Here is a 142,813-nt window from a genome sequence, read left to right as displayed (position 1 = left end):
TGTACAATACAGGTGTTTTACCTTAATATACAACAATAATATATTTATATTTTTATATATGGAAATATAAATGACAGAATATAAAAGGAAAAATAATAATTGAGTACACAGAAAATGAAGTAGAGTTGAGCCCATGGTATAATTGCCCATGGCATATCCGAAATGTCACCCAGCTGTGTATTTCGATACAGCCTGTAACCACCTCCAAGCTTTCTTTCTCTCACTACAATTACACACAAATACAGCTCTTACTATCTCTCTCTTCAAATCCCTCTTCTCTACAAAACCACACTAAAAGTCTTACACCAAACAAAAATAATCTCACAACACTTTCATTCTCTTTCTCTCTCTCTCTCTCTCACCCTTCGAACCTGGAAAACTCACCGCCATGGATCCTTGTCCGTTCGTCCGGATTCTCGTCGGAGACTTGGTCCTGAAATCCGCCGCCGAGCCAAGGCTCTCTTCTCCGCCGTCTTCGCCTTCATCTTCAACATCGTCTTCGTGTTTCTGCAAGATAAAGCTCAAAGGCTTCCCCGAGCAATTTTCCGCCATCGGAGACGGCGACAACGGCAATCGCTCCGTCGCGGCGTGCTTCAGCCTCAATCGCGCTCAGATCGATGGTTTCGCCGACAAACAGCCACGCCTAAAAATCTCGGTTTACGCCGGCAGAAGTCCCGTCGCCGCGTGCGGACTGGCCGGAGGCAAGCTCGTCGGAAAAATTTCTGTGCCGTTGGATCTGAGGATCGCCGAGACCAGGCCTTGCGTATTTCAACAAGGCTGGATTTCTATCGGCGATCGGAGGAGGACGAACAGAGTGTCGTCGTCGACGGAGCCTCCGTCGCCGCAGCTTCACTTGATCGTTCGCGCCGAGCCGGACCCGAGGTTCGTGTTCCTTTTCGACGGCGAGCCGGAGTGTAGTCCTCAGGTATTTCAAGTCCAAGGGAACGTCAAACAGCCGGTTTTCACTTGCAAGTTCGGGTTCAGAAGCAACAGTGATCTCAAAAACAGGTTCGTCAAATTCAAAAGAAAAGATAAAGATTTGTTTTCTTGCATTCAAACCCTCTGAATTCAAAATTCCCGCTAAGCATTATTCACGAAACGAATTCTAGAGTATAATACCCGTTTATTCCGCGTAATCGTTCTTGATTATCTAATTAGTCTCGGTTAATAAATAATAATAATTGCGCGAGTTAATTATCAAGTGGAAGTTGAAATGATAGTCTGCATTCAAGTAACCAATGTTTTCGATGTTAATATTAGGCTAATTAAGCAGGTCAGACTTAAAAGAACACACACTTGTTTAATTAACAAGTCAAACAAAACTAACGAATTTTTTTTCTTTCTTTGTTTGGATAGCAGTTCAATGTCCGAAACGAGTGGGTCAAGAAATTGGATGATGTTGAGGAAGAAGACGAAAGACAGCACGTCGAAAGAGCGAAAAGGATGGTCCATCACAATCCACGACCTCTCGGGCTCGCCGGTGGCCGTGGCTTCGATGGTGACCCCGTTCGTGGCCTCTCCGGGGTCGGACAGAGTGAGCCGAGGCAACCCGGGAGCGTGGCTGATCCTCCGCCCGGGGGAGGGCACGTGGAAGCCCTGGGGCCGCCTCGAAGCCTGGCGCGAGAAGAGCGACTCCGTCGGATACAAGTTCGACCTCTTGTCCGAATTCTCGTCCGCCGCCGCAGCCACTCTGGCCAGCGACGCAGTGAGCGCCGCCGCGGGAGGCAAATTCACGATCGACTCGACGTCGTCGCCTTCGTCGTCGTCCTCGCCGACGCACAGTCCTCACAGCAGCCTGGATTTCGGGTCGGGGTCGAGGCCGGGGTCGGGGTCGGGGTCGGATTTCGGGTTCGGGCCGGTGGCGCCGCGGGGGTTCGTGATGTCGGCGACGGTGGAGGGGGCCGGGAAGAGCAGTCGGCCGGAGGTGGAGGTGGGGGTTCAGCACGTCACCTGCTCGGAGGACGCGGCGGCTTTCGTTGCCGTCGCCGCCGCCATGAACTTGAGCATGGACGCTTGCAGGTTGTTCTCCCAGAAGCTGCCCAAACAGCTTAGGAATTGATTTCTCGTTTTTTGAGTGCTCTGTTGTCGTTTCTTTGGAATTTGGATTCATTCTTTCGTTTTTGGCGAGATTAATCACTAACAGCAGTTTTTTAGCTGGAATTGTTTTTTTTTTTTTTTTTTTTTTAAATTCATTTTGAGAGAGAGGAAAATCGTTTGTACAGTGAGGAATCAGTTAGGAAGGGAAATTAAAAAAGAAAATTAATAATAATGATTATGAATGTGATTATTATTATCTTGTGTTCTTCGGAGCTGTGTATTATTTTGTGTATAAATATAATGTAGCATTATGGTCTGTTTATAATGTAATGACTATTTTTTGTGTCTTGTTATTTGTGTACGGTGTTTAAGGCGTTGAGTCACTTGAGTGTAATTGGATTCTTGCATTTTGGCGAGATGGTAACTATGATAAAAGCAGTGTTTTTAGCTGGATTCTTTATTTTATTTTAAGATAAATTACGCTAATGCCTTAGAAAACAATTTTTAGTTATAGTACTTAGAAAACAAATTTAGAATCATATTTATTTTTCTTTAAATTTTGTTTAGAAAACAAAAAACAATGAAAATGTGTTTTCTATTTTCTCTCTCTTATATTTTAAATTAAACTCCAAAACAATTGAATGTAAAACATAACCAAACAATATTTTAAAATATTCTGAAAAATAATTCTAAATCTGTTTTTTAAATTTAAATTAGAATTAGAAAACAAAATTTAAAAACAAAAAAATAAATTTAAAATACTAAACCAAACGGCCCGTTAGTTTTTTCGTCCAAATTTTCACGATTTTATTAGTTTTTGACCCATGTGAAAGCTACATGTCCCATGAAATAAGTGAAATTATTAAATTACCTTTCAATCTCATCCCATTTTTATATTACTCTCTCTCTCTCTCTCTCTCTCTCTCTCTCTCTCTCTCTCTGCGTCTTAGATGACACATATGATCATCAATTGGGAACCCCAACTCCTATGCAAATTCTACCTGAGGTCCGAAGCCCTCGAGTCTCCCCTGTTACGCGTGGAAGATCATTGACGAATCCGAGAGAGAGAGAGATGGGCGTATTTGGGACACTTCAACTCCAACCATGTCGCTCGAACCCCAACCATGTCGAGAGTAAAAATTGAAACAAAAACAAACATGTTTTGGGAACAAAAAAAAACTGGTGATGAAGGTTTTTTTTTTTTGTTAATTTAACATTTTACTCCTGTTTAAACAATCACATGTCATTCACATGAGTAAAAATAGAAAGAATGTAGAGAAATTTTGACAAAAAGACTAAATTTGTAAGAAAATGAAAGTTTAAAACCACTGCTGTTAGGAAGAAAAAAAAAGAACCATATTGTTAAGAGATCAATAATACAAGAGAAATTTCATTAATTGGGCTTAATAAGCCATTAAATATCAAGATTAGACCCTAATGTTTAAAAATATCTGAATATGGACTTTTGGCCCAAAATCGGACAAAAATACCCTTGATTCAAAAAACCCATATTTTTCTCTCATTTTCAAATGATTTTTATCACAATTCTTTTTCATGTTCGAATTGGTTGCGCTAGGATTAGAATTTTCGGTGGTCGATTTTTTTTTTTTTTTAGGAATTTGGGTATGTGTTCAGTTTCGATTTTGAGGGTTTCACTTGTATTTCATCGTACAACATCGTATCACATCGTACAGCATCGTACGACATCGTACGATATCGTATGTGTTCAGTTTCGATTTTGAGGTTTCACACTGTATTTCATCGTACGGCATCGTATCGCATCGTACAGCATCGTACGACATCGTACATCATCGTATGTGTTTAGTTTCGATTTTGAGGGTTTCACATTGTATCTCATCGTACGGCATCGTATCGCATCGTACGACATCGTACAACATCGTACGACATCGTACGATATCGTACATTATAATGTACGATAAAATTCATACACATTATAATGTACGATGTCGTACGGTGCTGTACGATGCGATACGATGCCGTACGATGAAATACAAGTGAAACCCTCAAAATCGAAACTGAACACATACGATATCGTACGATGCCGTACGATGCGATACGATGCAGTACGATGAAATACAAGTGAAACCCTCAAAATCGAAACTGAACACATATTCAAATTCCTAAAAAAAAAAAAAAAGAATTGTGATGAAAATCATTTGAAAATGAGAGAAAAATATGGGTTTTTTTAATCAAGGGTATTTTTGTCCGATTTTGGGTCAAAAGTCCATATTTAGATATTTTTAAACATTATGGTCTAATCTTAATATTTAATGATTTATTAAGCCCAATTAATGAAATTTGGGGGCTATCTCATTTTTGGATTCCTAACGTCTCACAAAATAATAATTATGGATGTGTATTATTTCGTGTATAGGATCGAGTTCTTATATTTAATTAATGTAATGACTATCTTTTGTTTCTGCGTGAAATTGGCTGGCTTGATGGGATTTGGTGGTATGTGACGATAAAGCTTATGGGAATCCTAAGTTGGTAAGAAGGGAATGATAAAATACTTTAATGCGGAGATGGCATTTTGTGGGTCACACAGACTTTCCAGTTGGGTCTGAGTTGGATGGTCAGGAATTTTTAAATACAAGTACAACCATTTCTTTTTCCTCCAATTTTATTTTTATTTTTATTTTTTTTGCTCTGAATTTTGCTCCAACTTGTCAATTAAACTAAATACAACGTGTACATACGTGGACTAATCAAAATTTGTCGGATCATTAATATTTTCGACTCTGAAAAAAAGTGGACAAATGAAAAATCTGGGTATTAAACCAGCGGTGTATATTGATTAGTCATATTTTTATTTTTATATTAATCTTGATTTTCCTCACAAAAACCCTTAATTGGAGCACAGGCTGATATAGTTGAATATGATTTTTTTTATTGTTCGTTTCTAATCAGATCTTGTTTGGATTTTTTTAAAGAAAATCACAGGAATAACGGTTTTTAGATAAAACCTAAGAAAAAAGTATTTTTTTTAAGTGAAATTTGTTGTCACTGGTGCATTTTACACTTCTTATTAGGGGAATAACCCAAGTTTCATTTAATTGAAGAAATAGCCTATTTTTTCTTAGCAGACAATTATACCATTCGCGAATCAGTTATTTAATTAACAGATTGAATTGAGTTATGTTAATTAATTAACTAAATGTTTGGATTGAAAATTCACAACAAATTTACAAAAATCAGAACTTAAGTCAATTCATATTCAAAGCATTCAATCAATTAACATAATTCCTAATTCAGTCAGTTAGTAAATTAACTTTACTCACAAACAAATCAGAACTTAAACTAATTCTTAATTCAACCAATCAGTTAATTAATTAACCTAACTCAATTCAGTCAGTTAATTAATTAACCGATTCGCGAATTAGCACGGAATAAACAAACAAAGGAAAAATCCACCGAATCAACAAACAAAAAGAAATTGTAGAACGAATCAAAAACTTGAACAAGCAGAGGTATGTATAAGTTGATCGAAACTGCAAAGAGCGAGAAGAAGAACGCGAATGTGTCCAACACCACAAATCCCTCGAACGCACGCTTATTCCACAGCACCATCGTCCTCGTCTACTCCGCCGCCAATCCATCGTCGGAGACCCCGATCCGCACCGCCGCGAACCTCGTCTACTCCGAGAACCCCTCCGACACCGTCGCCGAGAAGCTCGAAGCCTCGCTCCTCAACGCCGTCGTGTTCGTCGTCCTCGTCGCCGCCATGAACTTTCTGATCCTCTTAGTGTTTTGGGTTATTAGGGTAATTTTGGAATGAAATTTCATTTGGGCTATTCTCTTAATTAATTCAAACTTGGGCTATTCCCTTAACAAAGATGGGTTGATTGGGTTAGTAGGCTAATTCAACATTTTTTTAAACCTTATGAAACTATCGGATTTGGTATATCTAAGACAAAAATACCATTCGACGAGAACAAACAGATCTACACTGACTTTCGCGCCGCCACGTCGAAGCTCGAACGATTGTAACCCTAATTTTCTCATTGTCCAGCCACTGGATCGGCGATGCGACCACCTGACAGCGGTGATGAACGACGAAGACGATTACAAATGCAACAGAGGGATTGGAATGGTGACGATTAGAAGCATCAATCGGGACGGAGCTTCCAATGCTGAATGCGAGGAGGTTGAAGGAGTTGAGATCAAAGGCTCCAAAGTTGTTCTGGTTCGGAGGGAGCGCGGTGATGAGGAGCTGCATTGATCAGGAATCTACAACGGCGACAGAGCTTTCGACGCCAAATGCGATGAGGCAAGAAGAGTTGAGATTAGTGCTCGCCGGACTTGAAAGATCATGTAGAAGTTTCACCTGCGGTGATTGACGCGACGAAGAAGAAAAATGACGATGAATGAATGAGATTTAAGACTGAGGGTATGGATGTCAATACACATGTAAAACCCGTTGTTTTCGATATCTTACATTTACAGTCGTTGTTTTGTGCGAGAAAAAAAAAGACGAATTCACACTAGTGGACGTAATTTCCATTTTTTTTTTAATATATGATTTAGTTCATTTAAATTTTAAAAATGGAAGCCGCAATTTGGATTGGACCAAATAAGTTCTAATTTTGTTTGGAAAAATAGCATATTATTATACATACCATGTTTTTTTTTTAATTGTACTAAGCTTTCAATTAAATTTTGGGTAAAATACCCAAATTACAGGAGAATAAAATCTTCGGTACAAAGCACATCACATACTCCGGTCGAAGTAAATCTAACATTGAGTAATGGTGATCGCTCATCTTGTGTAGGCATCCCACGAAGGAGATACATAAAGAACTTTAAAAATCGAGCATTGATATGGCTCCCCATAATGATTGATGGATAAATCCAAACAGCCGTGGTCCGATCACCACGATGAAGATGATTCTTCATCATATATAGATAAAAATCTAACATAAAACTATAAACAGGATGGTGGAAGACGGTAAATCTATCTCCAATCCTAAAGAAAACACGCAATGATAAAATAAATTGTTCACAATCATAAAAGTACTAGAAAGAAAAAAAAAAGATCTCGTTATTGTTGGGGAATCGAGCTCGTATCAGACACGAACTATCGCTCTGATGCGACTCGTTTGAGATGATTCCACCATATAACCATATTAATGCGGAAAAATAATTAATTACGCTGATCATAAGCTAATTAAATTATGGTTATAATTAACAAGATCTAGTTATGCTTAATTAATTTAATTCACGAGAACATATTTATCAAGCAACCGATTTGAGCGAAAAACGAATACTTACATTGATTTTCGGTTCAGCTACAGAACGCTCCCAAACCAATCGCGTACTTCTTGCGTCGTCTTGATGAAGAACTCGAGGATGACACTTTAGTCTTCCGAAACGTAATCTCCGAGACGAATAAGAAAGATGAGTGGGCACAGTCTTTATCTCACTAGATCACGAAACTAGGTGTTTCGAGAGATCTCTCTCTTATTTTACTAAGAATGGAAACGAATTTCCGAGGGGAAGAGGCAGAAAATTTCGCACACCCAAGAGGGAGAGCCACGAAATTTTCCACAAATTAATTGCTTCTTTTTGCCTTCTCATGAACCCCTATTTATAGTAGTAAAAGGAGATATTCATTGAATCTTCCAGAATATTTTATTTCCTTTTATTGTGTTCACACTGGTGGATTAAATCTAGGCCCTTGGATCTCAACAAGTGAATCCTACTTTTTCTCTCATCCATCAGATCAATATCTATGTGATATTATTCTCTATTTAAATAGAGAATATTTTATTTAGTGAGATAATAAAGGAGAATATATTATTTCCCTTTAAATATATTCTCATATATTCTTCTAAATACTTTCCTTTAAATAAGGAGAAAATATAGGACAATATCTTATATTTTTCTCTCTCCTTTATTTAAACAACTAAAGAGAAAATATTGGTAAATACCAATTATGTAAAAATCGGTTTTTAGGCACACGGCCAAGGGGGATTTGCGCAACTCCCATGCCAAAATTCTCAAATCCGATTTTCATATTTTGTGCAAGGCCCAATTGCTTAAAACCCAATTAATTATTTATTTACTTGGTCCAACAATAAACAAATAATTAATAATTGTTTATTTACTTGATCAAACAATAAATAAACAATTCTACCATAAATATTTATTTAATTATGTGAATACCCGTTTTTCAGAATTAATACTGTCAATCACAATTACAGCAAGTGAGATTAATAATGATAAACATTATTATACGAAATTTCTTATCCGCCTTTATCAGAGCCGAATCGGGGACTATGGACCTAGTAATAGAAGCTTAACAAATCCGATGAAAAAGACGAAATAGTCTTTTCTCTTTTTCCATCTATTCGTCTAATCTTGGTCAAATACTCCACCTTGTAAGCCAAGACTGAACTCTCTTTTATACTAGAATTATATTTACTCATCGTGACGAGTGTCCACTGATATAGTCAGTTCGTGATCAAGATCCTCCAGGTTCAACCCGTGTCAAGAGAAGTCAATTTTTCCGTTATACTTCTCTTGATACATATCAGCCCTAAGCATTGTTGCTTCCCCAGCGAAAGATTCTTTCGAACGTTACTTACTTCGAAAGTGCTAGCAATCTATCGGTTCTGAAATCAACCCTTAGGTGAGAGAACATTAACCTTCTTTCAGGAAGGCTGGATTCCGTATCTGTAAATCATTTCCCACTCGAATTATGCTCTGAGAAAACTCCCAAGACATAAGCTGTGATTAGCATGAATAGCCTTTTAGCGAATGAGTCAAAGAGCTCAGTAACATAACCCAGTGTCCATGATCACTTCAGGATTTAGATCAAGTCTCACTGTGACCATCATAGTGGCCTCGGTTAGTGTGTCGTAACGGTCCTTAAACGACACATCTACACCAAGACCTGTCCAAGTCGTACACTTACCACAAGTGTAGAATGCTCCCACATAGTGATCAGCCTTCACCTATGATGAGGACATGCCCCAAAAGGAGCCGCAAGCAAAATACCAAGTGCCGGAAGGACCCGTGACGAGAGCTCGAGCGAGGAGATTCAAGGAGGAGCTTAAAAATCTGATCATCAAGCTCCAAGATGAGGAAGGGGACGAGCTCGCAAAGGAGAGAATTCAAGGAAGCCAAGAAACACCAATGAAGAACGTTATTTGGGCTGAATTGAATTAGTCGGACTATTACTATTTTTCTATTTTCAGTTTATGATATTTGGGCCAAGACATGTTATTTAAAAGCCCGTATGGTTTGTATTGGGCTGGTCCTTTGTTTTTATGTTTTTGCTTAAATAAGGCTAAATGGGCTGATTAGGTTATGGGGCCCATGGAGCTACGAATTTGACCTATGTAAACTCTATAAATTAAGCCTTTAGGCTGAATGGAAAAAGACACAATTTGAATTTCGAGTTAAACACTTCCTGTGAGGATTTCATTCTCTCTTTGGTTCGTTTAGAACTATTCGAGTCTCTTACAAAGCGGTGCGTGTAGGAGTTCGAGCCCGACTCATCAGACGGACATTCACATCCGTCCGTGGCGTCATTCGATCCACCATCGTTCCTAAATTGTAGACGATCCGTCGCTGTGCTATTGGGGTATCGGGTCTCGGAGCTTAGTCGACCGAGGTTCGTATCAAGTGGTATCAGAGCTAGTCTCTACTTTTAGGTCTGCTTATCCTTTGTTTCGTTTTCTTTGTTTTCTTTTCTTCGTTTGTGTTGTTTTCATTCCGCGCGTACGTAGTTGTTGTGTTGAGTCTGTGTTTGTTATCTTCATATTAGGGTTGTATTCTTTTCGTGCTAAGTCTGTGTTCTTGAGCGTCAAAAAAAAAAAAAAAACAAGAAAAGAGAATCCGTGGAGTTCAATTCTTATTCAGTGGAAATCCATTCTAATTTTCGCAGCCTATTTTAGGGGATCGATTTTATTCAGTTTCCAGATTTTATCATTTAATTTCGGAAATCTCATTGATTCCTAGTTTCCTGAAATCGGTTGTCATTTATTTGCTTTTATTTCCCGAATCCTTTCTCTTGCATTTCCTGTTTTGTGTGTTCACAATCAATTTCGACATTTCAGTTTCACTTAATTCAGGATTTCATTTAGTTTCCTTATTTCCAGAGTCATTTGCCATTTAATTACCCATTTATTCGTTTCCTGTTTGTGTGTGTTCATAATTAATTTCGACTTTTCACATTTAATTTCGAATTAGCATTACCTCCCGGATATCAAAAAAAAAAAAAAAAAAGAGAAAAAAAAGAAAGAAAGAGGATCTGAAAAAAAAAAAAGAGTATTTTTGAGCTCAAGAAATTTTATTTTCCTGATAGATTCCTTGTGTGTTTTGGAGCGTTTTTAGGTATCCTACATCCTATCGAAAAAAAAATTTTGTCGCCATTTGTCATTTTGGGCTGATTGTCGCACCTTGGGGGGGATTGTTTTTGGGACTTATATAAGACCTGGTCATAACTTTCCGTGGTGTCGTTTTATTGTCCGTGTCGTTTGTGTCGTTTTGGTGTATCGTTTTCGAATTCCTTTCATCACCTTCCTGGTCTCTGAGTAGTTCGGTACGAGCCTATAGAGAGTTTGAGTGAGTGGTAAAAGGCAGAGAGAGTATAACTATCACCATTATCAAACACGAGCGCTGAGTGATATTATTTGAGTGTAAACACATGAGGGAGAGTTTTGTGAGGTTTTTCTTTTGTTACTAACAATATCTTGCAGCAACCATGTCTAACAACGGCGACGCAGATGAGGGAATTCCAGACCGGAGGCTGATGATGCAAGCAATGATAGGAGAGATGAGAAGGATGATGAGGGAAGAGTTGGAGCCACTACGAGAACGTGTTGAGAGAGTGGAGGAAGGCCAACAAGCTCCCAACAGAGGAAGACGAAGACAGCCAAGGGAGGAGACAGAAGATGAGATGGAGAATGATTTTGAAGATGAGGACTATAGGAGAGGAGGACGAAACGAGAGAAGGTTCGAAAGAAGACAAGGAGGAAGGGACAGAGAAGACGGAGGAATTGGTGGCATCAAGCAGAAGATTCCAACATTCCAAGGGAAAAGTGACCCGGACGCCTACTTTGAATGGGAGACCAAAGCCCAGTTTGTGTTCAATTGCTACAACTACACCGAACGCAAGAAGGTAATACTTGCTGCCGCTGAATTCACTGATTATGCTATTGTTTGGTGGGATCAGCTGGTGACGAGTAGGCAACGGGATGGAGAGGAGCCGATAGAGACTTGGGATGAGATGAAGGCCATCATGAGGAAGAGATTCGTGCCTCGCCACTATTACCGAGAGCTCTACCAGAAGCTTCAGCGCCTACGGCAAGGCACTCGCAGTGTTGAGGAGTACTACCGGGAAATGGAGGTTGCCATGATCCGAGCAAACATCGAGGAAGATCGCGAGTCTACCATGGCCAGATTTATCAACGGGCTGAACCCTGACATAGCGGACAAGGTGGAGTTGCAGCATTATGTCGAGATGGAGGATTTGGTTCACTTGGCCGTCAAGATTGAGAAGCAACTCAAGACGAGGGGTAGCATGCGGGGAAACCGATTCTCAGACCAACCTGCATGGAAGAAGACCTTCAACCGAGACGAGAAGAGCAGTTTCAAACCACGAGGGGACGTAGCCAAGCCAAGCACTTCCACGGCCCCAACCACATCTTGTCCTGGTCCTAGTGCTCAAAAGAAACCGGAGACGTCATTTCAGCGAAATCGTGATATCAAGTGCTTCAAGTGCCAGGGAGTTGGTCACTTCGCAAATCAATGCCCGAATAAGAGGAGCATGACGATTCTTCCGACCGGAGAGATGGTTACCGACGATGAAGAGGAAGATCAAGAGTGTACCGGAGAAGAGTCAGACGAGGAAATTGAGGCACCAGCAGAGCTCGTGTTGGTCTCTCGACGAACTATGAACGCACAGGTCGTACGAGATGATGAGGAGCAGCGTGAAAACATCTTTCACACCAGATGCCATATTGGTGAGAAGGTGTTCAGCGTTATCGTCGATGGAGGGAGTTGTACGAACATAGCCAGCGTTGCTGTAGTGAAGAAGCTTGGACTTCCCACGACAAACCACCCTCGTCCTTACAAGCTTCAGTGGTTTAATGATGGTGAAGAGGTACGTGTCTACAAACAAGTCCTTATCAGTTTCCGGATTGGGAGCTATGAGGACTCGGTGCTCTGTGACGTGGCACCGATGGACGCGGGGCATATACTTTTGGGGCGGCCGTGGCAGTTCGATCGGAGGGTGACTCATGACGGCTACACCAACAAGTACTCCCTCAGGCACAAGAATCGTACCATCACCCTCGCCCCCCTGACTCCAAAGCAAGTTCATGAAGATCAACTGAGGATGCAACAAGAGAGGGAAAGGTTTAGGGCCCTAGAGAAGGGAAAAGAACCAAGGGATGAGGTAAAAACAGAGAGAAAAAAAGAGAGAGTCCCAGAGAGAAAACCCGAGAGAGAAGTGGGGAGTGAAAGAAAGGATGGGGTCATGAAAAACAAAATCGGTGAGAGAAAACAAAACAACTTCTTTGCGGGAAAGAGTGATGTGAGGAAAGCCTTCTTTGCCAAACAGCCGATGATTTTACTTGTGTACAAGGAGGCTGCCTTATTCACTAACCAACATGGCGAGGTTCTACCTACTGCCATTGTTTCTCTTTTGCAGGAGTTCAAGGACGTTGTTGTTCGAGACATGCCAACAGGACTACCACCGATTCGGGGGATTGAGCACCAGATTGACCTTGTACCCGGGGCCTCGCTTCCAAACAGACCGGCCTACCGAACCAACCCTGAGGAAACGAAGGAGTTGCAACGGCAAGTCGAGGAACTTTTGTCAAAGGGGTACATTAGAGAGAGCATGAGCCCTTGCGCCGTACCAGTTCTATTGGTTCCAAAGAAGGATGGCTCTCAGAGGATGTGTGTGGATTGCCGATCCATCAACAACATCACGGTCAGGTATCGATTTCCCATTCCTAGATTGGATGATATGCTAGATGAATTACATGGTGCGTGTGTTTTCTCTAAAATTGATTTAAAGAGTGGGTACCACCAGATTAGAATGAAAGAGGGGGATGAATGGAAAATCGCTTTTAAAACTAAACTTGGGTTGTATGAATGGTTAGTGGTGCCTTTTGGTTTGACTAATGCACCTAGCACATTTATGCGACTTATGAATCATGTTTTGCGTTCATTCATTGGTAAATTTGTGGTGGTATACTTTGATGATATTTTGATTTATAGCAAGACCTTGGATGATCATGTCTTACACTTGCGTGAGGTTTTTATTGTACTCAAACGTGAACAGTTATTTGCTAACCTTGACAAGTGCACCTTTTGCACCGATCACGTTGTTTTCTTGGGTTTTGTTGTAAGTTCAAAAGGAGTGCAGGTAGATGAGGAAAAAGTGAAGGCTATTCAGGAGTGGCCGACACCGACAAATGCAGCTCAAGTACGGAGTTTTCATGGCTTAGCGAGCTTCTATAGGCGCTTTGTCAGAGATTTTAGCACGATCGCTGCCCCGCTCACGGAGGTGATGAAGAAACATGTGGCGTTCGCATGGGGGCAAGCACAAGAGGAGGCGTTCACCGCAATCAAAGAGAAATTAGTCAACCCTCCTTGTCTCGCATTACCTAACTTCGATAAACCATTCGAGGTGGAGTGTGATGCGTCCGGCGTGGGAATCGGAGCAGTTCTCATGCAAGACCGACGGCCGATTACGTATTTCAGCGAAAAACTGAGTGGGGCCACCCTTAACTACCCCACTTACGACAAGGAGATGTACGCATTGATTCGAGCTTTAGAGACTTGGCAGCACTATCTTTTGCCAAGAGAGTTCGTGGTCCACACCGACCATGAGTCACTCAAGTACTTAAAGGGACAACAAAAGCTCAACAAACGGCATGCGCAATGGATGGAGTTCATCGAGCCGTTTCCATATGTCATCAAGTACAAACAAGGTAAGGAGAATGTGGTAGCCGATGTCCTTTCTCGGAGGTACGTTTTACTTGCCACTTTAGATACTAAACTGCTTGGTTTTGAACATATCAAAGAGTTGTACCCAGAAGACCGAGAGTTTAGTGAGATATTTGCGAAGTGTGAAAAGATAGCATCGGGAGATTACTTTAGGCATGATGGATTTTTGTTTAGATTGGGTAGACTTTGTGTGCCTAGTTGTTCTCTTCGGGAGTTGCTAGTTAGGGAAGCTCATGGTGGGGGCCTGATGGGACATTTTGGGATAGCTAAAACTCTAGGAGTGATCCAAGAGCACTTTTATTGGCCTCGCATGAAGCGTGATGTAGAGAGGATTTGTGGTAATTGTGTCACCTGTAGGAAAGCTAAGTCGAAAGTTCAATCACACGGTATGTATACACCTTTGCCTATTCCTAGCTCACCTTGGGTAGATATATCTATGGATTTTGTGTTAGGCTTGCCTAGGACTAAGCGAGGTCGTGATTCTGTTTTTGTAGTGGTTGATAGGTTCTCAAAGATGGCACATTTTATCCCTTGTCACAAAACCGATAATGCTTCTAATGTTGCAGATTTGTTCTTTCGGGAGATTGTTAGGTTGCATGGCATGCCTAGGACGATTGTCTCGGATAGGGATACCAAGTTCTTAAGCTACTTTTGGAAGACCTTATGGGCTAAGTTGGGTACTAGGTTGTTGTTTTCGACTACTTGTCACCCCCAAACTGATGGTCAGACCGAAGTAGTTAATAGGACCTTGTCGACCTTGTTGAGAGCAATAATTAAGAAGAATATCAAAACTTGGGAAGATTGTTTACCACATGTTGAGTTTGCTTATAACCGTGCTATTCATTCATCTACTAAATTCTCACCCTTTGAGATTGTCTATGGTTTTAACCCACTAACGCCATTGGATTTATCTCATATTCCTATGTCTGAGCATGTGAATTTAGATGGTGAACAGAAAGCAAAGCTTGTTAAGCAGCTTCACGAGAGGGCACGACTCAACATTGAGCGCAGGACGGAGCAGTATGCGCAGCAAGCCAACAAGGGCCGCAAGAGAGTGATTTTCGAACCTGGTGATTGGGTCTGGTTACATATGCGCAAGGAGCGTTTTCCAGAGCAACGCAAGTCCAAACTACAGCCACGTGGCGATGGACCTTTTCAAGTTATTCGCAGGATCAACAATAATGCCTACAAATTGGATCTTCCAGGTGAGTATAATGTTAGTGCTACATTCAATGTGACTGACTTGTCTCCTTTTGATGCAGATCATGATTTGAGGGCAAATCCTTTTCAAGACGAGGGGAATGATGAGGACATGCCCCAAAAGGAGCCGCAAGCAAAATACCAAGTGCCGGAAGGACCCGTGACGAGAGCTCGAGCGAGGAGATTCAAGGAGGAGCTTAACAATCTGATCATCAAGCTCCAAGATGAGGAAGGGGACGAGCTCGCAAAGGAGAGAATTCAAGGAAGCCAAGAAACACCAATGAAGAACGTTATTTGGGCTGAATTGAATTAGTCGGACTATTACTATTTTTCTATTTTCAGTTTATGATATTTGGGCCAAGACATGTTATTTAAAAGCCCGTATGGTTTGTATTGGGCTGGTCCTTTGTTTTTATGTTTATTATTGCTTAAATAAGGCTAAATGGGCTGATTAGGTTATGGGGCCCATGGAGCTACGAATTTGACCTATGTAAACTCTATAAATTAAGCCTTTAGGCTGAATGGAAAAAGACACAATTTGAATTTCGAGTTAAACACTTCCTGTGAGGATTTCATTCTCTCTTTGGTTCGTTTAGAACTATTCGAGTCTCTTACAAAGCGGTGTGTGTAGGAGTTCGAGCCCGACTCATCAGACGGCCATTCACATCCGTCCGTGGCGTCATTCGATCCACCATCGTTCCTAAATTGTAGACGATCCGTCGCTGTGCTATTGGGGTATCGGGTCTCGGAGCTTAGTCGGCCGAGGTTCGTATCAACCTATGTGTTCCACATATATGACTTTAGATATAGCTTTCCAGGCGTATATCAGTCATCGACCTCGTTTTAGCTCACCGTCCGAACTCAGGTGCCCAGCACGTGACTCAGTTTAATACGGAGGCTATGGAAGATAGTTGTTATTGATTCTAATTGTTTAGAACTCAACCCACTGATCATATAATGCTAATAAAGTAATCTTATTATCGAATTTAGTAATCATTTATTCATTATCTTCAAGTGGGCAATATTATTCCTAACCGTTATTACTATAACAACTTTGTGTGAAAAGTGTGGAAGACCATGACAACATTCACCACAAATGCGAGGGCACATCGACCACGAGATTTCGGCAGCCTCGAAAGAATCGCATATGCGGTACACCAACAAGTCCCAAACCCATAGATCCGAGACTGCCGGCAATGAAGAGGACGACACAACACATCCCACCACGACCCCCATCACCATGACGAAGACCTCAACACTACCTCTCTGGGACGAGCACGTCTCACCAACGCAATTGTCAACTCGCCAATGGAAACCTACTCACAACACTCCCATAAAAAGGAGTGTCGCCAATGGAAACCCACCGACGGCTAGCCTTCGCGACACCACCACTAATGGAAACCCGTGACGGCAAAAAGTCTCTCCGTAACACCGTCGAGTGCCGACCTCCATCCTCCGTGACCGGCGCATGTTGCCACCACCACCACCAAACCTTTAACCACACGAAAACTATTAAAAATGATAATAGATCCATTGTATTCCACTCCCCCTAGAAATTGAAAGAAGGGTAGAAACCGTTCGGAACCTCTGCCACACCAGCTTCATAGGAGATGAATGGAGGCAGGCAGCAGCGCTGTTTTTTTTTTTAATTTTTTTTTTTTTTTTAAGAAAACCCTAATCGATGGAAAGAATAGAGCGATGAGAGAGAAAGTATATATATTTTGGGTTTAAGTAAAAATGTGATTGAACTTTTAGTTTTAGAATGTTGTTTTTGTATCTTAGGTTTATGAAAATTATGTAATATAAAATAATTTTGTTGACTTTTTCCTTCATTTTGACTTGATATTTTTTATGAAAATCTCATTTCACTCTTAACATTAGAACTATTTGTGATATTTAAAAAATCGAAACGGAAAACAAAATAAAAATGTAATGTTTTAACAATTTTGGTCTTGGTTATTTAATATATTAATGAAAAGAAGAAAATAGGAAAATTTAAAAGAATATTATTTCTTTAGACTTGGGACTTGATTTTCTTACAAGGAGATTCTAGTGAAATAAATGCTAGTGACCGGACAAAAATCAAGTTGCAAACAGGAAAGATGTCACATTTTGTCAAATAAATGTGTGTGAGAAATATATATCCAACAACTTGAAGAATTAATTTCAGATGGAACAAAAGGAAAATATCACGCGCGGTCCCGTGGACGAGTACATTGCACTACAAGTCTACAATAAATTCTTTAGAATTTGTATATATGCTCACAAAAGTTGGCGAAGTCTCAATTTAGCCCCCATGAGTTTTAAAAGTTGACAAGTGTTTCTATAATAATGGGTTAACAGCCCCCCAAAATACATAACGTTATTTATATATTCTTTTTAGCGTCGGTAATAATATTTAATGCTACGTTTTAGTTGCGCTGTAGATATTTCTTACATTAACTTTGATAGAAAAAACCGTGTCAACCTCAGATTTAATGAAAAATTAATATATTTTTTTTAAAAAATTAGTTAAACATTAAATGTATCATTTTATAATACAAAAAATTTTAAAAAAATCGTTCTTCTCATTAAAATACAAAGTTATTAATTTTTTAAAAACAAAATAAACATTTACTACATTATTTTATAATGCAAAAATATTTAAAAGAAAAAAATATCTCTCATGACTTTAATTAAAAAAAATGATATTTAATGTTATATTATTGTAAAAAAAATATTGTAAAAAATGTTATATCTAAAATGGTGGAGAAAACGCCGAAGCTTCCGTTTTGAAATAAAGGAGAGCGAAGGAAGACCTTTCCTTTGTATGGATAGCTCAAACAAATTTATGATATTTAATGTTTTATTACTGTAATTTTTTTAATAATTATTTTTATATTATAGAAGAATATAATTACTTTTTAGTAGTGTTAAGAAAAAATAATATTTTAATGTTTTGTATTAAAAACCGAAATAATTATTTAATGTTTTGTATTCCTTTGTATGGATAGTCAATTTTTTTTTAATGATATTTAATATTTTTTTACTGTAATTTTTTAATAATTATTTTATATTTTAGAATAATATAATTACTCAGTGTTAAAAAAAAGGGTAGTTAAGTTAAATGGCCTCCCGAAAATAAGCAATTTTTTTAGCTCACCTTTCGTTAATATGCTGTAAATAGCCAGTGTCATTTATTAACAGCCAAATTTGGACGGGATTGCCTTTTGTTATTCCCGCCCATTATTTTCAGCGTAATAATTTAAATGGAAAAAAAAAATTCGACCATAACTACCTTGCATAAATCAAGGGAGCATTTAAAACTCCATAAATGCATTAACAAACGAATTTAAACATCATGCACCACAAAATCGTCTCTTTCATCTCCTTCTCCTATCTTCTTTTTTCATTCCTGCGCGCCATCAATGGCCGAGACCGAGCACCACCTGCACGTGTTCCAGCCGAGAAAACGAGGACAGCCACGAGCCGCCGAGGATGCCGGAGGACCGAGATGAGACACCGGGAAACGACGCAGAGAGCACCGGAGAGTTGATTTCAGCCATAAATGGTTCTGGCCGTGCGTGCGTGTGAAATGGTTCTCCCCCAAGCTCTGCGAGAGGCAGCACCTCCTTCAGGCCACCGCAACCACTAATAATCACGACCACCACCACGTCACCACCACCGTCAAAGCGTCACTTCCTCCTCTTCTCCGCGATCTGCGTCCAAGGTCCCGACCTGCGACACCGCGAAGAACAATTTTTTTTTGGTTGTTGCTCATAGAAAACATATTTACAGTATATTCGTGTAAATAAGAAGCATATTTACAGTATATTCATTGTAAATACAAAACATATTTACAGTATATTCATTGTAAATACAAAGCATATTTACAGTATATTCGTGTAAATAAACTGGAATGAATTCTGGAAATTTTTGGACGTTCTAAAATTATGAATATATGGAAAACAAAATAATATCAATAAATGAAGAATATTTTCCAAATCCACACGTCCAAAATTCAAAAAACCAGGTTAACTATTTTCCTAATCGGTTTGATTCCAAATTAAAAAAAAAAAAAAAAAAAACTGCCTAAATGAAACAAATTAGTTAAGTCAACGCTGGAATTTCTCTATATCCACACGTCCAAAAATTCAAATACTTGCCGAATTCATTTTCAAATTTTAAACAAAAAAAACTGCCTAAAATAAGAAGTTACTAATCCGAGTATACAAGGGCAAATCTGTAAAAAAAATCCTTCATAAATGTGCAGCCACGTAAGAAACTAGGCTATTTACGGATTATGAACAAAACGTTGGCCAAAAATAAATTGCTACACATTCCGTGGCTTAAGCAGCCAATTATTTGTAAAAAAAATTATCTAATGTTTTTTTTAATTATAAATCGATATAATTAAATTTTTAATTAATTTGAAGAAAAATATAGTAAATTTTGTGTAAACATTAGGTATAAAAATATTTTAAATATATTTTTTTTATATTATAAAATGATATAATGAATGTTGAACTAATTTTATGAAACACATTGATATTTCATTAAGTATGTTGCTGACACGTGGTTTTCCATCCAAGTTAATAGAGGAAGTACTTACGGTACAAATAAACGTAATATTAGGTATTATTGTTAGCGCAAAAAATATTAAGTATATAAATATTACTTTAGATAAACATTAGAAATTGTTGTCACCATTAACCCTATAATAATAAAGTTTAAACTTGAATAATAGTCAAAATAAAGATTTTTTTTTTTTAAATCAATCACAAATATACTCGAGAAAAATGTAATAGTAAGCTCCATGAATAATGTCTACAAATTCATAACTTATTGATATATATGACTAGCACATTCATAGCTTAATAAAGTTTATGTCAACATATTCGATTGAAAAAGTGTATTCACTATTTTCATGATGTCTCTTCGAGATGTTTTACCTAGTTAAGTAACACTAGATTGTTGGAATTGATCTAGGGTTTAAGAAAAAGTTTAACGCTTCGGTAAGCGCGGAATTAAATTTTTTTTTTAACTAGTAAAACGATTTTACTAACCTAGACAAAGAGCAAGCACATGTAAATAGAAACTAATATGAGCATAAAAGATTACTAACCTTTTAGAAGCTTGAACGTTGAGAAGCTTTTGGAAAGTTGCAACGTTCGTCTCCCCCTTCACAGCACGTCTCTCTTCCTTCCTCGGCAACTCGAGCAACCACGAAAGTTTCTATCACTAAATCACTCGAGAGAAAAAGAAATTAGTGTGTGGGCACTTTTAAACACGATGACTCTAGAACAAGTCTAAGAGTCAAAGAGCTAAAACCACTAGGTCAAATGAGGACCTAGGTGCAAAAAAAAAAACGAAAAATAACTAGAGAGAGAGAGGGGAGTTCGGCCACAAGGTCTAGAGAGAGAGAGTCTCTCAATCTCTAACTTATGTGTAATGAAATGTGAAGAATGTGGCTCCTATTTATAGAATAAGGTAGTTTTCTCTTCTATAGAATATCACATATTCATGAGAAAATATTGCCCGTTTCCCCTTTGATTCACACGGCCAACAAGGCTTCTAGAAGCCCTTGGATTTGTTTCCTATTTTGTTCCTTCTCTAGGTTTGCCGAAATTCCTCTTTTCATGTAAGGGAAATTTGTTTCCTCTTTTTCTTTTGGCAAGTATCTAAATACATTTATGCACAAAATAATCTCCCTTTCTCTCTTTATGTTGGGCGGCCATATCATCAGCTAGTCAGGATTTACAAAATTACCATTTTACCATTCTAGCTGTTATTTCCTCAACTCCTTTGTCGCTTGTGAATAAGTTAGAAACAATGTATTGACGATGAGCTAACAAGTCACATTGTTTCATCCAAAAGAGTCAAGACTCAATTTGGACACTGGCCAGTTCATTTATTCACACTCCAAGGAACAAAGCATGAGGTGATATACATTGCATTTCAGCAATCTTGTACATGAATTCCATATCTATGAGAACTTCACAAAGTTACTCATGACATTCTCACAACTTAGTATTTCACCAATAGGCCTTGTTCGGAATCACATAGTGAGTCCGAACTCTGACTTTCTCAAATGAGAATAGGTAAGTTGTGAAATGGCATGTCTCATTTCAAGATTAAGGTAAGCACGATGCAATTCATACGTAGTGACTTCGAGACATAAGAGGTTAAATGGTTTGTTCTTATTTTGTCTATAGAAGTGCACTGGTCAATTCAGTACCTTCGGAAGATACCTAGAAGAACTATAGAGTCTCCAACTCTCAATGCCCCATAACCAGACATCATAGATTCTCCTAACAATCGTACTGAGGTCAATAGTCCTTTGACCCTTAGATTGCGAATATATCGTTTTAAGCAAACTACGAAGAGTTTGTTCATGCAAATCTACATTTGTCTCTTCGTAAGTTGTTAAGTTTGTTTATGGACTAAAGACTAATGTTTTATCATAAAGCTTTAATCAGACAAGGAGGAATGAATGAACGTTTCAACTTTTTATTAATGAATAAGCAATTACAAACAAGAGTATTCATGAGACTTTATTACATCAAATGTACAAAATAAAGACTACAACTCTTCTTGTGGGCACCATTGACAACATAGACAATTTACCAGATGATACGATAATTAAAACAGTAAATAAAGAGACAATGAATTGATAACTCAGTTCGGCCAATCGTGCATACTTCTGGAGGAATGATACTCTTGGTGGAAAGAGAACTTCACTAATTGATAGAATAAGTACAATGGTGGACAACTCTGAATGATCACCTTTCAGATTTCCTATAATTCAAAACTAACCAGTAAATTATAACCCAGGCTCCCATTGTGTTTGAGCTCCTCTCACTTTCCACTACTCACCAAGTGATCGATCAATGCTTATAACATGCAGTTAGGGGTGGCAATTCGGGTTACGTGTCATGTTCGTGCCGTGTCTTATTCGTTTTCATGTATTTTTTTACTGACCCAGACCTGACCCATTTATTAATCGTGTCTAGGAGCAAAACCCAAACCCGACCCACTATTTTTTTGCCAAACCCAGACCCAACCCACTAAGACCCATTTATTAATCGTGTCTTAATGGACCATGTAACCCACGAACCCACTTAGACCCACAAATCCATTTAGACTACTAAACCCATTTGAACACGCAAATCGGTTTAGGTCCTTAAACATGTTTACTTCAAAATATTGAAATTCTCTAAATCAAATTAAATAACAAATTAGTTAGAATAAGTAATTAATACAAATACTTCATATAATCAACTAAGTCACCAGCATAATATTTTTAATACAAAAGAGAAGTTCAAACACAATCCATTTGAGTCATTATGGGTCTTGATCGTGTTTACCCATTAACAACCCATTTAATATTCATGTCTAATGTGGTCCCAATGAGTTGTCGTGTTCGTGTCGTGTTTACCCATTATTTAATCGTGTTAATCGTGTTCGACACGGATGGACCCAGATCCATTTAAGGTCGACCCAAACCCATTTACACCGTGTCGTAACTCGTGTACGGTCCAAATTGCCACCCCTACATGCAGTGCATGATTTAGAACGTCACCACGATTACAAAACTAAACTTTGTCTATTGCACGAACAACAACAATAAGGAATAAGAACAAAGTAACATCACACAAAGGTCACAATATTTTCGCTCATACAAGTCTCACAAAAATTTTGTGTGTAACCATATTCTTTAGGAAAAATATTCCTTTCATATGAGACAATAACCAGTGAGAATACCCTGCTAGGATTTACCAATACAATTGATGAAGACTGATTGGTCGATCAATAAAGCAAAAACAGGTCAAGCAAAAAAAAAACTATGCAGAAAATCCACGTTATTGATCCTTACACGGAACTTTGCCAAGCAGCACAAATGTTCCAACAAGGTAGAGAACATCGGTTTTGTCAAATAATAAAAACAACCAATCCATAGTAACAACATAGATTAAATGATATTTATTAATATTTGAATTCATTCTCCTTTGTAATAATTTTGTTTTTTTCCTTTATTTAAATAATTAAACGATTAGCTTCTAATGGTAATGAATTTTCCGATCAAACAATTTTTTTTTCCTTTAGATCGTCTTATTTTCCCATAAAATAGTCATGATATTTTTGTTCATAAAGAAAATAAATCTAAAAAATGGAAGAAAAATAAATATGAATTTGTAATATGTAAAAAACTTTAGAACTGGAATTAAAGAGTATTCAATAAATTTGTTTTGAAGAAAAACCGAACACAAATATTTCATTCCAAACTTAAAAAAATTATAAAATTATTTTGTTCTACATAAAAAAATGAAAAATATGTTAAATAAATAAGAGGTAATTAGGCTAGTGGTTCAACATTTTATCATCTTTTTTAAAAGTAACTTATTCTTTAGTTGATTAATTTATTGCGAGCCTGTTAGATATTTTTTAAATAAAAAGACCCTTCAATTAAAATTTTAAAAGAGATTAGGAGAATGACTTGTGAGAACAAATTCTTGAATAAATAATTTGATGATAAAATAATTATCATTTACCACCAAATTTAATGATAAAAAAACGATGATAAACTACGATGTATTATCCTCAAACGACAATCCCTTAAGTTGACACACTCTCTCACCGTCAAATTATCTACAGTCAAGCATCACCGAATAAATAATCGAATAATAAAAAATAATAATAAACGACAATCCCTTTTAGCACACTCTCTCAACTTCACTAATCCTCGAAAGCTGAAATCCCGATCTCAGTCTCACCGTATATACCAAGTTTCACTCAAGAGATTGGAAGTCGACCCAGTCAAACCCTAGAAACGAAGATGAAAGCTCTCAGTATATGGCTAATGGTGGTTGGTTCTCTCCGACTCGCCTCCGTTTGGTTCGGATTCTTCGACATTTGGGCTCTTCGTCTTGCCGTCTTCTCTAAATCTCATAGTACTCTATTTCTTCCTTTTTCAGATTCTTCTCGAAATTAGGAGATTCGGTGATTTTGAACTAGATGTAGGTCTGTTTGATTTTGGATTCCAAATTAGTAATTCCTTGATCCATGAATCGGTTTCACAGTGAGTGAAGTCCATGGAAGAACATTCGGGATTTGGACTTTCCTGACTTGTACGCTCTGCTTTCTCTGCGCGTTCAACCTCGAGAACAAGCCGCTTTACTTAGCCACGTTCTTGTCGTTCGTCTACGCTCTCGCTCATTTCCTGAGCGAGTACTTTATCTATCAAACAATGGCGATCGCCAATCTCTCCACCGTCTCGTTCTTCGCCGGTACGGAGTCGCATTTCATCGTCTTGGCTCTTGATCCTGTGTTTTGTGCTTAGGTTAGCGTGTTTTCTTTTTTGCTTATCGTTGATTCTGTGTGATTTGATCAGGGACGTCGATCGTGTGGATGCTGGTGCAGTGGAATTCGCATGAGTCTCCGGTTGGATTGAAAGCGGAATGAACGAACGAGATTCAAATTGGATGAAGAAAATTCTTCTGCTTTGGGGTATCAATAACCATTACTAAAACTTGAATTCTGATGCAATTTTTTCAATGTTTGGTTTGTTTTAGGCACCATTTTATCTATGTGCCATTAATTACTGTTCGAAGTTATCTAAAATGAATTTAATCAGATAGTTTTTCGGGTTCTCTTTTATATTTTTACTTAAAATAAGAAAATAATTTATCTTTTGAATTTTTAATGAGGGCATTTATTTTATTTAAGGGAAACTTGAATAAATACATTTTGACAATTCATGAAATTAAGACTATAAGCTTAATATGTTATATGTTTGAAAGGTTATGTGTATCTTTGTTGTTTCTTCATATAGAGATACAATTCAAGATAATTTGAGAAGTGTGTGCCTTTTTATCTCCTCTACCGAGATTATCTAAGAGAAGTTCTTTATCAAGTAAAAATTTGGATTTAAAACGTGAATTTTTTGGGCATGTTTCAAATTCATCTATACCTCCGTAGTTTAGATTGTAGTTGTATTTATTGTGCTATAAAATTTCCCATTTTTGACGTCGTTCGTTGTCACGGTAATGTAGCAACCAGACCGCCGTGTGCTGGGATTTTTTTGGCCTTCATTTGTATTTTTAATCAGAAAGTGAAAAATTCATAAATCATACACTTATAACCCAATTTAATGCTTGATCCCACGACCCACGTTTTAAATCAAAGAATTTTCTCTTTCGCTCTTTCTGTATTGTTTATTGGGGTGGGGCTAGTAGTGTTCTAATGAAACCAGCTATAGTTCATTCAGGGTTTGTGAATAGACTGTTTTGCCCCTTCCATGTATTATAGACGTTACACCATCATTTTTGGTACGTGAGTCCGTGACAGTGACACACACCCAGCTCAAAGACCCATTGTTGTCTAACTATTACCTTCTTGTTTTTGATTGATTTGAAGTTTCAGGGGTGCTCAGTTTTATGCAACATAGATATCTTATCTTATAATAATTTGGACTCTATTTCACTATTATGTCATCAAAGTGTGTTCTTCCAATTACGTTTCTGTTTCATTCATTTCTTTTTTTTTTTTGAGAAAAGGGGCTCGGGGCATTCTATTAAAATATGGGTAAAACCAGAGATACAGCATTAGATTTTCTTGATCCAAGGAACAAGAGGAACCTCGATCGGGAGAGGTCAACCGCTAACGTTAACGTCAATGCCAAATACAAATAAAAGCCCATTTTGTGCACATAAAACACAATGCGAAAAGAGCAAATATCAAACTCTTTCAAATATCCCTGAATGGATGGTGGATAGATCCAACCAAACATGGTCCATTGACCAGGAAGAAGACAAATCTTCAGACTGCATAGACAAAAGTTTAACAAAGTTCCCCGAGCGGGAAGTTGGACGATGGCTAACCCAACTCCAAACCAAAAAGTAATACAACCTAACACAAGGTATGAACAAAAACTAAAAACCAACACCCAGAGCCGCAACGCGCACCTCCGAAAGACTAGCCTCAACACCACGACGAGACAGCCCCAGCCGGAAGCCCGAAACCAGCGACGGGGCGGAGCTTCCGTCCCCGGAGAACGATGAACGGCCACCCAAAACCCACATCCCGGGAAGAGCAGCGGAGGGGGACTGCGAAACAGCGAGGAGCAGGCCCAAACGATGAAGAACGGCGGAGATGCGCACCACGGAGAGGCTGCTGGACGTCATTGGCTAGATCTGAAGGATTGACCAGATCTGGGAAAATTCAAAGACAAGGAGAAAAGAAACAAAAGCTTGCAAGAAAAGAGGGCTCGAAAGGCTCCCCCCCAGGTCGGATCTTGCCGCAGCAGCGGCGTCCGGGCCCCGGAGGGGACGGCGGCGGCTCAAACTAGCCTGAGAGTTTTCTGAGAGAGAGGGTTTCTCGGGACTTTTTTTTTATTTCTGTTTCATTCATATGATCCCATCAACGGGCTATCTATTTCGTCATCAAATTCAAACAGCGGTTTCGTCTGTGCGCAGAATAGAATACAGTTTAGGGACACCAACTAGTAGAATTTTCACTTGAAGGCAGTAAGAACCTTTTTTTTTTTTTTTTTTTTTTTTTTACCTTTTTTCTCCACCTTATTAACACTCCATTTAGAAAGAGAAATTTGATAAACTATGAGAGATAGAAGGGTTGCATAAATTACCAAAAAATTGAGACTTATATTTTCATCGAACGAGACGTCACAAAATTTCACGAATTATAGATCTTGGTTCTTAAATGTTATAAAACTTGAGTTATAGCTTATGACACTTCAATGGTTGGAGTAAGAAATGCTTGTGATACATGACAAATTAGAGAACTATAATAATAATAATAATAATAATAATAATAATAATAATAATAAAAGAGAGAGAGAGAACCGTTCTCTTTTGGTTAAAGGATACATATACAATTTCAAGTTTTACCATACAATAGTGATGCTAAATATCAATTTCTTTTTTTAAAATTTCATGAAATACAAATATTTATACCAGTGTTTGCAACTTCCCTTTCGTACAAACATTACAACAAAAATTGATAAAATTGATATAGAGAAAATGGGAAAACAAAGACAAACAAATAGTTGAAACTGGAGATTAGGTATAAATACTTGTACAGTTCACCTAAGTTTACACTTGCAACAATTTGATCTACTCGCTTAATCCAGGAAACCATAACAAAAAAGAAAAAAGAAGGAAAAAAAAAAGAAAAAAGAAAAAGTGAGGTTCTCAAGTGAAAGTCATTCAGCTGCAACTTCTTCTTCAGTGTCGTCGCCGTGTGATTTCAGGTCGGGTAACGTGTCGAGGTCAGTCCGAGCCTCGCTCATCTCTTGCCCGACCATCACTTCGTTGGTGTCCATCGAATCTATCGGGTCGTGCTCTTCGTGGGTCCCGCTCTCCTCTCCCGACCCCTCGTCGCCTTTATCAGAAGAATTCGAACCCTCTTCTTCTTCTTCTTTGTCGGACCCTACATTCTCGTCCACAGAGTCTTTTTTAGAGCTCTCGTCCGTGTACTCCGTCTCAGTGGAATCAAGATCGTTGACTTTCTCGGACTCGGGGTTATTCGTCTGTTCCACCAACAAAGGTTGCTCCTTTACACTCTCCTCGACTGTCATATTCGTAGAATCTTCTCGGAGCCGATTTTGCAGCAAAGATTCCAATGCCTCGGTCGAGTTATCGCGCGCTTCAACGGCCGAGCTATTCCTAGAATCCGTAACCACTATCGGGAGTTCATCATTCGCCTCTGAATCTTTTCCATCGTCGACCTTTTCCACGACGAGCGAAGAAGCCAAATTCGATGAAGTAGTAGAGTTCTCCGCGACCCCGTTATCGCCTGCCTTTGTGCCGTTGAGGGAAGTCGCTTCTCGGGGCTCTTCTTCTCCGTGGGCCACCTCACTGGAAGCATCGTCCCCTCTGTAGTGTTCCTCCCGAGCCTCGTGGTCGTCGCTGTCCCGATCCTCCGTCCGATCGCCCTCGCTGTTCTCTATCGCTTGATCTTCCTCGTTGTTCTCTATCGCTTGATCTTCCTCGTTGTTCTCTATCGCCCGATCCTCGTCCGCTTCTCCGTTCTCTTCGGGGTCTCTCTTGTCGTCCAACTCATCGTCGCCGTTGCCGGGGTCCTCTTCTCTCGACTCTTCTTCCTCTTCTTCGCTCGGGGTCTCTCTCTCCTCTTCGTGCTTATCGTCCTCTTCTTCCTCTTCTACGGGTATTATCTTCTTCTCGGGCTCCTCGCGAGGAAGGTCTTTCCTGCCGAGCTTGAGAGTGTCTTCGCTCTCCTTTTGGACGGAGACCTCGGACCCGACCTTCTTCTCGTCGTCGAACTCCTTCTTCTTGTCGTGGGAGTGCTTGACTTGGTACACAAGCCAAAAGCAGATCCCCAAAAGGAGACAAATCTGAAGTGCGTGTTTCCCTCTGAACCCTTTCGATCTCTGCGTTTTGCTTGGCAACCGTTTCATTGTTTGTCGATTCAAACTTGGAATTTAATTGATTTCCTAAAACAAACAAAAAATTCATCAATCAATGCATTCTTGAAAACAATCATACATACACCAGCAAAACTAAAAGAAAAACAGGAAATTGATATCTCAGGTTCAATTATGTTTCTTAAAAAGAATACATAAATACCATTTCAGGACTAATCAAGCTCTGTTATTAGAAATTCGCAAATTTTTTCACAAATCGAAAGCTAATCGACCGAGATTCACAACGAAACCCTAAAACCAATTGAACAGACTCACTCAACTCCTCAAAAATATCAGGGACAGACCCAAAAAGCGCTCATCTCCCAAATCACCGACTCAAATTCCATTGTTCTTCTAATTAGTAATCGGTTACCGAGAATCTTTCGCAAACTAACCATCAGAAAGACAATAAATTCATACGAATCGTAATCTTCTTGCTGGCTTGCCCTATTCGAAGAATCGGAATGGGTCTACGAAAAAATGATGAGAGAGAATTTGGGGAAAGACGAGAGAGTGTACCTGAAAATGCAAGCTCGAGAGTAAAGATTCGGTCTTTTGACAATGGAGAGACTCGAAAACACCGAAACTGAAGAGAGAAATCAATTAATTTTGTAGTTGTCAGAGTTTTTCTTTTGAGAGAGAGAGAGTGACACACATGAACTACTTTTCTTCCTTGTTTTTTTTTTCTATTGTAGTAAAAGTTTATTTTTATTTTTTGAAGGACTATATATATAGTGTATATATATATTATATATATTTATATACCCATAATAGAAAGCTTAATAGATTTTGGGAATAGCTTGGGATGTACTACCAATATTTCATTTTGAGAATGTATTAACACGGTTGGGTTTGGTTGCTATAAATGCTTTTCTTGATCTTGAATTGATCCAGCATAAATATATTAAATGTACATAAAATTACCATTGGGTTTATTAAAGAAAGTTAAAAAATATATATAAAGAAATAGATTGCAATGGAACGTTTTTCATATTATTTATGAAAAGCGAAAAGAACGTGGATTCGGTATCAATTTACTGAAATTGAGAGGGCATTTAATGAGATTTAAAATGATACGCTGTTCTTTTCTCTTCATAATCACTCGACTTGTACGCATTGATGCGGAATTGTCAATTACAGGCTTAAATTTTTTTTTTGATAACCGTGGTATCCGGGTGAGACCCGACTAATATCCACGAGGCCCTGACATTATCGATCGGGAGACTAACCCAGTGACCCCAATTGTTGAGTCCAGGGGGAATCGAACCGGGGATGTGCAAGATTCCAAGAATCGCCCTTACCACTAGACCAACCCCTTGGAGTTATTACAGGCTTAAATAAAACCCTTACCTTCCGTTATTTAATGAAAAATATTACATATAAATAACATGTAGGTATTCTAAAACACGTTTTGTTGCTAAAATGCTAATGAAAATTGCTAATCATTCTATTAAGTATTTAAGTGTCATTGTTAATTTTATATTTATGATCTATTTGGGTGTGTAAAACTGTAATTATATATAATTATTTTTTTTTATCTATAATTATTTTAAGCTTCGTGTATAGACACAATTGAATTCAATAGGTAAACTTAAGATTATTTTCCCAATTCTTTAGTAATTTTTTTTATTGGATATAATATTGTATTTAATAAAGTTTTAAGAAAACAGATTATGTTTTACAACGATTTATATTTTCTTGGAAGAGAAGGTATTAATAATAGCATAAGAAACAGACGGTTGAAATTTGGACTTTTAAAATGTAGCTAGATGGATTTATTATAAAGCCACTTTCACGTACGTATTTTATATAATGTTTTTGATAATTTAAGGTTGTAATTATATAATGCAATAGGATTAATAGTCAAATACGAATTAAACTTTGAACATTTGATATAAGTTAACACGCAACTTATATGAATTGAACAACCGATAATCCTTAATGCTTGTAATGTTACTAGAAAGATTATTACTTAATTTTAAATACGCGAGCACTTGTTTGGATCAAGTCATTATGGGAAACACGTAGTACTGAGAAGAGAATGAGAACATTAAACTCTGATATAAATTAAGAATAAATGGTTAATTCAAGAATTGCCACTCTTAACTTAAGTCGTTTCTAAAATCTAAACCTTTGTAATAATGATTAACAGCTATATAATATTTTAATGTGGCGTGATAGTTTAAACTTTAAACATGGATCTTAATTGTTTTCTATACATACAAGATCAAGTCATTAAGGAAACTCCTAAGATTGAGAGTGTTAGACATTAGTATTATATTTAGCTCAGGGATTTTAAATTAAATAGTCACAAGTCATAACTCTTCGCAAAACCTAATCAGACCAATTAGAACTCCACTACTTTAGCCACATTAAAAAAGGAAAAAAAAAAAAAGAAGGTGCACACACGTAAGCGATCTATTTTTTAAGACAATCTTTTAGCTGACGGACTAACTGAAAATATCATAATCTTTTTGTCCGCAATCTAAACTAAAGGATAGAAGAGATAAAGAAAGACTATGTTTGAAGAGTTAGAAAATGGCTCTTTAAACTCCAAACTAGGGCTGTACAAAACCGAACCGAAAATCGGATAAAACCGATATCCAAACCGAACCGAAACCGAAATTCGGAGCCACGTCAGCTAACCGAAATTCGGATTCGGATAACCGATCCGGTTTACAAAACTGGACCGGATATCGGATTTGATTTTGGAAAAATCTGGATATCGGTTATTTAACCGATTTTTTTTAATTAAAAATAAATATATATTAAAAAAAAAGACTTGACCTAATTTTGAGAGAGACCTAGCGTTTTTATTTTTTTCCCAAATCAGATTTTACTGAAGTGGAAGCACTAAATGATTCTAAGCAAGTTGTTTTGGGTAAGATAATTAATTTGATAAGTTATTTGACATATTCATTTGTTGTTTGTTTATTAAAACAAATTTATTTTAAATTTATGTCATTATTATTAACAGATGATGATCAAGTTGTCATAGAAGAACAAACTTCTCATATATCAACTCCTACTGCTACTACAACTTGATTATGTGATCTATAAAAGTAACACACAAATTCAATCGTTGTATGGTTTATTATGATCATTAGGGTTGTAATTTTAATTTTATATTATGATATTTACATGTTCATGTAGTTGGAGACGAGTATCCTTTTGAATTTTATTTTTTTTACTCAGTTTTAGATTATGTATTGTCATTTTGGAGCTTTATAAGAGTGGTTTGTACTCGTTTTTTGAATTTTTACAAACCGGATTTGGATTTTAGAAAATGAATATCCATTTTATAAAATTGGATATTAAACTGGATCTGAAATTTTACAAACTAGATAACCGAATTTTAAAAACTGGATACTGGACTGGATATTGGATTTAAGAAACCGGATAACCGAATATTCGGATAACCGAATTTCGGTTTTAGACTAAATCGGACCGGATACTGGACCGAGTTTTTAAAAACCGAAAATTCGGATTCGGATACTAAAAATGTCAAAAACCGAACCGAACCGATCCAGTTTCACCCCTACTCCAAACAAAGCTTTACACTAACAAGAGTTAATGTTCGTTAAACCCAAATGTGGATATGCAGGTTTAGGTGAAATTTTTGGAATGATCAAGGTCATCAAAATTTGATCCAACGGTCAAAAGAGCACAAAAAATGCAAAGATTTTAAGTGTATCCGGAATGTCCAGCACTTGTCTTTGCTTCATTAAGCTCAAACTACTAGAAACTCGCTAACATCTTGAAAAACGAATAAAAATTACAAAACAAAAAAATATTGAAAAACCCAATGACTCATTTCAATTTGAGCTTAAAAGCACATGATAAGTGTGTATAAAACACCTTGATAGCATTGATCAAATGGTGGATCACTCTTTTATGCGGCCTAATGATAACACTAGTCATTTAGTCTTGATCAATCACCTATTTTTAGTCGGCCTTCTTTGAACTCTAAATACAAAAAAATTTCATTTTTATTTTTTATTTTCTCTAAGCGGTTTTATTTTGAGTTATATCGATCCAATCGGACTTCTCTCTCTCTCCCTTGAAATATTTTCGGATCTAGTTTCCTTCTCTTTCATGTGGCCAAATCCGACGGGGACTACTCCGGTCATCGATTGGGTTCCCTTCGACCCTGAAGAGATGCAACCGGCGACGCGATAGTGGTTGGATGGCGTTCAAACCCACCAGATATGTATATGCATAATAAAAAAATAAATGCATATACATATATAACCTATTTATTCCTCGTTTTATTTTCCTAGGATTAATAAAAAGAAATTGGCACTTGCCAACCTACTCGCATGGACTCTTTCTTATATATAATAAGATCCTAAATCCTAATAATTTGAAGCGTTCAATAATTTTCTCTGATAAGTATTGATGATGGCATCAATAACTTTGACCAACTATTTCTAGTACTATTCTTTTACCAAATTAATTTTTTATAGTTATTATTAATATTATCTAATTCTTTTACCAAATGAAATGTAATATATATTCGGAACAATTAAGTCAACAGCGTAAACAGGCCATCCTCATTTTAAAACAAATTGTCATGTACGTCTAGCTCCTTTGCAATAGGGAAAATTTCACAAAATGATTTTGAAGATGGCAAATCTCCCAAGTCTCAAATTTCAAATATTCTATAAAGATTTTAGTTTTCTAATTTTCAAATAATTTTGTCAGAGTTTCCAATAGTACTATAAAAACAAAAACAAAAAGTTAAACATAACTATTACCAATGAAAAATAATCAAATAAAACTGTAAAAAAACAATAAATTTTTTAAAAAAAAAAAGATATTCTTGAAATAGTAATACGAAGAAATAATGTATTCTCATTTAAAAAAAAAAAATAACACGATGCTCCCATAATACTTTTTCGCTTCAATAAAAACTTGAATCGCATTTAATACTTTTTCGAGTATGCGAGTTGCTTGTTTTCTCCATGAAGAAGACACGACATTCTTCACCACCAGTATCCTTGAGAGATTACATTATAAGATCTTGAAATCCCTAATTTAATCCCAATTCATTTCAAGAGAAATAACACCAAAGATTTAAATAGCCATTTCAAGAGAAATAACACCAAAGATTTAAATAGAGAAAGCGTACTCGAATACATTTGATTTAATGCACAAGAAGATGATGGTCTTCTGATTGCAGTTTGCCCGAGTCTGAAGTATTCTTCTTGATGGGGATACAAGAAATGATATGTACTGCAATCAGAGATCATACCAGTTATAAATAACTGCTAGGCAATTGATAATAACTATTGTCTATTTCTAATATGGTCTCTCATCGAATTAGAATTAGCACTTATGGTATCCACATAATAACATAATGGTAAAAATGCCTTAAGTCACAAACTTTATTATTAATTAGACCACATCAATTTATACTTATTTAATAATGTACCAACACATTTAGTTATCACATTAGCAGTCCCAAAATGTATAAAATAAATGTGACAACCATAGCACGCCAATTTTTTTTTCATTATTATGATGTGACATATAACAATCTCGTCCATCAGTTACATTAACATATTAAACAAATAATATTGTTAATTGGTATGGAGCTTCTATTAGAACAAGTACATTCAATCACTCATGTATTGCAAAAAAATCACACACGCAAGTACATGTGTCACTCAAGTCATATTATATACGTGAATTACGAGTATCGATCTCACATAAACTAGTAATTTTAATGGTTAAATTAACCATAGACGGATTGCAATGACTATCCCTATTTTATCTAATGTAGCCTCATTTCCTATGTTACCAATCTCATTCTCTCTAACATATTCGCTATCCTCTCTCTCGAGTGCTCTATGAAACGTACGCAATTGACGGACTATTATCTCCTCGACTTCTAATTCTATTAAAACAATCATACTCATAAAGAACAAGAATTCAAATAATTGCACTATCGCTTAGAGTTTTCTATTAATATAGGTCAATAATAATGATTATAACAAAAACACGATTGCTTACTATCTCTCGAAAAGCAAACAATTCTAGGTAACAAATCAAAGGTAGCTAATCAATGAACATGACAAATTACAAGGCTAATAATCAAGCAAACACGAATGGAAACGAGGCAATAGATAAATATTAGAGAATCATCAAAGTATTAACATCGGTCCGGGCTACATTGTAGCCCCATAAAAATCGAGCCTCTAATCAAATTCATAATCAAAGACAAACACAAAATAATAATCAAAAGCAATAAGATAAACAAGAAACTAAAAATGAATTCATATTAATTACAAAACGATGTTCAACAATAATTTAAACCATCAAAGTACGTAATATAAAAATGAGAAGAAAGAAGAACGATTAAATTCGGAGAAGAAGAACTCGTCGGATTTGTCAATTCCGTCAAATGAAAGTTTTTCCTCTTCCAAAATCTCTTCAAAGTAGCCAAACACAATAACAAAAACTAAAACAAAGATATTTATATGTTTGTTGGAGGCTAAACTCATTTATATAGGGTCTAGTGTGATTTTCGGAGATATATGGGCCCTAGAGTATGACCTCTTAAAGAAACAGGGTTAGAAATTAAAGAAAATGAGAAATTGTCATTTTTGTACTAGTCCATGTGGAACAGCGAGCCATGCTATGTTGCAAAATTCCGGGTGCGACGAGATGCACATTGGTTTTGAATTGGTCGTAACTTTGTGCTCATGTCCAATTTTCGCAAATTAATATGCGTTGGAAAATTAAGAGAAAAATATATCCAATTTTGAAACTAGATCATCCAAAATATTTAATTCTAAATCTCAAATCATGTAGAAGAAGGCGTTATTTGTCTTAGTTTTGCTCTAATCGGTGCAAAAATTCTTCAAATTATCCCAAAATTGCTCCATTGCACTCAAAACATTTTTACTTCATAAAATACATATAATAAGAAAATTACAAAATGATATAAAAAAAACCTAAATAATCGCTTCGATTCAAGTGTAAAAGAACAAGATAAAGTGGGTATAAAATGCACTTACCACCATACATTGCTTATTTCTTACATGGAAAAAAAAGAGTTTATACACTTACCATCATACATTGCTTATTTCTTACATGGGACAAAAAAGAGGCACACTAAGGATTCGAGCACTAATTTGAATCTTTCTAAATATCATAGTAGTTGATGAAAAAAATTCAAACAATCGTGATCTATTTATCATGAAGAATGAAGATAGTTCTTCAATATGTAAAAACTAATCTAACAAAACTCCTCACCAAAATAGTGGAAGGTGGCTAAATCGCTTCCAATCTAAAACATATTTACATATCTAACACAAGAACAAAACAAGAAACTGATTAAGACACTAAATATGAAGGAAACTAAATATATAACAAAAAAAAAATCGACCTACATATGACAAAGTTATGCAGAAAATATGAGGTACGAAAATCGACAAGTTTGGCGTGGGAATTCCACCCACGCCAAACCCACCCCAAACAAACAAATCCAAAACCGTTCACAACAAGGGAGACGTCAAACCATGACGAATTGCATACTCTGACACTGTCACCCCATTAAATCGCGTCTTGTTCTGCATCATCATCGACAACAACCTTCACTGGACCACCACATTGGCAACCCATATTGAAGCACCACTAATGATGGGTGCCGAACCATCGCTAACAGGTGCTTCTATCAGACTACCATCAAATGCGAGCCTTGGAAAACAACCTTCGAAGAACCTTGCTGCAGTGATTGTCTCGATTCAGCCCTATGCAAAACCACTATTGTCGATAGATCTTGCCACACCGACCGTCTCGACTCAGCCCTCCGGTTATTCATATCCTTGGCTTCGTCGCGGAATGCCACCATCAAACCTAATCCCAGGTAAACAAATTTGAAGAAAACAGTAATTTCGTTCATTCCGACATTGTTTACGAAACTGGAAATTATGTTCCACCGTTCAAGAAACTGGAATTTTAGGTACCATCCGGTATTGTTCATCAGATTAATTTTTTGATACTAAGACATATATTATGTTTAAATTTTTATTTAATTTTGTAATTATGCGAGTAGTGCCGGAACTAAGAACAATTCAAACTGACTATTTGAATTGTTTGTTCGAAAAGTAACCTTAAACTATACTTCAAATGAAAAATAGATAAATTAACTGTGGTTGTAACCGTCATCTAAATTGTATATAATGAAATATTGTATATATTAATATAATACTCAAAAAATTTATTAATACTGATATTATTCAAACATAATAAATTATAATTTTTTTTTACACTTATAAGAATAAAAAATAAAATTCATTTAATAAATATGAACAATATTTTATTTTTTCAAATGTGATTTACGTTTTATTTATCAATCTAGCTAATGGAAGAAAATAATTGGTGTTAGCAACTCGAAACTTATTAATATTTTCTATTTTTTTTCTAAAGAATGTTTTCTATTTATTTCTAGCATTTCATATATCAATGTATACTATACTTGATTTTAAACGAGAATAAATCCATGGTTCCTAGCTTGTCTAGTAGTAATCCCACCCTTACCTCCATCACGAAGTCTTGAGTTTGATTTCCGTGAGATGCAGAAATGCATTTTCTCTTATATATGTGAAAAATTATCCTTAATCAGCTTAATGTCTTTGCAATATTACGTAATCATGATTGATATGTCTCATACTCTTGCACTAAAAATATATATCATGTAACTTTGGTTGATAGTGTCACTTTTCAAAAAAAAAAAAATTAAATCCATTCATTATGAAAATAAACTGTTTAAATTGTTATATTTGTTTTAGTAATTAGTAATGCTAATTATTTATCATATTAAAAAAATTAATGCTTCATAATAGTATAGTATATGATAAGTATCAAGTGAGTTTTTTTTTAAAAGAGCAAATTACCGTTAAATATAATTTAAAATTACTGGAAAAACAAAAGTCAACTTATTAAATAGATAATTCTAACTATGACAATTAAAAAAAAAAAAAATCTATCAAAATCCATTAAGTGCTTATAGTTCTAAAAACTATAACTATTTATTGATATATATGTTAATAAACAAGTGTGTTTATAGAAAAATTTAATATAATCCTTCTTACTAAAAGAAAATTAATTCAAGAAACTAAGCTCATAGGTTAATATTCATATCGAATTTCCCTAGTTTTTTTTTTTAATATTCAGGCCAAAATTTTATTTTATTAAGAAAACAGGTCACTATGCCCGCAATAAATTAGTTAACTAAAGAGTAAATTTTAATAATTTAATTTACTCTTTAGTTAATTAATTTAATGCACGTCTGGTGGGCTACGTTCTTAATAAAATGAAATTTTCGACTATTTTTAAAAGTGTAAATAATTTAAAGTAACCGTTTTTCGTAACTTTTTTCAATATTAGTTCCTGAACTTTTTAATTTTCACAAAAAACTGTTTTCGATACTAGTTAATCAGATTTCAATAGTTGTTGACCAAATTTTAATAACAGTTAATCAAAATTCAATAGTTGTTGACCAGATTTCAATTAACTATTTACCAGATTTCAATAACTTATATTTCAATAATAGTTAACCACATTTCAATAACAGTTAATCAGAAGATTTCAGTAATTGTTGACTAAATTTTTTAAACATGAGAGTATTTTTGTCGAAACAATTACTGGTGAAATATTTTGAAAATATGAGTGAAATATGAAAAATGACGTATGTTTTATGTTAATTATAAAAATGAGGGTACTATTAGGTTATTAGCTTAATTGTCCCCGTATATATCATCATCACACTTATATAAGACACGAATATTCTAGATATTCCCCATTCTTTCTTAATTGAACCGAAAGAAGTGCCTACACGCGGCTAATATGAACGAATAAACTTGAACTTGGAAAAATGTTTAAGACCAGCGTGAATGACTACTTGAAAAGAAAAGCACAATAGTTTTAGGAATAAAGAATATTATAATACCATGAAGATAAAAATAAAGAAGGGGAAGCAATATCAAAGTTTTCCACAATATTCCCCAACTTTCTGCTATCAGAAAGACTAGGTGTGTGTTCAAAGAGTGGAATATATAATAATAATCATAATATTTAAATATATGAAAGGGTTCGTTGAATGATTTCGATGCTATTAATTTTTAAGGGAATTTTTTCCCCTACCATACATTAATTAATAAGCCAACTGTTTCAGCTAACTGGCGTGATTATTACTGAGTACATTGCAATTTACATAACAAAATAGACACTAAAGAAAGCCACGTACGTCCATATTATGTATTTACTAAAGATCATGTAATGCTAAGCTAACTAATATCTTGCTTCATCATAAAGATATTCCTTCTTAAACTAAACCCTCCCTTATATTTCACATTTATCTTCCTTTGTGGACAAAGCAAATGTTAGGTTCACAATTTCATACACCTATAAAGCTCATTCAACATCTCCTCTTAGCATTTAAAAAAACTTGAGCACACGTCTAAATTATACATACATAAATAAAATAAAAATCTGAACCAATGAATAGCTTTTACAAGTTTATCATCGTCTTCGCGGCTGGTCTTATTTCATTCATTGAAACATCTCAATGCTCTCTTGTTTCGAGCGGCGATTACAACAAAGATTTCTTCGTGACATGGTCTCCTAGCCACGTCAACACTTCCTCCGACGGCCATGAAAGAAGCTTGAAGCTCGACCAAAACTCCGGTACATACTAAAACATTAAACTATGTTTTTATTAGAAATTAGTGTAGTTAGTTTATTTGTCCCATTAAATTTTGAATATTCAATTTACCGAATACATATTTGTAGGATCTGGATTTGCTTCGAATCAGATGTTTTTATTTGGATGGATTGACATGCAAATAAAGCTAATACCAGGCCGTTCAGCAGGAACAGTTGTTGCCTACTATGTACGTAAGATTAGTTAAAGCTTTACATGCATGCACGTATATTCATTTGGACATATATTTCAAAGCAGCAATTTTGTTTTAATTTGAACAGGTAATTTATTTTTAATATTAGGATATGAAATATAATTATTGTACAGTTGACATCTGATCAACCAAAGCGCGACGAGATAGACTTTGAGTTCCTTGGGAATGTGGAAGGTGAACCATACATTCTTCAGACCAATGTTTTTGTTGATGGCTTTGGAAATAGAGAGGAAAGGATTCATCTTTGGTTTGATCCAACAAAAGGCTTCCATACATATTCCATATTTTGGAACCTTCACCAACTTGTGTAAGTCGTTTACTAGTTTATTTTGATTCTCTTTTACCGCCACAAGTAAAACAATATATATATATATATATATATATATATATATATATATTTCTCATTCCGTATTCTTTGAAGTAAAAGAGCTAGTATTTATTATTACTATATCATAGTTTTGTAGGTATTGTATTTGGAGATTGTTTTTCTTTTCCCTTTATGTAATGACACACAATTTGCTTCATACATCATATAATATTGAAACTATGTTATGATGTATATATATGCCACTTTGGTTATGGAATAAAAATTTGCAATAAATTTCACATTTTTAGAAAATGAGAAAAGTTAAGGTGTTAAAAAGCTCAACAATATATAAACCAGAGATATGTATATGTATCAACAATTTATCAATTATTCATTGATGGTGACAAGTTTTTTTTTGGCTGTTCATAGATTTATGGTGGATTGGGTTCCCATAAGGGTGTATAGAAACCACGCGGACAAAGGCGTCCCATATCCACGGTGGCAACCAATGGGCCTCAAAGTCAGCCTATGGGATGGCGACACGTGGGCCACACACGGAGGTCGCGAGAAAATCGATTGGTCGAAAGGGCCGTTCCTAGCGTCGTTCAATAGTTACAAGATCGACGCTTGCGTTTGGAAGGGAAACGCAAGGTTTTGTAGGGCAGAGAGTCCAACAAATTGGTGGCACAAAGACAAGTATAGCACATTGACACCCCAACAAAGAAAGCTTTTCAAATGGGTTAGAATGTACCACGTTATATATGACTATTGCCGAGACAATGAGAGGTTTCAAAACAGTCTTCCAAAAGAGTGCTCTTTGCCGAAGTATTGAACTACAAGCTTATTGCCCTAGACATCACTATTGATGAATTACTTTTTCTACCCTTGGACGCGTAAAGTAATTATATTGCCTCTGATTTGCACACTTCATAAAGGCTTCTTTGCTGTAATGTGTATTTTCCGGATATTTACTTATTATATTTTGCGTGAAAAGGGTCTCAAAATACGAGTCTGTCCAGCACTTTCATCACAAACTTCACATCCACCACCATATACAAAGAAACTCAAATAATATAGGGAGCGATTCACCCTATAAAAGTATGGTACCGTTATTTCTCTTCCAAAAGTAATGTTTTGCTTGTGACTAAGGATATCGAGAACAGAAAACAAGCGGAAAAGGTTGCCAAAAAAAAAAAAAGAGTTCAAATTTGATAGCAAGGGAGAGGTAATCAAGGATCCAATTTGTAAAGAGAAATCTCAATAACTAGAACTTCTAAGGGGTCTTTATTCTTGAAGATGGGCTTTGAAATTAATCATTATTAGACTTTTGCCGCATTTAGACACAAAAAAAAAAAAAACCACAAAAGATAATTCTGTCATCATCTGGGCGTTTTCTATCGTAATTATGTCGTGCATTTCTGCAGTAAGTCTCTACTTTTTGAGGTGGGTTTGGGGTTTCGTACATTTCTGTTGTAAGTCTCTAGGGCCCAAACTTACACAGGAGCTCTATAATACTAATAAAAATTTAAATTTTCAGGGTAAAAAATATAAATTTGTTAGAAAATGGACAAAAATTGTAAATTTTTAGGGTAAAAAAAATATAAATTTTCTTAAAAATAGACAAAAAAGTGTAAATTTTTTGGGACCCATTCACATATGGGGCCTTAGGCCTAGCTCGCCTTAGCCCAAGGCCGGCAGTGTAAGTCTCTACTCTTTGAGGTGGATTTGAGGTTCCGGTGCCGGGCACCAAACGAAGGGCTTGAGATGGTACTGTATATATTAGTTTAAGGGTAAAATTGTCCTTAAGTCTGTTTTGGTAATACATAAATATTCTCTTTGTAAATGTTGACCAGCTATATGGATACCGAAATTCTTGTGGCATAATTATTAAATATGACCAAGCACAAAAATTGGTCCTTAGAGCTGCCTTAAACTCGGCTCGTCTTCGTATCATGGTAAAAACCCAAAATCAAGAGTCGAAACAATCCGGCTCGACTTTGCATATTTAACTTGTTGCTAATAAGATTACAACCTATTTCTTTGATAATGATCTCAGACACTCAACAATCTAACTTCATACAAAAACGAAAAAATAATTATCGCAATTATCCTCAGTACAGTAGCTATCAGGTTTTCTTCTATAGCTTAGGGAGTGAAGAAAAGAAAACACCAAAGGCTCGATTTGTGTTTCTCGAACCTTTCAACGTTTCAATTCTTTTTTTTTTCCAGAGAATTAATGGTGCAATGTTATTTTAGTTCCCGCACAAGTTCTTGAGCGGGACCGGTGATTTCAAAGTGTTGAGTTTTGAAGCCCAACCGGTTGTGTAGACCGGGTGAAGCACGTGACCTCCCACAGGCTCGACGTGGATCCACCTGCGTTTGGTCCGCTTGTTTCTCTCAAACTTAACATGTCCTTCTTTCAGAGCAAAAATGGTGTGGTCTTTCCCGATTCCCACATAGTTCCCCGGGTGAAATCGCGTACCTCTCTGCCGAACGATGATGTTTCCCGGTATCACTTTCTGCAGAAAAAAAAAAAAACCCCTAATCATGAGTATCGAAACAGATTTTGACTATGCTTGGAACCTAGAAAATGGAAGGGAAAAAACAAAAACAAATCTCTAGCATATATACCTTGCTTTATTTGGATCATGCAAAATTTGAGGGAGAATCTACAACTAATATATGTATTTTATTTTCTCGTTAAATGGTGTAAAATCAGTCAAATGAAATTCACAAGCTTTTTCTTCTCCCTGCCTATAACATGTGTATCTCTCCCTGAATTTTCAATTTTTCGTTTTTTTCCCTTCGAATTCGCAATCCAAGATCCGAACGAGGACATACTATATATCATTAGTTATTTAACAGCCTAAGATTCCCCACACCAACATTTCCCCATGTTCAGTATTCTTTTCCAAAGCATAAATCACTAACCTCTCCGCCGAATTTCTTAACTCCGAGATACTTGGGGTTCGAGTCCCGCCCGTTCTTCGTTGACCCTGCAGCTTTCTTGCTAGCCCAGCGCCTGAAGATCAAACTCAGGCCGGCTCCACAAACACCTTATGAAGGACGACAGATTCATCACAAGACAAACATCAATAAATCAGAGATTTAAGAATGATTTTTTCATGTCAACACACTCAAGGAGATTGTAATTTCCAAATTCCGGATAAGATTGAAGTCTTACTTCCGGCACCGGTGGAGCAAAGAGGGTTTGACACAATCTGGTTTAGATTTAATCTACTGCATATTGATGCTGAGAAGTTAAAACCTGAAAACAGAATAAATGGCCCCAGAAGATCAAATTACGATAAAGTCATATGACTTATTGAGTGGTTAAAACCTGAAAACAAAATTAATTGTCCCAGAAGATCAAATTATGAAAAAGTCTTTACATAATTTGAACACTTTTTTATGGTGTGTTTGGTACAAGGTAATAGAACGTAATCAGATTCATGTGAATCCTATTAAAGCAATCAGATTTTAATAATATTAGATTATAGTCCTTGGTTGTAAAATATATTCTTTCGAATAGATTTATGGGAATGTCATACTACTGAATACTGATAATAGGAGGTGAGGAGAATGTCTAAAACCAACAAGTGTATATAACTATGTTTAAAAAAAATAGGGATCAATATAAAACTTATGATGTTACTATTCTCTAATCAGTTGTAAGAACAACAACATGGGTGTACTGTGGTAGCTAGTTGGTCAAACTCATGGGTGATAAACAAACATTTACGAAAGTAGCTTTTGCTACAGATAGAAGCAACTCTAGTTCTATGGTGTTCATAGAAATACAATGCATTTTCCAAAGGTTGTACCGGGTAGCTAATTTATTTTATGGAAGTATATACACACGACAGAGCTTGTTCAGCAACTTTCAGTGGTTGTCCCTTCTATTACGCGCCTAATAATCAAACCACACAAGGTTTAATTTTCTCTATAGTTGGGTGTTTTGTTGTACAACCTTAAACGAAGTTATCTTTATAAGAAGTTATAAAGGCGTCACAGAACCTTTTTGGGTTGAGTAAGAGTGTGCTCTGAATCCCAGACCATGATTATGCAGTGCTTGTGCTGGAGCAGCCTGAAAATCCAAAAAGGGACTATTAAAATAAGCATCACCAAAAAAGAAAAAAAAAAAATTGAGATATAGTCATCGCTGCATCAGTGTGAAAATTTTAGCATCACTCCTGTTATCTTCATCTTAACACCATATCGAATTGAGAACACAGTTTCGTTTACATGTACTGTAATCAAAATCAGCAAAATCGATATGTAAACGAGACTTCGAAAGAACCTCGAGGTCTAAGAAACCAACATCACCGTTTTGAAAAAAAGCTATTTCCTTTCTCCCTATAATTTGTCACTCAATATCCCGACTCCACATAATTTGATGCTGATTACTAAAACCTATTTCATGCGTCGTAATCTCCTTCTAAGCAAGCTTAATGTACCTTTATTTTTCATGTCGACATTAGCATATAAAGAATCCTATTTTGGCATGAAGCTCTGAGTTCTAACTATTAACCATTCCCAGTAGAGAGAGGAAATAACATACATTAACGTTACAGAGCCATGGATGGATGCTAAAAGAATAACAAGATTAATTCCAAGCTATACTATTCTTCAGGCCAATAAGGTTTTTCATTCAGCAATAAATCAGCTGTCATTCCACTGTCAATTTTATGCCTTTTTTTTCTATATCAAACAAATGTAAAATGCGAAACTTTACACGGGAAGGAGATCATAGAGCTTCACACATGAAAACCCTACACATCTTTATCAAATATCATGAACAAAATTACAGCTCCGAGACAGAAACTTCCAATCCTTGATATCTGATCGTCACGAAGCAATCACGATTACTAACAAAAACCATATAATTCAGTCCAGGTTATAATAAACCAAAAATCGGAAGCCTCTTCGAATTTCTCAGCAACCACGGAAAAAAAATAGAGAAAAAACCCTTACGAGCTGAAGAGAACGAAGAGCGAGCAGAGATTTGCGAGCTAAGATCGCAGCCATTATCTTCGGGTGAAATGGCAAGAGTCGAAACTAGGTTTTTTTGTTTTGTTTTTGTTTTCCCTCGAATCTCCTCTGTAACTCGGAAAAATTGAAGAAGCGGCCGAGTTGGGAAAACAACCGACTCAGTGGAGAGCGAGGAAATCGTTATTTCGCTTTGTCGTTTTAATTTTGGTGGACTTTGTCGTTTATTTGAAAAAGAAAATTTGTTGCAATTAAGTCGGTCTTTTAGGCCTGTTTGGTAGTTCACTCAAACTGTTTTTGTTTTCTGTTTTTATTTTCATATAGTTGTAGTTTAAAATTTTTTTGCAGTTTTCAAATAACTGTTTGGTAAGAATTTCAGTTTTTTTTTTTTTTTTTTTTTTTTTTTTTTCAGTTTTTTGTAATTGTAGTGTAATAATTCACATAAGAATTAGGCGTCGAGATATATACTAATCGAAAGTCTTTGCTGCGAATATAATGGTCGTACCTTTAATAATAATGATTGTTCACAAGTTCATCGGAAAACACCGTTTGTCTTTGTAGTCAATACAACAAATATCAAATTTTGATACTTAATGTTGACTAAAAATAGTGAAAACTCATGTGTTCGACGAGAGGATCACGACCAATTAATAGTTTGTAAAATAGAGTTCCGATTGTTTAAAGTTTGCCATAATTGTAAAACTCGAGTTTTTCAGGGAACGAAAACAAATTCGATAATAAAAAATGAGGAAAATAAAATGATGTTGATAGGAGAGAAAGAAATGTCAAGATGATATATTAAAAAAAAATTTAAAAAATTTGAGTGAAAAAATTAGAAAACACCTAAAAACAGTTTTTTTATTTTCTTCATTAAAACAGAAAACAGTTTGAAAACTTTTTGAGTTGTATTCTGAGAATCATCAAACAAACAGTCAATTCAGTTTTTTCAAAAAATTGTTCAAGTTAGAAAAGTCAAAAACAATTTTCAAATGAATAAACAAACAGGCCCTTACATTTTTTTAAGATTTTAGCAAAGTTTTATTTTATTAGGAACATGCCTAACAGATCAAAGTAAATTAAATTAAGTAAATCAGTAAATTTAATTTACTTCTACTTTGTGAGTTATTTTCTTAATAAAATAAAATTTTGACTATTTAAAAAAAATAATAAGTTGTTGAGTTATTGACTTAATTATCACATTGAAAAATATCACATAAAATAACTATAATAGTGATTAAAAAATCACTTATTAACACTGATATTGAAGTCATATTAATTTGATGATCAATTGAGTAACCACATGAGTTTATCTTATAGGAAAATTGTAACCATTTATTAATTTGTTTTAAAAAAAAAAAAAATTGGTCAGGACCAGACTTCATTCGACATTAGTGCAAAAAAAAGGTTTGTCTGCAATAATTGCAGAGATTACATAAGGTGGGACATTGTTGTCCCAAGTAGCAATATTATTAAAATTTAAAGCAAATTGAGAAAGAATGTGAGCTGGGACATTCGTTGAACGAGGGGAGAAAAGAAAGTTGCAAGCTGCAAAGGTAGCTGAGAGATCCAGAATGTCGTCGATGACTAGACCAAGTTCAGTGCACGGCGAAGTTGTAGACGACATGAGCTGAACGATGGCAAGACAGTCAGAGATTATAGTGACCTGGTGGAGATCGCGTTCTTTTGCAAGGACCTTCGAGGATTGCCTTGGCTTCTGCTATATCCGGAGCAAGGAGGGCGTGGATAGGCGCTATGCGGGAGGCGAGTACTAATCCCGTAGTGGTCCGGATAAGTATTCCTATGCCACAGCGATGGATGGAGGATCTGATCGCTGCGTCGACAGTGATGATGGTTTTGGAGGCAGATTGACAAGCGCGGCTGAAGGAGTTCGCGGTAGCTCATGCAAGGGGAGGGATTTATTAATTTGTCAAATGTAAATATTCTTGTTAAGTTTGCTAATAATATATCACAATTGAAGCTTTGACTACTAAATATTGAAGTTTGAACCAAATTAATTTGACAAATATGAATAATCTTGTTGAGTTTTCTAATAATATTTCACAATTGAAGCTTTGACTACTAAATATTGAGGTTTGAACCAAATTCTAATAAGTGAACGCACAACTTCATATTTAAGTCAATAAATTTAGGTATAAAATGAGACTCATTATTTTCTTGTTTGAGAATTTGATGAGTGATGGATTTTGAGCAAAGTTATCAAGATGAATCATATGAGTTTTATATAATAAAAAAAATTTCAATGTAATAATAATATTGATGGATAAAGAAAATTTCATAAAAAGAATGGGCTCTGGTGATATTGAATTGAAGAAAAATGAACTACTTTTTATTTTTACTCTAGTCACCCGAAAATCTCTACAAATGGGAATGTCGAAAATCTCTAATACTTAAGATGCTCCTACTTAAGAGATGCTCACTCACGACACATCATAAAAAATAATATATTTTTATTAAATATTATTAATATTATTAATGGGCAATATTTCTACAAAATATTCCAATTTGAGCATCCTTAAAAGTTGTCCACTATAATATTATTTTATTGCATATTATTTCTTTTATATCTATTTCGTATTATTTTTGTATACAAATATTAGTGATCAATGGTGTAATATCAATGATTATGACACTCTAAGTTACACACAATGCAATAACAACTTAAAGTACTTTTCACTAAACTCTATCTAAGAATGAGCAACCCCCATTGAAGTTGCTCTCATATCTCTCACACTCTCCCTCCTAACTAGCCCGGCCAATCTTGATTGACTAAGGATGGGCTGCAATAAAAATAACATTGAGCAAGCTAAGTTTCCGCCCGAATTTCAAAGGTAAGCTACCATGTTTGAATTTTACACTTGAATCAGTATTTAGTAGTTGGTTTCTAATTGATGAATTAAGAATTTGTACTCAATTTTTCTCACCAAAATACCAACATAGTATTGCGGTATATTATAAGATTAGATTCTAGTAGTTATTTTTTTTTACTAAGATACCGTTATATCGCAGTATTTTAAACCCTATTTTTACCCGTAAGTATATTGTAAAAAAAAATAAAAATCTTAAGTCATGTTTCAAATTAGTCAAACCAAAATTGAATAAAAAATTCTTCAAACTATTTATTGTTTGTAAGTTACTCTTTTCTATATGAATTAGTAATAAATGAGAGAATTAATAGCTCATCAATAATGGCTACATATTTAAGCTACCTCTAATCACAAACTTTATTGCACTTTAAAAATTTACTCAAGTCAACTAATAATTTATCTTCAACTCAATACTCTCTATATTTCAAACATCAGAAAAACATATTCTTCAATTATCTATATTTTAAAAAATTTGATAAATTTGTATGTATCAAAATTTAACACATATATTTACTTTTGTCTTTTACATCTTATCATATGTTTGTTTTTATATATTTTCTATTAATTTTATATGCACTTGATTCATTTTACAAATTTTTATAGACTCTCAGATAATATAAACTCATAAAAACAACAAGGGAAACCAGATATTTATCCTCTATATAATGTATGTGTTCATTTTTTAATGATATTGAAGGATCATGATATACCTAAATTATATATTGCTTCAAACATATCATATTTAATTTAAGAAGAAATTATATCAACTAGTCAAATAGCTACCCTCATTAAAATTATAGTCAAACTATTTAAATAAATAAAAAAAATACCTCAACATATACATATATCTTCATTATATGATACATGCGTCATGTATTAGTATTGACTACTCTCTTAATTTTTTAAATAGTTTGACTAAAATTTTAATGTAGGGGTTTGAATGAGCTATATGCCTAACTCTCCCATAATTTAATTGCAATGTAATATATTTGACACTTTTTATTTAATTATACTTATGTCATGAAATATAAATTCAAGATCGTGTGCGATAAATATTTTAAATTTTTATTTAAAACAATGTTTATACCAAGGTTTAAAATATCGATACCGATATCCATACCAATGTTCTGATTTTACGGATATATCGAGTATCGACGGATATTCTATAACAATTTTAATACCGACTACCGATTATTTCGATGATATATCGATTACCGACGGATATATCGCCAAAAAACTTATAACAAAATATAATAAAATATGTACCACTATTTATATTTTTAAATTTCTAATAAAACAATCAAATTTAAAATATACCTATATTTTTTTTTCTTATAGATATACATTATTAATATTTACACTACTTTCTCAATATTAAAAAATACAATAAAATAATTTTTTTCAAAGAAATTGTAATATTTTTCTACTACATTACAAATATTCTTTAAAATAATAAAAAATAATAGCATTATGTATTTAATTATTTAGTCTATTAGTATAGATATTATATATATATATATATATATATAATACGGTGTTTGTCATATATATATTTATATGTATTATAAAATATAAATAAGGAAATATTGATGGTATCATTATACTAAGTAAATTAATAAGTAAAATATATAAATAATAAGAAATAGTAAATAAAATATAAAGAAAAAAATAAAATAAAAAATAAATAATAAATTTTTTATTTTCTTTTATTAAAAAAATTCAAATTTGGACGATATTTTATCGATATTTTGGATTTTTTAACTACTAAAAAAAGTCGATATATCATCGATATTTTAACGATACTTATAAAACGATAACGATTACAACGGATATTTTACTGAGACTCTTCAAAAAACGATATATCGACGATATATCACCGATAGATCTCGATATTTTGAACATTGGTTTATACCACAAATTCTAATAAGAATGATGTAAATAATTTCTCGAGTATGTGGGTATTTTCGTTATAAAAATTCAATTAATAATAAAATGTATAAATTAAAAAAACTTCTAAAGTACTTTGAAAAAAAAAAAACTTCGTGTTAATTCGATTTCTTGAATAATAACACTCAAGAGACATACGATAGAGTGAAGACTTGTCACGTGCATTATTTAAGGTCTTCAATGTTGCTTTTTTTGGTGGTTATGAGAGGGTCGTGACTAATTGGGACGAACCCGCAGCGTCATCTACTTCTAAGATAACCAGAATCGGAATGAGGTGGAAAGGTTGTTTCCGTTGAGGCTTAGAAGACTATGGCGATTTGGGTTGTTACCAAAAAATCCAGAGTCTTAGGAAATACGTTGAGGTTGATGGTTGTCATCATTTCTGGTGTCTCATTCACATCGAATTGTTGGATCTTCAGCGAACAAGAGCGTGCTTGATTGACCAACATTAGCTCAAATATCAATATTAGGTGCGGGGGCCTTGGATGATTGTCTTTGTGTTCTTGAATGATAAAGAGAGAAAAAGAGAGTTTGAGAATAATTTTGACAGAGTTTTGCCGTAATGTGTGAAAACATACCTTAAAATGGTGTATGAGGGTGATATTTATAGACTTTGAATGTTGGGGCATCCTTGTACGAACACAAATAAGCTTATGGGGGCGAGATGCTTGATGGGCTCCCTCTGCACGGGTGATGTCACGGCTTCGTCGAGGTGCTTGGCTCGGGTGGTTCTCCCCGCTTGGGACAGTGAGGCAGTTGGCTTGCTGGTGAGGGGGGCATCTTGCTCGCTCGCTCTTGGGGCAAGATGAGCATCTCACTAGTGATGAAAGCGTTTTGTTCGGTGAGACAAGAAGCTAACTGGTGAGGGGAGCATCTCGCTTACTCACTCGTGGAGTAAGGCGAGCATATATAAATTAAAAATATAATCCAAATTAATGTGAAACGTAGATATTGTGTAGACAAAAATAAGACTTTTTTAATATTTAAAATTATTAGGCTATAGTATTTTTTTTTAGACATCAGATTATAATTTAATATTATAATACACTTATAATATATCAATTATTACTAAGTTATAATCAATGTTTGAAATTACGTTTTCGATGCCGTTTTGAGCCTCTTGATTGACTAGAAATAGACACGCCAACGAAAAATCGAACGGAAAAATCGTGGGAAAGGGCAACTGGTTTTTCATTTTCAAATATACCGTTTTCGATGGAATACCGACATGCCGATGAAAAACCGAATGGAAATAATGTTGTAAAATAAACTAATACATAGATATTTGAAAAATCATACATATCACACATAGATGTTCCACACTTAAAGTCACACCACAAAATGTCAAGTCTAAACATTGCAAACCACCATAAAATCTAGATGTTTCACATACATATATATATATATATATATATATATATATATATATATATATGTAAAATAGAAAATGAAATGCATCAATAGAATCCTGATGGATGGCTCGGTTGGATAAAACTTGGTTGATTTTCTTGACGCTCGCAATATTGACATCATGTGAAATGCCTCTTGTACTATTGTTGGAAGTTTTGAACATGCATGTCGTAGTCGGCTTGATCGTACCCCACATCATCACTTATGAGTGGACATCCTAGTACACATGCTATAATGTGCTCTGCACCGAATCAATCTAGGCGTACACCTAAAATACGACGCCTACTTCCTTGCAAATTAACATGTGGCTGTGACACTCTTATTGGATTAGGATAAGGGTAAAAAAGACATGTATATGAACCATCACTCTGTGTGTCTGACGTAGTGACTGACAAAGTGTCGAAATGAGACATCAAGTGATCGACGTCATAGCCACTAGTATAAGACAAGTACGACCCCTATACTAGTTGTGTTCAATCGCCGTAGTCACTACCAAAGGACATGTAGTGCACCGTTCCTCTCTGCGTTCCACTGTCGTATTTTGACTCGGACTCAAAGTCAAAGTATTCTCCGGGCCTGTGAAATATGTAACATATCACTTTTTATATTAATTATATATATATATATCTATCTTTAAACATTTTACAAACTAATCTGTCAGATCTTTGATTCCATATGCCATGTGATCTTCATCTTATGTCGCTTGATAACCTTGTTTTATAGTCCAAAGATCGTAAGGTTGACCTCTACCACTACCCCACCAACGTCGTAACTAGCATCGAAGCCACCACCTCCACCATCGGGACCACGTTCATCATCTGATGATCCATGCGAAGTTTGACCAACGTCTTCACTCAATACTTGGTCTACATCAACGCCTTCGTCTCGAGCCTGTGCGGTGGCGTGTAGGTTGATGATTTGATTTTCGTCATCAAAGTGAACTAGTCGGATTCATTGAAGGAGTTCATCATCATCCACATTGCCGCCCATGCATTGACCTTTGGATTATATCGAAATGATCTTTCATGTCAGCGATATCGCTTTCGATGTCTCATAATTGCAGCTTCATGTTGTAGCTACAGAATACAAGTTCTTCCAATCTCTTGTACGCTAGTCGGTTTCGTTGCTTTGTGTGGACAAGAGCGAAAGTGCTCCAATTTCTCTCGCACGCCGATGCGATTTGAGACAAGATTCTCATTGCCAACTTCCGCAAAGTGGATGTGTGAACCCCCGATCGAACACGGCCCACCATTCTGTAAGACAACTCGGATATTTTTTGACATTTTTTCTTTAGATCGTTTTTAATTAAGTGAAACTTTATCCGTGTGATTCCCTCAGTCCTCGTTACATGTCCACAGTAATTGAATGTAAAATGGTTCGGATTTGTTGCAGCCAATTTACAATGCTTACGAATTCTTTCGTCGCTCATATTTTCATACACTTACATATTGATTTTAAAATTTCAATCAGTTTCATTTCAATTAATTTCAATTCTAACAATTTCGTTTCATTCAAATTCATTTCCAACAATTTTATTTCAATCGCCATCATTCCAAACAATTTCAATTCCAACAACTATTACTCAAACATTAATATATGTATAATTGTTGTTACGGGATAAATTAGTCAGACTCCGAGTAGGATAGTCGGACTACCGAGCAGCGAGAAGAATCCAGCACCGAGCTCAGGTTAAGTAAACCCAAGGGTCATCCATTGAAAAGGAACGAACCGTTCATAAGTTAAGAACGAAACCCACCGATCAGAACTTCGAAGAGAAGAGAAGAACGTGGGTCAAAGACTAGTCAAAACTAATAGAAAACATGTTTCAAGCTCTAAAACGCACACCTCGACGGTTTAGGAACCGTCGAGGAGCATTAACCACCCACCTCCGAGAGAGGCGAAAGGCAGTTACCCATAACCGTCCAGAACGTGGGATTGATCACCCCACGTTCCTCAAAATAACCGTCAAAGACACGACCAGATGAGTATAAATAGAGGCAGCAGCACAGAACGAGATACAGACTTTTTTACGCACTTTCTTTCACTTAAAATCTCTAGAAAACATTGCTCTCTTGTATTAGATTCGTCTGTATAAAGAGAAAGTCTTGCCTAAATCACCTCTGTACTCGGAGGCCTTGTACTCGGAGTCAGTATATTTTCGTGAGATATTGTTGTACTAATTTTACAGGTCAACAGTTGGCGCTAGAAGGAGGGGAACCAGCTGAAGAATATGGCTAGTTCGTCCGCACCCGTGAACGCTGTCTCTAACTAGGAGACGGAGATAGAGCACCATAACCGCACCCTGCCTCTCACCCCGGAAGAAATAGCTGAACTCCTTCCGAAACCCAGCCTCGAAGAACAATTCAGACAGATGCAAGAGCGTCTCTCGGTCTTAGAGGCAAATAACAGGGACTTGAAGAGAAGGTTACAGGCAAAGAGGGTCACACTGCGAAGCGCGATAGTGATCCCAGATGAAGAGCCCTCGCACCGATCAGGGAAGGAACCCATCAGACAAGATCCGCAGGTTAAGAAACCGCGGAAACATGCCAGAGATCGGTATGAGAGGATGGAAGATGTTTCTGAGTCCGAGAAGGAGCAGTACAGTCAGGAAAAGATTCCTGATCGGTACCAGCCCAGCATGGACAAAGGACATTCAAGCACTTTCAGGCACAACTTAGAAAGCTCGGAGACCGAAGACAGTGCAAGCACCAACAAAACAAACCTTAGAAGGTTGGAACGTCGGATTGAAGAGGTAGCTCTAGGTCAGAAGGAGTCTGTTCCGAAGGTTGGAGAAGCTATCTCCCCGTTCACGGCCCGCGTGTTAGAACACCCGTTGCCTGATCGGTTTAGGATGCCAAGCATCCCAGTATACGACGGAAAGACCGACCCGGGAGACCATATAGACACTTTTTCCTCTTGGATGCTGCTGCAAGGAGCCGGACCAGAAGTTATGTGCAGAGCCTTCTCTATCACTTTGACTGGCTCAGCCAAAAGATGGTACAGAAAACTAAAGCCAAACTCCATAGGATCCTGGAAACAGCTGTCTAGAAAATTCATGGAACAGTTTGTCGGCTCCAGTTCAGGGAAAACTCCCAAAGAAAGACTGCTGGCGGTAAGACAAGCCCATGACGAGTCTCTAAAAGATTTTATTAATCGATACTCGGAACAAGCACTTCAGGTTGACGATCTGAATGAAGACTTTAAGCTCTTCGGGATCTCTTCCGGCGTCCGAACAGAATCAAAATTCTGGTGGTCTCTTCAGAAGACTAGTCCAAAGGACTACAACGATTTCTTGAAGAGAGCTCAGAAATATATCAACGCGGAGGAAGCAAGGCTGGCGGCAAGAAAAGCAAAGCCGCTGAAGAGCTACCGAGAAGAGCATAGGGAACGACAGTCTGAGGACCACCGCCCACCAAAGAAGAGCCGGTCAGGAGCAGGACCTCTGAAACCTTTTTCCAGTAAGTTCGATAAATATCATAAGCTCAATGCCCCGATAGAGGAGATATTTAGTCTTACACAGGACAAGGAAGATTTCCCTAAGCCGAAGCCGATCAAGAAAGATATCTCGAAGAGAGATAAAACAAAATATTGCGCTTTCCATGCGGACATCGGTCACCGTACTGCCGACTGTTTCAACCTCAAAGAGGCCATAGAAGCTCTAATCCGAAGAGGAGCGTTGAAGAAATTCAAGGCCGAGCAAGGAGAGCAAGAGGAGCAGAGAGGTGAGGCATATGCCGAAATCTCACTCATAGTCGGAGGACCACATGTGGGAGGAACTTCAAGGAGCGCTCAGAAAAGCTATGTAAGGGAAGCCTACGCAGGACCCCGGCAGATCTTGTTTACAGCCGAGCAGAGGCCTAACAAGATAGCCAAGTCTAGCTCGGAGCCTATTACCTTTACAGCAGAAGATGCTCGGTGGGTGATGTATCCTCACAACGATCCATTGGTCATTTCGGCCTTAATCGGCAACAGGAACGTACACCGGATTTTGGTGGACACTGGAAGCGCTGTTGACGTACTCTATGAAGACACATTCAACAAGATGGGTCTTAAGCAAGACACGTTGGCTCCTTCCCCTGAGAATCTCTATGGCTTCACGGGAGACTCAATCCAGCCCAAGGGATTAGTCTCACTCCCAATAACTGTGGGAGAAAACCCGAGGAGTAAAACCATCAACACAACATGGATAGTGGTCCCCGGAAAATCTTCATTCAATGCGATCATTGGCAGGCCCACCTTGCAGTCCCTCGGGGCCGTTGCGTCGGTGGAGTATTTGAAGATGAAGTTCCCTACCGAGCACGGGATAGGTGAAGTAGTCGGAACTCAGGCTATCGCAAGAAGCTGCTATGCGAATTATCTCAAAGAGAGTCAGGACAAAGATGTTCACAAGGTTATGATGATCGATCCAGACTTTGACCCACGCCTCCCGAGCCGAGAAGAAATTGGCCCAGGAGACGAAGTCGAGAAAGTCGCCCCAGATCCAGAGCAACCTGAAAAGAAGCTCAAGATTGGAAAGTATCTTGAATCAGGTACCAAAAGTAACTTAATTACTCTCATATCTAATAGTTTAGATATATTTGCTTGGTTGCAGTCCGACATGACATGGATAGATCCTCAAATAGCGTGTCATAGGTTAAATATAGATCCTAAAGAAAAACCTATCAGACAGAAAAGAAGAGCTTTAAACTCCGAAAGGTATACTGCTCTGAAGGAAGAAGTAAACAAACTGATTTCTAACGGATCAATAAAAGAAACTAAATATCCTAAGTGGGTAGCCAACCCCGTCTTGGTCAAGAAACCCAACGGGAAATGGAGAACTTGTGTGGATTTTACAGATCTGAACAAGGCTTGCCCAAAGGATAGTTTTCCTATGCCGAGAATTGATCAGTTAGTAGACGCCACGGCAGGTCATGAAATCCTAAGTTTTATGGATGCTTACTCTGGCTACAATCAAATCCCTATGTACGGTCCCGACCAGGACCACACAGCATTCATAACTGATCGGGGGCTATACTGTTATACGGTAATGCCTTTCGGGTTAAAAAATGCTGGAGCAACATATCAAAGATTAGTAAATCGAATGTTCGCCGAATTACTCGGGATCACAATGGAAGCATACATTGATGACTTGTTAGTTAAGAGCCGAAAAATAGTTGAACATACTAATGATCTTAGAAGATCATTCGAACTATTAAGGCAATATCGCATGAAATTAAATCCTCTAAAATGTACATTTAGTGTGTCCGCAGGAAAATTCTTGGGTTTCATCGTTCATGAACGAGGCATTGAAGTGAATCCAGAGAAGATCACAGCCCTATGGAACATGAGACCACCACGAAACATCAAAGAGGTGCAAAAATTGACGGGATGCATAGCTGCACTAAGTCGCTTTATCTCTCGGTCTACCGACCGAAGTATTCATTTCTTCAATATACTCAGAGGCTCCAAGGAATTTGAATGGACCAAGCAGTGCGACGAGAGCTTCGAATCTCTAAAGGAACACTTGGCATGGCCTCCGACTTTGAGAAAAGTACAGGAGGGAGAGCCCCTGGAGATCTACCTAGCCGTCTCGGAACATGCAGTAAGCTCAGCACTAATCAAGAATGAGGGAAAACACCAAGTCCCGGTTTATTATACTTCGCGGCGTCTTAACGAGGCAGAAAGAAGATACCCGGAACTCGAAAAGCTAGCTTTCGCCCTCATCACTGCTTCTCGAAAGCTAAAACACTACTTCCTTGCACATCCGATTACGGTCCTCACCAATTTCCCACTGCGCCAGGTGCTGCAAAAGCCTGACGTATCCGGAAGGCTAATGAAATGGTCAATTGAGTTGACACAATATGATATACACTTCAGCCCCCGACCAGCAATTAAAGGACAAGCAGTCGCCGACTTCATTGCAGAGTTCACATACAGGCCAGTCGAATTCCCGATTTGGGACATGTATGTAGACGGAGCAGTCAACGAAAAGGGGTCCGGGGTCGGAATTGCGCTATCCAGTCCAGAAGGAGACAAGGTAAAATTCGCTTTAAAATTCGATTTTAATACTTCAAACAATGAAGCTGAGTACGAAGCTATGATACATGGGCTGCAAATAGCAAAAGATTTAGAAATCAAAAAGCTCAAAGTATATTCGGATTCTCAGTTAATTGTTAATCAAATGAAATGTGAATTTCAGGCAAAAGGCGAAAAGATGTCGCTATATGCCGAGAAGGCTAAAAACTTAGCAAACGAATTCGAGCTTTGCGAGATCACCCAAGTCCCAAGAGCCATGAACGTAGAGGCCGACGCATTAGCAAAGCACGCCACTCAAGGATCAGACTCAGAGTCAATCCCAGTGATCAAAATTGGGCAGCCCAGCATCGAGCAGGCCACCCACGTGCTTCATATCGAGCAACGAAAGTCTTGGCAAACTCCGATCAGGAAATACTTGCAGCAGGGAACTCTACCCAACGACAAGAACGAGGCTAGAAGTTTGAAGTTCAGAGCCGCCCGATATTTCCTCGAAGGTCAGAATCTCTACAAAAGGGGATTTTCCCAAGCTCTACTCAAGTGCCTAGATGAAGACGAAGCCGAGTACGCTCTCAAAGAAATCCATGAAGGGATATGCGGAAGTCACATCGGATGCGAAGCATTGGCGCAAAAGATCATCCGACAAGGACTCTACTGGCCGACATTGAAGACCGATGCACGGCACATGACGCAAAGATGCGTCAAGTGTCAGAAATTCTCAAACATCCCGAGGCTTCCGCCTAATCCGCTCATCACCCTCTCATGCCCGATCCCATTCGCAGAATGGGGAATAGACCTAATCGGAGCTTTGCCAACAGGCCGAGGAGGATGCAGGTATGCGATTGTAGCCATCGACTATTTTTCAAAATGGGTTGAAGCCGAACCCTTAAATAAAATAACGGCCCATGCAATTGAGAAATTCGTATGGAAAAATATCATTACTCGTTTTGGAATACCAGTCAAAATTGTATCCGACCACGGAACCCAATTCGACTGCGATTCCTTCAAAAACTTTTGTGAAAAATATGGCATTAACAAAGTTTTTTCTACACCAGTCAGACCACAATCCAATGGATTGGTGGAGGCCGTCAACAAAACAATAAAACACGGCCTGAAAACAAAGTTAGACGAGCAAAAATCAGAATGGGTGGATATGCTTCAAGAAGTCCTCTGGTCATACAGGACCACCGAGCACTCCGCAACTGGCGAAACACCTTTCTCCCTCGCATACAGTTCCGACGCGGCCATACCAACCGACGTCTTAATACCAACAATGAGAAGAGAAAATTACTCAACAAAGGTAAACAACGACATGCTTGAAATTAGTCTAGACCTGTTAGAAGAAAAAAGAGAAAACGCCAGATTAAGAAATCTAGCTAACCAGCAAAAGGTTTCTCGGTATTTCAACAGGAGAGTCCGACCAAGGTCATTCAAAGTCGGCGACAAAGTCCTCAGAAGAGTTTTTCTCCACACCAAAATCCACCAGGAAGGAGCCTTCAACGCAAACTGGGAGGGACCCTACATCATCCGAGAAGACTTCGGAAACGGGGCCTACCGACTACAACAGTTGAGCGGCGATATGGAGAAAAACCCCTGGAACGCTGAGCACCTTCGCCAATTTTACGTTTGACTTGTTTATTTGTTAATCTTTCAAAAAGCGGCTTGGTCGCATGTATCGCGTTTACATTTTCAAAAAGCGGCTTGGTCGCATGAACTATGTTTACTTGTTAAAATTTCGAAAAGCGGCTTGGTCGCACGTACTTATGATTTCAAGTAATTTTCTATCTTTCAATTTTCTACTCGGAGTTTCGCGTAATCACGTGCTTATAATTGCAAGTATTTGTTCATCTTTCTTTCCTCTGCCCGTAATTACTTACGTATCGCATTATGTATTACTTATCATAAATTATCTTTCAAAATTTCGACAAAGTAAACTGGGCGGCTAGATAACTAACAAACAGTTTTTAGAAAATATACCTAGTAATAGTAATACTTTACTTTACCAAAAATTTTGAAACTAAATTTACACAAAATATAGATCCGACCAAGGATCATTTGTTCAAATCCCGAAAGAGAAAAACGAAAATTACATAATAAAGATCCGACCTCGGATCAATTGTTCAAAACCCAAGCGGGTTAGCAGAAATAAAATAATAATAATAAAACAACAACTATAAATTCTACTCCTGGTCGCCTTCTTCGCTAGCCCTTGACTCCGAGTCGAGATCGAGATCCGTCACATCCAGAGTAGGATTCTTCGGACCAAGAAGCCGAACAGCCTCGGTCATCCCAGCGGTATAGAGATCATCGCGCATATCACGATAATCGTCGGAAGCTTTGTACTCTTCCACCGCCGCTAGACGAGCAGCCTCGAGGTCTTCTCGGAACTTTCGGGTTAACTCAGACTTAACCTTGGCTGTCTCATCCCTGGCAACATCTCTCTCCTTGAGAAATCGATCATTCCTTTGTCTCAAGGAGGTGAGCTCGGAGCCTAGCAGTCCGACTAGCCCGGTCATACTGACAAAATTCTGCAACGATCAAACGATCAGCCACAATGAGTTATCAAAAGGGAAGAGGTACCGACTAGACGAGTCAAAACTTACCGAAATCGCCAAGTCAGTGGCCTGGTTAAGCCTCTCCAAAGGCTCGAGCCTGAGAACCTCCTGAGCCTTCTCGGCAGGGAAACGCTCGCGGAAGAAAGAAACGACCGGAGCCAAAGGATCGGAGGCAGAGGAAGGCTCGGCCAGACCCTTAACGGGAGAAGAGCTCAGAGGCTCCGAGACCTTCAAAATCGACGAGGACGCCCGCTTGCCGGCCGTCGAAGCCTTAGAAGCCTTGACGCGTTTCGGATTAGGAGGGATCAGCTCGGGAGCGGATTTCTTTTTTGCCATCTGGGCGATCTCTGTTAAGAAACGAAAATGAAAATGAGAAAAGAGCATATGTAAGCTGAGAAAGGACAGGTAAAATACTTACTTGAATAAGGGTAATAATAATATTGGTCGAGCAGGTCCGGGTCCGATAACAAAAACGTCGACCGATCAGCCTCTGAAAGATCAAAAATTTCCGAGTGAAGTGGTCGCTCCTCCTCGGAATATTGCGGAAGGGGACCTGGAACCAAAACATAAAACATATAAAAACCCAGAACAAAAGCCCGGCTCAGATTATCAAGCAAGAATTCGGGACCAAAATCACACCCAATTCCGAGAACGGAGCCCTTATGGGGCACCTTTCATAAGAAGCGTTCCCTTCGACCCAAAAGAAATGATCTTTCCAATTTTTCTGGCTGGTCGGCAGGCGAGTAACCACCTTAGAATGATCGTCATTAGCCCGAGCATAATAGTAACCATGCTGCCCTGGGGCCGACTTAAACGAGTAGTATTGTGAGAAATCTTGCAAAGTGACAGGGCGATCATAAATTTTCGCCCACAGCACGGCCATCTCGACGAAGATTTTATACACATTGGGAACGAGCTGGGTAGGAGAACAACCCAGGTCGGAAACGAACTGGGAAATGAGAGGATGCATTGGCAACCCTCCGATCACGTTCAAAATAGCCCTATTGAACGCAATCTTTCCAACAGGAGGCTGATCGGCTCTCTCGTGTTCCAAAGGTGCCGAGAGGATAATTCCATCAGCTATCTCAAATTCCTCCCTCAACCCTTGTAGATATTTCTCGGTAACCCGAGAAGTCCAAACCTTGGCCGAAAACTGGCCCTCTTTCCGTTCAAAGACCAGGGCCTCTTCCTCTTCCTCTGGAAGATCAACCCCAAAGGTCCTCCCACTTGGACCCGGAATGCCTTGAGAACAGCCCTCTCCTCGGTCTTGCGAAAGAGAAAGGCTTGTCGTATCACGAGACTCCGACCCGCTCTCCCTCGAGGAATCGGACGAGGACGATATCTCCACGACCATAGTGTCCCTACACGACAGGGAAGACGAGTCAAAAACCTTTTTCTCGTTATCAACCCCCTCGGACTCAGGATTGGGAGGCACGCATGATTCATCGTATGCCATTACAGGACGGTCCCATCCGATCTCTGGGACATGATACCACACGGGACTTCTGAGGAAAGGAAACTTGGACCCATCCAACAAGGTAACACTATCGGGATCAGGTTCCGATCGCCGAACGACGCGAGGATCGAAGCTTAGATCAGGACGCGCAAGTCCACCCATAGCCCTAATGAAGTTGAGAAACTAAGATTCCTAAAGTCCGAAGGGTCCGAATACAATAAATAAAGAAGATATCGATTGCCGAACAACGATCTCAAAACAAAAGGAAGGTATCAAAACAATAAAAAGAAAAGAACAGACCTTACCCGCGAGATTGAAGATCGGAAGATCCGAGCAAAAACGAAAAAGCCAAGAGAACAATCTGAATAAGCAGGTCAGGCCGAGAACGCTCTGAGACCAGAATTTAGAAGAAAAAGCGAAATGAATCCAAAAGTTGAGGAAAGGCCTTATATAAAGACTTCATGAACGGTGAAGATTAAGCTTGTCCAGGAAGCCAAACACATCTGACCGTCGAAGCAAAAGACGCTACGGTTCAGAAAGGCCCGATGACAAACGACGTCGTCCTGTAAAAAGAAAGAATGAAGAATTCTACTCGGATCATCCCGAGACGAGTAAGCAAAGATGAACACGGTCACGAAGCAAACCGAAATAGTTCCTTACCATTTTTGCTAAAGAAAAAACTAAGAAACTGGAGGGCAGCTGTTACGGGATAAATTAGTCAGACTCCGAGTAGGATAGTCGGACTACCGAGCAGCGAGAAGAATCCAGCACCGAGCTCAGGTTAAGTAAACCCAAGGGTCATCCATTGAAAAGGAACGAACCGTTCATAAGTTAAGAACGAAACCCACCGATCAGAACTTCGAAGAGAAGAGAAGAACGTGGGTCAAAGACTAGTCAAAACTAATAGAAAACATGTTTCAAGCTCTAAAACGCACACCTCGACGGTTCAGGAACCGTCGAGGAGCATTAACCACCCACCTCCGAGAGAGGCGAAAGGCAGTTACCCATAACCGTCCAGAACGTGAGATTGATCACCCCACGTTCCTCAAAATAACCGTCAAAGACACGACCAGATGAGTATAAATAGAGGCAGCAGCACAGAACGAGATACGGACTTTTTTACGCACTTTCTTTCACTTAAAATCTCTAGAAAACATTGCTCTCTTGTATTAGATTCGTCTGTATAAAGAGAAAGTCTTGCCTAAATCACCTCTGTACTCGGAGGCCTTGTACTCGGAGTCAGTATATTTTCGTGAGATATTGTTGTACTAATTTTACAGGTCAACAATTGTATATGTAAAGGCATAAACTTACTTAAATAAACAGAAACAAATGGTTTAAAGTTTGTTTTTTGAGTCGCTGAAAAAAGTGATGGTTTGCCGGAAGTCTAAAAAAAATCTAAAAAATTATATAACATAGATTCAAAAGATTATATTAAAATAAATCAAATTACTCAGAAAAAAAACCCAAGACCGATTCCCTCGCACCGTTCTTCTCTCCGACCCCGACCGCCGATCGACGCTGAAAATACGACAGTCACATTCAGACTCGCAAAGGTCGCATTCTCTCATTATTTCTTCTCTCTCACCTGCATACTCGCTCTCGAAAATATCATCGGCTTTTGCTTAACAATGGGACAAACCAGCAAAGACCTTCTACAACTGGAGCACAAAAATTCTTCTACTTCGTCTCTAGGTTTCTCTCTCTCGCTCTCTTGATTTATACACACACGTATATTCTGTAGAGGCTTTCTCTGATTGTTCATTTGTGACCAATGTTGGTGATTGTGTACAGAATCGTCACTCCTTGTTTGCAAAACTGAATCACAAAGAAAGAAAACCAAGGATGAAGAAAAACCTTCCACTTTGCCTTCACTCCCCAAGAGTCAAGGTTTTAGTTTCTCTATTTAAATTCATGTTTTTTTTTTTTTACTGACTTTATTGTCAATGTCTTGGCTGATAATTTTGGTTGAAAGCTGAATCTGTGATTATCAAAATAGGGGTTTGAAATTAGGAACATCACTTAGATCCTTTCATTTTCGTTTAGTTTTAGGGAAAGTGAGAGACTTCTTGGGAGTCCTATCAGAAGCCAACAAAAGGTTGGAGCTTGACTCAAAGGTCAGAATTCCGATTCTATAAACATTCAAATTTCAAAGCAAGATTTTATTAGAAGTAGAGCTTAATTGAAACCAGCTTTTGTCCTTTCTTTTCCCTTGCTTTTGTAGGACAATCCTAAGAACTATGACATCGAAGAGCTAACCGGGGATGAATCCAGTGTTATCGAAATGGTATATCTATCTATCTATCTATCTATCCAACACCAGCTCAACATCTTACGACTCGGGTTTGTGTCGTTACCCAGCGATTTTGGAGTTGAATATTTTTTCTTTTGTTTTTATTTTTCAGGACTTGATGCTTGGCGTAGCGGATCTTCATACACCAGAAGCAGTCGCTGCAGCAGAGTCTGCGATCTCCGGTTATCCGCCAGTGATATCATTGGCCGAAGATGATAGCAGCAGCGAGTCAGAGTCAGAAGATAGCAGTGACGAGGAGGACGAGAGCAACAATGACGATAACATTACAGAAAATGAAGTTACTACGGAGGTCAAGAGATCGTCATCCAAGTCGGCCAAAGGTAATCGTTCGATTGAAATTGGAAAAGAAAAAGCCAAAAAACGGCCAAAGATCGTCGAACTTTGACGTGTGTATGCTATAATAGCATTAAGTGATTTAATGGATGAAATATCTCCACGAAGTTGAAATACTATATCTTGTGAGATAATAGTCATGATATATAATCAATTTTGTGAAGCCCCAAGGGGTTTGTCTAGTGGTACAGATGATTCTTGGGACCTCGCGGTCCCTGGTTCCATTCCCCTTTGGATACACCACAGTTACGAAAAAAATAAAATAACTGTGTCCTTTTTCTTTTGGAGATTACAAGTTGTTTTCAGCTCTCAGAAATCGGGATAGGTACCTGGATGCATTTGTGCATATTTTGTTTTCCATTATAATCTTAAGAAATTAAGGTTGTATCTAATTGTTGTTCACAACCTCACTTAACGCTTGACAATTAAAGAAATTTTTATCAAATTCAGAGGCAGAAATACACAAACTCGTAATAATTTATTTGATTGAAGTGTGACATTTGACATAAAAAAGAAGGCTTGCTTTCTATTAAAAAAAAAAAAAGCTTGATACAACTAGGCTTCCTTAGTAAAGACGATCGTATGAAATACGAATGACTAAATCAATCATTGAGTTAACCACTCTTATTCTTAAATCACGGTATATTAGGTTATTGTAAATGGCACGAGTGGGGTTTTAGTAAGGCTTCTCTCCTTTGTAGTTCCCGGGGGGATTGTAGTTGCAAGAGACGAACCATGCACCGTTGGCGCACTGGAGCCTGGCGCACCCGAGTTGAAGGGACTCGCGCCAGACCACCTGGGTGTAGTGCAGGCACCCGTACAGGCACGACCCCGACATTGAGCACGTGTCGGAGGAGTAAGTGTAGCATAGCTTCTCGTCTGTCCACAGCTTCACCGCGGCCGTGCCAGAGAACGAGCCCGTCCCCTTTGCCAGGTTCTCACCGTACGGCCCGTTCGAGTGGATGAGCTTGCAGTCCGACAGCCGAGTCTTGACGTAGTTGTTCGCGTAAGTCGCCAGAGTTGCGCTCCACGTCATGTTGGCAACGCCGACTGCTTTGCGGGCCGTGTTGTGGGCGTCCACATAGTTTTGTGCCGAGTTTTGGGCCCGACAAGGCCCCGCCGTTATTGCGCAAATGAGGAGGACCGAGAAGAGGGTTGACATTTTGATCAAAGTCATCGTTGTGTTTTGTTTGTGAGAGTTATAAGAGATATAGACTTCATTGGCTAAGGTGGTATATATAGGAATAGTCGAGTGTTCAAGTTCATGAACTGTAGAGCATATTAAGCCTTGGCGCTAAAAAAACAATTAGTAATGTTGTTTCGAAGTTTACAACTTTGGGGTTATCTTTAAGTGATGTTTGGAAAATAATACAAGATAGTTATTTAGTGGTGTACTTGGCTAACATGTGCAGTTTCTTTTTGCCAAATTACGCAAACTACACAATTAAGGTAAAATTGAATGAATGAGTTGTGTGTTTACTTCAACAAACATTTCCGTAGTCTCTTTAACTAAAATGGTTGCAAGTTGCAACATGTCTAAGATTGTATAGACAGTAATCATTTATTTATTTTAAGTAGTTCCCAGCCTACTTTGTGTATAAGGTTAGCTTTTGCTTTTACAGTCAACCTCAATTTTTTTTTTTATTTTAAATATTTTAGTCCATCTAAAAATTAGCATTCATATCATCAAGGAAAGGGTTGCATCACGGGAAAAAAAGATGGACCAAAGTTTGACTACAAATTTTACTAGCCACCGATAAATAATTATAAAAACGTCATCTTGTCATTTTTAACGTTAAAGTTGTACAATATTAGCGGCCAAATATATGAAAATAATTCTAATTTATACTACGACTAGGGTATGAAAAGTATTGAACTCTTTAATACTCTTTAATGTTAATAAAATTAGATAATATATAGCACTTGAGTAAACTAATCCCATTATCACCATTATCACGACCAGCAACTCGCCCACGAGCCGCGACGTTCTCACACCTCTCGTTATAGAACACCCAAGAAAATGCACATCTTTTATATTTGCTAAGCAGAAATAAAATAATTTTAGTAAATAGCTACAAGACATATAAAAGTAACAGAAATTTCAGAGAAATTTTTCGTCTTTACTTTGCATTGAACAAGTCTTATAGCGACTATATACGTATCAGAGGCCATTCGTTTGTTTATAAGGTAATTTACATATAGCTTACTTGCATAGCAAAGAAGCGGACAAGTAGCTAGGATGGAAAGTTGACTATATACATATCAAATTATACTTTTACCCAAGGTTCGAAATGCCGTTTTCGACGCCGTTTCGAGCCTCATGATTTACGGAAAATCGTCATGCCGATGGAAAACCGAACGGAAAAAATGTGGAAATGACAAATGAAATTCCGTTTTCAAATGCCGTTTTTGATGAAAAACCAACATGTCGATGGAAAACCGAACGAAAATAATATTACATAATATGTTAAATATATATATATATATATATATGTATATATATATATATATATATATATATCTCTTTCAATTTTTAAACTTGAGATTTATGTCGACTACATTTTATAATCTTCGATAGCTAACTGTTTTTGCACCAATATAATATATAATACCAACAACTCGTTAATTTCAATTGCACATTACGTATTTATACCCAATACAATGGATATATATATATATATATATATATATATATATATAACTGTATAGATATATGTATATACTATGTACATATGTATATATATATATATATATATATATATATATATATATATCTTATTATTGCTCCTTAATAACAATATGAAAAGTAAAAGTTTATAAAAAATATGATATTATAATATATATATATATATATATATATATATGTATACTTTAATTGGTACTGTATGAAGAATATTTATAATGAAAAAAATGTAATATGATATATATATATATATATATATATATATATATATATATATATATATATATATATATATATATAAGTATATAATAACTGCTTTTGATTTAAACAACAGGTCCATGCACCATTCACCCTCACAACTGCTCTCTTAAATTACAAAAAAAAAAGGTTTTAAATTAGTTAAACAATATTAACATTATAAGAAATGAGCTACAACAAAAAAATGAAATCCCACAAATGCGAAGTCCAATAACGTTATATTTGACCTAGCTGTTTTCCTTTCCATTAGACCTTAGAGTGTTGACAAGAACACAAAACAAATACTTTACATCGCTGTCGAGAACACAAATTGTCATTTTGAGCAAAAAAAAAAAAACACAAATCGCCAAGATTGAGTCTTGTCGGCGTTGTGAAGGTCTACATCGCTTCTCCGTGTACACCGAAAATCGATCCTCTCTATATCGTTCTCCAATTTCCTCCGATTTTCTTCCATTTTATTGCATTCTATGACTTAAAAACTAACAAAATTTGACGGCCTTTTTTTTAGTCGAACGAGCGCCGTTTCGGCGATAATCGAGCGACAAACGACGATGAAACGATAAAAGTTGTGTTCTTCTGCCGCTAAGCCACCAGAAGCGGTGGCGTTGGCGAAAGTCGCTGATTTTTGTCGGCATTTAAAACCTTGCTTTTAGCCATTCAAAACAAAAACCCAATTGCCACAGGTCGATCAACACAAGTCTGGACTAGTTCTCTCCCTTCTACAGGAGTAAAGCTTGTCATTTTCTTACATTACCAAGTGTCATAAACTATGAGTCGAGAGACTCAGCAAGTGGGAGTCTATCTGGTATTGAAAGCGATTAAACAACATGTGACATGCACATAACACATAAATGTAGGCATGAGAGTCATATGTGACATGCGCATAAAAGGGAGCGTTGAACACCATTAGTTCTTCACTCACTAATATACTAGCCCACAAATTCTCATCACAGAGAAACAAAAACTGGGCACCACAGAATCATATCCGTCACACGCAAAACACACGTTCTCAACTAAGAGAACCAGAGAAAACAGATACATGATCTTCAAACAAAACAATGATCAAGATAAAAGAAAAAAAATCCTAGAGGTAGACACTAAACGTGAAACCCGAGATACGAGATCAACGACATAATGAAAGCACTAATTACCCAAACCTATTAACTAGGCAGGGCACAAAACCCATAACAGAAGCTCGACGTTAAGGAATTCAGAGAAAAAATATTTCATTTTCTTTCCACTAAGATCCATTATAAATTAAGATAACTAAAACTAAAGACTTTTGCATAAATCTTTCTTCTAAAAATGTTATAACTTGGAAACTCCGCTAGTTAGATTATAAACGTATTTAGTAGAGTAACTCATTCAAAACTATAGATATAGATTTTGAAAATAATACTTATATTATTACGGAATTAAATTATAATAAAAATAATTACTTAGGAATAATCAAAATACTTGGTAATATAGGAAATAATAGATGATAGGATTATAGTAAACCTTTTTTTTTCTTTTTAATTTACGTCCTTAATTATTTTTAAAACTCATTACTTATAAGATGTAGAATGTATAAGATATGGTTTAATTATAAGTTATAATTAGAATAACTTAAAACTTTTATCATAAGCTTAAAAGTTATAGAAAATTATTTTGGAACACCGTTGCGTTTCGTATGCGTTTGGATTCAAATCGCCACACACGTTCGTTAATCGTAACTCTCAGAAACCGACTCTTCAGTTTGAACTCGAACCAACAAACCAAAGGTAAACCAAGACCAACACACTCGACGATTTGAATCCCAAAACACTAAACTTGGTTAGCATATACAATTACATAAACCTTTTACAACATATATATATATATATATATATATATATATATATATATATTTATAATTAGAATTTTTAGAGAATAAAACAACTCGGTTAAACTGTTAGGATCGAGAGTCAGAGCGTCTCCGACTAGTCGCCGTAGCTCGACATGCCGAGGCCTTGCAGCTCGCATCCGCACCGTCGATGCGCCTCTTGTAGCTTCAAAGTGCCTTGACGCATCACGAAACTCGCAGCCAAAGATCGGGCAGCTCCTCTCCGCCTCGTCGAACTTGAACAACGCCTCGCCGCTCGTCCGCGACTCGCCGGAACCGTCCTCGTTGTCTCCTCGTACCTATGGTACGACATCGGAGACACACAAGCAAACAAACGACCACAGACAATTTGAACAGAGAATACCCGAAACTTCTCTATTAAAAAACAATTTCTAAATAAGGGATTCAGAAACCGAACGTCAATCACAACTTGACTCTAACCCGTCCCAAAACACCTAGTACTCAAGATTACGTTTATAGATTATTCACATTTCACATTCTAGTGAATGTCAGATTAAATCTAACAAGTTCACAATCCATATATGATCCTAAGCAGAACAATACCAACTCAAACAACAACATATTCAAATCAAGGCCAACAAGCTCAAACATGAATCACGATTTCAAACCCAACACAGAATCAGATTCCAAAATAAAACAGCAATACAAGATTAATCAATTCAAACTCCTAAATCCTCTATAACTCATAATCAATAACCATTCAGAAACATCACAAATCCGAGCAAGCAAAATTGAAAATCCGAGATATCTACAACACGAGCCAAAACCGAACCAAAACTCAAATCAACGAGATTTTTGAAATTAAAAGTGTAAATATCCAATTTTACACTCAAACTTAGAGACCTAATCCTCAATTTAACGATTCAAGCATCAACATGAAAACCTCCAATCCCTTTTTCCAATTTTCGGACAAAATTGGGCAAAACTCAAAAACTGAATAAAGAGAGTAGTTATATAATTGCAAAAACTCAAATGTATAAATTACATATTCAAAGAGATATTATCATTATGTTTATAATTTATTATTTTAATTTTATAAATTACGTCTTATTTTTTATGCTAATTGCAAAAATGAGATGTAAATTTGTATTATAATAACACTACTACAAACTGGGGATTCCACAACGGTACAGAACCGTTGTGGAAAGCTTCCACAACGGTTCTGTACCGTTGTGGAATCCTCCGCTGTGGAATGTTTCCACAACGGTACTCGTCCCGTTGTGGAAAAGTAATGATTCCACAACGGGACGAGTCCCGTTGTGGAAATGTCCATGATTTCACAACACTTCGCCGCGGCAACGTGTATAGTTCGCCGCGGCGAATCTTTCCACAACGGTACGATTGTACCGTTGTGGAAAGATTCGCCGCGGCGAACTATACACGTTGCCGCGGCGAAATTGTTCCTGAGAGTTATTTTTACAGTTTTCTAATTAAAAAAACCTGAAATGAAATTATATATCCAAAACCAAATATCCATAACATCCAAAACATATCCATTACATCCAAAACCAAATATATATCCAAAAACAACCAAAACAAATATATATATCATCCAAAATCAAACTAATATTCTCATTCTATAAAAGTTTGTACGTAAAATACCCACTCCTCTTGAACGTTTTCTAAGTTATCCGGTGTATATGACTTCTTCAATTGTACGTAAAGTTTGGTTGACGTTACTTCGGGTTCCTTGGTTGTCAAGCTTGAAATCCGAAAAAAAAACCTTAACGCACAACAACAAAAAACATTAGAAAACAAATATTCGCGTAAATGAAATACTTCAAATAACATGTAATTAATTTACCTTTTTATCAACTTCCTTGGTTGTAGTAGACATAATCTATGAAAAAACAAAATTAAATATAATCTCAATTCAAACCAATTCCAATACAAACTCAAACCGAAATTCAATTTCAATTCAAACTAATTCCGACATAAACTTAAACCGAAATTCAATTTCAATTCAAAACAATTCCAACACAAACTCAAACCGAAATTCAATTTCAATTCAAACTAATTCCGACATAAACTTAAACCGAAATTCAATTTCAATTCAAAACAATTCCAACACAAACTCAAACCGAAATTCAATCTAATATTCTAATTCGAATCCAACATAAACTCAAACCAAAATTCAATTCCACACTCATTTTCTACATAAATATCAAATTCAATATTCAATTTCAATATAATATAGACACACATAAACAATTCTAACCTAATTTCAACATAAAAATACAAATTAAATAAAAAAAAAAGACTTACCCGGAGTGAAGACGATGAGCATGGGGCGTGGTGAGTCAATGAAGTTGTCGGAGATGTGGGTTGTGGTCGGAGGCAAGGTTTTTGTTATTGTCTACTACAACAACAAAAAAACATTAGAAAACAAATATTCGTGTAAATGAAATACTTCAAATAACATGTAATTAATTTACCTTTTTATCATCTTTCTTGGTTGTAATAGACATAATCTATGAAAAAACAAAATTAAACATAATCTCAATTCAAACCAATTCCAATACAAACTCAAACCGAAATTCAATTTCAATTCAAACTAATTCCGACATAAACTTAAACTGAAATTCAATTTCAATTCAAAACAATTCTAACACAAACTAAAACCGAAATTCAATCTAATATTCTAACTCAATTCCAACTCAAACTCAAGGTAATCAAATATTCTAACTCAAATCCAACATAAACTCAAACCAAATTTCAATTCCAAACTCATTTTCTACATAAATATCAAATTCAATATTCAATATCTATATAATTTAGACACAAATAAACAATTCTAACCTAATTTCAACATAAAAATACAAATTAAATAAAAAAATACTTACTTGGAGTGAAGACGACGAGCATGGGGCGTGGTGAGTCAATGAAGTTGTCGGAGATGTGGGTTATGGTCGGAGGCAAGGTTTGTGGGTTTGTGTGGGGGTGGGTCGGAATGTTTGGTGGGTTTGGAAGAAGGAGAGGCGGAGAAGAAGAAGGGGGCGGAGAAGAAAATGGAGGACGGGGGAGAAGAAATGGGCGGAGAAGAAAAAGGAGGCCGGGGAAGAAGAAGAAGGGCGGAGAAGAAGGAGAGGGTTGCGGGGAAGAAGAAGGGCGGGGAAAAAAAAGGTAAGAAGAAGAAAAGGGCGGAGGAAGAAGAGAGAAGAGAGAGAGAGAGGGCGGCGACGGCGGCGGAGGAAGAAGGAGGGGCGGCGAGTGGGCGTGGGTTGGAGAAAGAGAGAGAGATAGTGGGGTTGGGTCGGGGAGAGAGAGAGAGAGATAGTGGGGTCGGGTCGGGGAGAGAGAGAGAGAGAGAGAGAGAGAGAGAGAGAAGAAGAAGAAGGGAATGAAATTTCTGAAATTTTTGAAAAAAAAAATCGAGAGGGAAGTTTTTAAGTTCCAGTCTGCGACATTTCGCCGCGGCCAAATATATACGTGACCGCGGCCAAATGTTTCCACAACGGGTTATTGTACCGTTGTGGAAACATTTCGCCGCGGCCAAGGCTTAAGCTCGCCGCGGCGAAATGTTTGGTTTTACAGTTCTCCCACAACGGTACACTGTACCGTTGTGGAAGAGTTTGGCCGCGGCGAGTTTATGCCTTGGCCGCGGCGAGATTCAACAACGGGTCACCATCCCGTTGTTTAAACCTTAATTTTTTTTTGAATTCCACAACGGGACAACTGTCCCGTTGTGGAATCATCAAGATTCCCCAACGGGACAGTTGTCCCGTTGTGGAAACATCAAGATTCCACAACGGGACTCTTGTCCCGTTGTGGAAACGTCATGATTCCACAACGGGACATCGTTTCGTTGTGGAATATCCGTTGTGGAATCTAACATTTGTAGTAGTGTAAGTATTCCATGTTTTTAGAAAAATAATATTGAGCCTTGGATTCAATGTCCTAGATAAAAAAATTCTTAGAGCTCAGGCTACAAATTTGAACAATACCCATCGGGGTGATCCCATGCAAAGGATATGCACGGCCTGCTTAGACCGAGCTCAAGACTAGGCATCTCAACTCGAGCAACGATATGGAATCATTTAAAATATATCAAATCTCATGCAATGCTGACAAATTCAAACTTAGAGCCATTATCAATCACCTTGCATTACTCGGATGGAGGAAAGCACGTGTCTCGAGCTTACTAAAGAAGATCAGTTCTTTAGTGATGTCTCTTCCGCAATACACAAAACTTGTAGTTAAGGTTCATGAGTTACACATAGAGGTTTTGAGCTCGGCAAAACAGACACATCTTCTTATATCCCGTCGTTTTACATATTCTCGCTACGTGTCTTCTCTATAACTAAGCTTTCAAAGATCGCTCAATATGTGTTGTTTTTCGATATTAAATACTAATATTCCAATATCCAATCATCGATTATTATTTGAAAAAAATATAAACTCTCATAAACGAGCTTTCGAGACCAAAAAATAAATTCAAATAAAATGGATTTCCTTAATATTTGATAATGTGATATGTGCATTTCATCATCAACAATAATATTGATGAAACATTTATAGTAATAGTTTTGACTCTATTATTTTTACATGCATTTTGATGGGTTGTTACCAAACCTGAATTCGTTTTTATTTTCTTTTGGATTATCTTTTTTTTTTTTAAAAAGGAAATTTTTGAATGCTTATTTAGGATGTAAATTTAAATGGTCAGTGGAAATTGAGAACATGGGGTGGCGCAAAATTACCAAGACCACAATTCTTGTCTATTTCAAATATGAATCATTTAATGAAATAATTAATTCAAACGTTGCACCAATCAGATCCTAAATTTTCCTAAAACAAAAACATAAAGATGATTTTATTTTTGAAGAAATGGCGATAAAAAGACCCAATATTTTCGGGTTATTACACTTAAATACCCAATCTTTAAAATTGGTGGGCAAAGTACCCAAACTCGCCACGTTGTTACACCGTTGGTACATGACAGTAATACACTGCAACAGAGTTATAATTTATGTAAACGGAGTTAAAGTGAAGGGGATATTAAGTCACTGCATATTCAGGATTCTACTATGTCTTGAAAAGGGCTTTGAGGTAAAAAAAAAGTTTCAATCTTTAAGCATATCTTTGAAGAACAAGAAGATTCAGATAAAAAAATTTCATTACAAGTCAGAAACCAAAGCTGGGTTTGATAGGAAAAGTTTGAGCTAAAAAAAAAAAGTTCCAATCTTGAAGCATATATTCGAAGAGCAAAGATGATCGAGGCCAGTACTACCGGCGGAGATGATGTGGCACCACTGCAAGTGCACTTGAACGGCTCGGTGGAAGAGAAGCTCGACGAGCTCCGGCGGCTTCTGGGCAAAGCCGAGGGAGACCTGCTGAAGATCGCCGGAGTCGGCGCCGGAGCTTGGGGCAGCGTTTTCACAGCCATGTTGCAAGAAAGCTATGGTCACTTGAGAGACAAGGCCTTGGTCCGAATCTGGCGGCGGCCCGGGCGGGCCGTGGACCGAACCACCGCGGAACACCTCTTCGACGTGATCAACTCGAGGGAGGACGTTCTGAGGAGGCTAATCCGGAGATGCGGTTATTTGAAATACGTCGAGGCTCGGCTCTGAGATCGGATTTTGTTCGCGGATGAGATTCTCAGCCTTTGCAAGACAGAGTACAATCCTGAATATGCAGTGACTTAATATCCTCTTCACTTTAACTCCGTTTACATACATTATAACTCTGCTGCAGTGTATTACTGTTATGTACCAACGGTGTAACAACGTGACGAGTTTGGGTACTTTGTCCATCAATTTTAAAGATTGGGTATTTAAGTGTAACAACTCGAAAACATTGGGTCTTTTTGCCGCCATTTCCTCTTTATTTTTTTAAAAGTATTTGTCGTCGAGATTGAACCCTTTAAAAGTGGTGTGAAATATCGTGAGCTTCCGCAAGGGCGCCTTTGGGTTGTCCATGGCGAGACAATTCGAGGTGGAGAGAGTGATGCTTCAATCCGATTGTTTAGAGATTGTTAATGCGATCAGGAGCGGTATTGTCCCGGCGACGGAGCTTAGTACGATCCTCACTGACATCAAGGTATTGGCTTCGCAATTTTTTTTTTTTTTTTATATCTCATTCCTGCCTAGATCGAATAATGTGGTTGCTCATAAACTTGCTCGTTACTCTTTAAAGTTTCTCACGGACGCGTGTTGGTCGGAGATGATCCCCCGTTGTATACGGGATGATGTTGTCTCCGAACAACCTACGTTCTCCTAGTCTTGTAACTACAGTATTTTTACGCCATATGTGAGGTTTTTTAATGAATTACCCGAGATATCGCCCAGTTTCCTAAAAAAAAAAAAATGTGGTGTGAAATAACTCCAGTACCACAAAAAAAAGGGTAATTTAGCAAAATAGCCAAATCAAACCTTTAACATTGCTAAATAGCCAAGGTTTTGTAAATACTAAGTAAATAGCCAAATATCATTTAAGACACTTCTACATTTACTAAAAAGCTCAGGCATTTCCCGCCCATAAGCACACGGTTTACTTAATAAAAAAAGAAAAAAAAGAGGTAACGTGTAAACGAGAATCAAGGAAGTAATAACAACAAATTAATTACCGATTATCTCTCCACCAATATTCAATCTGCCATTAAGAAAAAATCTCTGTTAATGTATCTTAATGCGTTGTAAAATGTAGTCATGTTTCAGTGTTAATGTATGGGAAAAACCATTGTGAATGCGTTTAGAATTTTGGGTGTTTGGATGTTAGAATGAAAAAATAGGTGTTGACATATTTTGCAGATTTTGCAGTAAATCTGAGTAAATATTGAGCAGTTTAAATTTTTGGCGTGTGTAAATCTTTATTTACACATATTTACACCGAGTATGTCAATCCTTGGATTTTACAACAATGTATGGTTGTTAATATCTGTAGTAAATGTGTGTAAATATTAAGTACTATTATATTTGGTTATCTGGAAGTGTTTATTTACGCATATTTACTGCATAAGTTGTCATAACCTTAACTTATCTACATATATTTAAATAATAAACGATACAATATATTTCTGGCCGAAAATATCAGAAATAATCTATAAAAAGAAACAAATAAATTACAACTTCCACGTCCATTTAGTTCATAAAATAAAGGGAATCATAAATTGACTAAATCATGTTCACACTTATATCAGGAAAACAATTCAAAAAATTTCGGGAAAAAATTTAAACCGAAAATTCAAATATGTAATTCAAAATTCAAACGCACATGGGCAATTTTCGGAAATAAAAAAACCTATTATTGGGCCACGTCATCGGCTTAGTATTTACAAAACCTTGGCTAAATAGCAAATCATAAAGTTTGATTTGGCTATTTTGCTAATTTTTTGAAAAAAAAATATAGTACCTCCCTTGCAAATAAAAAGTTAAAAACTAAGTCGGTCGGGAGTGGACTCGGGGACAACTCTTACAAATAAAAAACTAGTTCTTTATACTCACATTTTCATAGCTGCGTTCCTCTTCTTCAACCACAGCAGCCAAAACCCTGCAGCCCACCAATACTCATTCGTGTAGCTGAAAAATTCCAAGATTCAACTATTGAATTTTCAGGCCAACTCGTCTCCGTCGAAAGTTCTGCTCCAAGGTCAGTGTAAATTATTTTATTTTCTTCTTCGAAATTAGCTGAAATTAGTTTTCTTTTTCGTTGTTGCTGATTTGTAGTTATTGATGTCGGTTGTAGTGTGGTTTTCGTTGTTATGGCTAGGTTTTCCACACGTGTAATGATCACGCCAACAAGGTGTTTGAGAAAATTCCTCAATGAGACTAGAAACTGTCTTGTGACACCAATCTTCTTGTTCAGGTGTTAAATTGACTAAATTTGGTGTAGTCTTTCAAAGTAGGGGTTTGAAATATGCATTACCAGATTTATTGGGTTGTTAGTGGTAAAAGGATCATCATCATGGCTTCTTATCCATGAAAGTCAGTTACTGTGAATCGTTTAGAAAACTAAGAAAGTGAAAAAATAGAATTCTGTGGGAGTGAAAATGCGATGATCAACGTCTAGTAATGGAAGAATGCTCAAATCCGATTGGGGCGCTGAAATCACACCGACATTTGTTATGGGAATTATATGTTCGTCTTAATCTTTCTTATTCGTTTAAACATGTCGTTGATATGCTTGTATTTCAAATATGAAAATCAAAACGTAATGATCTATAATCACTTAACTCTAGTACATTCAAGCCAAAACGTGTCCAGCATCCAAGCATTTTTTTTTAAAAATTGTTTTTACTCCGCCCATCAATAATTGTTTGTAAGAATACTTGATGTTTTTCTTTAGATATTCTTACTGATGGTGATACGATGCATATATATGTGGTCTTGTGATGTAATGCTGTACATGTTTGAGAAAATTACTCATGAGGACTAGGCATTGATTTGTAAAAAAAAATTGATTACTTTCTCTGTACTTTCTGTATATGATTTCGTTGAACACCAATTTTCCAAATTACTGATTAAGTTTGTAGTACTTATACTCTTTGCGCTTATAGTAGGAAGATAAATTGTTGCTTCTGTCTTCTCCTCCTCCGATTAAACAAGAATGGCTAAAACCAGCAAAGACCTTTTACAACTGGAGCACAAAAATCCTTCTACTTCGTCTCTAGGTTTGTCTGTCTGTCTCTTCCTCTGTGGCTCTGTCTCTCTCTCTCTCATATATATATATATATATATATATACATATATTATATATATCTATATGTGTCTGTATATATACACTCTATACATACTTTTCTCTGATTGCTTATTGTGAACATATTGGTGATTGTGTACAGATTCGTCACTGCTTGTTTGTAAAACACAATTGCAGAGAAAGAAAGCCAACGAAGACGATAAACCATCCACTTTGCCTCCTCTCCCCAAGAGCCAAGGTTTTAAATTTCATTATTCAAATTCATGTTTTTTTTCCTTCCTATAACATTATTGTCAATGTCAGTGTCTATTGATGGCTTATATGTGTGATTATATGCAAGTTAGGCTCTGTTGAAAACTTAAACAGTGATTATGAAGATAGCGATTTGAACTGGGACTTTGAAAAATAAAGTATCCTTGGTCAACATTGTTTTAACTCTATGGTTATCAGAGATTGCCTATGTTGCCCTGACGGAAAGAAAGATATCAAAATTCCTGATTCTATAGATGTGTACCATTCCTTATTTCCGCCCCTTTTTAAACTACTCGTCGACTAACTTTGTATCTTTCCGGCCATTCCATTTGATTAATAATATGTCCCGTGTTTCTTTTTTAAAAACAAATAGATGTGTACCATTGGATATTTTGAAACTAGCAACAACGCTTAGTTCCTTTTGACTATGTTCAGTTTTAGGGAAAGTGAGAGACTTCTTGGGAGTCCTATCGGAAGCTAACAAAAAGTTGGAGCTTGACTCAAAGGTCAGAATTCTAATACTCTATGTATATACATATTCCAATTTAAAGGCTTGATTTACTATGTAGAAGCTTAATTGATAGCCATTCTTTTAATTGTAGGACAATCCTAAGAACTATGATATTGAAGCGCTAACCGGGCATGAATCCGAAGTAATCGAAATGGTATATCTATCTATCCCTCAGACTTGTGCAGTCAGGCCAGCGATTTTGGAGTTGAATATATTTTTATTTTTCAGGACTTGATGCTTGGCGTAGCGGATCTTCATACCCCAGAAGCAGTGGCTGCAGCAGAGTCTGCGATCTCCGGTTATCAGCCAGTGACATCATCGGCCGAAGATGATAGCAGCAGCGAGTCAGAGTCAGAAGATAGCAGTGACGAGGAGGACGGGAGCGAAGGTGTCGATAACAACGCAGAAAATGAAGTTAATACAGAGCTCAAGAGATCATCATCCAAAGGCAATTCTTCGACTAAAATCGGAAACGGTAAATCGAAAAAGCGGCCGAAGATCGTTGAACTCTGACGTGTGTATCCTATTAAAGCATTAAGCGATTTAATGGATGAAATATCTCCATGAAGCTGAAAGACTGTTTCATGCTATATAACCAATGTTGTGCTCCTTTCCCCTTGTTGGAGGATAATATTCAATTTTTCCCAAACTTTTAATACAAGGCTTTCATGGTGAAGTAACTTGAATGGATGAGTAAATTAATCATAGGGGAGTTGAACAACTCTTATTCGAAAATCACGGGAAAATATACTAGTAAGGCTTCTCTCCGACGTAGTTCCCGGGGGGATCGTAGTTGCAAGAGACGAACCATGCACCGTTGGCGCACAAGAGCCTGGCGCAGCCGAGGCGGGTCGAGTTGCGCCAGACGACTTGGGTGTAGTGCAGGCACCCGTACTGGCACGACTTTGGCGGAGATGGGGAGCACGAGTTGTTGGAGTAGTTGTAGCACGGCTCCTCGTCCGTCCACAGCTTCACCGCGTCCGTGCCCGAGAAGGGGCCCGTCCCCCACGCCAGGTTCTCCCCGTACGGCCCTTTCGAGTGCACCAGCTCGCAGTCCGACACCCGAGTCCTCACGTACCCGTCCGCGTACGCCTCCAGCTCGGCGCTCCACGTCGTGTTGCTGACGCCCACCGCTGCACGCGCTGCGTTGTGGGCGTCCACGTAGTCTTGCACCGAGTTTTGGGCCCCGCAGGGCCCGACCGCAATGCCACAAATGAGGACCAAGAAAAGGGTTGACGTATTGTGGGCCATGATGCAGATTAAGCCTTGATGGTTCCCAAATAAATAGTTATCTTTAAGTAAGTTTGGAAAGAAAGATAGTTATTTAGTGGAGCTTTGATTAAACAAATATTTTTTGCTGCAAAGTTGTAACATGGCTAAGATTGTTTACGCTTGCAGTAATCATTCTTTATATAACAAGGATTGAAATGTAACGCTAAAAAAAAAATATTATGGACCAAAGCGTGATTACTACAATTTATGAGCCGTCGGAAAAAAAACCCCTCTACTTGCCCATTTTTGAGTTATTTAAACGTTAGATTTGTGGCAATAAGTGGCCAAACGTGTATATATATATATAATATATATATATATATATATATATATATATATATATATGTTTATGTATGGAAATGTAATGTGAAAGTACTTTAATACTCTTTATGTTAAGAAATTAGGTTACACAATATTACACAATAGAAGCGTTCACACAATGTTTTTTTTTTTTTTTGGGATAATCATGACATTAAATCTTTTCCGGTTAAGCTCTCATTCACAATCACGCGCGCACACATATGCATTTTGACCATTGATTTCTTCACCCATTACCAACAACATATCCCTAATTCACATTTTGTTTACTTTTTCTCTTTGTATTCAGATTTGTCTATTATAACGAAAATCCAGCAGCAGCCTCCAATTTTTATACTCAATTATACTGGTTAGTGTTATATAACGTATTTTTGTCATCAACACTTTCAATTGTGTTTCAATAAGTCTGCGAGTGTTTAGAGTTTGAGACTTTTTGGTTGATATATTAACTCATAGACTTAAACATTCTTGTAATTAATTTAGTTCACATTAAGAAAGCCTCATATACGTATATGTAAACGGTCAACAAATATCCTTTAATAACTTTCAATTGTAATAACATAATTTTAATATAATTTTGTTAGCCGTCGTAACCAACAAGTTTGTGAACGTAATTATACTATACATACACTTGGTAATTATTAGAGATTTTAGATGTTATGCCATCATTTTCACAAGATGAAAACAACATTAAAAGAGAAAAAATGACAGTCGAATGATAAACACGAACAAAAAAACTTTTCTGGCCAAAACCTTTTCTAGCTAGGAAATCCCTTTTGGCCAAAAGGCCTTCCCTTCCATAAGCCAAAATATTTTATGACCAAAACCCTATTCTCGCCCAAAAGCCAAAAACCCTTATGGCCAAAATCTCTTCTGGCCCGTAAGCAAAAAATCCTTCTGGCCATAACACATATGGCCAGAAAGCCTTCTCGTCCAGAAGTAAAAAAACTTTCTGGCGATAACCTCTTCTCGCCCAGAAACCAAAAGTTCTTTTGGCCGAAACTCCTTCTCACCTAAGTGGGTTCCACACATTCAAAATACGACCCAACGCACTCAAACTTCTATAAATAGCATAATTTTCCCGATCACTTTGAGGTAACTCTCTCTTACTCATAGTAATACTATGCCAAATTCTCTACTCTCTTGATTTCTTTCACTAAAACATACTTGAGACAAAAAAAGAATTATCAAATCAAGGCCCCTCCACTCATAATGTAACCAAGACTCTTCCACCCCGGTAGTTCACTCTTCTCTCTTCTTTTCTAGGAAATAACGGTGAGAAGCTCACTTCCACGAGAAGTTGACGCGAAGAGCCACCACCACAACTCTCAAATCTCTCCTTAGAATCATAGATCGAGGGAATTTTCAAGTTTATTTAGACCACTAAGTGTTCTCTCTTTCTCGACTTTAAAAAGAGTTGATTCCTCCCCCTTAGTTGTGATTCAAAGACTATTCCAAGACTCTTGGTTATTTGGGCTGTCACTCCAATCTTCCTCGAGCTCCTCGAAGTCCACAAATAACCCAAGGCCTTCAAAAACAAAGTATGTGTTACCTGCTCTTGCACGTCTCCCGCAAGTGCTATCTGAGAGATCGCATTAACATTAGATATCATAATATAATACAATATCTAATTTTATAGTAGATAGTATATAAACGCAAAATAAATGGGTTAATGATTTTAAATTGGTTTATTAGTTGTAATCACACACTACATACTTTCCCTTGGGGGATTTATATGTATTTTAAACTTTTTCTTTACTGTGTGCCAACGTAAACTAAAGTAAATATATATAAATTTTCATAAATTAGCAGAATTTAAGAAATTGCTTAGAAAAAATAGTAAAGTTCAAGTCGTAAACTAAAGTAAATAGATATAAATTTTCATAAATTGACAGCATTTAAGAAATTGCTTGGAAAAATAGAAAAGTCCAAGTTATAAACTTCTTATCTTATTAATTTCTATCCAAAAAGCTAAATTTTTAGTCATACTCCAAACTGTGTGTGTCAGTGTCAATGATTGAGAAACCGAGTTACTTGACTGTTTTCCATTGTTAAGCTTTTTACCTTAATCCTATCCTTTAAATTTACCCTTGAACGGTTTATCCATCAATATGCGGTATACCGATAAAATAAATAGAAATGAAGATATTACTTTGGTTAAATAGCTTGTATCATTAGAAAAAAGATAAATTAATTTTTGAATAATAATATTATGTATTATAATAATATTAATTTTAATTTTTTTTTATCTTAATAATAATGTTAAGTATATATATACTAAGTAATTTTGTATCTAATTGTTTTTTAATACACCATTTTAAGTTTACGCCTCTCAGGTAATGGAAATCTATTGATGTCGATTATATTTTTTTTCCCAGAATACGCACGAGAAGCCTCTTTGAAAAATTGACCCTTGATTTTTAGTTCATCTGTAAAATTTGAGTTGCGGCGGGGTACTGATAAACGATATCTCATCCTTGATCAGTGTTCCGTCGAACACTCGACCACGTCACCAACGATGGCTGCGAGTTTTTTTATTTTTATTTTATGAGCTTGTATTATTTTGTTAGTTATAATTAGTTCTTGTTAGCTATTATAATTACATTTTAGATATCCCATCTCTTATATACTTAAATAGACAATATATATATATATATATATATATATATATATATATATATATATATATATATATGTAAGTTTTTTTGTTTCTAACTAGTATATCTAATTGCTTTTGTTTCTTAAACGCTTGTCGTTAATTGTTATCTTGTATTTGAATTTTTTATAAATTAGTAAAAACTTATGTATTTTTTTTTATATATACAAAACAGCTTTCATTTGTATTTTGTTGTAAACCATAAAAGTTCACTTCACATCCTTAGTATCTTAGTGTTATTTTGTTGTATTTTGAATACCATTTTTCGAAAACATTTATTCACAGATATCATGCAAAAAGTATAAATTTTAAATTTTTTTTATTTATAAGAGGAAATTAGATCAGTAGTCCAACAATCCACACCTCTTTAAAAAATAGTACAAGTTTCATTTCATTAAGAAAATAGTCCATCAGATCAAAATTAATTAAATTAACTGTTCAATTAATTGAATTAATTATTCAATTTATTTAATTAACTGAACAGTTAGTTTAATTAACTTCGGCGTGGTGGATTATTTTCCTAATAAAATGAAATTTGGACTAGATTGTTACGTATATAGTATTTAGGGTTATCAATTAGGGAAATTAGAGGTTTTTAATTACGAATTCAAGGTTTTAAGTTGTAGAATTAGATTTTTAAATTTTGCCTTTTTATTATTATGATTTTAGATAATTGATTAGGGTGTAATTAGGTTTATGCTTTTGGGCCCGACCCATTATGTTGTAAACTTAAGTCTATTTATAAGACACCCTAATTGTTAATAAAAAAAGCCAATAATCAATCACAAAAAACTTAGCCTCTTTCAAAAGAGGGGAGACTAAGCTCGGTGAAATACTGGCGAAACTCCCGTTTTGAGATCGAATTTCAGATTATAGCATAGATATTTTAAAAAAGATAAATGATTGGCTAATTGCAACAAATATTTGTAATTATAAAGTACTTGCCAAATATGTTTGTTGATAATCTGTAAAAGTATTTCAAATATTTACAAGGGTAATTTAGCAAAATAGCCAACTTAAACCTTGAGAATTACTAAATAGCCAAGGTTTGGTAAATATTAGGTAAATAACCAATTTTATATATTTACAAACGTAAATATTAAGTAAATACCCACTGTCATATTAAGTCACGTCATCATTTATGGTTATTTACCTAATATTTACCAAACCTTGACTATTTAGTAATATCAAACGTTTAAGTTGGCTATTTTTTTTTTAATGTTTTGTATTTATAATACATGTTGATATCTCTCCGGTGACTAAAATTGGACCATTGGTACTGTGTGTATATCGTTATTTTTAGGATAATTTACAAGAATCCCTCCTGAACTCTTACTCGATTAACGAAGTGCACCCTCAACTCGGATTTTCAACAAAAATTACTCTGAACTCCTATTTTTGTTGATCTTTGCCCCTTCCGTAAAAAATTATTAGTTATCATCTATGAGTTTCACACGTTTTAGGCATGTGAGCTCACTATTGAGGTTATAGTGGTCTTTCCAGTTACCTAAATTAATTTTCTTTATTAAATATATAAAACACTATTATTTTGTTAAAGGTCCTTCCTCTCCGACTCGTGTGGCGAGGACTTGATACATCTTGGCTCGGGGAAGCTTCTTGGTTGATGCGACAGAGATCGACCGACGGTCACCATCCCTGATTCGCGCGAAGAGGGATTGCCACCATTGACTCCGACATGCTTCTCCTTCTTGGTGGTCCGCTAGGGGTGTCCCTTCCAGATCTGCTGACACTAGGACAAAAGACGTTATCCGGTGCGACGGATGTCGCACCCAATGCCTCAAATGTCGCACCTAATGGTTTATTAGGTGCGACAATAGGTGCGACGCTGTCGCACCTGATAACCCGTCGCAGAAGGTATTGGGTGCGACATGTCGCACCTAATAGGTACCCCATTAGGTGCGACATTTTCAGGTGCGACTAATCGCACCTAATGCCCAAGTTATTTTCCTGCCAAATTTTGTAGAATTGGCGGGTAATGGCATATCGGGTGCGACAATGTCGCACCTGAAAGTTTTCGCGCCATGGTATTCGGTGCGACAATGTCGCACCCAATACGTTTGTTTAATTAAAAAAAAATACAAAATTAAAAAAAGTAAATTAACAAAATAATATTAATTAAACAAAATTCTAAATGAATTAGAAATAATATTCTAAAAATAGAATTCTTAATTAAAAATACAAATTCTTTACAAAAAACGAAAAAAAATTAATTCCTATTTTTTTTTCTTATAAAACTTATCGATAGTAGAATTTCCTCTGCCGAATAAGTTGCCAGAACTTCGAGAACCGCTTCCTCGTCCTCGTCCACCGCTGCCTGACGCGCTGCCGCTCGTTCCGCCGCTTCCGTAAGGACGATCTCGCAAGTAATCCATAGAACCTGGCGTGGAACCTGGCGTGGAACCTGGCGTCTGCTGATCCGTCCCACCTGGTTGCGATGCAGGCGGAGGTTGAGGAGTCGTGGGAGGCTGGTTGTGCTGCTGGCTGAGGAAGGCGATCTGTTGCCGCATCAGTTGCAGCTCGCTTGTTGGGCATCCATCTGAGCTCGCATCTCGGCAACCAATGGATCGGTCTGAGATGACGAACTTGACGAGCCTCCATCTAGCGTTTGGGCAACACCCAACGATGACCTTGGGATCGAAGGCCCTAAACCGACTTCCCAGTCTCTGCGCACTCCCAAAACATCGCGCATCGCGTACATCTCCGCATCTTCTTGGGAGATCACGATGTTTTGCTCCTCCGCTTGCCGCAAAATATCTATCGTCTGGGCGGTGACTTGATCCTTCAAAATAAAACCACAAAAAACTTATAAGATAAGAAGAAATAAAGTAATTAAATATAGTAAATAAAAAAAATTAACTTACGTATTGCGTCTTCGCGAAGTCCGTCGTCCACGATCCCTTAGCGTCCTGGTGTTTTTCTAACCATATCGCTAAAGCCGAGCCTATACTCCCATCTTCTCTTCGCTGTAATTTTTCAACATTAAAATATGAATCACATATATATTACATATTAATTTTAAGAGACTTACGTTCCTCGAGCGATGACCAAAAAAACTAAGCGAGCCTTGCCTCGCCTTCGTCTTCTTCATCTTCGAATTTTCCCGGTTGCGGAGAGATTTCGCCTGCAAGACATAAATACGTGAAGTTTAATTTTAAGAAATTCGAATAATCATCGGAAGTTCAACTCATACCTTATGCTCTGGCGAGTCGAACACCTCTATTGCTTTCAACCAGGCTTCCTGGTTGTAGCCATCGGGAGTTTCACTTTTAGCGAGGTCCTTACTCCCGCAAAATGTCTTGAAGAAGAGCTGCGACAACCTCGACTTCTGGCCACGACGCATCCTCTTCGCATCGCGAATGATAGCCATATCAATCTCGTTGCGAATAGGATCTGCAGGCACAAGCTCGCCACTCTCGGGATGTGCATAAACGAAGTTATACTCGTTATGAATCGAGTTCATAAGAGCCGCCACACTCTGCGCAGGCACATGATTCCAGTCTGGGAGGTCGACTGGAATGGTACTCTTGATCAGGTTTCCTAATCGGTTTTGGAACGTCCCGATCAACGGATTTTGCTCCCTGACGTCTTGGTAGAACGCCTGCGCATTCTGATCGTAGCGAACTGTGTTCGCTCCAGGGGTCCCAACACGAGCTCTCGCAGAAACGACGCCAGTCGTTGGTCCCCGCTTCTTCCTCGGCATCTGCGGGGGGTCATGCTCTCCTCCTGATGGGTCCTGACCTGAAGTAGACATCCTGCAAAATGAATTGTAGTTAGTATTTTTAATTACTATGTAATTACTATTCGACGACTACGGTTATTACATGGTGTTAGTCATTCATCGTTGTCACTCGATGTAATGTTAGTATCGACATCAACATCGTCTCCCTCAAAAACGGCAAGCGCCTCATCTTCTTCATCCACTTCTTCATCATCTTCAACGACATTAACAAGCTCGGCCGTAGCAGTTTCGTGTCGATGATTAAGACGGTCGATATTTGACAATTCTATTGTCAATGGAATCGATGCTGAAGTGATCGTTAGAATTCATTTTGTAGGATTGAATTATTAGGAAATTGAGAGGTAAAATTGAGAGTGAATCGTTAATATTTGAAATTTAGAGTGAATTATTATGAAATTGAGAGTGATGAATTGTTAGGAAATTGATAGTGGATCGTTAATATTTGAAAGATTCGAGAGCGAATTTGTAAGAATGAAAGAGAAATTGTGATTGACATGTATTAATTTTGAAAAGTGGTTAGAATTCGTTAATATATACAAATTCACTACTGATTTCATTAACGAGTTAACCAATTTCGACAAATTAGTTAATTCGTTAAAATATATTATCAAAAGAGTTAATTTTCTTGAGATATACGTTTTATTCTACCGAAAATTCGGCAGAGTTTCCCCTAAAATATTGACTAACCAAAATCTGCAATTAAAACAAAAACACATATATAACCAACCAAGACTATCTTATTAACATACTAAATACTAAATTGAACCAAGACTATCTTATTAACATACTAAATACTTAAACAAATCATGTTACAATTACATTAAATTACACTAAACACGTTACTAATTAATTTAATATATTAACTTAATTAATCTAATCTATCATATTACACATTATTAAAAAAAATTGACTATTACTATATGCTACTATTTTCATCAAAGTTCTATTATCATTTAATCTAACATGTTACTATTTTCATATATATTACTAATTAATCTATACGAAATAATCTAAAAATATTAAATAATCTATAAATATTAATAATTACAAATACCTAACGTTTTTCCGAGGCGACGACGAGGCACTGAGACGACGGGGCTACGAGTGACCAAGCTGCGGCGATGGCTGGGCCGAGGGTGGGCCGGGAGCTGGTCTATAGCCCTTCAAGAAGTTCTCTGCAAAAAAAGAAAAGAAGAAAAGGAAAAAAAAAGATTAGTTGTGTGACCGATTGACAAGGCATTGAAATATCTAACGTGTTTTACGTACGTCCGATAATTCCGATCTCTTCTTCACCTGGTTGCACTGCCAAACAGAATCCCACTTGTACTCCCTGCACCGAAGAGAGAGTGAGACAGAGAGAGAGAGAGAGTGAGACAGAGAGAGAGAGAGACAGAGAGAGAGAGAGAGAGAGTGTGAGGCTTACCTGGAGGACGGCGCCGGGAATGGAGGCGGGGCTGGTCCGCTGGAGACGAGCGTCGGGCTGGAGGCGGGGCTGGTGGCGCCGGGGACGAGCGTCGGGCGCTGGAGGCGGGGCTGGTGGCGCCGGGGACGAGCGTCGGTCGGGCTGGAGGCGGGGCTGGTGGCGCCGGGGACGAGCGTCGGAGAGAGAGAGAGAGAAGAGAGAGTTAGAGAGAGAGAGAGAGAGAGAGAGAGAGAGAGAGAGTGTGAGGCTTACCTGGAGGACGGCGCCGGGAATGGAGGCGGGGCTGGTCCGCCGGAGACGAGCGTCGGGCTGGAGGCGGGGCTGGTGGCGCCGGGGACGAGCGTCGGGCGCTGGAGGCGGGGCTGGTGGCGCCGGGGACGAGCGTCGGTCGGGCTGGAGGCGGGGCTGGTGGCGCCGGGGACGAGCGTCGGAGAGAGAGAGAGAGAAGAGAGAGTTAGAGAGTGAGAGAGTGAGGTTGGGCGAAGAAGAAGACGCTCGGGTATATAAATACCCTAAAACTATTAGGTGCGACATTGTCGCACCTAATAGTCATAAGTGTCGCACCTAATATGACTTTTAGGTGCGACACTGTCGCACCCAATGTGAAATTCCAGAACCCAAAACATTCGGGGGGAACTTCTGACCGTTTTAAATTTTTTTACCCATTAGGTGCGACACCTGTCGCACCCAATGATATTAGGTGCGACATATGTCGCACCTAATAGTATCCGGTGCGACAATTTCATATCAGGTGCGACAAAGTCGCACCGGATAGCCATAAACATCAGCGAAATTTTTAGGCGCATGGAGGACTATTAGGTGCGACATGTCGCACCTAATATGTTCTTAGGTGCGACATTTAGGTGCGACATGTCGCACCTAATACCCTTCCGCACCCAATATGTTAATTTGTAGTAGTGTGACGAGCTCGATCTTTCCGGAGACCACACCCCTGCCTTCCGATCTGGGTGCTCCGTCGTGCCAATCTTCTGCGTCATCTCTCATTCACGAAGCTTCTTGAACGAGAAGGAAGGACTCGACTACCATATTTTTTCGAGCGAAGAACCAATCTAGTGGCGGCCATTTTTTTTTTCTGATGACGCGCGACGAACTAGTCCGACGTCGAGCTTCCTCCTCTTTGATTCGAGTTCCGAGGACCAGATCTCCTCAGACCTCGTGCCCCTTCTCTTGCACGATGCTTCCTCAACTCATGGTGGGGAAAGATCTGTTGCAGATCTGGCAAAGCTTCCTGACGTCAACTTTTCTCTCTCCGACGAGGTCTCTTGTTGTTGTCAAGATGAGGATGATCGGCCTTCAGAAGATGATTTGAGCTTTGGCAAAAATCTTCCGAATCAACTGCTTCCGCTTGCACACAAAGCATACCCATTTGTTGCTCTTACCATTCTTCTTCCTCAGTTTCACCTGATACCCATTTATTTATTCAAAATAAAAACAAAATAATACAGCTTTTATATACTTAATAAAGAACATTAACTTAGGTAACTTAAAAGACCATTATAACCTCGATAGTGAGCTCACCTGTCTAAAACGTGCGAAACTCACTAATGGTAACTGATAAATTTTGACGGAAGGGACAAAAATCAACATAAATGTGAGTTCAGAGTAATTTTTGTTAAAAATCCGAGTTTAGGGTGCACTTAATTAATCGAGTAAGGTAGTATTATTGTAAATTATCCTTATTTTTATTATACTTCTACACCTGTGCGAAATTCAAATAGCATGCAGCAAAAGCGTCATGCTTTTTCTGTAATAAGTCAGAAATCAGAATAGTACGTGGAATTCCTAGGGAAAATTTTTTTAGTACGTGGAACTTATATTCTGTACATTGTTTGATTTGTGTTCACACACAGTTCCATCGCCTTACGCGTATTTGTATATGTGTGCGTATATATAACATATATGGTACACATATAATCAGCATCTCATTATTTAGTTGGGATACAAGAGAAAGAAAAACTAGAAAGATTCTTCGTTAAACTTCAAAGGTTAGATTTTTTTTTTTTTTTATTATTTTTATTCTTTCTGTTTGTAAGAAAAAGATTATCTCAATTGCCATTGACTTAATTCTCTGTTGTTAAATAGTTGATATCAATTTTGCTGTTTATCTGTGGTTGTCTTTAATTTTCTTTTGATAACTTTCCTCTATATAATATTTACATTATCAGTTTTCTAATTTTATTTTGCATTCTCATTTTATAAGATTGTACATTAAGTACTTCAGATGATTAAAGAACCTAAACATTCTACGCAGAATTAGAGTTTTTTAATTATCAGATATTTCCTTTTTCTCATGTATATATCTTTGATCTCTATCACAATTATTATAGCATTATTCGTGCGGAACTATATACATATATGAAATCTCGGAGTATTATATAAGATTAAGACAATTTATCAACAAAATAAATACATTATAATATATGTATATATATACATATATATATATATATATTACTTTTTTTTTTTCCCAAAACAAGTACTAATATACTATATATTATAACGTCTCAGGAATCAAGCAAGCGTGTTTTGAATCGAGTTTCAATATATACGCACATATATATACACACATGCATGCATTACATACATGTTAAATATTATCAATGCAACTGAGCTTCTTGATAGTCTTTCCGAGAAGCTGTTCGTTTGTCTGTATTGTATTTGGTCACGAGGATTGCTTGGGAGGCACAAATAATTCGTCACATATGATGAGCTATCACGCATATATATATATATATATATATATATATATATATATATATATATATATATATATATATATATGATATACGATTATATTATTATTTGGAAGGTTGTATCTTAATGCGCATGTACTTCCATTATATACAGTTACCACTTACAGCCCTATTATGGATAGTAAGGCTTAAAAGTGTGATATATCTCTTATACATATTTATTCGCAATAACCACTTCTCAGAAAATAATGGCTCCTTCAGTGAAAACGACCTGCGAAGCCAAACCCCACAGCAGGTGTCTATTCTTTCATTTTTACTCAATTTATTGTCTCATTAATTCTCCTAGCACACCTCATGCATGCCAATATTTTTTAATTTTTTTTTTCTCTTTCTTTTGGGCTTATATATAATTATCATTTTTAGTCTCTTCAAATCTGCGAAAATTCAGTAGTTTTCAGATTTAGCTCTAGCCAGTTATGAAATGCATGTCAAGTTATTGTTTCTCACTAGAGAATGTCAAAAGGAAAAAAACACTAGAAATAATGTTGTCATCTTATAGATCATTACTAGGGTTTAATACCGATAATATTGGCAGCGATCATATCGAAAAAGAGAAATACGCGGAGATCGAATGGGAAGGGCTCGGATTCGACGTTGTTCCAACGGATTTCATGTACCAAATGAAATGTTCAAAAGGCGAATTGTTTTCGAAAGGAAGTCTCATCCCCTATGGAAACATAGAGCTCAGTCCATTTTCCGGGGTCCTCAATTATGGACAGGTACTTAAGTTATTAATGAATTATATACCAATTCACTACAACAAATAGGACATTTACCGACGATTTTTTTCGTCGCTAATGACCCCATAATCGTCGCTAAATCTCTTTAGCGACGATTTTAGCGACGATTTTTATCGTCGCTAAATGCCCGTGCCTAAATATATTTAGCGACGAATTAATCGTCGCTAAATATTTACCGACGATATTAGCGACGATTTTTTCGTCCCTAAATGTTTAAACTAGGAGTTTTTTTTTAATTATTTAGCGACGACTTAATCGTCGCTAATTCCCGCGGGTGAATTTCGCGCGCGAATTAGCGACGATTAAGTCGTCGCTAATACGTTAATTTTTTAATAATTAGCGAATTATTAATTTTTTTTCAATTTTTTAAATCATTCATTTTTTATGATCGTTAGTTATTATTTATTTTTTTTCGTGTATGAAATTCTAAAATGAAAAATCAAATAAAAATCAAATTATATTATCGAAATGAACTTATATATAAAATACTTGAAATTGAATCGTGGTTATTAATTAAATTCTCGAACGTTATTAAATAAATAATCATAAATTATTTATTTAAATAAATGAAATACATTTCAATAACCAAATGAGAGTATTTAAACGCTATAAGCGATTTAAAAAACTCATGAGTTAATCGAGCTTTAATTTGGATAACTCTTTCTTGAAAACTTCAAAAATCCGGCTTCGTCACCTTTGACTCGTCCGGTTCCCGCTCGTCCGCCCAAATCTGTCATCAAACCGCGAAAATCCGACATCGAGTTAATTTCTTAAATCCAAACTCTTATCAATATCCAAAATTCCAAATCCGACATCTCGACTCAAAAACCCGAGCCCAACCAAGTCAACAACCAAACACGAATCCAAACTAACTTGTCACAAAATTCGTAACCTTGTCATTAAATCCACATTTTAAATTCAAACCAAAAACCCGTAACGTACAATCTCATCTCAAATCACAAATCATAACTTTCAACTCCAAACTTCAAAAATTCCCGAGGCTCAGACTTTCATCATCACAAAACAGTCTCAATGCCACAAATATCACAATATGGCTCACGGCCAAAAATCACAGGGTCAAATAAAAATTTCAAGACCAAAACAACTCACGGCCATAACCATTTCCAAACCAAATTACATAACATTCCAAAAATCCTCATAGCCTCCTAATTCAACCAGAAATTCCTTCACAAATATGAGCATCAACTTAACCATAACAAATCACAATCAACCCCTTAGAACACACGGCAGAAGAACAAGACACACGGCCAAATGAATCTTACGGCCAAAGAAAAACACAATCCAACTCAAGAAATTTCATAAATCCAAGAGATCATCATCATAGCCTCAAACAAAATCAATACATCACAAACCCAAAATCTCAACTCACACCACACAGTTGAGCAAACAAACACACGGCCAAAACACGTTCCACACATAAAACCCGTCCAAACCACAATCAAAACAAGAATTCAGTCCAAAATCAACACTCCCATAAGTAATCAACACTAAACCGAGCACAAATCACATCACAAAGCATCAACCACGTTCAGATGTAAAACCCCCAAATCAATTTCATCAAAACCCTAATTTTCGGATCTTTCACTTTAGCCCAAGAAATCCATACCTCACTTGAAGAGTCGGACCATTTGGACCGTCTTCACCCTTTTTTCCCTCGCCGGAGGTGCTCGCCGGAGCTCCTAGGACGCGCGGCGACCTTCTCCTCTCGGCTGGTGGTGTGCACGCGGCTCGAAGATGGGCGGCTGGCCGAGCTCAAGCACGGAGAAGAAGAGATGAGGAGAGGGTGGTGCTGTGGGGGGTTTAGCTGCCGAGAGAGAGAGCTCGGTTGATGATGGCCGATTGAATTTTTTTTAGGGTTTGGGAGCTCACGAGGGAACTGATACGCGACCTGGTATTTAAAGACATTTACCGACGATTAAATCGTCGCTAAATGTTTAAAATTCGTCGCTAAATCATTTCGTTGTAATTAAATGTGAGGGATTTTTCCCTCTTTAAAATTCGTCAAAATTCAAAAACATTTAGCAACGATTAAATCGTCGCTAAATGTTCAAAATTCGTCGCTAAATCATTTCGTTGTAATTAAATGTGAGGGATTTTTCCCTCTTTAAAATTCGTCAAAATTCAAAAACATTTATCGACGATTTTATCGTCGCTAATTGTATAGCAACGACAAAAAAACATTTAGCGACGATATTATCGTCGCTAATTATTTTCCCGGGAACTTAGCGACGACAAAAAAGAATTAGCGACGATAAATTCGTCGCTAATTATCTTTGCCGCCAAACTTTAATATTTTTGGCACCAAAAAATTAGCGACGATTTATTAGCGACGATTAAGTCGTCGCTAATAGTTTCGTCGCTAAACGTGGTATTTCTTGTAGTGCAACTAAATCTACTAGAATAATGATTACAATAATTTATCTAGGATGACATATTGTGTTTTGTTTTAGGGTTTATTTGAAGGTCTAAAAGCATACCGAAGAGAGGATGGTGGTATTCAAATATTTAGGCCAGAAGAGAACGCAATGCGAATGAAAATGGGAGCCGAGAGAATGTGCATGTCAGCGCCGTCGATCGAGCAATTCGTCGACGCCGTCAAACAAACAGCTCTTGCCAACAAGCGTTTTGTAAGTAAAAATTTATACTCTTGAATTTATTTTTATTTATCATATTTTTTATAATTATTTTAAAAAAATAAATAGGTCCCTCCGTCGGGAAAAGGTGCGTTGTATTTAAGACCTTTGCTGATGGGGAGCGGCCCAATTTTGGGCATCAGTCCGGCGCCGGAAAATACTTTCTTGGTTTATGCTTCCACAGTTGGAAATAGCTACCTTAAGGTAGGGCTAAAAAAATTATTTTAATTCATGTGTCAAATATTTTATTTTATTCGTTTTTAAATATTTTCTTTTGGGGGTTTAGGATCGGCAAGCCATGAACTTGCTTGTGGAGGACAAAGCCCACAGAGCCATTCCTGGAGGAACCGGAGGTGTAAAGTCTATTACAAACTACTCACCTGTAAGAAAAAATTCCAAGGTTTTAATTTTTTAAAGCTCGAAAATGAAATAAAAGTTTAATTTTATATATATACGTGTACCAATCACTGACTCGGGCAAAAACTGAGGGGTTCTCCGATGTGTTATTCCTCGATTCCGTTCACGGAAAATATGTTGAAGAGGCTTGTACATGTAACATTTTCATGCTTAAGGTATACCAGGGAATTTACTAATATTACTTTCCCATTATAAAAATATTATTGATCTTGATTGTCGTATTATCAGGGAAATGTTATATCAACACCAGCGGTATCAGAAGGGACAATTCTCCCCGGAATCACACGTATCAGCGTTATTGAAATTGCTCGTAGTTCAGGTTACCAGGTGATATAATTATTAAATTAGAAGATTATTTTGAAATAAAATATAGGTCTACATTGGTTTAAAATAATTGTGTTTAGATATTCACGTTAATATCAATTTTATTACATGTGATTGATGTAGCTAAATAGCTAATTTAAAGTTATGAATTTACAAAATAATCCAAGTTTGTCTTAATTGAATGAAATAATTAAAATGTGCAATAATTTGATTTTCATTTTTTTTTACCTTAAAATTAATTTTTTTTAAAGTGATAAATTGTTTATAATAATCGTAAAAAATTTTAGTCTCTATATTTTTAACAAATAAAATAAAACTAAATATATTTGTGTTATTTAAAAGGTTGAAGAGCGATTAATTTCGATAGACGAATTAATTGAGGCGGACGAAGCCTTTTGCACTGGGACGGCTGTGACTGTTAATGCTATTGGCACCATAACATATGGCCACAAACGGTAACATAATATACTTTGTTTCATTATTATTACCTGTTTATTTTGTATATAATTAACTTAATTCGGTTGTATATGTAGGGTTGCATTTAAAACAGGAAAAGAGGTGTTATCTCATAAACTGTATAAAACGCTGATCGGCATTCAAACCGGAAAAATCGAGGACAATATGGGATGGACCATCCAGCTCAACTGAGACGTTAGTCGTTATTTCATTTAAGATATTAAAAAATGTTTAGAGTATATTTAATAATCTAAAGATTCAAGTTCAACGTGTTTATTTCCAAAATTAATTATGAAATCTTAGAGTGATGGAGTCGTTTTACTATGTTTATGTAGTTTTCCTTTACATTGTCGTACTGTACTTTGTAGCGTTTACTACTCTTAATGTCGTTTGTGTGAGTTGTAAAGTACTGCCAAGCTGGCTGGCTATGATGTGCCATGCTGGCAGTGTCTTCTACAACATCTACATTAGATCTGAGACACACTCAATGTAACGGTTGAGATTCTCTAAAATAAAATCTCTCTCTCTAAATTCAACATGGCATCAGAGCTGTGATTTTTTTTTTTTTTTTTTTCTCAATCCAGCTTCGTCCAATGACTCTCATGGAGTCTTAGAGTTCATCTGCTCTGACTTTTGTAGAGTCCTCAGCAACGTTACACCTACCTTTGCGCCACATCTCAATCCAATTTTGATGAGATTTGATCGCCACAACTTCGTGTTCTAGCAATCTCGAGTACTTCCAACTGTCAGACCTCATGTATTTGACGAAATACTCTTTAGGAACTACTCCAATATTGGCTCAGTTCGTTGAAGCCTTTTCTCGCTTCTCTTTTTTTAAAATTTTTTTTTTCTCTAAGCTTTCTTAGCTTGATTTCTTCCCGTCCTTTTTTTGATGTTGTATTTTTATTTTTTTAGGTGCTTGTGTGGAGTTCTAGAGAGAAAAATAGTATTTTTTTGCTTGGAAAAGTCCATCTTCTTTTTTCAAGATGGGTCTTTTATCTCTTGCTAGTTTAATAATTTTTTGTCACTCACTTGTCACTTTCCACATGTTTTTTTTTTCCATTGATGGACTTCACCAACCCACATGGTGATGGTGGGGTCCATGACCTTGAAGTTGATGATTTTGAGGGCTTCAAGGACTTGAACTCCCATTTTTCATATCTATGTAATGATTTTTTTTTTTTTTTTGAGTTTGAAGATGAAGATGATTTTCAAAAAGTCATTGAAGTTGACAAAAAAAGCTTTCAAAGTGATAATGAAAAAGGTCCCTCTTTTAAAGTGATTTTGAATTCTCTAAATGACTTATTGGAGGAACCCTTCACAAACAAACACCCACGTGCTCCATTCCTTTTCTTCTTCACATTAGAGCTTGTCTACTTCATATTCTTCGTTGAATCAAAGGGCAGAAACGAGATTTCGAGATCCTTCTCTTCGGCCCCTTCTTCCTCGTCTGATTCCTTCATTGTATCAATCCTCATCTTTTTCTCTCTTTGATTCTCATCTGCCTTCCTCGAGCCAATCTCCTTTGCGCGTATCAATGGACCAAAGGGGAAAAATATCGTCTGGCTTTCTCGGCAAGCAATTGGTATTCTCGGGCCCGGCTCGTTCTTTCTCCAGAGTTCCTTGTGGCCTGCGCGACTCTCAAGCTTTGCCCTCCTTCGGGCGACCTGATTTTAGGCTAGGGTTGGTCGGACTGCTCGAATCTACACGGTGTGGAGGGCCAACGCTCGAGGCACCTCTGTTTCTTGAACCGCGCGATGAGGACCGGCGCGCTCTGGATTCGGCGGCGTTCACCTTCTCTGGCGACCCGCGGGTCCTGGATCTGCAAAGCTTGGGGGTGCTCCTTTTGGGTCCGCGTGCGTGGAGATCTGTGTTGCTGGTCCGACAAGGTCTCTTTCCGATCGGCGAGTTGCGGACCAGCCGAGAGTGTTGTGTTTCTCCAATTCGCGAGGAAGCGAGCTCAGCGCCGACGTCCGCGATTTGTGAAGAAGAAAACCCGATCTAAGTCTCTCCGGCGATGTGCATCTCCCAGTTCCGGCGCGTTCTTCCTCGCGTGGTGCTTTGCGCAGTGGGGGATGGGCTTGCCCGACGCAGGCGGCACCGACATCTTGGGTCCGCGAGTTACAGGTCTGGTCTCGCACGCCTCCAGCTCGCGACGACCACGTCTCCAGATTGGATATCGCGCTCCTCTCGTGCGTATTGAGGTCTATCCGCGCCTCCTTCTAGCACTAAAGTGTTAAGACGTTTTTTTGGATTAACACTTACGGACACGTGACGTGAGCAGACTTGGCCACGTGTCTTCGAATATATGAGATTAGGGGTGAAATATTCCTCTTGTCAAGTGAAGAACACGAGAATTAATATCTCAAGTTTTTCTACACTCTTGTAGAGTGAATATAATTTGGCTTGGGAGCATTGGTTAATATCTCAAGTTTTTCTACACTCTTGTAAAGTCACTTCTCATTTATATTCTCGTCACTTGTGGTAAAAGGTAGTTCTTTCTTCTTTTCTCTCTTACTTTGAACTCAAGTTTTCTCTCTAAGTTCTTTGAATTTGTTTACACTTCGGCTATTTCTCACTCTCAGTTCGACTAGCGAACTCAAACAAGTTCATACTTTTAAACACTTCGTCCTTAAGAACTTTAGTTTTAGATGTCGAGCTCAGGACTTCGTCCGTCAGGGTCTCAACCCTTAGGAAATGAGGATATTCTTTTACCCTCTGCCGTGACCTCGACCGACCTTAGGGGAATCTGTGAAAAATACCAAATCCCCCCAGAAATTAAAATCCTTCTTCCCCCTCCCGGAGCCACTGCCGACACCGTCGTGGAGGGTTTTTGGTGTGTATATGAAATTTGGTTAGAGAAGTGCGGGCTAAGGTTTCCTATCCACCCTCTCCAGTTCGACTTCGTCCAGGCTCTCTGGTTGACCCTACCCCAGATGTGTCCGAATTTTGTTAGGATGGTGATGGGTCTAATAATTGTGGCCCACAAAGAAAACGTCGAGCTCACATTGATGGATTTAGTCCGTCTTTGTGTTGTCAAGGCGAACTCGAAACACGACCCGTGTTGGAATTGATCTAGGGTTTAAGAAAAAGTTTAACGCTTCGTTAAGCGGCGGAATTTTAAAAATTTTCTTTTTCAAGTAAAACGGTTTTTACTAACCTAGACAAAGAGCAAGCACATGTAAATAAAAACTATTATGAGCATAGAAGTTTATTAACCTTTCTTGAAGCTTGAACTTTGAGAAGCTTTTGGAAAGTTGCAACGCTCATCTCCCTCGCAGCACGTCTCTCTTTCTTTTCTCGGCACCTCGAGCAACCACGAAAGTTTCTATCACTAAATCACTCGAAATAAAAGGAATTAGTGAGTGGGCACTTTTAAACACTACGACTTAAGAACGAGTCTTGAAGTCGCAGAGCTAAACTCTAGGTCGACTTAAGAACGAGTCTTGAAGTCGCAGAGCTAAACTCTAGGTCAAATGAGGACCTAGGTGCCAAAACAATAAAACGAAATTGACTAGAGAGAGAGAGAGAGGAGAGGGACGGCCAAGTTCTAGAGAGAGAGTCTCTCAAATCTCTTAAACTTGGATGATTGAAATGTGTGGAATGAGGCTCCTATTTATAGGAGAGGTCTTACCTTCAATAAGGTAGTTTCCTCTTCTATAGAATATCACATATTCATGAGCAAATATTGCCCATTACCTCTTTGATTCACACGGCCATAGAGCATCTAGAAGGCTCTTGGATTTCTTTCCTTTTATGTTTTGCTCTCTCCTTGCCCTAGTTGGCCGCCCATATTGTTTTCCTCTTAGAGGAAATTTATTTCCTCTTTTTCTTTTGGCAAGTATCTTGATACATTTATGCACAAAATATTCTCTCTATCTCTTCATTTGTTCATGACAACATGAAAAAGGCCCATTAAGAATTTTCAATAAAATTCTTATGAAATGAAATTAATCCACAAGGCCCAATGATCAAGTCATGGCCGAGTATTATTAAGTCATCAAATGACCTTGTCAAAAAAATTTATTGACATTCATTTCATGCTATGTCTCAAAAGACAAAAATACCCTTTTGACAATTTTCGTTCTTGTTTTGACTTAGCTTCCAGTTTAACTATTCCTAATCGATGTGATTCGTGACAGTGACCTCATGGATCCAAATGAACAAAGCTTGAGCTAAATACTTGGACTCAAAAGTTCACAAACCTTTTCCAAGTTTAGCTTAATGTCAACTGACTCCACTAAAGAGTTGACACTGAGAATCTCTCGGTTCAAATGAATTTATTTTCTACTAAAGAATTCAACTAATTGTGATGAGTGGATCCACTGAATATTATCAATGTTTACCCTTCATAAATATCATCAGGTAGTCGGGATTTACAAAATTACCATTTTACCATTCTAGCTGTTATTTCCTCAACTCCTTTGTCGATTGTGAATAAGTTAGAAACAATGTATTGACGATGAGCTAACAAGTCACATTGTTTCATCCAAAAGAGTCAAGACTCAATTTGGACACTGGCCAGTTCATTTATTCACATTCCAAAGAACAAAGCATGAGGTGATATTCATTGCATTTCAGCAATCTTGTACATGAATTCCATATCTATGAGAACTTCACAAAGTTACTCATGACATTCTCACAACTTAGTACTTCACCAATAGGCCTTGTTCGGAATCACATAGTGAGTCCGAACTCTGACTTTCTCAAATGAGAATACTAAGGTGTGAAATGACATGTCTCATTTCAGGATTAAGGTAAGCACGATGCAACGTGAGCGAGCTCGCCGAGTATGCATGGATTTTTGTTCTACTATTTTGGGCTAGCGAAGTAGGCTAACGTTTGTCTATTTTATTTTTCAGGAAAGATAAGGGCGCCCTCTCAAGGAGTAGAGTTTGCCGAGAAGCTCACGAGTTGCAGGAGGGCATTGTAGATTGGCCGAGCTTTTCCTCCTACAGATTCATTTCAGCCAAACTTTGGCCTCACCCACCGACTGTTTTAGAAGATTTTGAAGAAGGTCAGTTCGACAATTCTTTGGCCTCACCCACCGCTGGCGTCTTCGATCCCGGTAATTCTGGTGAATTCGGACGAAGCGCCCGACATGATTGTGACCTCGCCTGAGGTCGTTTTGGAGGCCCAAGCCCCCGAGTCTGCTGTTCCAGTGGTCGAGGAGGAGTGCGCGAATGAAGGCGCCGAGGTTGTGGCGGTGCCTAAGAAGCGCAAGACGCCGGCGGGTCGAGCTCCCGAGGGCGGAGCGCCCGAGGAAGGAGAGAAAAGGAAGAAGAAGAAGAAGAAGAAGAGAGACCAGGTCCCGGAACTTCCCGAAGGGGGTGAGGGAGAGCCTTCTACCGAAATCCCCGTGGCCGCAGCGGCCTGGGGTGACAAAGGTAAGGCCGTTGCTGAGGGTAGTAGAGCCTCACGGATCAGCGGCTGAGCTGGGACCACCCCAGCTTCTTCTCGTAAGAAGAAGCATGTCGTCAATTTTCATTATGCACAAGATCACATGTTGTACGACGACATCTACTCCTCGGCTGGGTTTCTACACCAGCTCACTTGGTCTGACATGGCACTCCTGAAGGTGCCCGAGCTTGCTGAGTCGGGCTGGTACCGAATGATGGCTTCGACTATCATCGGGGTAAGAATTCTCTTTTATGTATTATTTTTCAAATAGTCGACCTGTTATACTTTGTAAAATTTTTAAGAGATTTTTCGACGGCGAGCTCTTATACTTAATCGAATTCGAACTTTGTTATTTTCAACTGTCGACCCAACTGAATCGAGGCCTATTCCGCTATGAAAAGCGTCTTCGCGATGCTAAGGCCGAGCAAGAGCAGCTGGCCGAGGTTCAAAAAGGGACGGAGTCTCTTCAGACCGAGCTTTAATGGATGAATGAGAAGATCGCCGCACTCCAGGACGATCTCCTGGCCAAGGATGCTTTACGCCAAGGCCCATTGTTTGTATGTGGATCTCGACGACAACAAGGCCAAGATCCAAAAGTGGGGCGCTTATGCGGACGGGCTGAGAAGAGACAAGGAAAAATTGGATGTCGAGCTGGCGGATCGGGATAAAGAGCTGAAGGACGCTCTCGAGGAGCTAGCTGGGACAAATAGGGTGGTGAAGGCGGACCGGGATCGGGAAATGCATGCGGCCAAGAAGGCGACTTCGCTGCGATATATGGAGCACATTCTCAAGTACCGAGCTCCGAAGGGAAAGACGGACGAGGCCATCCATGTCCTGAAAAAACTTGAGCAGTGCCGGGAAAATAGGGAGCTGATCTCGGAGGCTTTGAAGGGCGAGATCTCGGACTGGGTTGGCGAGATGAAGGTTACCGAGGATGACATTGCCCATTACGAGGCCGACTACGCGGCCATTGCCATCCCCGAGGTCGAGGACGTCCCTTTCACTCCCTACTCGGACCGATCTCCCGCCGATACCTCCGCAGCCAAAATTGAGACCGCCGTCATTGATGAGCATGGCTCCATGCTTGATCAGACTGACGAGGTCCTGAATTCTATCCCCGAGGAGAATGAAAATGTGGTGGCATTCACGCCTACTCCTGAGCGGACAGACGCCGCGGTCGAGCCCCAAGTCTAAGCCCATCTCTATTTTGTTTTGAGGATTTTATGGTTTTTCAATTTTTTTTGTTATTAGGGCCCGCTTGTTTTGGACAAAATTTCTATTCAATTTGAGACAAATATAGGGCGCTTTGGTACCCCTATCTTATTTGGATTATTTGTTATCATTTATTATTTAATGCAATTTTCATTCCTTAAATATTTTCCAAGTCTTTTAGCTCGCCAAATTATTTTATGAATGCATGAATGTTTTATAATTTGTCTAAGTCTTTTAGGTCGCCCTTATGTTCTGAGGGCTTCCCTCAAATGTTACTTAGTCAAAGACTTAGTCAACTCGGGTTTTCTAAATCTGTAAAGTCTTTTAGATCGCCGAGATCCAAAATGTTTCCCTTAAGATTTTAGGCCGAAGTCATATAATGATATCTTTTAAATTCGCTAAGTCTTTCAGATCGCCGAGTATCTAAAATATTTCCCTTAGGCTGAAGTAATCAAATGAATTTTACCCAGACGTTGTTAAGTCTTTTAGATCGCTGAGATCTAAAAAGTTTCACTTTGTTTTTCTTGGGCGAGGTGAACCTTGTCGAGGTGCGGCCTCTAATTAAGATGTTACATGAGATGATGAAGTAAGATTTCGGATCTCGCCTTAGTCGCGAGGTGTTCACACCGTAGTCCTAATCCGGGGTCTGGACCTCTTGGACGAAGTGAGGGCTCCGGAGACCTATTATCATATTTTTGTAGTTTTCTCGAAATGAGCGGTTTGAGTATTTTTATTAAGGTGAGACTGTGCCTTTGCAAAGAAAGACTGCCTACGTACCCTTATGTAGGGATCAAGTCGGACGTAGTTCGGTTCTTACTGGTTTTAGCAGTAGTACTTTCTCAGGTTCGAGACATTCCATGATCTTAAAACCGGGATTCTGTTGAGTGTTTCAAGTTCGTAGACTCCGGGACGCACAACCTTGGTGACCCTGTACAGGCCTTCCCAATTAGCGCCTAGTTTCCCGGCGTTAGCCTCAGCGGTGTTTTTGGAAGACTTTTCGGAGGACCAAGTCCCCTTCATCAAATCTTCTTGCGTTAATTCCTTTATTGTAGAATCTGGCAATGGATTGCCTATAGTGTGATAGCCGTTCTAGTGCTGAATCCCGCTATTCCTCTACAAGATCCAAGACATTGCATAGCGATTCATCATTTCTTGGCTCATCCTCAGGCGCATGCATCACCCTAAGGGTTTTCACTTGGTGTTTGAATGGGATGACTGATTCGACTCCATGGACCAGGAAAAACGGAGTTTCCCCTGTCGGCCTTCGTGGACTAGTTCGGTAGGCCCAGAGCGCACCTGGTAGCTCTTCTGCCCACCGTCCTTTCTTAGCGTCGAGCTTTTTTCTTATGGAATCTACTATGGTCTTATTTTCTGCCTCCGCATGTCCATTTCCTTGGGGGTATCGTGATGTTGACATCCTCACCTCAATGTTATTGTGGAAGCAAAAATTCTTGAATTTTTTAGATATGAACTGTGATCCGTTGTCCGTTATGATCTCGTGGGGAGTTCCACGCCGACAGATTATATTTTTCCAGATGAATGATGTTACGTCGATATCTTTTATCAAGACGAATGCGCCAACTTCAACCTATTTGGAAAAATAGTCAGTTAAAAGTAGCAAGTACCTAAAACCACTAGGGGCGATCGGCATCGGTCCCACGATGTCCATTGACCATTTCATGAATGGGTATGGAGCAGATATGGAGGACAACTCTTATGCGAGTCTTCTTATATTGGGCGCATGCCGTTGGCATTGATTGCAGCGACGCGAATGCGCCTCGTAATCTGCCAGCATGGTAGGCCAGAAGTAACCACGCCTCTTTATTTTAATGGCGAGTGCACGTCCACCTGCGTGATTTCTGCATTCCCCCTCGTGTACGTCTTCTAGGATTCGCTTAGACTCCTCTGTTCCGACGCACTTGAGGTATGGTCCTGCGAAGCTTCTCTTAAACAGCCTTCCGTCTATGATGCAAAATCTCGCGCTTCTCAGCACGAGTTTGCGTTTTGCCATTTTGTCGGATGGGACCGTACCAATTGTGATGTAATGCATTATTTCATTTCTCCAATCCCCCCTTCTATTGCTATGACTGCGGCAACGGTCATGGCTATAGAAGGTTGTTTGATTGTTTCAATCGGTATGATCCTTTTGAGGTCCGGATCCGAGGTAGATGCCAAGGCAGCCAATGCGTTTGCCGAAGTATTCTCGCCTCGAGGGATTCGTGTCAGGGAGAATTTCTTGAAATGTTTCGTAAGATATTTTACGACTTTCAAGTAAGCTTCCATTCGCTCGTCCCTAGTCTCATATTCCTCGGAGTATTGGTTTGCTACGAGTTGAGAATCGTAGAAAGCTTCCACTTTCTTTGATCCGACTGTTGTGGCTAACCTAAGTCCGTCGATTAGTGCCTCATATTCGGCTTCGTTGTTGGATGCAACGAAGTAGAGCCTGAACGATTGTTCTATGGTCTCGCCGTGAGGGGATGTCAGGTGTATTCCTACTCCTGCCCCTTGCTTTGACGATGCCCCATCCACTTTAAGTATCTAGGTGTCTTCGACTTCAGTCACAGCAGGATCTTCCCTTGGGAGTTCGATGATGAAGTCCGCTAAAACTTGTGATTTTACGGATGTCTTCATTCGATACTCAATATCGTATTCGCTCAGTTCTACGGCCCACTTAGTCAACCTTCCAGATTGATTGGGGCTGTGTAGAAAACTTCTCAGCGGATGCGTCGTCATTACTATTATGGTGTGAGATTGGAAGTATGGTCAAAGTTGGCGGAAACGGCGGCCAAAGCCTACTTCTCCATAACGGGGTATCGAGTTTCAACATCGATTAACGACTTACTCGTATAGAATATTGGTCGTTGGTCCCCTTGTTCTTCTCTGACGAGTACTCCACTAATGACCGCTTGGGACACGGCGACGTATAGGTAGAGCGGCTCTCCCGCGACGAGTTTTTCCAAGATTGGGGGTGTCGATAGAAACTCTTTCAATTTTTTGAATGCTTCCTCGCATTTTTCGTCCCATTCGAGCTTCTTATTTCCTTTAAGAAGCTGGTAGAAAGGGAGACATTTATTCGTGGATCGAGAGATGAAGCGGTTAAGGACGGAAATGCGTCCCGTCAACCTTTGTACTTCATGTTGGAATCGATCTAGGGTTTGAGAAAATAATTAACGCTTCGTTAAGCGGCGGAATTTTAAAAATTTTCTTTTACAAGTAAAACAGTTTTTACTAACCTAGACAAGTGCAAGTACATGTAATTAAAAACCAATATGAGCTATGAAGTTCACTAACCTTTCTTGAAGCTTGAACCTTGTAGAAGCTTTTGGAAAGTTGCAACGCTCGTCTCCCCTCGCAGCACGTCTCTCTTCCTTTCCTCGGCACCTCGAGCAACCACGAAAGTTTCTATCACTAAATCACTCGAAAAGAAGGAATCAGTGAGTGGGCACTTTTAAACACTACGACTTAAGAACAAGTCTCGAAGTCGCAGAGCTAAACACTAGGTCGAGTGAGGACCTAGGTGCCAAGACAAAAAAAATCGAAAATAAACTAGAGAGAGAGAGAGAGGATTTTCGGCCAAGTTCTAGAGAGAGAGTCTCTCAAATCTCTTAAACTTGGATGAATGAAATGTGAGGAAATGAGGCTCCTATTTATAGGAGAGGTCTCACCTTCAATAAGGTAGTTTCCTCTTCTATAGAATATCACATATTCATGAGCAATTTCCTCTTTTTTCCCTTTGAGACACTCGGCCAACTCAAGGCTTCTAGAAGCCTTGATTTGATTCCAATTTTGTTCAAGGCCTTGCCTTGTCTCTCACTTGGCCGATTCCCACTTTCCTCTTGGAGGAAATTTGTTTCCTCTTTTTCTTTTGGCAAGTATCTAAATACATTTATGCACAAAATAAACTCTCCTATTTCTCTACTAGGGTAGGCGCCCAAGTCTCTCTAGAAGGAGCTTCTAGAAGCTTCTTCATTTGTTCATGACAACATGAGAAAGGCCCATTAAGAATTTTCAATAAAATTCTCATGAAATGAAATTAATTCACAAGGCCCAGTTAATCATATTATGGCCGAGTGACATTAAGTCATCAAATGAACTTGTCAAAATTTATTGACATCCATTTCATCCTTATGTCTCAAAAGACAAAAATACCCTTTCGACAATTTTCGTTCTTGTTTTGACTTAGCTTCCAGTTTAACTATTCCTATCGATGTGATTCGTGACAGTGACCTCATGGACCCAAATGAACAAAGCTTGAGCTAAACACTTGGACTCAAAAGTTCACAAACCTTTTCCAAGATTAGCTTAATGCCAACTGACTCCACTAAAGAGCTGACACTGAAAATCTCTCGGTTCAAATGAATTTATTTTCTACTCAAGAATTCGACCTAATTATGATGAGCGGATCCACTGAATATTATCTATGTTTACCCTTCATGAATGTCATCAGCTAGTCGGGATTTACTAAATTACCATTTTACCCTTCTAGCTGTTATTTCCTCAACTCCTTTGTCGCTTGTGAATAAGTTAGAAACAATGTATTGACGAGGAGCTAACAAGTCACATTGTTTCATCCAAAAGAGTCAGGACTCAATTTGGACACTGGCCAGTTCATTTATTCACACTCCAAGGAACAAAGCATGAGGTGACATACATTGCATTTCAGCAATCTTGTACATGAATTCCATATCTATGAGAACTTCACAAAGTTACTCATGACAGACTCACAACTTAGTACTTCACCAATAGGCCTTGTTCGGAATCACATAGTGAGTCCGAACTTTGACTTTCTCAAATGAGAATACTAAGGTGTGAAATGGCATGTCTCATTTCAGGATTAAGGTAAGCATGATGCAATTCATACATAGTGACTTCGAGACATAAGAGGTTAAATGGTTTGTTCTTATATTGTCTCTAGAAGTGCACTGGTCAATTCAGTACCTTCGGAAGATACCTAGAAGAACTATAGAGTCTCCAACTCTCAATGCCTCATAACCAGACATCATAGATTCTTCTAACAATCATACTGAGGTCAATAGTCCTTTGACCCTAAGATTGCGAATATATCGTTTTAAGCAAACTACGAAGAGCTTGTTCATGCAAATCTACATTTGTCTCTTCGTAAGTTGTTAAGTTTGTTTATGGACTAAAAGACTAAGGTTTTATCATAAAGCTTCAAACAAAGAAAGAATGAATGAACGTTTCAACTTTATTAATGAATAGATAGGCAATTACAAGCAAGAGTCTTCATGAGACTTTATTACATCAAATGTACAAAATAAAGACTACAACTCTTCTTGTGGGCACCATTGACAACACTTCACGCCTATTACAGGTGAAGGAATCTCTTGCAAGGCATGTAGTTGATCTGGATTAGCCTCAATTCCTCGTTGGGTAACTAAATACCCAAGGAATTTACCAGATGAAACTCCGAATGAATAGTTGGTGGGGTTGAATTTCATTTGGTACTTGTTCAGTACCTCGAAACACTCATCCAAATGTCCTATATGATCGTTTTCCCTCATGGATTTTACGAGCATGTCATCGATATACACTTCCATTGTTCTACCTATCTTTTCTTTGGACATTTCGTTGAGTAACCTTTGGTAGGTTGCGCCAGCATTTTTCAGTCCAAATGTCATGACCTTGTAGCAGTATGTGCCCCGGTCCGTAATGAAAGCTGTCTTTTCTTGATCGTCTTGATGCATCACGATTCGGTTATATCCTGAGAACGCATCCATGAACGAAAGGATCTTATATCCCGCGGTTGCTTCGACCAGCTGGTCGATGTGAGGCAACAGGAAGCTGTCCTTAGGGCATGCTTTATTCAGATCAGTGAAATCAACGCATACCTTCCACTTTCCATTCTTTTTCTTCACAACGACGGTATTTTCCAGCTAATCCGAATATTTTACTTCGCGGATTGAATCTGCACTGAGCAGTCTTTCGACTTCGTCGTTGACAACTCGTGCTATGTCGGGACAGAGTTTTCGTCTTTTTTTTTTTCACGGGTTTAAAACTAGGATCGACGTTAATTTGGTGAGACGAAACGTCGATGTATATATCCGACATATCTTCGGTCGTCTAGGCGAATGTGGATTTGTTTCGTTTTAAGTAACAAATAAGTTCTCGCCTGATACTACCTTTAAGCTCGGCTCTGATCCCAACGTGCTTGGAGGGATCGGAGCCATCGAACTGTATTTGTACTGTCATCTCAATACTCGGAGCATCGAGGGAGTCGGACTCTTCCAGGTCAGCAACCTTCTTGGCCGACTCCACATTCATTAATTGCTATTGCCCCTCTTTAGTCACTTTAATATAATGTTTGTGACTAGTGAGATAGCAGCTACGGGAGGTCGCCTGATTGTCTCGGATCCCCTCAGGCGTAGGGAAACGAATACATTGATTAAAGGTTGAGGGCACAGCCCTCATCCTATGTATGCATGGTCTTCTCAAAATGATATTGTGGGGGAGAGACAGTCTAGCACTTGGAACTCTACTATCTTCACTACTACAAATATGGGCATCAGGTGCGACAAAAGTCGCACCTGATGCCCACAAAGTCGCAACCCGATAGTACTATCAGGTGCGACTTTTGGTGCGACTAAGTCGAACCTAAAAGTCCGCAGCTAATACTATTGGGTGCGACATGTCGCACCCAATAGTATATACTATTAGGTGCGACACTATTGGGTGCGACTTATCGCACCTGAAGTCGGACCTATTTTTCCGTGGGAACTCAAGAATAAGGCGAGAATTTGACTTTTGGGTGCGACATGTCGCACCCAATAGTCTTCCCACCAAAACACTAAACAGTGGTTTATACGTCGCTTTTTAAAAAAACGACGTCAAATCTTTTAAAAGAGCAGTTTTTTGGATGTCAGTTTATTTAAAAGTGACTTCATTTCTTATTTCGTTTTTGAAAAAAAAAAATCAGCCAAGATTTAATCAAAACTTTTCCTTATAAATCTAGATTTCAGAAATTAATTTCACAAAAGAAAATAGAGTACATGCAACTTATGATAAATTAAAAAAATCACACGGGTCTATTTACATCTTGCTGTCTGAAATCAGCTCGATTCACAAACTCCTTGTTCTCTCGAAGAGACTCCCAAGATCTTTCCTCTCCTGAGGCAGGAACTTGAGCCGACCGGCCGCGCCGGTCACGATTGTCTGGCTCGGTGTAACGACCCTGAGGTGGATTTGGTGGCTGAAAAAGTGACCGACTTTAGATAAACTATGCCATAAAAATCAAAAGAACATGTATTCATAAACATCACGATATGGAAGACAAAACAAACAGCTAACAGAAAGCTCACATTGGTTTCTGCACATTGGTTTAAAACTGCAATCAAGAGAGAAGGCTCACATTGGTTCTCTATGCAATATCATTAAAACTGCATTATAAAATAAATAATTACCTGCTGCAGCTGCAAAAGCTGGTCCCGAGTGTAGCGGACGCGCTCACGAGCCTCAAACCTTGGGTCTCCATGTAGGATTTCATAACATTTATTTGCATATCAAATATATTAAGTACCGTATATTTGATCTATTATATCAAGCAAATACATGTTATGACAAATCTCATATTTATGGCCTATTAAATCCCATTATTTCAGCCACAAATCAATGCCATAATAGCTCTTATTTCCGTTTCTCTTTGATGGAAAGAGAATGGTTATAAATTGAGAGAGTTAGTTTTGGTCCCTAAGCCGATAATCTCATTCATAAAACACACACCATCTAGTTTCGAGATTACCACGGTTTAGAAGAGCAAAACTTCGTTTTCGTGTTCATTGGGACGCCGCCGCCGACGTTCCGAGTCACCGTTAAAGCTCCGACGATATTCCGATAACAATGGCCGGAGGTAAACGCTTGATCCATTTCGCTTCCGCTTTTGGGTTCATGTTTCTAATCATATATGTTCGGATTAGAGACTATTAATTCTTACATTTGGTATCAGAGCACCATATAACCTCTACCTTGTTTTTGAAATTTTCCATATTCTTGTGTGTTTATGTTTTGCGTTTTTTGACGTCGAAATGTTAATATTATTATGGAAATCTTTTGGAAAATTGTTTTGTGATTCTTTTGGCTTTTGAATCGCTTAATTTGATGCTAAAATGAGAGAGAACGAGCCGGGTCATAATATGGGTTTTAACAGGGTCGTTTTGACCCGTCTGGAGGTTGAAGATGACCATAAAATGACATGTCGTTTGGTTTGACACTTTGCATCGTTTATATATGGTTGTTTGTCTTCAATTACTTTACGTACCATTAAGTCTGTGGGTACAGTCCTTGGGCCCACTATTTTTGTTGCTATTGTTTTAATGGTTGCTGTCCAATCACCAATGTTGTAGTCTAACCGGTTGTTATTATTGGACCTGTTTTATTTTATATATATATATATATATATATATATATATTTGTTTACAGTCGCTTTTTTTTTTTACTTCACGTACAGTTAATTTGTTTATATGTTACTGTGCCTTATGGTGATATGCACGGACATATATGCTATGTATACATATTTGGTCTTTTAATTATTATTGTATATATAGGAAATGTGCACATTTTGCAGTAGTGTTGTAATGGTACATCTTTTTAGTTCTTTTGTCATATTATATAGAAAATAATATGCATGTTATTAATTTATTTGCATTATTTAGAATCTGTATGCATATATTTAGTTTTAAATTTATATTGTGTTAAAATAATTTTTTAGAAGTTATATGCTTTATAATTTTATTATTATTGTTTGAGATATGCATATAACATTTAGCAATGACTAGCACAATATTATTTATTTTAGTCTTTATTTTATTGTTTGTGATTTATATGCTATTAATTAATTAAAGGATAGCCACAGCATCTTTAATTAATTTAGATTGTATATTTAGAATTAATATCACATAAAAACAATAATTGTGGTTAATCATATGCTATATTATGGAATCTACCCACATGCATTTTGTAATATTTGTATGATTAATTAGGATAAAATATCAAATTATATTTCCTAATTAACCCACAGGTATTAGGAAAAGGAACATAGTTTGATAGTTTTATCATAATCGTGTGAATCTAATTGAATTAGAACTTTAGCCCACAGGCAAGTTTTATGTCTCTAGATTCATAGAGTAAAACATGTTTTGCATTGGTAAATCATGATATAGTTATTTTCTTCAAAACATATTTTAATAAGCATGTTTAATTTCTGTAAATTGCAGCTAGTCAAACTGTAGGTTACTCTGATGTTAAATGTGATGTTCCTGAACTCAAAGGGGACAATTTTAAGGTCTGGAAAGAGAGAGTTCTCCTTCAACTAGGATGGATGGATATTGACTATGCCATAAGGAAGCCTGAACCTCCCTCAATCACTGAGGAGAGTACCCCAGATCAGGTTGATCTTTATGAAAAGTGGGAGCGATCTAATCGCCTCTGCGTTATGTTCATAAAGACCAAAGTATCTGCTGGGATTAGGGGTTCAATTGAGCAATATGACAAAGTTCGTCTCTTAATGAAAGCAATAGATGATCAATTTGTCACTTCAGATAAGGCTTTGGCAAGTACTCTTATCATGCAGTTCTCATCCATGAAGCTCATTGGAGTAGGAGGTATGCGTGATTATATCATGCGCATGAGGGATATTGCGGCCCAATTAAAGACGTTGGAAGTTGAAATGTCTGAAACCTTTCTGGTTCACTTCATTCTGTGCACTCTGCCCCAGCAATATGACCCATTTAAGATTTCTTATAACACACATAAAGATAAATGGTCAATTAATGAACTTATGACCATGTGTGTTCAAGAAGAGCATAGGCTGGCTATGGAAGAGGGTGAGAAAGTGAATCTGACTTTCACTGAAAGGAAGAAGAAAGATCGTGCCAAAGACAAATGCAAGATCCCTGTCAAACCGGACATAAAGAAAGAGTCAAAGTGTTTCTTTTGCAAGAAGAAAGGACACATGAAGAAAGAATGCTCTAAGTTCAAAAATTGGTTTGACAAGAAAGGTATTCAACTTTCGTTTGTATGTTATGAATCAAATCTAACTGATGTTGGTCATAATACTTGGTGAATTGACTCTGGTTCATCAATCCATGTTTCAAATACCTTGCAGGGTATGCAAAACCTACAGAAGCCAGTGGGAAGTGAACACTACATCCTTTCAGGAGGCAGGATGAGCTCGCATGTAGAGGCTGTCGGTTCTTGCGATTTGGTTAAGTAGTGGCTTTATTTTGCGTTTAGAAAAGACCGTTTATGTTCCTAGTTTTTCAAGGAATTTAATTTCAGTTTCAAGACTTGTACCTCTTGGTTTTGGCTTTAACTTTTCGGATAATGGTTTTACATTATTAAATAAATCCGAAATTGTTGGTTATGGTACACTGTCTGGCGGTTTTTATTCAATTACACTGCAAAATGATGTTGCTAATAGCTCTTTGAACGTTACTGCTGGGTTGAAGCGTTGTATTATGAATGAAAATTCTTCTCTATTGTGGCACCGGAGATTGTGACATATCTCCATTCTGAGAATTAAAAGGTTAGTGAATGAGGGAGTACTTAGTGCTCTTGATTTTACCGACTTTGAGACCTGTGTGGATTGCATTAAGGGAAAGCAAACCAACAAGTCTAAAAATGGTGCAAAGAGAAGTACTGATTTGTTAGAAATCATACATACAGACATTTGTTGTCCTGACATGGATGCAAGTAGTCCAAAATACTTTATCACTTTCATAGATGATTTATCACGATATATGTATCTCTATTTACTTCGTTCTAAGGATGAAGCATTAGACGCCTTTAAAGTTTTCAAGGCTGAAGTAGAGAAACAATGTGGTAAACAAATTAAGATTGTGAGATCAGATAGAGGTGGTGAGTATTATGGTAGATACACTGAGAATGGACAAGCACCTGGGCCATTTGCGAAGTTTCTTCAAGAACATGGGATTGTTGCCCAGTACACTATGCCTGGTACTCCGGACCAGAATGGTGTTTCAGAAAGAAGAAACCGAACTTTAATGGACATGGTGAGAAGTATGAGGAGTAAAACAAAACTTCCTCAATTCTTGTGGACTGAAGCACTAAAGACGGCTGTGTATATATTAAACCGAGTTCCAACCAAGGCTGTTTTAAAAACGCCATTTGAGTTATTCAAAGGTTGGAAACCCAGTTTGCAACATATACGCATTTGGGGATGCCCGTCCGAAGTGAGAATTTATAATCCACAAGAAAAGAAACTAGACCCTAGGACTATAAGTGGGTATTTCATTGGATATGCCGAGAAGTCTAAAGGTTATAGATTCTACTGTCCATCTCACAATACTAGGATTGTGGAATCAAGAAACGCAAAATTTCTTGAGAATGACTTGATTAGTGGGAGTGACCAATTGCATGACTCAGTGTCTGCATTAGATCACAATGAAGCTGAACCTTCTAGTTCAAGTGATAGACTGATTATCGTACACACTCCTCAAGCTCAATCGTGTGTAAGACAACCAGCTATTGAGATTCCACAAGTTAATGATGCTGATCCTTTAAATCAAGTTGCTGATCAAGATCATGTTGAACAACCAATCGAACATCCGATTGTACAACAAGATCCTCAAGAGAATAATGAAGCAACATTAAGAAGATCTACTAGAGTTAGAAGATCAGCAATTCCTAGTGATTATGAAGTGTATCTGCAAGAGACGGACTGCAACATTGGAGCCGAGAATGATCCTGAAACGTTTTCACAAGCTGTAAGTTCTAAAGAATCTAACTTATGGCACAAAGCTATGATTGAGGAGATGAACTCTATGGAAATTAATCAAGTATGGGATCTCGCCGAGTTGCCTGATGGTTTAAAAGCCATTGGATGCAAATGGGTCTTTAAAACAAAGAAAGACTCACAAGGCAACATCGAGAGACATAAGGCAAGACTTGTAGCCAAAGGGTTTACTCAAAGAGAAGGAATCGATTACACGGATACATTTTCTCATGTTTCAAAGAAAGATTCCCTTCGCACAATTATGGCATTAGTAGCTCACTTTGATTTTGAGCTACATCAAATGGATGTGAAAAATAGCCTTCCTTAACGGAGATCTAGAGGAAGAGGTTTACATGAAACAACCTGAAGGATTCTCTTCTAGTGATCGTGAGCATTTAGTCTGCAAGCTTAATAAATCCATTTACGGTTTGAAACAAGCCTCCCGCCAATGGTATTTGAAGTTCCAAAATGTTATCACTTCATTTGGTTTTGAAGAGAATGTCATGGATCAATGTATATACCAAAATGTTAGTGGGAGCAAGATATGTTTCATTGTTTTATATGTGGATGGTATTTTACTTGCAACTAATGATAATGGAATGCTATATGAGGTGAAACAGTTTCTTTCAAAGAATTTTGATATGAAAGATATGGGTGAGGCATCTTATGTTATTGGAATTAAGATCCATAGAGAAAGATCACGAGGCATTTTGGGTTTGTCTCAAGAGACCTATATCAACAAAGTTCTTGAGAGATTTCGGATGAAAGATTGTTCACCAAGTGTAGCACCCATTGTGAAGGGTGATAAATTCAGTTTCGACCAATGTCCGAAAAATGACCTTGAGAGGGAACAAATGAAGAATATTCCATACGCTTCCGCTGTAGGAAGCTTTATGTATGCTCAGGTTTGTACCAGACCTGACATTGCATATGTTGTTGGAGTATTGGGTAGATATCAGAGTAACCCAGGTCTTGACCATTGGAAAGCTGCAAAGAAGGTTATGAGATACCTTCAAGGAACAAAGGATTACATGCTTATGTTCAGACGGACCGATGAATTGGAAGTGGTTGGCTACTCTGACGCTGACTACGCTGGCTGCATTGATTCAAGAAAATCCACTTCAGGATATGTTTTTATGCTAGCTGGCGGAGCCGTGTCTTGGAGAAGCACAAAGCAGACATTGACTGCTACTTCCACTATGGAGGCTGAGTTCGTATCGTGTTTTGAAGCTACATCGCATGGTGTTTGGTTGAAGAGTTTCATATCTGGGCTTAGAGTTGTAGACTCTATTTCTAGGCCTATTAAGATGTACTTTGACAACTCGGCTGCTGTCTTTATGGCTAAGAATAACAAAAGTGGAAGTCGAAGTAAACATATCGACATCAAATATCTAGCCATAAGAGAACGTGTTAAAGATGATAAAGTGGTCATCCAACACATTAGCACCGAGTTGATGATTGCCGATCCTTTGACTAAAGGCATGCCACCAAAGAAATTTAAGGATCATGTGGAAAGCATGAGACTTGGTTCCATGATGTAATTTTTCATTGTACGCTACATTTATATTTTATGAAACTCGTATTCAGTTCGATATTTCTCATATGGTTTGTGCACATACATTTTTTTATTGATTCGAGAAATATTTTCTTATGTTCGGACCTAGAATAAACATATGGTTTATTCATTATGTGTGATGGGGTATTATTGGAAAAATAATATATGTGATACATGGAAGATAATACTCATTTATAGAGGACCTATCGCCATGATTCATATATTAAATTTCTTGTGACATATATTGGATTTTAATAGACCAAGTGGGAGAATGTGGGATTTCATAACATTTATTTGCATATCAAATATATTAAGTACCGTATATTTGATCTATTATATCAAGCAAATACATGTTATGACAAATCTCATATTTATGGCCTATTAAATCCCATTATTTCAGCCACAAATCAATGCCATAATAGCTCTCATTTCCGTTTCTCTTTGATGGAAAGAGAATGGTTATAAATTGAGAGAGTTAGTTTTGGTCCCTAAGCCGATAATCTCATTCATAAAACACACACCATCTAGTTTCGAGATTACCACGGTTTAGAAGAGCAAAACTTCGTTTTCGTATTCATTGGGACGCCGCCGCCGACGTTCCGAGTCACCGTTAAAGCTCCGACGATATTCCGATAACAATGACCGGAGGTAAACGCTTGATCCATTTCGCTTCCGCTTTTAGGTTCATGTTTCTAATCGTATATGTTCGGATTAGAGACTATTAATTCTTACACTCCAGACTGCAAATAGACAGACAGTTGGGAGAAAAATAAATAAACGAGAAACTAAGATTACAAGATTTCAATATGATTATGACGCTTGAAAAATGAATGGCAAATATCATATTAATATATTCTAAAATCACTCCCTGACTGTTCAAATGGCCAACCAGAGCATTAACAGATCTGAATTCTAACAAACCAGCACTTGATGGTAAATCTTGTACAAGATTTACCATCAAGAATCTAACAATGTGGTCTAACTCTATAATATATATACAAACACACACACACACACTCACTCAGTTCAAGTTTTGAGCTACAGATTTCACAGCCAGGATTTTAACAAATAAAGATAGCTAGTCCTATTAACACTGGACTGACCTACGAGACTTGAACCACACACTGTAATGCGAGTGATTTTAAAATAACTACAAGCTAAGTCCTAACCATACAGCAAATAAAAAATAAAATTCACACCAGCTTCGTAACCGTCTAAATTCCAAAGCATCTTCCGTTACACATATAAAAATGTTGGGCAAGATTAGATTTTTTTTATCAATTTTCCCATATTTGAAGATTCTGTGGATGATTCGAAACTCGATTAACATTAACGCCCACCTAAAAGTCTCCAAGTTAAATCTTTGTCCATATTCACAGCAGGTACACAAATGAGTTTACTTACTTGAGCTCCTTTGTAGTGGCCTCAACAACCCAATCACCAACACAATTTTAAATCAGCCCCTTTCACACTATATCCATCTATATTAATGAATGAAGCTGTATAAAAGGAAAAATATAGAGAAAAAAAATTGACTGAGAATCATCAAGTAATTATTACGATCAACGAGGAATCTGGTATCAATAGCTTATATTATTAAGAGAAACTTATAAAGCTATGCATTAACAATCAAAACAGTCACATACACAATCAAATCTTGGTAACCATAACTCAAGAAAAATTCATAATTTTTCCAACTTGGATTCGGCCAAACCCCTCATAACTCAACATGAAAACCAAACAATCAACAAAAAAAAAATTAAAACAGAGAGAGAAGCCTCAAATCCGAATTGGAACCCTAATTTTCGGAATAGAAATTGAGAAAAACATCTCAGATCCTTACCTGACCACGCGAATCAGCAAACACGGACCCTCACTCCTTCTTCCTCCTCGGATTTTGCGGCGTCGGTCTCACAAGATCTCCGGCCGAATCCTCTCTCTTCTCGGGTTCCTGGTTCGTGAGGCTTCTCAATCGTTCGTGTGTTGTTCGCTTGGTTTGGGTTCCTGGCGGCGGAGGAGAACAGTGGACCACGGCGACGGCGAATATGAGAGGAAGAGACAAATTTGAGAGAAAAAAGAGAGAAAGAGTGAGACGGTGGAGTTTAGGTTATTTTTTTTTTCAGAAAGAGTTTTTTTGTTTTGTTTATTATGATAGGATTCGCACTGAAAGTAAATAAAAAAAAATTCCGGACAAATGAAAAAATGAGGGGGAGAAGCTGAGCGCCTAATTTTTTTAGACTTTCAGGTGCGACTAGGTGCGACTTGAAAGTTTTCAAAACTATTGGGTGCGACTAGTCGCACCCAATACCACTTGAAATCAGCGAAATTTTTTCTTTTTTGGAGCCCTTTGGGTGCGACAAGTCGCACCTGATGCCCAATTAGGTGCGACTTTTAGGTGCGACAAGTCGCACCTAATACCCTTCCGCACCAGAAAGCCTTATTTGTAGTAGTGCTTGTTAATTCCATTCATTTTTACGGGCAACTCGATCGTTCCCAGTGATGGAGTAATCGACCCATTGAAGCCTGTCAATTGAATTTGTTCTCTTTCGATCTCGTCCTCGTTGATTCCCATCCTAGCTAGGGTATCTTTGAAGATAATATCTACGGAGCTTCCTGCATTGATTAGGATTCCGGCGACCTCGCAGTTTGACACGTCGATCGTGATCACGAGTACATCGTCGTGCGGGTCTGTTGCTTCCAAGGCTTCTTTTTTGGAGAACGAGATTTGGATGTCTTGTTCTGGCCCGATTATGGTGGTCCGGTTACTCAAGTGATGTTGGTGAGCCTTGATTGAGTTAACCGAGCCGTTGCAAAATTTTGAACCGCCCATTATAAAGTCAACTCTATGTTTTGCGACGGTCGGCGGGGAATCCAGTTCCTCTTCATCGGCAGGTCTCGATCTCTTAGGGGAAGGGTTGCCCCTTCCTCTGTTGTTGTTGTTAAAGACCATCTTTTTTTGTGGGGGTCCTAGGTCAATGTCCTTTAGTTCCTCCTTTGCATATTTTTCTGCTAAGGCCATGCGCATGGTCTCACAATTAACCGTGTCATGACCGTTAGCCTTATGAAAACTGCAATATGTGTTTGGGTCCCGTGTCCACTTCTTTGCCTGGGGACCTCCCTCCTTATTGTCTTCCCCAATGTTGAAGGTGTAGTTAGGAAGTGCATGTTGCTTTCTGATATGGGGTGTGGCATCGTGGTTATTGGCCCTGCGGGGGTTGCCCCCAGCATTGACAGGCCGTACCCAAGTATTGGAGGGTGGTTTCTTCTCATCCGCACGCTGCCTTTCATAGGAAGCGAATTCCTCTTCGGCTTTTGCGTAATTCGCGGCTTTTTGAATTGCATCTTCCAATGTAGGGGGACGATTAACAGTCATCTCTAATTTCAGCTTTGATTCATGCCTTAACCCGTTCCTCAGAGAGGTTATGGCAGATTCATGGCATACGTTAGAGATTTTAGAGAGCACGTCCTTGTAACGGACCATGAAGTCCTTCAAGGATTCGTTCTCTTTCTGTCGAATCCCCCATAAATCTGCTATCGTCAGATCGTCCTCCACGAACATTGAATAATGTTTCAGGAATGCAGCCGATAGTTTGTCAAAACTATTGATAGAGTTCGGCTCGAGTTTGGAGAATCACTCCAAAGCGGACCCAGATAAGCTTTCTGCGAATAGTTGGCAGTAACCCGCCTCTAGTTCTCTCTCTGCCAGCATAACCCGTCCCATTGCGACTCTGAAGGACAAGATAAAAGCTTTGAGACTTGTAGTGCCATTATACCGTGGAAGACGGACCTTTCCGGTATATCCAAAATGTACCTCAGTGATATTTCTAGCAAAAAAAGTCCTTCTCGTCTCCTCGACGAGGCGATCTATCTCAGGGGCCGAGCTGGTCGCAGAGTGAAACTCTGAGCGAACAGCTCTCAGTTCGGCCGCTATTGACTCATTAAATCGGTCGAGTTCGGTCATGTTGGGTTCGTCCCTATGAACGAGGCGAAGTCCCGTACGCATAGGCGTGACCGTAGTCACCTCGGTAAGGTTACGATGGGTCTGATTCAGCCCGCCCAAATACTAGGGGGTGAACATTCCGGAGGTCGCCGGAGGGCGAGATCCCGCATTAGTCTTGAAAGACCCGGACGGCGCTCCCCCCGGGGGAGGCAGAGACAATCCAGTCGGGTCGATCGTGACTTTTGCAGCGTCTTCGCTAGCAGTCCCCCCCAAGATGGAAGCTTGTGCTGGGAGACCGCTCTGTCCCTTGGGTGACCTGGATCCCAGAGAAGTCCAGACGGACTCCGGGAGGAAGAACCCGATTTGTCTGCGTAGCCGAGGCCGCGTGACGAGCAGATTTCGAGGTGGTCGTATCTCCGCACCCTGCCCCGGGGTTCGGCGTGTTCTGAGGGGTCGAGAAAGTATTCAACCGGTTGTTAAGAGCTTGGTTGGTCTCTGCCTGCGCATCAATTTTTTGGGTCAGCATATCCAGGATTGCCCTGATCCCCGGAGGGATCTCCTCTCCAGATTCATAATGGGTCGGAGTGGAAGACATGATATATATTTTTTACGAACTGTTTCTTTCGAGGTTGGTCTTTCTGATGTTTCCCACAGACGGCGCCAAACTGTTGATGTCGATTTCTGGATCGATCAACAATCACAAATAATAATAATATGTATAAATTTGATTTTTATTAAATGAAGATCTCGGAAAACGTCGTATAAGAAACAATTTATAAATGGAAAGGTTGTAATAATAATATACGAAAAATGAATTTTATTGATTGCGAAATTAAATTACAGATGGGCGAGGTGCCGAGCTCTAGCAGGCGAACTCGACACTGAAAGCAATGTAAGTACAAGAATAATAGTTAAGAAAATAAATTGCAAGCTTGCATGTGTGAAAATTGACGTATGATCTTCTATTTATAGACGGGGTGGAGCTTCTTCGTTGAAGACACGTGCTCATTGATCCATCCTCCTCGTCAGCGCTGAAGTCGTCTCATATCCGATCTTCGCGGCGAAGTCGCCTCTTTGACTGTGACCGATTCTTTTGGCCAGGTGTACGTGGTCGAACTGGAGTCCTTCGAAGAGCTGGAAAGTGTGGCTGAACTTGGGCTGATATGTCGAGATCGAACTAGGTCCAGAATCAATTTGCAAAAAGGGTATTGGGCTTTGGTCGGAATAAAGCCCAATAAATATTTTTAATAATTTATTTTTAACCCCCACAGTAGATATGTCATTTACTCAAGTTCTCCTTCTGGGTCAGGGGTTAAGGTTGGTCTTGCCCTGTTGGAGGCGGGGTTGCTTCAAGCGAGCCTCTTGTTGAGATGGAAGTGGGTGGTTTCGGGCGAGCTCCACTTGTTTGGGATAAAAGTGAATGGCTTCGAGAGCTCCACTTGTTGAGATTGAAGCGAGTGGCTTCGAGCGAGCCCCACTTGTTGAGAGAGAAGCGGATGGCTTCAAGCGAGCCCCATTTGTTGAGATAGAAGCAAATGGCTTATGGCGAGCCCCACTTGTTGAGATAGAAGTGGATGGTTTCGGGCGAGCCCCACTTTTTGAGATAGAAGTGGATGGCTTCGGGAGAGCCCCACTTGTTGAGATAGAAGTGCATGGCTTCAAGCGAGCCCCACACTTTTTGAGATAGTGGATGGCTTCGGGCGAGCCCCGCGTGTTGAGATAGAAACGGATGGCTTCGGGCGAGCCCCACTTTTTGGGATGGAAACGGGTCGCTTCATGCCCTTCGATCAAGTCTTCGAGCTTTCCACTTTGTTTGCCGGACTGAGCTCGTCGTGTTTCTTTGTTTTTGGGTTGAGCTTTCATGTTTTTCGGATGAGATAAAATCCCTCATAACAATTAATATCATTAGTTGTCTCTTTGTCTGAAATAGAAAAAGTTAACTTTCAACCCTTGAATGTTAAACGTTAGGTTATTTGTTAAACCTTAAATTAACAATTATATATCATTTTCCCTAAAATTTTATGCTGCTCGTTTAGGTTATTTGTTAAAACTTAGGTTGATAAGATATCATGTAAAATACTATATTAATTATAGACGTAGTTATTAAAAAATATCTTATCTGATGGTGTATTTGTACCAAGGAAAAAAATGCCGTTTTCGTTGCCGTTTCGAGCCTCCTGATTAATGGAAAATCGTCATGCCGATGGAAAACCGAACGAAAAAATTGTGGAAAATGGTAAATGAAATTCCGTTTTCAAATGCCGTTTTCGATGGAAAACTGACGTGCCGACGGAAAATCGAACGGAAATAATGTGGCATAATATATATGGTACTTAAGATATTAATGTATATATATATATATGATATTATGATATATATTTTAAAAGTTTATGACAATGTATATATTATATTTTTAAGAGTTTAATTATATGTATGTCTAATATATTTATTTTTTGACACAATGTGTATATTCATTTACTCATTATATATATATGTATATATACACGTATTTAAGAGAAATGTTTAAAAAATACTTAACTATCCTTTATATATATATATATATATATATATATATATTTATAGTCATGCATATAATATACATATATATATATATATATATATAATTGTGTATAGTAATGTACATTTATAGAAAAAAACACACAAAAAAACCAAAATGACAAAAAAACCCCCAAAAAACCAAAACGACACACCAAAAAAAAAAGACCCATGAAAAACGACAGCAAAAAACGACAACAAAAACGACCAACGACGAAAATCGACAAAAAACGACAAAGAACGAAAAACGACGAAAAGCGACGACGAAACGAAAAAGCAGTCTTCGTTGGCCGGACACCCTCCGGTAGCGACTTTTTCGCCGGAAATCGGCGAAAATCGTCGACTTTTTAAACCATGATTTGTTCTAGTATAAGTCCGTGAGCATTTAACAATATGTTTTAAAAAGAGCTAAAAACAAATTTTGATATCCTATTATGAACTTTGGATTGCAGGATATTATATAAAGGTGCATCGTGCTTGTAAGGATATTTTGTTTCGTGCAATTTGCCGTTAACATTAGTTAAATATAAAAATAGCATATAAAAATAAAACATGTGTACAACTAATTATACGTACAACTAATTATACGTAGTCTAGCGGCTAAATGAACACTAGAACTTAAGGATTTGCAAAATAGCCAAAGTTTATAAAGTATAAGCAAAATAATCAAGCTGCGATTAATCAAAGCATGATTAAATTTAATCCAGACATGATTAATTTAATCCAGGAATTTCATTCAGCCCTAAAATTTAATCATCGACCTTCTCCGACCTCCTTCTTCTCCGACCTCCTTCCAGTCATCGCAATCGCATAGATCTTACCTCCTGTCGGACTCTCCGTCACGACGGCGGAGGCGAGGAGATCAACGAGGATTCGGGACTTGGATTCGACGGTAACCTCTCATCCACAGCAGCCCCGCCGCCCTGTTCGGCCGTCGCCGGAGCACCCTCTTCCGCCGCCGCCGGAGTAGACGCCGTAGAATCGGGCTCCGTCGGAGCCGCCTCTTCATCAGCCACGATCTCGAACGTGTTCTGTTTGAGGACCGTGTTCTGTTTGGGGAAATTGTGTGAGGACCGTGTTCAGTTTGAGATTTTTGGGGAATGATTTTCGAATTGGCTATTTTGCCTAACCTAATGAAACTATAACTATTTTGCAAAAGCCATACTTTGAATTAGCTACTTCATGCCATTTACATAACAAAGCTGAAAACCCAAAACCAAACGACTGTGAAGAGTCCAAGCAAATAAAAACGACTGTGAAAAGCTAAATGACACTGCGTATCAACGATGGAGTCTCGATATACGCTAAGGTTACTCGCATCTTATGAACATTGTCCAAGTATAAAGTTTTGTTTCCACAAAAAATATTTTCATCTAAATAGGAGGCTGGTCAAATTAGTTGAAATTAATCCGATGCCATGATAAGCAGTTCGATCATTGTTTTGTTGGGTAACTGAGGTTCATTGCTGATTCTTTGAGAAATTTGAACTGCAAATCCACCGGTAATATGAATGCATTCCCCAACATTCAATATATGATTTAAAACAGATATAATAGATCGAAGAAAGCATTACAGAGAGACTCTTCAGAGCTACAATGTTGCTTTCACTGATTTACTAATTATGAAAATAAAAACATACACACACGAACAAAATACAAGTAATAAAATTAAAAACATTTCCAAACTTAGTCCAAATAGATTCTTGAAATGAACTTGGGGATATTCTTGATTTAAGCATCTGAATAAGATTCAAGTGCGATAACCCGAGCAACAATCGGGCTACGAACGGAATGCTTTCCGTCTTCCCAAGTGATGCTACCAAACTTGTAATACCCATTTAGCTTCTCATCAGAGAAGAAGTTGAGTTTGTAAGACAAGCTCTTAATGCCAGCACTGAATCTCAGTGTTTTTGGCTCGACCGATACGTTTATTCCCGGAGGAGCCTCTATTGTCGCCTTATACACGGAATCCACGGCTCCCACGTTCGTCACGGTCCTCGTCACACCAACTTTGATTCCACTCCTCAGCTCCGGAACGGATATCGAAGGAAGGTTCAAGTCCAACGGAGCCTTGATTCGTCCCCCACAGCTTCTTTTCTTGTGGGTCAAGATAGCAAGAGATGAGTCGCCGAAACCCTCCGCGCAAAGATAGTCCACGTAGTCTTGTGTTGAGACGTCGTAAATGAGGCCTGGATCCAATACTTTGTCCGGGTTGACCTGTCCGCCTCCGATGTCAAACGGGTCCGCCACTTTACGGTTCGGGCCTTCTGCGTAGATTTTTGAACCATCCGTTCCGACTTGATACGCTGCGATTCAAATTAAAAAAATATTTCACCCATCCGAACATCTTTGGATTTTGAGGTAGTAAAATTAATGCTAAATAAGGAAATTTGGACTTGCCCGTTGTCACAAGAGCTGATCTTATGTACGCAGGTGTCCAATCTTTGTGAGCGGATTTTATGAGAGCAGCGATTCCAGAAACATGCGGACATGCCATTGAAGTTCCCGATTCGAAGGCGTAATTACCATTCAACACCGCAGCTAATATATTAACTCCCGGGGCTGCTATATCGGGCTACACACAGTCGTTGAATTATTATTTTTTTTTTTTTTTGGTAAGAAGTCAATAATATTGAGAACACTAAACAAGAGAGCTAATTTATTTAGTTACGCTTGAATTTTATGTATTATGGTAGATTGATCCCTTTTTTTTTTGGCACAAAAAGTCCCTAAATTTTAAAAGATTGCCATTCATGTTGGGCGTACCTTTAAAACATCCGGCGTCAACGTGCACGGTCCTCTCGATGAGAAAGTCGCAACTCGCGGGGACGGAACTTTTCCAATAGATGTACTTGGGTAGCTAAGTTTTGCGGTTGGAGATCTAAATAAAATATTAAATATACAACATCTTTATTTCCTTATACTAATTTCTTTTTTTATTTATTTTATTTTATTTTTATATATATGATCAATGATTGTAAAATGAAAGAAAAAAATGCATACGTTTCTGAGGCTACGTAGTAGTATACTTTTGTAGCGACTGAGTAATCAACAACAACACATGGAATACTACATGAGGAAAACACGTCGGAGCGTTGCTGAGCGAATATGACTCCGATTCCTCCGGCTTTTTTTACCACTTCTGCTGCAAGACTTACGCCTATCTGCGCTAAAGCTGAGATACACAGCACTATTTTCCCCTTTGTCAATGTTGAATTCAAGTATCCCGGAAGGCACTCGAAGCTTAAAAATGAACATCATATAGCATGATTCGTTAATTATTGATGAAAATGAATAACTCGCGACCAGAAATTTACAGAGAATTAAAAAGAGACGTTACGAGGTTACTTCTTCCGAGGCTACTTGGCCGGAGAATGCAAGGGCACCGAAAACACCACGTGTCCGTCCAAAAGAAATAGATTGGCCCTACAAGCATAATGGTAGACATTAACACATCTTAAAAATTCATTAATTGAATTTGGATAATTGTGATCAATTCAAGAACAAAGAAGTGGTGATTTACAGGTGTATTCTCTTATATATTAATTATGATACTAAAATATCTTGAGGTTGAGCTCAAAAGAGTCACTGGCAAGTTAAGGTTCGCACATCGGCTGGAACTCTATGGTACATGACACTAAGGGCCGAAATAAAAACAATTTGATGTGCGTTTGGAAATGATGAAAAATATGAGAGAAAATGAAGAAAAATGGTGAAAAAGGGACATGAAAGTGGACCCTATTTCGATGAATTTCATTTTTCACCTGTTTTCTAGGAAAATATATAGAATTTCATCTTTTAATTATGCAATTTTCCTCCTATTTTCCTTCTCATTTTCTTTCCCTCTTAATTTTCATCAACCCACACAACACATAAGACTGATTCCCCTCTTAATTTTCCTTCTCATTTATTTATTTAGTTCAAACATACCCTAATACTCGATCGGAATCAAGGTTAAAGGGTCATTACCCAAACAGTCTTGTTGTTTCCAAGAGAAATTCTTGTTGGGAAGGCTCTATCAACAGTGGTGGCTGCAACACTAACAATCCAAGGAGCGGCATTCCCGACGGTTTGTGAAACGGGGCCATCATTTCCTGCTGCTGCAACGACTGTTATCCGGTGAGCCGTTGCATGGAAAGAACCCACAGCAACCAAATCCGATTCATCATTGTATTGATCAAACGGCACCGAGCCACCGATAGAGGCGGATAGAACGTCAACACCATCGTGGATGGCTTTATCGAATGCCTTTAGACAATCGGAACCCGTGCCTTGCCCGGCTTCTCCCCACATGGTCTTGTAAATCGCCAGATGGGCCCGAGGAGCTCCTCCTCTGGCCACTCCGCTGGCGAGCCCGTCCACGTTTGCATTCTCTACGAAATTCCCGCCGGCTGTCGATGCAGTGTGCGTTCCGTGCGAGTTGAAATCCCGCGGCGATAGGTATTCATCAAAGCTAGAGAGGTTGACGTTGAATAGTTCAGCATATCCTCTCACAAACCAGCGAGCGCCGATGATTTTCTTGTTACAATTTGTGTGATTAAATTGAGCTCCTTTTTGGCACACACCTTTCCAGCGAGATGGGATTTCAGGCATTCCGTCGTCTTTAAAGCTTTTGGATTCTGGCCAAATACCTGCACATGTCCAAAAATAGATCCAAGAATTGTATTTTATGTACATGAAAATATAAATTGCATATAATATTGATTTTATGAATCCAACAGCAAAAACAACGTGTCTATAGTATTTATCACGAAATTAGTAGTTTTCAAGTTGTATGCAATAAAATTTGTTTATTGGTGTTGGGCTATATTTAACTTTTTTACTGTTTAAATTTTCATTTATAAGAAACATGATCTCAAATAACTATTTATAGTTTGAAATACTATTTAAACGGATTTAAAACAACCACTATTTTAGAAATGTTGCACTTTATAAGCACTATTTATGTAATTTTCCTATATGATATTAGACTATTCTCAATAGAAGAGAAAGATTGGCTCAAGGGGAAAGCACCACGTTACAAAGGATTATATGCCAAACGTGTGTCACCGTCGTGGGCTCTTGAACTTTGGAATGAGCAATGTTCGTCAAGTTCCACTTTTGCATCACCTTGCCACCATTCAACACCCCTAAGCACTCCTTACGTACAAATCTCCGACTTGATAGCTTCCTAATTTCTTTAAAGAAAATAGCATGAAACCCTTCCGAACCCAGCTCCTTTGTCGGACAAAGAAGGCTCGTGAAATCTCCAAATCTACGAACAACTCCTGTGTTGCCGTACCTAAACCATCACTTAGTCGAGGAACCTCTCCTTCTCTGACCGTACAAAAATGCTCATCAGAAACACCATTAGAATTCAAGATTTCCACAGAGTCTCTTTCTCAAGAAGACCTTCGACCTCGTGCTCAAAAGTGACATACTCTTTTTAATGCCGTAGATAGCATTACAATTATTCCTATGAGAAGCACGCGTCTTGAAATACTTTGTGTTTCAGTCAACTTTTTAGAGAAAATACACATGTGTATGTATCTGCCAATTATATTCTTCAAGTAAGAGCAGATTGTCTAATTGCGTACCTAGCACACGTGCCTCCTGGCAGATGGAATGTGTACATGTCCCCTATCTAACCGCTCCAATCTCTCTGTTATGGTCTGAATCCGCTTGGAATTTGCCCCAAAAGGACCCATGGCCCAGCCGCTAGGCTTTACAACACCAATCAAGCTTGCTACACACCCTAATCCGTACAAAGTCTCTCCCATCGTCAATTTTTTTTCATGTGCGATTGTTGATGAAAATGATAGGTATGAGAAGAGAGCCCAAAAACTCTGTGCATGCTAATGAGCATGCGAAGAAGAAAGATGTCTCGAAGAAATTTATGGTAGGAGAAACTATTGTGCATGGAGTTTGGATGAAGAGAATCGCTATTCAAAGCAGTGTTGATGGTAAGTCCAGAGGTGTTTCTTCTATTGGTAGTCCCTCTTTGACCAGAAAAAAAATCTTCCACTCGCAAAGCTATATGAAGAAGGCGGATAAGAAATTCCCTCTTTCCATCACTAACATCACAAAAAAAAACCCTCCTTGTCAGAGTCCTCCGAAGAAAAGTGATGTTCCTTTGACTACTTAAGATCCTCTTGTGCCTCATTCTTAAGACCAGGCATCCATCTCTCCTACCGAAGGTCCGCATGTGATGATTCAAGGTAACCGTGTGAGGTTACTAATTCTGATGTTGAGAATGTAGAAAACCTAGAGAATAAGCCTAATGTTGTCGGGGGACCAAAGATTCGGATCACGTAATCTCTTGTAGATTTTTTTTCCATAGTGTGATAATCCCCTTAACGAGAATGTGATTGATGTAATTCTTAATTTGTTCATTCCTATTATTGATCTATCAGAGGGAAATTCTAATTCTCCTAGTGAACTTGTTGTAAAAAAAGGATGCCTCCACTTCTTGTTATCCGAGAGTTTTTTATGTCCATGCTGAAGGATAGAAGACTATCGTGCAAGAATTGAACATAAATGTTCATGATGACTGACTAAGAAGGGTCTTCTTGTGCCTATTGATCCGAGTGATAAGAAAGTCATTTTCCATAAGATTGTTGTTACTAGCTACGAACCCTCTTCTCATGGATTTAGCGTAACTTCATGTCCTACTTCTTTGCTCTATTAGGTGTGTACTTGTGCTAATTTTTTTTTTATTGTGGTGAGTACATATTCTACCACGTCTTGAAACATTTCGAATCCTATGATGTTATAAGTTGCCTATTGAGTCTCCTTCTTTTATCTGTGGTATCCTTCTCTCTCAAAAGAAGTAAAAGAATGTTGATGATGTTATTGCTGAGTTTTAGCTACGAGCTCTTTCAGGGAAAACATGTCATTGAATTTGCTTGGCCATCTTCTGGCCCTAACAATGATGTTGACTTGTGTGCTGATGGTGAGACTCTTGATGTTACCCCTTTCCAGCCCTATGAGATGTTACATTCTCAAATTCATGAAGTTTGAGCCTTGCAAGAAATCATCACCACCGCAACCTACAAGAAAGCTATTTGTGATGCGCTGATCAAGCCGCTACTACTGTTGATGATGCTTTTGATGTTGCAACTGCTCCCTCATCTAGATCTTCTTCTGTTGTGTTCAGGCCTATCCCTCGATCGTGTCCAGATCTGATGAAGAAGAACGTTCTATGTGATTTGCGCATCACTGTTTTTTGTTTGAATGTTTGATATTTGTGACTTTTGGTTGTACTTTTTTTGCTTTTGGTATTCTTGGATTTGTTTCATATTATGTTTTTCATTCCCCTATTTTGGTTTATCATTCCATTTGGACTATTTTTGAGCCAATCAAGGTGATATGTAGTTAATTTTCTATTTATTTTAGTATTTTTTTTTAATTATATTGGCCGTTTGGAACCGTTTGATATTGTTCACAGTTTTATCAATAATATTCGGCTCTGTTTGGAACCCAAACAATGTGAGGGAAAAGAAAATGAGAATCGTTGTGTTTTTCTTGTTTTATTTGAATTGAGAAAATAAGAGAGAAATATGTTTTTCAACACTTCAAAATACAACAATTTTTATTTTATTTTTATTTTTTATTTTTCCATACATTCTCACTATATAATTTTCATTTTCTTTCAAATTTTCATTTTCTTTTACGTTTTTTGGGTACCAAACAAAGTCGTAGTGATTTGTATTTGATAATTATCTCGGATTGTGTTCAAGAACATAGTGCCTGTTTCAAAATAAATAAATGGGAAATTGACAACAATACTATTAATTGCTTGTAGACTTACCAAAAATAAACAAAAACTTAAGTATTGACATATCTAGTATCAAATGTGTCACGGAATCAATCAGTTCGTGACTGATTTGGTACCTGATGTGTCAATATTTGAGTTTCAGTAATCGTTAAGCAAATGATATTATTGCTGTCAATTTCCATAAATAAATTGTTACTGGTAAAATATTAACCCGATCAAACTTGAATGTAACTAAATATAAGAAAAAAAACATAAAGATTTTTGAAGTACTTTTTTCTCAAAAGTTTATAATAAATATTCCTACACAACTTTTTTATATTTTACCTGTATTTATATATATATATATATATATATATATATATATATATATTAGATCTAGATGTTATTGGAGTATTTCCAACCCAAAACTCCATAAATGTTGTTTGCTGCACTTCAAAATGCAATTTATGTCACTTCAAACAGTATTTCATCTCCAACTCAATAGTCCATTTTTTAACACAAAAAAAAGCATATTCCATATTTTCTCTAATATTTTAAAAATTTTAACTTCCTAATTATTACACTATAGTCCATATATATTTTTGTATCTTTTGTATCCAACCATATTATATAATTTTTTTTACATATTATATAAATTTAGAATGATTATGTGACTCTCCAATAAATAGAAAGTAATATTTTTTTTATAATATAAACACACATTACATCTAAAATTTTAGTACTTAGCAAATAATTATAAAATATAGTGCATAAGACTAAAATACTAATTAGAGAACTTTACATATATATAAAAAACATAAGCTATAGATAACAAAAATAAAAAATATAAAAAATTTATTATATTTTCTTGTTCATTAATATACTTTTCCCACATATGATCTATCAATATGTTTGCACTTAATTTTGTAATGTATTCTTTTTATCATATTGTTTGCACTTGATTTTGTAATGTAAAATATTTAGCAGTTAATTTGTTAGGGTTCTAATTTGTATATATGTCATGTAGTTAATTAATGACTATTTTTTATCGATGTTCATATCAAATTAGAATGACATAAAATGATTTTGCGATAAATTAATATAATTACATAATAAATATTAAAATATAATAAGTTTTGTTGTCGTTTCGCAAATAGTTATTATTAAAATATTATTATAACTCACTCTAAAATGGAGTAAAACGAATGGTAAAACTTCATATTTGGAGTTTTCCTATTCACTCACTCCGTAATTGAGTAAGAAATGATATTAAATTACAGAATATTCGATCCCATTTTGTCACATCCCACTCTATTATGGAGTTGGTTGGAGATGATCTTACCACTGTCGATAATGCCAATTATAGTTCCTTTTCCCATATTCCTTGTCAAAAGGTTTTGTGGGCTTTTATGATGAATTCCTAAGAAGTCCCAACTCCTAGTCGTATGTTGCTTCACAATGTGGTCTCGAATCACTCTGACGACTTCTGGAAGTTCTGCGACGATATTGAGCCAAAATTATTAACGAATGACAAAATTTAATGTGCAGTATTTTTAAGGGTCTTACGAAAAGCTACTATAAGTAACAGAAATTATAATTTACTTGCTATAGCCCTTGCTTCATCATTAGATAATCTTGCTGCGAAACCAGAAAAGCCATGTCTGTAGCTGTATATAATAGACTTCTTCGCAGCTTCCTTGCTTCAGATACAAATGTGAAACGTAATGTCATCATTATTATTAAAGAAGCACACACATTTCATAAATTAATTAGACTTTATTGGCAGGAATATTTTGTTTTAAGTCGTAACCCAAACCCGGTCATAACTTGAAATAGTTGTGGATGGAAGTACTCACTTGCTACCGTTTTGTCTAACATTAAAATTATAGCTCTAACTCTATTAACCTGGTTCATCCTGTGGACTAACTTTTGAATAAAGTCCTAATGAATACATTTTTTCTTGTAAAAGTCATAAGTAAACCACAAGATGTTGTGATGTCAATAATTATCTTAAACCTTATTTATATTTAACGAAAGATCATGATTTAGTTATCATTTGTACAAATATAATAATAATAATAATAATAATAAATACTACTATACTACTAATAATTAAAAATAGGTTTTTTGAACAAGTAATCTAGTACTGATTATTTTACTTATATACTCCTGGGATTCAAAATCTCCTAAAATTTTGAGTTTTTTTTTTAAATTACTACTTCATATATAGTATCTGTTTGGCATGTGAGATTCCGTGGGACCCCGTATTTTTAGTGCCATCCGAATAATGAGAAAAAATCATACTACAAAAAGTGCTATAGAAATATTTGTCCATGTACAATCCAGGATATAAATCAGAACCGGAATTCCTGTTTAGTTTCATTTAGTACTGTTTTAATATTATTTTAAGTTGTAGTTGGTTTTATGTATGTAAGTTGTTTTAAAAGGAAAGTAATCAAAAGCAAACTAAAATAGATATAATATATACATATATGTATATATATATATATATATATATATATATATTATATACACAACCGTATATATAGTCCTGAAAAATTCATGTTTTCCGTGGAAAATGGTTCGTATATATACGCAACCGAATAGGATCACGAGTTCCCATTTTCTTTATCCATATGGCCAGCTTTGACAATCTTATGTTTTAACAAAAATATTCTATCAACTAACTAGTATGCTAATTCCAATTCTTATATTTAAATCCCCAAAAACAATTTTACAATGTATGAGTTGTAACAATCGATCTAAACTGCGGTTTTAGTATTTGAATATGGACCGCAATTTTAGGACCATCAGCTTAAAAATTGGTGGTCATGTGTTATAAAATTCTTTGGTTTTCATCTATTACATTAGATCTAAATAAAGTGTCTTAATATAGTTTCAATGGGATCTTTCATGATATAATTAGTTATTTTAATCAAATAAATATTAATAACTATAAGCTTGGATTATAGAAAATTTCACTGAAAATGAACAAAAAAAATTAGACAGGTTAAAATACCAAAATAGGTTCAGGGAGGTGAACCCTGGGAAATAAAGCTATAATGAAAAGTATATCTAGAGAATTCAGAAGAAATAAGCAATTTGAAAAATTCACAGGTACCAATTAAAATTATAAGTACATGAAAAGTATATTTTGACAAAACAAATGGAAATACATGGTTGTTATTTTCATTTATATCATATATAACTTTGATTTGTTTTACTGTTAATTTATACACAAGATGATTAAGTTATAATAAAATATTCTATTACTGATTTTATTGGAAAGTGCAAACTCATTTCTTATGAGTTCTATATATATATACATATATATATATATATATATATATATATATATATATATATATATATCTATATGAAAACTCAACTTTGTTATATATCTACTATTTGGTAAATTTTAAGTAAATAGTTATAAAATTTTATTAACGAAACCAATTGTTATATATCTACTATTTTGTAAATTTCAAGTAAATAGTTACAAAATTTTATTAACAAAACCAATTGTTATATATCTACTATTTGGTAAATTTTAAGTAAATAGTTTCAAAATTTTATTAACAAAACCAAAAAAGCGTTGATAATTGTAAATAATCGTTAATAATTGTAAATAAATTATCAGAATCCAACAACATAAAGTAATGTTAAATACATCCAATGCGACATCATCATGATTACTATTTACTTAAAATTTATAGAAATGTTACTATTTAGCAAATTCGTAAAATTTGGTGGCTTACCAACTAAAATAGCTCCTCTTATCTCTTGAAAATATGTTTTGTATCAGCACAAATATCTTTTAAACTTGGGTAGACATTAAAATATCATTTTATTTTCAACCAAAATCATTGGTATATTTGAAAAAAAAAAAAATCCAAAATTTGTCAACATTACCTTCCCAAGAAGTCAGATAACAACCTATAATGTGACTTTTTAGTTTCCGTAGGATCCTCATGTTTCTTCTCTCCTAAGTAAACGATGTGAACCTGTAAAGAACATAACTCTGAGATATCTACGTACTTCAAGATATAAAAGCAACCGTAGGACAACATTGTGACTATTAGTTACACATGGCTTACAGAAGCCTCGACAAGCAGCGTAGCGAGATAGTTCGGAAGAAGAAAGAGAGCAAGAACTACAACAAGAGAGCTTTTGTGATTCCTTGAACATTTCCATATTTTTTGGCTCCTCATGATTTTCCGATGTTCTAGTTGTAGCTTATCTTCGGCCGCACTGGTTCTTACTATTTTATAGGCCATGAAAAGGTTGTCATAGAAAAGGAATGGTGACATTTTCTTTTCTTACTTTGTCTTTTGATTACTTTTTCTCCTTCACTGGTGGAGCACAGAACATACCAATTAAAAAACAAAAAAACAAGAACAAACGTGAACATGTTTGGAATAATTGCATTATGGACCGCTTAACGATGAGACCTTTGAAAAAGAAATAAACAAAAAAGAAAAGAAAAAGAAACTAATTTTTTTTTTTTAGGAAAAATGGTACAAAATAGCCATTTGAAACCTATTGATTAACAAAATAGCCAAAGTTTTACTTTTCAGCCAAGTAGCCAAATTTACATTTTCAAAATTTTTTTGACAGGCAAGATTAAATTTTTTTGACGATTATTATAAATAATTTATCACTTTCAAAAAAATTAATCTCGGGGTAAAAAAATTTTGAATTCAGATTACTGCACATTTTGGCTATTTCACTAAACTTAGACAAACTTTAACTATTTTGCAAATTCATAACTTTAAATTGCTATTTAGCTACATTACATTTATACACTTGCAAATTGCAATGGCATGTTACTACCAAGTGGCCTATTATTAAGGAGATGAAAGAATTATGAACATCATTGTTAAGTTGATTAGTTATATTTGTAGCTTGGAAAAATTAATTATTCTATAACATCTTATGTCGTCATGATCTTATAACATCTTGAAAAAACATATTAATCTGTTTTCCAGATTCAACCAAATTCGATGATGTGAGTATTTTGCGCAAATCTTACTTTTGTGCAAATTATATTTATAGAAATAAAACCCTAACAATTCATTTAGACTAGGGTTTAACTTCTATAAAAGATATATTCTTCGTATCGAAGTCAGGTTTACAAATTCTATATTTTTGTGATGACTTTAAGCGAAAACGTGATCTCTATGTGAATGCAATTATTTTTGTATAAGTTCTTCATAACTTATTTGCGAGTGACAAATGCAGGGTTTGTGTTTCGTGGTATTGTAGATCGTGTATTGTTATAAATGTTGATCAAACACTTGGTGAGTGGTTTAAGTGAAAATGAGGGGATCTCAGATTGTGAGAGAGCATGAGTTGAAATTTACGAGTAGTCTTAGAAAAACGGCACTGAATGTACAATCATTCAGCTAAGATCGTTTATTATTCTATCATTGACTAGTGAATTTCCTTTTCACCCGGAATATCCTTTATCATGTTGTTACGTGTGTTGTTGGCTTTTTTTTACTGCAAGGTTGTTCGGCAAGATGTCTTGCAACATGCTCCAGGATACGTCGAGACAGATTGGATGATGTGCGCAAAATCGTAATTTCGTTAAGTTTCTTGTTTCGCAAAATTGTCACAGGATGACTTTCTTCATATATTTTCTCTGCGTGAACGGGTAAGAAAGCCCTATTTCGACTTCCAGAGATGTATGACCACTATAAAAAAAGCCTCTGTCCTTAGTGGTCTTTGACGCATTCATTCACAAAATTAGGGTTCTTAGACAAGTAGGTTAGCTATATGTGCTCTGTCCACTCCGGGTTTGTTGAGGAGGCCCTTGAGATGTCAGTCTACCTTCTCCTTCATAGCCTCGTGGTCGTCTTGTGAGCCATGGGCATGAGGTTTGCTCGTGTTCCCTGGCGGGAGGGGACTTGTATCCCTTTGCTTGCGGAAGCGTAGGTTGTACCTCGAGCTCGTCACTCGAGGGTTTTGGCTAATGGCTGCTGCTCCAATGCTTCGACTATTCCAGAAGCTGTATGTAGGACGCCACACGTTTGTAGATTGATTGATATGAAAAGAGATAATGTTATGGGAATCTCGTGATTGTTAATCGAGATCCCCTTCCTTCTAGTACTAGAATGTTAATACTCGAAAATAGATCATAACTAAAAGCCAAATTGCTCCGATCCAGGGCCGGACCCTGTGACCACACTAAGGTCCAAATTGGTACGAATCCATTCAACTCCAAGTCCGTGTCAAGGTTTTAGGTTTAGTCCCCAAGTCTTCGCTATAAGCTATGGGTTTAGTCTTTGCTCCAAGCTATCTTCCCTCAAAGCTATGGGTGTAGCTCATGTGACGCTTGTGTGTGTGTTACGAAAGATAGCTACTGAATATAATAGAAAGTTGACTTTATTAGTAATATTGATTAGTGGGTTATTTTCTAGTTATAATCAACAACAACTATCATCCATAGCCTTCGTATTAAACTGAATTACATGTTAGGCATCTTAGTTCGGGCGGTGAGCTAAAACATGGTCGGTGATTGATCCATGCCTGGATAGCTGGATCTAAAATCACATATGTAGAACACAAGTGAAAGGTTAGTCGCTTAGGGGGAGTATTCTACACATTTGGTATGTGTACGACCCAAAAAAACTTTGGTTGTTGATGTATCATTTAAGCACCGTTACGACATACTAACCGGAGTCGCTATGATGGTCACAGTGAGACTTGATCTAAATCTTGAAGTGGTCACAGACTTCTAGGTTGTATTACCGGATTCTTCGACTCAGTTGTTAATGGTTACTTGAAGATGCCTAAATACTTATGTCTTAGGAATCCGTGATATGATTTGAGCGAAAAGTGATTCACATATACGGAATCCAGCCTTCCAGAAAGAAATCAATGTTCAATCGCCTAAGAGTTGATTCCGGAACCGATTGATTGCACGTACTTTCGTGTAAGTACGTACAAAAGAATCTTTCTCTAGGGAATGTATAACAGAATAATTGACCTTTCTCTATACGAGTTGAACCTGGAGGATTGAGCTCATGAACAGAATATATCAATGGACGCTTATAACATTGAGTAAAATATAATTCTAGTAACAAGAAGAGTATAGTCTCGGCTCACTACGCCGAGATTGACGAATTGAATGAATAAGAGAAAGTAGAGATTTCGTCTGTTTGTTCGAATTCGTAGGAGCGCCAGTTACTAGGTCCATAATATCAAAGCTGGCTCTAATAAAGATGGATAGATGTACTCGTAATGATTAGATAACTAATTACATACTCACTACTGCAACTTATTTTCAATATCTTTCGCATTCATAATAAAGTATTTTACGAATAACTTATTAATTGTTTAAGAAACTTCAAAATATCACTTACATTTAAATGAACTTGTAAAAGAGCAATTTAAATCAGCCTAGAATGCCCAATAGGACTTGTGGTAAACGTGTACATCATGGTACATGAGACTTGGATTTGTTTGATCAAAGCCCAATAGGATTGAGACTTTTCTCAAATAGAAAATAAATATTATATATTAAATATGATCTGATTTTATGAGTATTTCATGTAGTAATTATTTATGAGAGTATCGTGGAGATATTCTCTGCTATTCCTTTTACGGAATAGTATATCCTATTGTGAGAAACAAATAATATATTAATTATGTTATTTATTTGAGAGTATCATAGGGATATTCTCTATTATCCAATTTATAGAATAATATCTCTTATTGTGAGAAATAAATAATATATTAATGATGTTATTTATTAAGAGTATCCCGATGATATTATATATTAATTAGCTACCTGATTAATATATTCTAAAGTGAGAAGTAAATAAATATCATATATGAACTGTATATTTATTTGTTAAAGTATCTAGAAAATATTTGATTTGTTCTATTTATAGAATAAGTATCTCATATTAATTAGAATAAGATCAAAAGAAATCAGGAAAATGCATATTCTATTTGGGGTAGAAAAGCTATAGATAGGGGACTTAGGCCAAAGCAACTTTCCCCCGACTTAGTCTTATTCCACACTTCAATTTCAAAGCACCTCCCCTAGTGTTGTGGACGTTTTATTTTGTCTCCCGGAGTTGGAATATTCATTTATACCACTTCCCATAGAAAGAAAGAATTATTTCAACGCATTGTTTGAATAATTAGTGTGAAAAGAGTTGGCCCACACCTTGATCTCTATCCTTCCGGAGATTACATCTTGGAAGATTGTGGTATCGATGAACCGACGAGCGACCGCGGAATCCAAGGCTTGGAGATCCAAAGATCCCAAGAGAAAGGAGTCGCTAAGGAATCCGAGAGCTTGATGATATGAAGATCAAAAGAGCAAAGAGCCGAGAGGAGTCCGAGAGCTTGGAGATCCAAAGATCAAAAGAGCAAGGATCAGTCAAGATCTGAACATCCTTAGAGCCTTCACGCAAGAAGCAAGGAGTTCCAAAAGCTAGGAGCGCGAATGATTTGTAGTTAAGCCGAAATGTATTCAATCCAAAATCCTCTTATGCTATTGTGTTTGATAATGTTTTCCCAATCTTAGATCTGTTGTCGTGGAATGGTTTTGAGTATTCTGGTAGTTTTTGCTTACGTTAAATATTAGTGATTGCTCGTGTATTCTTCTATTCTGCACTAGTAAATATATTGTAAGGGTTAAGAGATTGGTTACCCAATAAGAAGTATTGAAACGATTGTTCGTGTTCAATACATGAGATTTGTAATTAACCATAGGGAAGTAATTTACCCATCGAATTGAGTATCGAAGCGATCGTTCGTGTTCGATATCCACCACCTTTTTTACCCAACAATAGGTATCAAAACGATTGTTCGTGTTTGATACCGAATTGTGACTTCCCAAAAATTGGTACCATAGCGATTGTGTTTGATACCAACTTGTAAGTTCCCAACAGGGTGTTCCTAATAAACATAGAACACTTGAGTTATTGGGGCACGGAGGCAGTGCCTCTGGCGCACTCTCCGACGCTTAACATTAGTGTGATTACGTTGGGTGCTTAAGAAACCTCAATAGTTGACTCAGTGAAAGAAAATTTTAGCAAAGCATAGGGTGTGTAGAAATTTGTTTGGTCACCCCTCACAAAGAGGGGTATATATTGGCGTCGAGGGAGTCAAGGAGACTCCTTGTCCTTGCCTTGGGTGGCAAGGACATCGCCTGGACGGCCATGTGTCATAGGGCCAGCCAGAGGAAGGCCAGTCATACTAGGAGGCCGGCCAAGTAGAGGCTGGCTGGTCGTGTAAGAAGGTCGACCAGGTGGTGGTAGGCCAGTCTTGTCAGAAGATGGGTCGGTAGCGTCTAGGAGATGGTTAGAGGGAGCCAAGGGGCCGGTCACCGGGTCAAAGGACTTACCTGCATGACCAAAACGCGCTTGTGTCCGTGGATCGATCACCGGGTCAAGAGACTAGCAGGCGTGTCCGAGTTGGAGGCATGGCCTAGTCAGGAAGCTCCCATCCAATTGGCGTCAAAGAAACCGACGAGGCATGACAAGAGGCCGACCATGGCAGATTGGCTGTCTAGGGCTGGAGGACGGTGACATGGCGAGGCATGGCCGGCCAAGGCAGGTGGGCCGGCCGAGCGAGGCATGGCCGACGTGGCAAGGGGCGGACAAAGGCAGGAGGGTCGGCCGAGCAAGGCATGGACGGCGTGGCAAAGGGCCGACCAAGGTAGGAGGGCCGGCCGGGCGAGGCATGGCTTATTAGAGTCACCTAGATGGCGTGGCATGATGTTCGGCCTGGTGTGGCAAGGGCCCAGCCGAGTGAGGCATGGCCGACGTGGTAAGGGGCCAGCTAAGACAGGAAGGCTGGCCGAGAAAGGTATGGCCGGCCAGAGTGACCTGGACGACATGGCATGAGGACCGGCCGGGTGCATGGCTGGGGTGGCAAGGCCGGTCGGGTCAGGGGACCGGCAGGGCTTACGTGCCGTGGTACGTCTTGTCGCGTCTATTTCGCTCCGATTCATTCTTAAGATCTTGAGCTTCGTAAAGCTCCTCCGACGTCTCTTGTCTCTTAGTTTCTCCAACATTTTGAACCTTTTGTGTCGCTTATAGGACATGTGTCTTGTTTTATAGGAACCAAGAGTGAGGGCATAACAGGGACATATTTTAATAGAGCATTAATAGACAATGGTTGTAACCATAGGTCGCTTGGCCTATATAAACAAGTCTTACCTTCCCATTTGAAACACACCGAAAGCAAGTCTTTCTGAGCAATCCCCTATGAAATTGTTTGTTTTTTTTTGTAATCCGGTGGTAGTATTATCGCATAGTTTTTTAGTTTCGCCAGAGACGTTTGTAATAGTGCAATCACTGCTTTTAAAAAAAACAAAGCTTGGTGATGTCGTCGGATGCGATATGTCACATCCAATGGTCTGTTAGATTTGACTTTTGGATGCGACGTGTCGCATCTAAAAGCTATCTGCATCTAAAAAGCTCTTTTTTAGTGGTCTTCGTTGTATCTTGGGAGGTTCTCACTCACGAATTTCAGCACCTGTGAAAGGGCGATAAATAGCTTCAAAGAAACATTCCAATCATCCTCGACGACTTCTTTCTGTATGCTTTTCTATACCGGTTAAGTTTTATCCAATTTTATTTTGTCTTATTTTTCTTCATATTAATTTTTTTATTATTCTTTTAGTTTTTTTTTTAAATTAATTATTTTCGCAATTTGTTTATATCGCTCGCATATGATTTATACAATATTGAAGATATAGACCAACACCTGAGAGCCATATTAAGAAAACATGATTACCATGCAACATTATCAAAATAAACTTTTTCATCTCTTTAACAGCCATTTTATTTTAACTCCACTCGTCCCAATACCTAAAAACCTTTTTAAGAGTATTTCAACGCCTTGTTGGAATAATTAGTGTGAAAAGAGTTTGCCCACACCTTGATCTCTATCCTTCCGGAGATTACATCTTAGAATATTGGAAAAAGATGAACCGACGAGCAACCGCGGAATCCAAGGCTTGGAGATCCAAAGATCCCAAGAGAAAAGAGTCGCTAAGGAATCCGAGAGCTTGAAGATCTGAAGATCAAAAGAGTAAAGAGCCGAGAGGAGTCCGAGAGCTTGGAGATCCAAAGATCAAAAGAGCAAGTATCAGTCAAGATCTGAACATCCCTAGAGCCTTCACGCAAAAAGCAAGGAGTTCCAAAAGCTAGGAGCACGAATGATTTGTAGTTGAGCCGAAATGTATTCAATCCAAAATCCTCTTATGCTATTGTGTTGATAATGTTTGCCCAATATTAGATCTGTTGTCGTGGAATGGTTTTGAGTATTCTAGTAGTTTTTTCTTATGTTAAAGGTTAGTGATTGCTCGTGTATTCTTCTATTCTGCACTAGTAAATATATTGTAAGGGTTAAGAGATTGGTTACCCAATAAGAAGTATTGAAACGATTGTTCGTGTTCAATACATGAGATTTGTAATTAACCATAAGGAAGTAATTTACCCATCGAATTGAGTATCGGAGCGATCGTTCGTGTTCGATATCCACCACCTTTTTTTCCCAACAATAGGTATCAAAGCGATTGTTCATGTTTGATACCGAATTGTGACTTCCCAAAAATTGGTATCACAGCGATGTGTTTGATACCAACTTGTAACTTCCCAACAGTGTGTTCCTAAGAAACATAGAACACTTGAGCTATTGGGGCGCAGAGGCAGTGCCTCTGGCGCACTCTCCGACGCTTAACATTAGTGTGATTGCGTTGGGTGCTTAAGAAACCTCAATAGTTGACTCAGTGAAAGAAAATTTTAGCAGAGCTTACGGTGTGTAGAAATTTGTTTGCTCACCCCTCACAAAGAGGGGTATATATTGGTGTCGAGGGAGTCAAGGAGACTCCTTGTCCTTGCCTTGGGTGGCAAGGACATCGCCTGGACGGCCATGTGTCATAGGGCCAGCCAGAGGAAAACCAGTCATACTAGGAGGCCGGCCATGTAGAGGCTGGCTGATCGTGTAAGAAGGGTCGACCAGGTGGTGGTAGGCCGGTCTTGTCAGAAGATGGGTCGGTAGCGTCTAGGAGATGGTTAGAGGGAGCCAAGGGGCCGGTCACCGGGTCAAAGGACTGACCTGCATGACCAAAACGCGTTTGTGTCCATGGACCGATCACCGGGTCAAGAGACTAGTAGGCGTGTCCGAGTTTTAGGCATGGCCTAGTCATGAAGCTCCCATCCAATTGCCGTCAAAGAAACCGACGAGGCATGACAAGAGGCCGACCATGGCAGATTTGCTGGCCAGGGCTGGAGGACGGTGACATGGCAAGGCATGGTCGGCCAAGGCAGGAGGGCCGGCCGAGCGAGGCATGGCCGGCGTGGCAAGGGGTGGACAAAGGCAGAAGGGCCGGTCGAGCAGGGCATGGACGGCGTGGCAAAGGGCCGACCAAGGTAGGAGGGCCGGTCGGGCGAGGCATGGCCTGCCAGAGTCACTTAGACGGCGTGGCATGATGTTCGGCCTGGTGCATGGCCGGTGTGGCAAGGGGCCAGCCGAGTGAGGCATGGCCGACGTGGTAAGGGGCCAGCTAAGACAGGAAGGCCGCCCGGGAAAGGTATGGCCGGCCAGAGTGACCTGGATGACATGGCATGAGGACCGGCCAGGTGCATGGCTGGGGTGGCAAGGCCGGCCGGGTCAGGGGACCGGCAGGGCTTACGTGCCGTGTAACGTCTTGTCGCGTCTATTTCGCTCCGATTCATTCTTAAGATCTTGAGCTTCGTAAATCTCCTCCGACCTCTCTTGTCTCTTAGTTTCTCCAACATTTTGAACCTTTTGCGTCGCTTATAGGACGTGTGTCTTGTTTTATCGGAACCAAGAGTGAGGGCATAACGGGGACATATTTTAATAGAGCATTAACAGACAATGGTTGTAACCATAGGTCGCTTGGCCTATATAAACAAGTCTTACCTTCTCATTTGAAACACACCGAAAGCAAGTCTTTCTGAGCAATCCCCTATGAAATTGTTTATTTTCTTTTGTAATCCGGTGGTAATATTATCGCATAGTTTTTTAGTTTCGCCGGAGACGTTTGTAATAGTGCAATCACTCCTTTTTTTACAAAAAAAAATCTTGGTGATGTCGTCAGATGCGATATGTCACATCCAATGGTCTGTTAGATTCGACTTTTGGATGCCACGTGTCGCATCTAAAAGCTATATGCATCTAAAAAGCTCTTTTTTAGTGGTCGTCGTTGTATCTTGGGAGGTTCTCACTCACGAATTTCAGCACCCGTGAAAGAGCGATAAATAGCTTCAAAGAAACATTCCAACCATCCTCGACGACTTCTTTCTTAATGTTTTTCTATACCGGTTAAGTTTTATCCAATTTTATTTTTTCTTATTTTTCTCACCACAACAAATAGAACCATTACCGACGATTTTTGTCGTCTGTGCCTAAATATATTTACCGACGAAATAGTCGTCGCTAAATATTTACCGACGAGATTAGCGACGATAATGTCGTCCCTAAATGTTTAAACGAAGAGTTTTTTTTTTAATTTTGTGAAATATATTTAGGGACGATTTTATCGTCGCTAATTCGCTAAAAATTTATAACTAATTTAAATATTTATGTAAACAAAACTAATTTAAATATTTATACCTAATATATAAATATTTATAACTAATATATAACTAATTATGTAAATATAAATATTTATACTAAATTATGTAAATATAACTAATTCATTTATATTTATAACTAATATACACACACATATATATATATATATATATATATATATATATATTTATATAAAACTAACCGTGAGGGAGGAAGAGCCGGACCGGGGAGGACGAGGACGAGGACGGTGTCGGCGGCGGAGCGGCGGAGGAACGGCGGAGACGCTGCAGGCAGGAGAGATAGAAA

General features: G+C 37.8%; 14 protein-coding genes, 1 non-coding gene and 1 pseudogene across 18 annotated transcripts; 8 read left to right on the top strand and 8 right to left on the bottom strand.

The window, feature by feature from the left end:
* Positions 1–171: 171 nt before the first annotated feature.
* On the top strand, positions 172–2,302 carry LOC149389773 (uncharacterized). Of its 2 annotated transcripts, none has more exons than XM_089624113.1 (2): positions 172–1,008; positions 1,357–2,302. In XM_089624113.1, the coding sequence occupies exons 1-2, from the start codon at positions 389–391 to the stop codon at positions 2,057–2,059; spliced, it is 1,323 nt and encodes a 440-aa protein (XP_089480239.1). In that variant the 5' UTR covers positions 172–388; the 3' UTR covers positions 2,060–2,302. The 2 variants fall into 2 exon arrangements, with proteins under 2 accessions (XP_089480239.1, XP_089480240.1); XM_089624114.1 differs by having other exon boundaries at positions 195–1,008; positions 1,360–2,302.
* Positions 2,303–10,768: 8,466 nt separating this feature from the next.
* Positions 10,769–16,306, top strand: LOC149389772 (uncharacterized). Its single transcript, XM_089622717.1, has 7 exons — positions 10,769–12,298; positions 12,719–12,967; positions 13,415–14,046; positions 14,179–14,949; positions 15,079–15,230; positions 15,288–15,358; positions 16,292–16,306. Exons 1-7 carry the CDS (start codon positions 10,769–10,771, stop codon positions 16,304–16,306), a joined length of 3,420 nt encoding a protein of 1,139 aa, XP_089478843.1.
* A 7,582-nt stretch (positions 16,307–23,888) lies between these two features.
* Positions 23,889–24,854, top strand: ERG28 (ergosterol biosynthesis protein). Its single transcript, XM_089623051.1, has 3 exons — positions 23,889–24,155; positions 24,285–24,491; positions 24,596–24,854. The coding sequence occupies exons 1-3, from the start codon at positions 24,041–24,043 to the stop codon at positions 24,664–24,666; spliced, it is 393 nt and encodes a 130-aa protein (XP_089479177.1). The 5' UTR covers positions 23,889–24,040; the 3' UTR covers positions 24,667–24,854.
* A 2,353-nt stretch (positions 24,855–27,207) lies between these two features.
* On the bottom strand, positions 27,208–29,359 carry LOC149389770 (myb-like protein X). The gene is made up of 2 exons (XM_089623050.1): positions 29,165–29,359; positions 27,208–28,675 (listed from the first exon to the last, which is right to left on the bottom strand). The coding sequence occupies exon 2, from the start codon at positions 28,637–28,639 to the stop codon at positions 27,425–27,427; it is 1,215 nt and encodes a 404-aa protein (XP_089479176.1). The 5' UTR covers positions 28,640–28,675; positions 29,165–29,359; the 3' UTR covers positions 27,208–27,424.
* A 9,667-nt stretch (positions 29,360–39,026) lies between these two features.
* Positions 39,027–40,870, top strand: XTH10 (xyloglucan endotransglucosylase/hydrolase 10). Its single transcript, XM_089623139.1, has 4 exons — positions 39,027–39,340; positions 39,446–39,546; positions 39,684–39,877; positions 40,307–40,870. Exons 1-4 carry the CDS (start codon positions 39,154–39,156, stop codon positions 40,707–40,709), a joined length of 885 nt encoding a protein of 294 aa, XP_089479265.1. The 5' UTR covers positions 39,027–39,153; the 3' UTR covers positions 40,710–40,870.
* A 965-nt stretch (positions 40,871–41,835) lies between these two features.
* On the bottom strand, positions 41,836–45,055 carry LOC149389768 (uncharacterized). Its single transcript, XM_089624688.1, has 5 exons — positions 44,852–45,055; positions 43,895–43,964; positions 43,062–43,145; positions 42,809–42,933; positions 41,836–42,396 (listed from the first exon to the last, which is right to left on the bottom strand). Exons 1-5 carry the CDS (start codon positions 44,903–44,905, stop codon positions 42,130–42,132), a joined length of 600 nt encoding a protein of 199 aa, XP_089480814.1. The 5' UTR covers positions 44,906–45,055; the 3' UTR covers positions 41,836–42,129.
* A 17,508-nt stretch (positions 45,056–62,563) lies between these two features.
* Positions 62,564–64,111, top strand: LOC149389767 (uncharacterized). The gene is made up of 5 exons (XM_089624707.1): positions 62,564–62,826; positions 62,926–63,021; positions 63,178–63,248; positions 63,356–63,418; positions 63,537–64,111. Exons 1-5 carry the CDS (start codon positions 62,763–62,765, stop codon positions 63,828–63,830), a joined length of 588 nt encoding a protein of 195 aa, XP_089480833.1. The 5' UTR covers positions 62,564–62,762; the 3' UTR covers positions 63,831–64,111.
* A 126-nt stretch (positions 64,112–64,237) lies between these two features.
* Positions 64,238–65,063, bottom strand: LOC149389766 (pathogenesis-related protein 1A pseudogene; annotated as a pseudogene).
* Positions 65,064–75,979: 10,916 nt separating this feature from the next.
* Positions 75,980–78,687, top strand: LOC149389765 (uncharacterized). 3 transcript variants are annotated; one of them, XM_089621800.1, is made up of 6 exons: positions 75,980–76,191; positions 77,102–77,212; positions 77,381–77,476; positions 77,926–77,996; positions 78,093–78,155; positions 78,230–78,687. In XM_089621800.1, the coding sequence occupies exons 2-6, from the start codon at positions 77,149–77,151 to the stop codon at positions 78,512–78,514; spliced, it is 579 nt and encodes a 192-aa protein (XP_089477926.1). In that variant the 5' UTR covers positions 75,980–76,191; positions 77,102–77,148; the 3' UTR covers positions 78,515–78,687. The 3 variants fall into 3 exon arrangements, with proteins under 3 accessions (XP_089477926.1, XP_089477925.1, XP_089477927.1); XM_089621799.1 differs by having other exon boundaries at positions 77,099–77,212; XM_089621801.1 differs by having other exon boundaries at positions 75,980–76,197; positions 77,099–77,212.
* Positions 78,688–78,739: 52 nt separating this feature from the next.
* On the bottom strand, positions 78,740–79,252 carry LOC149389764 (pathogenesis-related protein 1-like). The gene has a single exon (XM_089622716.1). It carries the CDS (start codon positions 79,250–79,252, stop codon positions 78,752–78,754), a length of 501 nt encoding a protein of 166 aa, XP_089478842.1. The 3' UTR covers positions 78,740–78,751.
* Positions 79,253–84,774: 5,522 nt separating this feature from the next.
* On the bottom strand, positions 84,775–85,525 carry LOC149389763 (uncharacterized). Its single transcript, XM_089622715.1, has 4 exons — positions 85,459–85,525; positions 85,297–85,389; positions 85,130–85,231; positions 84,775–85,047 (listed from the first exon to the last, which is right to left on the bottom strand). Exons 2-4 carry the CDS (start codon positions 85,354–85,356, stop codon positions 84,775–84,777), a joined length of 435 nt encoding a protein of 144 aa, XP_089478841.1. The 5' UTR covers positions 85,357–85,389; positions 85,459–85,525.
* Positions 85,526–89,386: 3,861 nt separating this feature from the next.
* Positions 89,387–95,277, top strand: LOC149389762 (branched-chain-amino-acid aminotransferase 2, chloroplastic-like). Its single transcript, XM_089622866.1, has 10 exons — positions 89,387–89,436; positions 90,387–90,439; positions 90,740–90,923; positions 93,416–93,592; positions 93,668–93,802; positions 93,885–93,982; positions 94,056–94,170; positions 94,244–94,342; positions 94,682–94,794; positions 94,873–95,277. The coding sequence occupies exons 2-10, from the start codon at positions 90,393–90,395 to the stop codon at positions 94,985–94,987; spliced, it is 1,083 nt and encodes a 360-aa protein (XP_089478992.1). The 5' UTR covers positions 89,387–89,436; positions 90,387–90,392; the 3' UTR covers positions 94,988–95,277.
* A 13,837-nt stretch (positions 95,278–109,114) lies between these two features.
* Positions 109,115–111,559, top strand: LOC149389761 (uncharacterized). The gene is made up of 3 exons (XM_089624274.1): positions 109,115–109,271; positions 110,635–111,417; positions 111,525–111,559. Exons 1-3 carry the CDS (start codon positions 109,262–109,264, stop codon positions 111,557–111,559), a joined length of 828 nt encoding a protein of 275 aa, XP_089480400.1. The 5' UTR covers positions 109,115–109,261.
* A 4,435-nt stretch (positions 111,560–115,994) lies between these two features.
* Positions 115,995–116,105, bottom strand: LOC149389760 (small nucleolar RNA snoR103). Its single transcript, XR_016301095.1, has one exon. It is a non-coding gene; the product is annotated as a small nucleolar RNA snoR103 (small nucleolar RNA).
* A 1,040-nt stretch (positions 116,106–117,145) lies between these two features.
* Positions 117,146–118,267, bottom strand: LOC149389759 (uncharacterized). The gene has a single exon (XM_089622714.1). The coding sequence runs from the start codon at positions 118,265–118,267 to the stop codon at positions 117,146–117,148; it is 1,122 nt and encodes a 373-aa protein (XP_089478840.1).
* A 4,475-nt stretch (positions 118,268–122,742) lies between these two features.
* Positions 122,743–133,301, bottom strand: LOC149389758 (subtilisin-like protease SBT3.9). The gene is made up of 10 exons (XM_089623496.1): positions 133,036–133,301; positions 132,851–132,942; positions 130,541–130,638; positions 130,281–130,433; positions 125,173–125,834; positions 124,544–124,629; positions 124,207–124,446; positions 123,970–124,084; positions 123,604–123,778; positions 122,743–123,509 (listed from the first exon to the last, which is right to left on the bottom strand). Exons 1-10 carry the CDS (start codon positions 133,246–133,248, stop codon positions 122,935–122,937), a joined length of 2,409 nt encoding a protein of 802 aa, XP_089479622.1. The 5' UTR covers positions 133,249–133,301; the 3' UTR covers positions 122,743–122,934.
* Positions 133,302–142,813: the final 9,512 nt, after the last annotated feature.

Source organism: Urtica dioica, chromosome 8 (assembly GCF_054948205.1).
Source record: "Urtica dioica subsp. dioica isolate 48M chromosome 8, U.dioica_male_clone48M_v1_H2, whole genome shotgun sequence".
NCBI classification, from domain to species: domain Eukaryota; kingdom Viridiplantae; phylum Streptophyta; class Magnoliopsida; order Rosales; family Urticaceae; genus Urtica; species Urtica dioica.
Note: the sequence above shows the minus strand (reverse complement) of the source record. Positions and strands in the feature narration are given on the sequence as shown.

Bases quoted from the DNA above. Each gene is read 5' to 3' on its own strand.
- LOC149389764 (XM_089622716.1), bottom strand. From the start codon at position 79,252: ATGGCCCACAATACGTCAACCCTTTTCTTGGTCCTCATTTGTGGCATT.
- LOC149389773 (XM_089624113.1), top strand. From the start codon at position 389: ATGGATCCTTGTCCGTTCGTCCGGATTCTCGTCGGAGACTTGGTCCTG. The intron at 1,009-1,356 runs GTTCGTCAAATT...TTGTTTGGATAG, and splicing joins AACAGTGATCTCAAAAACAG to CAGTTCAATGTCCGAAACGA.
- LOC149389758 (XM_089623496.1), bottom strand. From the start codon at position 133,248: ATGTCACCATTCCTTTTCTATGACAACCTTTTCATGGCCTATAAAATA. The intron at 132,943-133,035 runs GTAAGCCATGTG...TGTTCTTTACAG, and splicing joins CGCTGCTTGTCGAGGCTTCT to GTTCACATCGTTTACTTAGG. The intron at 124,085-124,206 runs GTATGCATTTTT...TATTTTATTTAG, and splicing joins TACTACGTAGCCTCAGAAAC to ATCTCCAACCGCAAAACTTA.
- LOC149389767 (XM_089624707.1), top strand. From the start codon at position 62,763: ATGGGACAAACCAGCAAAGACCTTCTACAACTGGAGCACAAAAATTCT. The intron at 63,022-63,177 runs GTTTTAGTTTCT...ATTTTCGTTTAG, and splicing joins TTCACTCCCCAAGAGTCAAG to TTTTAGGGAAAGTGAGAGAC. The intron at 63,419-63,536 runs GTATATCTATCT...TTTATTTTTCAG, and splicing joins AATCCAGTGTTATCGAAATG to GACTTGATGCTTGGCGTAGC.
- LOC149389761 (XM_089624274.1), top strand. The intron at 111,418-111,524 runs GTATTCAACTTT...AATACCTTGCAG, and splicing joins AAATTGGTTTGACAAGAAAG to GGTATGCAAAACCTACAGAA.
- XTH10 (XM_089623139.1), top strand. From the start codon at position 39,154: ATGAATAGCTTTTACAAGTTTATCATCGTCTTCGCGGCTGGTCTTATT. The intron at 39,547-39,683 runs GTACGTAAGATT...ATTATTGTACAG, and splicing joins GAACAGTTGTTGCCTACTAT to TTGACATCTGATCAACCAAA. The intron at 39,878-40,306 runs GTAAGTCGTTTA...GGCTGTTCATAG, and splicing joins TGGAACCTTCACCAACTTGT to ATTTATGGTGGATTGGGTTC.
- LOC149389762 (XM_089622866.1), top strand. From the start codon at position 90,393: ATGGCTCCTTCAGTGAAAACGACCTGCGAAGCCAAACCCCACAGCAG. The intron at 93,983-94,055 runs AAGAAAAAATTC...ATATATATACGT, and splicing joins ATTACAAACTACTCACCTGT to GTACCAATCACTGACTCGGG. The intron at 94,343-94,681 runs GTGATATAATTA...GTTATTTAAAAG, and splicing joins CTCGTAGTTCAGGTTACCAG to GTTGAAGAGCGATTAATTTC.
- LOC149389765 (XM_089621800.1), top strand. From the start codon at position 77,149: ATGGCTAAAACCAGCAAAGACCTTTTACAACTGGAGCACAAAAATCCT. The intron at 77,477-77,925 runs GTTTTAAATTTC...GACTATGTTCAG, and splicing joins TCCTCTCCCCAAGAGCCAAG to TTTTAGGGAAAGTGAGAGAC. The intron at 77,997-78,092 runs GTCAGAATTCTA...TTTTAATTGTAG, and splicing joins AGTTGGAGCTTGACTCAAAG to GACAATCCTAAGAACTATGA.
- LOC149389768 (XM_089624688.1), bottom strand. From the start codon at position 44,905: ATGGCTGCGATCTTAGCTCGCAAATCTCTGCTCGCTCTTCGTTCTCTT. The intron at 43,965-44,851 runs GTAAGGGTTTTT...TTGGATTTTCAG, and splicing joins CTCTTCGTTCTCTTCAGCTC to GCTGCTCCAGCACAAGCACT. The intron at 42,397-42,808 runs GTTAGTGATTTA...TTTTTTCTGCAG, and splicing joins TTAAGAAATTCGGCGGAGAG to AAAGTGATACCGGGAAACAT.
- LOC149389759 (XM_089622714.1), bottom strand. From the start codon at position 118,267: ATGTTCGTGGAGGACGATCTGACGATAGCAGATTTATGGGGGATTCGA.
- ERG28 (XM_089623051.1), top strand. From the start codon at position 24,041: ATGAAAGCTCTCAGTATATGGCTAATGGTGGTTGGTTCTCTCCGACTC. The intron at 24,156-24,284 runs GTACTCTATTTC...TCGGTTTCACAG, and splicing joins CGTCTTCTCTAAATCTCATA to TGAGTGAAGTCCATGGAAGA. The intron at 24,492-24,595 runs GTACGGAGTCGC...TGATTTGATCAG, and splicing joins CACCGTCTCGTTCTTCGCCG to GGACGTCGATCGTGTGGATG.
- LOC149389763 (XM_089622715.1), bottom strand. From the start codon at position 85,356: ATGAAGAAGACGAAGGCGAGGCAAGGCTCGCTTAGTTTTTTTGGTCAT. The intron at 85,232-85,296 runs GTAAGTCTCTTA...GAAAAATTACAG, and splicing joins TTGGTCATCGCTCGAGGAAC to CGAAGAGAAGATGGGAGTAT. The intron at 85,048-85,129 runs GTAAGTTAATTT...TTTATTTTGAAG, and splicing joins ACTTCGCGAAGACGCAATAC to GATCAAGTCACCGCCCAGAC.
- LOC149389772 (XM_089622717.1), top strand. From the start codon at position 10,769: ATGTCTAACAACGGCGACGCAGATGAGGGAATTCCAGACCGGAGGCTG. The intron at 12,968-13,414 runs ATGTGTGTGGAT...GTTTTCTTGGGT, and splicing joins AGAAGGATGGCTCTCAGAGG to TTTGTTGTAAGTTCAAAAGG. The intron at 14,047-14,178 runs GTACGTTTTACT...AGATTACTTTAG, and splicing joins GCCGATGTCCTTTCTCGGAG to GCATGATGGATTTTTGTTTA.
- LOC149389770 (XM_089623050.1), bottom strand. From the start codon at position 28,639: ATGAAACGGTTGCCAAGCAAAACGCAGAGATCGAAAGGGTTCAGAGGG.